The 124,978-nt window shown below is 43.1% G+C and overlaps 4 protein-coding genes, 2 long non-coding RNA genes and 1 pseudogene across 14 annotated transcripts in view; 5 read left to right on the forward strand and 2 right to left on the reverse strand.

Annotated features, from left to right (window-relative positions):
* The window catches only part of ADH1C (alcohol dehydrogenase 1C (class I), gamma polypeptide), an 11,655-nt gene extending 10,483 nt beyond the window's left edge, over window positions 1–1,172 (forward strand). The window contains exon 9 of the mRNA XM_084757407.1: window positions 556–1,172. Coding sequence (XP_084613533.1) covers window positions 556–580 — 25 coding nt within the window. The 3' untranslated portion in view covers window positions 581–1,172. The remainder of the gene's footprint in view (window positions 1–555) is intronic.
* A 15,752-nt stretch (window positions 1,173–16,924) lies between these two features.
* LOC311582503 (alcohol dehydrogenase 1-like) lies at window positions 16,925–24,403 on the forward strand (annotated as a pseudogene). Its single transcript has 6 exons — window positions 16,925–16,945; window positions 17,218–17,289; window positions 19,098–19,199; window positions 21,123–21,254; window positions 23,463–23,721; window positions 24,316–24,403. The product of its transcript is annotated as an alcohol dehydrogenase 1-like (transcript).
* Window positions 24,404–24,571: 168 nt separating this feature from the next.
* LOC311583633 (alcohol dehydrogenase 1-like) lies at window positions 24,572–55,105 on the forward strand. Of its 2 annotated transcripts, XM_084757405.1 has the most exons (10): window positions 24,576–24,759; window positions 38,270–38,448; window positions 39,525–39,626; window positions 45,793–45,931; window positions 48,249–48,336; window positions 48,443–48,662; window positions 48,848–49,108; window positions 50,064–50,199; window positions 53,657–53,795; window positions 54,694–55,105. In XM_084757405.1, the coding sequence occupies exons 2-10, from the start codon at window positions 38,410–38,412 to the stop codon at window positions 54,716–54,718; spliced, it is 1,149 nt and encodes a 382-aa protein (XP_084613531.1). In that variant the 5' UTR covers window positions 24,576–24,759; window positions 38,270–38,409; the 3' UTR covers window positions 54,719–55,105. The 2 variants fall into 2 exon arrangements, with proteins under 2 accessions (XP_084613532.1, XP_084613531.1); XM_084757406.1 differs by lacking the exon at window positions 53,657–53,795 and having other exon boundaries at window positions 24,572–24,759.
* LOC311583639 lies at window positions 41,381–62,908 on the reverse strand. 3 transcript variants are annotated; one of them, XR_014774618.1, is made up of 4 exons: window positions 61,695–62,908; window positions 50,835–52,394; window positions 49,417–49,478; window positions 41,381–44,391 (listed from the first exon to the last, which is right to left on the reverse strand). It is a non-coding gene; the product is annotated as an uncharacterized lncRNA (long non-coding RNA). The 3 variants fall into 3 exon arrangements; XR_014774619.1 differs by lacking the exon at window positions 61,695–62,908 and having other exon boundaries at window positions 50,835–51,357; window positions 52,279–53,634; XR_014774620.1 differs by lacking the exon at window positions 61,695–62,908 and having other exon boundaries at window positions 50,835–53,634.
* On the forward strand, window positions 61,597–81,911 carry LOC311583630 (alcohol dehydrogenase 6-like). 5 transcript variants are annotated; one of them, XM_084757402.1, is made up of 10 exons: window positions 61,601–61,681; window positions 65,072–65,193; window positions 70,463–70,564; window positions 72,244–72,385; window positions 73,771–73,858; window positions 73,963–74,179; window positions 75,631–75,891; window positions 77,455–77,590; window positions 80,189–80,327; window positions 81,283–81,911. In XM_084757402.1, the coding sequence occupies exons 2-10, from the start codon at window positions 65,173–65,175 to the stop codon at window positions 81,305–81,307; spliced, it is 1,131 nt and encodes a 376-aa protein (XP_084613528.1). In that variant the 5' UTR covers window positions 61,601–61,681; window positions 65,072–65,172; the 3' UTR covers window positions 81,308–81,911. The 5 variants fall into 5 exon arrangements, with proteins under 5 accessions (XP_084613527.1, XP_084613528.1, XP_084613525.1 ...); XM_084757399.1 differs by having other exon boundaries at window positions 61,629–61,681; window positions 64,868–65,193; XM_084757401.1 differs by lacking the exon at window positions 65,072–65,193 and having other exon boundaries at window positions 61,597–61,681.
* Window positions 79,723–105,132, reverse strand: LOC311583640. The gene is made up of 3 exons (XR_014774621.1): window positions 105,064–105,132; window positions 104,206–104,309; window positions 79,723–79,837 (listed from the first exon to the last, which is right to left on the reverse strand). It is a non-coding gene; the product is annotated as an uncharacterized lncRNA (long non-coding RNA).
* LOC311583632 (all-trans-retinol dehydrogenase [NAD(+)] ADH4) lies at window positions 98,776–116,076 on the forward strand. Its single transcript, XM_084757404.1, has 9 exons — window positions 98,776–99,250; window positions 100,641–100,742; window positions 101,909–102,047; window positions 103,289–103,376; window positions 105,004–105,235; window positions 108,886–109,146; window positions 112,370–112,499; window positions 113,767–113,905; window positions 115,545–116,076. Exons 1-9 carry the CDS (start codon window positions 99,131–99,133, stop codon window positions 115,567–115,569), a joined length of 1,236 nt encoding a protein of 411 aa, XP_084613530.1. The 5' UTR covers window positions 98,776–99,130; the 3' UTR covers window positions 115,570–116,076.
* Window positions 116,077–124,978: the final 8,902 nt, after the last annotated feature.

Raw genomic sequence — 124,978 nt, forward strand, 5'->3', positions numbered from 1 at the left:
CAGAAAATGAAGGGGACATGGGACAAGAGCAAACATGAAGTGCCCGGCTTCTGTCATCATGTCAGGCTCTGCACACAGATGTGTGGCTTAGGGCAATTTACAAACCCAAGCCTTGGTTTTCACAGTTTCTAAAATGGACAAAGTGTGATAGACTACCTCACAGTGCTGCTGTTTAGGATGAAGTTTACATGAGAAAATAGTGCCTAAAAGCATCTGCAAAGTGCATGGCAAACAGCACACAGGAAGCCCCTGTTGTTGCATTATTACGTTTCTTACACAAGGCACACAGGCTTTCAATATTATTTAAGAATGCTAATCTAGAACCAAAATGACAGTCATATTAGCATGTTATGTGTGGCACTAGAGTTAGAGAGAATGCAAGAGAGATGAGAGAAAGGTGGGTTGCTCATTTACCAAGCTGAGCTTGGCCACAGGGATGGACCTGGGACTGCTGGGAGCCCGGATGGATTTTCACTGAGACTCGTCACACATTCACTCACATGGGGAGTGCAAATTGTGGAGTGTGAAAACAATCTCTTCTGTTTTGTATTTTAGTATCCGTACCGTCCTGACATTCTGAGACCACATCGATGCCTTCTCGTGGACAGGTTTCTGACCTCCCCACCCCACCGAATCACAGCACCAGCCACATCACGGCCTTAATTTGGTTCCTTCGAGACACAGTCAATAAAGCACTTGTATAAGATCTCCATAAGAAACTGAACTTTCTATGACACCATTTTCAACTACACATTTACAATCGTAGCAAGAGCTGTCACACCTCAGCTGGGGAACCGGAGGGTACCAACTGTTCTTATTTGGTTGACATAGATCATCTTTTCCACTGGGGACAGTATGTCTGGTGACATCCTGCATTCTGTTCGGTTAGGAATCCTCAGATTTTTCTACCCAAACATACACAGGATGACCTATGTGCTCAGTCTTCCAGCCACACCCCGTTCCACTGCTTGTACTTTCTTCTTCATGAAATTTAAGAGTGTGGGGGTAAAACCCACAGTATGCCAATAGATAGACCTGGGTTGAAAACTGGAGAATCCCTGTCTCGGTAGCTAAAAAGAAACATCACGCATCTCCACTCTGCTTTTATGCTCTTTTGTGCACAATGAATATGCAATTGTTCCCATAAATAAAATTGCATCTGAAATAATGACTCAACACCTGCAGATACTGTAGGGTGGAGGCGAAGCAATGGGCTCTGAGCTACGCTTGTGGTGTTTAACAGCCCAATAGGCTGTTGTAGAACTAGGAAACCAGGCCACGATTCTGAGGACATTACTCAGAGTTGAAGAAAGAGCAAATTGGCATTTGGTAATGTCTTGCTTGCACTGACAAGTCATTCTGTTACCCCCATACTGTACTAACCATTACTGGGAATTCCTTTTAAATATTAAAGCTTCATCCAAACACATTAAACACTGTCTGCCAAATATCTAACAGTATTCAAGAAGTGTATCCCTGCATAAGAAGAGAAAAAGTGGTGAGGTAAGTGTAATAGTAAATTGGGGGAGGTTTATCAGGGGTCAAATACTCTTCTGAGAAGGTATATGTGCATTTGTATGAACAAGTATGTGGATTTTTGGAGATCATGCACATCTGTGTCAATAGGTGTGTGGACTTGAGATGTATGTGACCTGTATGAACATGTATGTGGACTTGAGAAGATGTATGTGACCTGTATGAACAGGTGTGTGGATGTAGCTTGCTCATTTCATTCACCTGGGACTCAGGGTTGGAAAACGGTCTTTGTGGCACTGCTTTAATTATCAAGAGCGCCCTGAGCTTTCTGAAGATCTCACAAGACTAAGTCAGAGAAAACTCAGAGAGAGAGAGAGAGAGAGAGAGAGAGAGAGAGAGAGAGAGAGAGGGAGAGAGTATGTGTGTACTGGTTTCCACACCTCAGCCTGCTCCTTCAAGTATCCAGCGTGTCAGCGAGTAACACAGCAACTCTATAACCAGCAAAGCAAGTCAGACAGATCACCAGAAACTCCACGTGCACATGTATGTGTGCATGTGAACTCAGCCAAACCTGTGTGTCCTCAGTCACCGACACATGGACACTACCTCTATGTCACTCCCAGCCATCCCTCACCCTCTAACTCCTCCCATGTCCCCTTCAACCAAAATCATGATCCCCCACACACATTAATTATTGTCGCTACACATATATCAGTTATTATCTTAGTTAGGATTTCCATTGTGATCAAACACCATAACCGAAAGCAGCTTGGTGAGGAAAGGGTTTGTATTTCAGCCTACAGTTCCACATCACACTCCATCACTGAGGGAAGTCAGGCCAGGAACCTGGAGGCAGACTAACTCAGAGGCCAGAAGGAATCCTGATCACTGTTTTGCTCCCCATGGCTTGCTCAGTTGGCTTTCTTATAGCACCCAGCACCACCAGCCTAGGTTATAGCACCACCCACAATGGGCTGGGACTTCTGCCCATAGTTTGAGAATGCATTGCTTTAATTCTTTGATAATTTGTGACTTAACTCAAAGTGGGAGATTGATTTCAATAATTTCACAAACTTGTCCTTGTATAATACCACTTGTCAAAATCTGGGAAATGCAAATTTTGCTATAAAGAAATAAAATCAACCAGATGGTGTAGCATATGCCGATAATTCCAGGACCACACCCCCCAAAAAAGAAGGCAATGGAAGGAAGAAATAAGGGGAAAGTACCAAAGCAATGTGCAAGGAAACTATTTGTAAATATGTGATTGGCAAAGAATCACTGTCCCTAATATCTACATGCTTTTTCATTTAGGGAGGAATAAAAAAGAACTCAATAGAACAGACAGTAACAGAAGCTTCCAGAAGACAAATCAGTGTCTAAGGAGCATGTGAAATAGTGCTAAGCCTCAGCAGTGATCAGACTACAGCATAAAACCGCAGGGGCCGTGTCTCTACTCGCCTGCTGGCCTATGCTCCCCATAGCTGTGAGTCGTCACAGGCTCCTGGCAGCCACTTGGCAATGGTAACTAACCTGTAGGAACATGCATGTTCACTCCCCCAGCAACGCTGCACTTGCAAATAACTCCGTAGAAATGAAAGTGTAAATGCCTAAGAGTACAAGGCTCTTCACCCCAGCCTCTTTATAGTAGAAGTGCTTGAACAATTTAACTGCAAGACTAAGGCTTCTCACTTCCTGTGTGGTAGGGCTCTCACTTCCTGTGTGGTAGGGCTCTAAGTGACCCTTCAGACAGAACAATTATGTCTCCATCTCTGGTAGGCATGGGCATGGTCCATCCCCAGCCACACATGGCCAGGTTCAGAATTATGCATCTTATGATCCAAGTTTTGTGAACGTCAGAACAGCAGACAAAAACTCCCAATTGTCCGCATATAGCTTTGTGTGCCTATGGTGAAAGCTGCAGAGTCCCGTGGGAGGGAACATCCCAGCCGGCCTTGGACTTCTTAACCCCTCATAAAGACCGCGCAAAGGGACAAAACAGTAGTTTCAAATGCCAACATTGTGAAATAGCTTGGGGCACTATAATTGCTGGAGTTTTGGGTTTTTTTTTTTCAATCTTCTGTCCAGATAATTGTGAAAATAATATGAACTGCTTCCAGATGTCTAAACCCTCAAGGGAAATTAGCAAAAATAGTTTCTCCATGTATCATATTACTCTGAATCATAAAACCATTCTTCTAACTGGCTCATTTACGAAAACAAGATTAACTAAAGCAGATACATGTATGTCACATATTACATATATAGGTACATATTGAACGTTTTCTCACAGGCCTTAAGAGAAAATGTGATGCCTTTTAGTCAAATGGAGTTTTGGATTGTAGTTTTATAAAACTGATACAAACAAACTTCCTGGAATCCCTCAGGTAGTCCTAATTCTGACATTTCCCTCAGGTTGGCTTATATTTGGGTTTTTCAGTTGCTCCCTCCAACCCCAAAATGCCGGCCACTGCATAGGTATCTTCTTTGCAAAAACTTTAAGACTCTCTATAAAACCTCTGGCCAGCCCAAGAGAACAGACCATAATGTGTCACCGCTGTGGATTTTTTTCCAGCAGTAGAGCCCACCAGATGACTGCACAAATCTTGCAGTCCACAAACACCACTCATGCGTTCAGAGCTTTCCAGCAGAAGACAGCACGAGGTGAGGCTGGCACCTGATGGGAAAGGTGAAACACAAAGCAGATAAGAAAGAAGAGGAAAGGAATGATGTAATTGTTAAAAGTGCTATTAATATTCCTAAAGAGAAGCAAAGATGCTACAATGCAGCAAGAAGCCATTTTCTTAAAACTCTTGAGAACTAAAAAAAAAAAAAAGTCTTAAAGGCAAGAATGAGAAGCCAGACATGCATCCATGATGGCAGACAGTGAGTTGAGTTTAATCCTCACAAAGTACCTTGCAGCAACTTGATAGATGATTCCTAAGCAGCCCCTAGGGCTGGAGAAACTGGCAGTCACATCTGGAATGAGGAAAGGAATTCCAAGGAGGAGTGGCCAGGTCCAGGTGGCAGGTGTGGCCAGCGCAGAGAAACTGCTAGACTCCAGAGCAGCCCAAGGCTCACAGTAGAATTTCCAGTAGCCGTTTCAACTGTTGCCTGTTTACCTACTATATCCTAAACATCCAGATGGCAATAAGGTTAATGCATCCTGAGGGAACTGTGCTACAAAACTGTAAAACAAAAACAAAACAAAACAAAAACCATCCAAATTTCTGCAAAATGGAAACGACAGTAGAACCCGCCTTGTAGTTTCATGAAATAACCAATATAAATCACCTTGACTACTTCCTGGCACACACTGATGAGGACAAGCCATCTGCTGTGGGAGCCCTAAGTGAGTAAAGTCCCGAGTCAGTGTGTACTGTTTGACAGGAGCACAGCCTTACCAAGGGCCATGCACTTAGACCTGTGGGAAGATGGCAGAGGGTGAGCCTCAGAAGGACGGCAAAACCTTCCTCTGGCCCATCTGCAGATTTTAGCTGTGTGTGCAGCAAGTGCCAACCATAGCTTTCTCTGCCTGGGTGTTTATTCATTACATGCAGACTTTCCCTGCATAGACCGCTCCTACCCAGATTGTAAGCCTGTCTTCTTATTGATACATTGGTACTAATCCTGCATCCTTGTTCAACCTTAAATACCAAACACATGGGGCTTCTGGGTTATAGCCCGATTTCTGTTCCTATGGCAAATACCTAAGACAGTCAGCTGATAAACAGACAAGGTTGGTTTGGGGCACAATTAGAGAGGCTTCCGTCGCTGGCAGGGTTGGCCCCGTTACTTTGGGTGAGGCGGCGCACTGTGGCTGAGAAAGTTTGGAGAAAGGAAGAATGGCTTGTGAAGCGGGTCCTCTAAATCCCTAGGCTCGAGGTTCCTGCCCTGAACATCAAAACTAGGGTGGGTTTAAATAAGCCAGGAAATAGAGAAGAGGAGAGAGGGTAAGATAAGCAAGGCACCGAGCAAGAACGGACTTGTTTTGAGGGGAACAGAGGAGTGGCCAGCATTGAACAAACACGGGTACTGTACTGAAGATGGGGGGTGAGGGTGGAGGGTGAGGGTGGGAGGCTGGGGGTGGAGAGGGTGGGGAGTGGGGGGTGGGGGGGAGAAGAAAGCAAGTCGGCAACTCAGGATGAGCCCTCAGTGCCAGGACTCCGCCCCTCCCAAGAGGAAGGAAGTGCACTCTCAGGCACCTGCCAGCCTGCTGGGTGAGCGGCTTTCCACCCACGTGTGATGCTCACTGACTACGGACAGATGTGACATAACTGACCTACATTTTTAGAGTTCTGAGCTAATCATCAAATGGCTCCTTTGCTAATTCTAGACAAAAACGGCCCTTGTGTTAACTGAATAGGCTCCAGCTAACTAATTTTGCCGACTTGAGAGTCTGTTTTCTATGGGATAACAATTGAGATGTAATATGAATAAATTAATAATTAAAAAAAAGTGTGTTTTCTGAAGCTACTAGGTATAGATAAAGAAAAGATCATCCTGAGTGAGGTAACCCAGACCCAGAAAGACACGCATGGTATATGCCCACTCATAAGTGGATATTAGCCATATAATACAGGGTAACCACACTACAATACAGAGACTGATGCATCAACCAAGGACCTATGTATGATGTGGACCTAGACCACTCTCTCCTCAGATGTAGTAGATAGGCAGCACAGTCTCCTTGTGGGTCCCACGATGTGGGGAGTAGGGACTACTGCTGACATGGGCTCTGCCCCACCCTCCCCCGCCACATTGATCACTTCACCCTGGTGGGGTGGCCTTGCCAGGCGACAGAGGAAGAGGATACAGGTAGTACAGATGAGACTTAATAGGCTGAGGTCAGATGTTAGGGGAGGAGGGGTCCCCTTTCTGAGGACTAGAGGGGGGAGGGAGAGGTGTGAAGGAGGGAGGGTGGGATAGGGAAGTGATGAGGGAGGGGCTACAATCAGGATGAAAAGTGAACAAATAAGTTAAAAAATTAAAAATTAAAAAAAGAAAAAGAAAAACCAAGCACCTTTTTCCTGGAAGCCACACATATAGCTACACTGAACAAAAGGTGGCAGAAGGACGCAGCAAGGATTTTATTTTATTTTATTTTATTATTTTTAAAGATTTATTTAATAATTACATAAACAGTGTTCTGCATCCATGCACACCTGTACACCAGAAGAGGGCACCAGACCTCATTACAGATGGCTGTAAGCCACCATGTGGTTGCTGGGAATTGAACTCAGGGCCCCCTGAGTTCCAGACCCTCAGACATTTACACATGTGGCTGTCAGTTCACCTTGTCTCTAAGGTCACCAGCTTCATTTAGGGGCAGGGGTGTATGTGTGTGTGCATGCTTGTGTGAGTGTGCAAAAGTATACCCTGTGTCTAGGCCAGAAGACAACTTCAAGGGTCATTCTGTTCTGGGGTTAGTGTGCCTCCCACTGAGAGACTGATACAGGAAAAAGCTCCATAGTATAGCTTGCATCCATCTCCGGCTAATGCTCAAAGAGGAACCAGCCATGAACAGAAGATCTTACCAGCTTCCATACGCTGTAGGCTTATGCGTTCCATAAACACTGTCATCCTTAAGTCTCTTATGTCCTGGCGCCAAGTTACACTTTGAACCATTTAAACAGACAGGAGACTGCGGGTCTGGCTACTTGGGCAGATGGGAGATCGACACAGCAAAGGTATTGCCAGGATTGCTTCTTAAGTACAGCAGTTGTGTTCCTTTTAATTAGTTATTACCTGGGTACATCCTGCCCACCTGGCAGAATTCCTCATAAGAACACAGGGTACTTAGTGGCAGAGCAGGACTTAATGGTGGCTGTGACCCTGTGCTGACCCTGTTGAGCTGCCCCTTGGAGGTAACCTCCTTGCTGTGGGAACAGGCCTAATAGCAGGTTGGAATTCAGGGCTGTCTCTTATGTTATAGGGATGGAGCCTAATTGGAGGTCAATTTTGGTAAACAAACACTAGCTTCCTGCCAAACTACCTACCAAACTGTTCTCTCTGAGCAGGCCTGGTTAGCAGACAACCTATCTCTGGAGTAATTTGCGGGCAGGGCTCTCGTAGCTAAATTTTACTTTGTGTGACTTATTGGCTTAAGCGAAACTATTAGTAAATCACTTACAGCTTCAATTCTACCACTTCCAGTTTCGTCTACATCAGTTCTTCTGGAGCTGTCGGCCTTGTGTTTGGCCTGGAAAGTCATCAAGTAAGCTAGCTGGCTAGCCGCTGTCTCCCTCCCAGCACTTGGATACCAGGACCTGCCACCAAGCCTGGCTTTCTAACGACCTGGGTTTGCGGGACCAAGCTCAGGCCCTCGTGCTCTCACAGCAAGCACGTGGATAGTGGAGCCTTCTCTCTGGCCCCAGCTTCATTTAAGAATAGGGACTGCGGCTAAAATGTACCGAGAGTTCCCCAGGATGGTGCCATGCCCTGTGGAGCACACTTATTCGCCCGCCCTGTTAATGTCCCCTCACTGTAACAAAGCCCAGAGATAACTGATAAGGAGAGCAAAGGTTGATTTCAGCTATAGATGTAAACTGACATTTTGGCTACTTTATTGGGTTCTTTTCCTTAGCCCCCTACACCACCCCTATCCCGTCCAGTCCCCCACCATAGATAGGAGGGAAAGAAGGTTAGAGAGGAAAGGGGGCATTGAGTTCCATGGGGAAAATTTGATCTTCTTCATCAAGATATCTCCAACCAGCAACCAGAAATCTAGCAAACAGCAGCAGGGGCAGCAGGGGCAGCAGGGGCAGCAGGAAGGAGTAGCAGGAAAGAGCAGCAGGAGCAGAAGGAGCAGCAGGAGCAGCAGGAGCAGCAGGAGCAGCAGGGGCAGCAGGGGCAGCAGGGGCAGCAGGGGCAGCAGGAGCAGAAGGAGCAGAAGGAGCAGCAGGAGCAGCAGGAGCAGCAGGGGCAGCAGGGGCAGCAGGAGCAGCAGGAGCAGAAGGAGCAGCAGGAGCAGCAGGAGCAGCAGGGGCAGCAGGGGCAGCAGGAGCAGCAGGAGCAGCAGGAGCAGCAGGGGCAGCAGGGGCAGCAGGGGCAGCAGGGGCAGCAGGAAGGAGTAGCAGGAAGGAGTAGCAGGAAAGAGTAGCAGGAGTAGCAGGGGCAGCAGGAGCAGCAGGAGCAGCAGGAGCAGAAGGAGCAGCAGGAGCAGCAGGGGCAGCAGGGGCAGCAGGGGCAGCAGGGGCAGCAGGAGCAGTAGCTTCCATATTTCTCAGGGATCTGGCATTTTATACCCTCTAAAGAGTCCCCAGAATTCTAAGCATAAACCATCCTCACCTGGCAAAATCATGCCCCTACCAGAGCACAAGACAAATCATAGACAGCAGCTGTGGACAACCTGAAGCAGCCTCATATCCCATACCTGGGCTTTAAAAAAATAACACATTTACATAACATTTTTGTGTTTTTAAAGAAACCAAAATTCTCTCTACACGTGGCTCGGCATGTTTTACACCAAAACTGATAGATTCCATCGTTGGTCCTGTGGTGGGGCAACAGAGCAAGGCTCAAGCTAATCAGCACTCAGAATGAAAAGAAAAACTAAGACGGGTCCCACAACCCCCCCACAAGGGCACACGCAGCCCCAGCCGCCTGAAAGCATCTGCTAGATCCTGCCTGTTAATGTCTCTACTACTGCCTGGTGACATCAATGTGGAGACTAAGCAAGCACCTCGCCGTCCTTCACAGGCCATTCCAGATGGTGAAAGAAGATCCTGAAAAGAAGCCGCGTGGGCCAAGCTTCGGTACGTGAGGTGGAGTTGCAATGCGGCAGCTTCAAAGCCTAATTTACAGTTTATCACGAGGATCTTTAGCCAAATAACCATTCCTTGCCCACCATGAAGTAGACATGTAAGCATCATCATAAACAATAAAAGGCTTTGGAGGGTGTGATCAAAGCCCTCTTCTGTACCGATGTAAGGCTGAGAAGGCTGTCAAATGACATCTGAGGCCCGGTTGCCTGGAGCGACCTGCTTCTCTGCAGAACCCACCAAGGTTATTTTCTTCCTTTCTTTATTAAAAAAAAAAAATATTCTCTCATATATTACACCCAATCAAAGTTTCCCTCCTTCCTAGCCCCTCCCCCACATCTCCCTGCTCCCCACCCCCACTGGCTCCCCTCAGGAAAAAAAAAAAAAGTAGGCCTCCCAGGGTCATCAACCAAACAGAGCCTCACAAGTTACAATAAGACCAGGCACACTATCATCAATCACTTCAAGACTGGACGAGGCAACCCAGTAGACGGAAAAGGGCCAGATGGGGAGGCAAAAGAGTCAGAGGTGGCCCTGACTTCCACAAGAACTCCACGATAGTCAGCTATAACACAGGCAGAAGGAGACCATGTGCTTCACCCAGGCAAGGCCTCCAGCAGAGGGAGTGGGCTACCAAACCAGGCACAAAATCTTGTCCTGCCTGCAGAGCGTTCCGGGCCGAGGGCCTGGGGAGAGACGCCATCCAGCAGCTAACGGGAGCAGATGCGGGGTATTTTCAAGTTGCCTTGATTTGTGACTTTGTTCTGCTGCCGTAAACCTCACATAACTCCTTCTATGGAGGTCTCTGCAACCTGAGGTAACTTAGCTTCGTGTTACTCATATTTGGCTCCAGAATAAACTTTCATCTTCCCTTTGAGGTGGACACTATGTCAGTATGACAAGAGTCAAATTCTTTCAGGAGGGACAGTTCCTTGAAGTGGTTCTTTTATTCAGCCCCCGTCTTACAGGTAAAACTAAACTGAAGAGAAGAGAAAAGCAGTTTTTTTTTTTAAAAAAACCTGTTAATTACAAACCCAGTTAGAATAAATAAATAAATAAATAAATAAATAAATAAATAAATAAAATAAAATAAAATAAAATAAAACAAACCCAGTTAGTTTGTCTGCTCCCGTGGCTGTCCCTTACCCATGGTGCCTGACTGCTTTTTGGCAGGGCCGGGGCCACTTCTTTCTTATCACTGTCACCTCTGGACCCACATTTGTGCCAGGCACAGGAGATGTTTTGTCCATCTTTGGCAATGCAGGCAGCAAGATGGCAGGGTGCGAGCACTTTTGCTGCCACCGACTGGCTGTCAGCTTCCCTGCTGTGGAGGGGAGGAAAATGCCACCACAAAGCCCCGTGCCTGAGGTTGATCCGCCTAGCTGCCTTTGGCATGCATGGTGTGGACTCAAAGTTGGCATTTAATGCAAACAAAAGAGAACAGCTCTGAACTGAGTGGCCTGAAGGATGACCATGAGGTCAGGGAAGAAGGAAATGAGGATCTTTATTGGGAAATATTTAACCTAATGTGCCCATATGTGACCTGAAGCTGGCTGCTGCAAACAGTGCCAACGTTCCAACTACTAAGCAGGCTTTTCTAGGAGACGTGGCACCGACTGGCACATGCTGTTGTCGTTCAAGGGCTTCATAGTGCAGACTGCAGACTGGGTTATCTTTTCTGCTGTGCAGCCTCCAGGACTGTGGAGAGGGCAGAAATCACAGGCAGACTCCAGTGGAACCAGCTTATCTACAGTGAGAGTAGACTGTATAAAGAAACAGAGTTACAGAATGGTTCGCTGTGTGTTAGATTAGGAATGATAAACAAGTGCTGACTTGTGGAAGAAATGGTTCAAAATATGCACCGTGTAAATCTGTGAAAATAACTTTACTGAGATTTTATTCCAAAGCAAATATTTTTGGAGTAATGTGTTTTGTTTTAGGAGTATCTAATCATGAAGTTTATCTTTATATGAAGAAGGTAAAAATCTGTAAGGACTATTCTTTGAGGTCTTGAAAGTACAAATTGAGCTGAACAGTGGTGGCGCATGCCTGTAATGCCAGCACTTGGGAGGCAAAGGCAGGCGATCTCTGTGAGTTCAAGCCCAGCCTGGTCTACAGAGAGAGTCCAGGACAGCCAAGGATACACAGAGAAACCCTGTGTAGCCAAACTAAAACAAACTGGAAAAAAGAAAAGAAAGGAAGAAATTGCTAATCGACAAATGGTTTTATGTGAGTATTTAAAATTCAGCGACATTGAATAGATTCTCTGAAGTATCACAAAGTCCATCAGGCCAAATATTAGAAATGTCATAAAGACACAAGGTAAATACTGTAAGCTATGTGTGAAAATTCTTTTTTACACATTTTACAACACCATGCAGGAATTTCCCCAGAGCTTTCATGTATAGCAGAGTCCTTGTCCTGAAAGGGCACTTGTAATCCTTATACCCAACGGTTACTAGTGAAAGTTTTGCACTTAAAGCACATATTGTACTTTGACTGTATTTACTTATGAGCAAAATACTTGTGTACATATGCTCAATGCACAAACATGGCTTTTGCTGCACTCCGAAGGCCTCCCAGCATCTACTAGCTAGTTTACTTGTTTTGCACAACAAGGGAAGGGCAACTCAAGGGCCCCAGAAAAGATCCTGAGGCACAGCAGGGTGGGTAGGAGCAGGTAAACTGAGAGTTGCCCTCAGCTGTCCTTTCCAACTCTCCTTATGTAAACACTAATAGGGAATTCAGAAGAATTAAATGCCTCAAATCTAGACTAAGAAGCCATCACCTGGGAACTCAGAAGGAAAGGGAGAAAGGCAAGAGACGGTGTGGTGGAGAGACCAGATGCTGAAGCCAGGGCTCAGGCAGCCCTGTCTACCAGCTACAGCACGCATCACAAAATTACCTGTAAGCCACACCCCATGGAGTTGGCACATGGACCAACTTATCCTACTGACTGAAGCATAGAGAGCTGGCACATAGGAAAGACAGGTGAGCGTGGGCTGTTAGCACTGTAGCCATTTTGTAGCTTCCAGGAGGCATTTAAGGACACCTTTGGATAAAAGAAGGAGTACAAACTTGGAAGATATAGCCCAGCTTCATCACTATGGGAACACTTCCTTACCCTGGATCTCTCTGTCTTTGTACCTGTAAAGCCTACGATTGTTTTTATTACTTTCTTTTTTTTCCAGTATAATTTTCAAATTCTTTTTTTTCCTTCTTTTTTTTAAAATTAATTTATTCATATTACATCTCAGTTGTTAGCCCATCCCATGTATCCTCCCATTCCTCCCTTCCTCCCACTTCCCCCCTATTCCCCTCCCCTCCCCTAAGTCTGTGTCTGAGGGGGACCTCCTCCCCCTGTATATGTTCATAGGGTATCAAGTCTCTCCTTGGTGACCTATTATCTTTCTTCTGAGTGCCACCAGGCATCTCCATCCAAGGGACATGTTCAAATATGGGGCACCAGAGTTTGTGTGAAAGTTAGATCTCCTTCTCCAGGATTAACTCTTAGGGGTTGCATTATGAATAAATTGGCAAAATAAATTCAATTCCTTCAGATACTTTTTGGCATATTGAGTATACGTCTGGCAGCAGTTTCGTGACTATGAACTGCAGAGTGACATGAGTGAACATGCCACTCAAGTTCAAAGTATCCGAGACAAATTAACTGATAAAAAAAAAACAATATTAAAGTTTCCACAGGAGAGATTCAAACCTGGTACAGACTCAGGCAGAGAGAGGCACCACTGGGGCAGGGAAAATGAGCAGAGGAATTATAAAATGTAGGGACTGAGCACGGATTGCAAGCACTGCAGGCAGAAATGCAATGGTTGGAGTTCAGCCTGTCCTCCAGGTAGAACCTACTTCAATACCCAACGTTTTGTGGAAATGGCAGCTAGAGTAGAAACATAAGCCAACTACAACACACACAGGAGACCTCAGGTCAGCGGGTCGATTTCCGTGATTGAATCACGGTGACTTTTGGAGGAGAAGGAGACACAAGGATGTCTAATACATCGCTGCCCCCTCGCTAATGTGCAGCAGGTGGGGGGGAAAGAGTCTGTGACATGCTACGTAGGCTGTTCCAACCCAGATCAAGGCAAAAAACTCTATTTTTACTCTAAGCAAGCTTGTCACATGGATTTTATTATCATAGTGGAAAGTTGGCTAGAACAAGGAGAAATTTAGAGTATGTAAACACATCTTGTATGTTTTATCAACAGGTAGGGACACTAAAGCTATAGTGACACAGAACTATGGTTAGGCAACAGCTTCTAGGATTGCATTAGAAAACTCTAGGACACACATCTTTAAATAAAAATTACAATAGCTTAAAATTCAACTTAATCTGAGCATCTTATTTATGTGCCTTTTAGTACTTCTTTTTGCACAAAATACTTATTGTTGCTATAAGCCAGTGATTATTTTGCTTCGTATCAATTAAACATTGTATTATTTTCCAAGAATTATACAAAAGTTGCCTCTACAAACACATCTCCTCACTTGCCCCCCCCCCATCTACATGTTGGCACATTATCTTCTTTAAAAGATTCAGAGTGATCTGGAATGGCCCGGTCTAGAGGCACACTGTGATCTGGAATGATGTCATCTAATTGCATCTGCAAAGGAAAGGTTGTATTTTGAAGCAAAGTTTAGGCTTCATTTTTCTTTCATGAGTGAGAATTGACAGTGGAATCATTTTCCCTAGAGCTTTTCCTACCCACTCTCACTTCTCAGGGGTAACTGCCACAATGGTTGTCAAATTCTTACCCAACCCCACAGATTTTTCTAAACCTAATTGGAGTAAGAACACCTTGCCATGTGCGGTGGTGCACTTCTATAATCCCAGCAGAGGCAGAGGCAGAGGCAGGTAGATCTCTGTGTGTTTGAGGCCAGCCTGGTCTACAATGCGAGTGCAGGGCAGAGAGAAGAGACCCTTCCTTGCATTTTGTGGGCTTAAGAGGAGCGAGGTAAGAACTCTCTGGTTGAAGTTGTTAAACTTAAGAACCAAGCGTTTTCTTCATGGCCATATTTCCTACCACAGAGCAAAAGCAAATCAGTACTGAGAAAAAAAATGCAATGAATGTTCTGAGAGACATGACAATGGTGATAATGACGATGATGCACATTTACATAGAGGCCTACTATGTACAAGGCAGGATTCTGATTATCTGTGTGTGATAACTGGCTTAGTGCTTGTAAGGAAAGCTATGGGGTGAGTGCTAAGATACCATCATCCCTTTATTGAGAGGAGACATGATTCATCAAGAGGTTGCAGTCCTTAAGTCTCCGTAAGTAGGAGATGACGGTAAGATGTGGACACAGGTCTGCTGGCGCTGGCGTTGCCCTCTTGTCTGCCCTCTCTATCTTCCTGCCCCGTGTCAGAGAGGGCAAGCCCTGTGGAAGTTGAGCGGGTTTCAGGTTCAACTCCCAGCTGCCCTTGTGACTTTTTCTTTCACGTTCACTCCTTCCAAGATTTCTGTTAGACAAACATTTTGCCTTTTCCATACGCTGATGGCTGCCAAATTTGTATAACCTGGGGACAACTTGCCTAATACAGAAGCTGAGTCCCAGAAATGGCATGGCTCGTTGGCATCCATCAAATACGGAGCTCACTGAGTGGGCAGGGTGGGACCTGTCAGGAGTTCACTGTGAACACCACCACACCTTAGGATTCTGAATCCCATGCCCAGTCAAGCTCTAAATTTCTTGGTATAAAAAAAAAAGAAGAAGAAAAGAATAAAAAAATTCCACTTGGGGCTGGAGAGACAGCTCAGTGGTTAAGAGCACTCGTTGCTTTTCCAGAGGAATAAGTTTCTATTCCAGCACTCACAGGGTAGCTCATAGCCATCTGTAACAACAGTTCTCAGGGATCTGGTACCTTCTCCTGGCCTCCAAGTGTACTAGGCGTGCACTGGTGCACAGACATGCCTAACACCTATACATATAAAGTTTATTTATTTTTTAAGGTTCCAGGTTCTGTGAGAAAACCCAATGAGGCCTCTATATGGTGAAAAGTTCACATCTGGGCATCGCCTTAAGGCACGGCCTTTCTTCCTAGGCTGCTGTCTGTCACATGAAATTTTGCTGAACATGGGTAACATGTAGATTCAAAGAGTAGGAACGTGGATGCAGAACGTATGAGAATCGGGACACTATAGCATGATGCCATTTAATGTATAGATGCCAACCCCTCATCCCTAAAACTCCCTTCTTGGACCATCTCTGGGTACATAAAGGTGATGCTTCCCTGTTTAAAGCGCACTCCTCAGGATGGCTACCTAAGAGCCTTCCTTTTTTTTTTTAAGGTTTTTTATTCATTATTACGTATACAGTGCTCTGCTTGCATGTACAGCTGCAGGCCAGAAGAGGGCATCAGATCACATTATAGATGGTTGTAGCCACCTGTGGTTGCTGGGAATTGAACTCGGGACCTCTGGAAGAATAGGCAGTGCTCTTAACCTCTGAGCCATCTCTCCAGCTCCCTAAGAGCATTCTTCCAGTCAGATTTTATGTAGGTAAATTAGGTCTCTCTACCCTAATCCCAATTCTGGTCCAGGAGGGAAAAGCAGGTCCCCCAAATGCCCTGAGAGTCTTTCTGAATTGTTAGAAAACACAAAGCCATGCAAGTGAAACATAACTATCTGACTGGAATGCAAAGATTCATCTGTTGCCAGGCCAGGCCGTCTCTGCACCCAGAGCCCAGTGACTGCAGTCCTCTGTCCCCAGTCACTGTCTCACACCTGCTCCCGGCAAACGCCCTCACAGTACAGCCGCTATGCACCCTGGGATGACAGACCCTGGATGGTAGAAGAGAAATGACTACAGGAGTCTCATCACAGAAAGTCCCGACATATGCTCGATGGGACTACCAGATGTGACTTAGAGGCAGACACAGTGGGCAGCCAGAGTTTACAGCGGGGTGGGGTGGGGGGTGGGGGGTGGACGGGAGGGGGGAGGACTGAGTAATCGCTCTTCATTCAGCAGAAGGAGAAACCAGATTCATGAATTCGAGCATCTTCCTCCTTCCCGTTGTCAGCGTGACCTCTTCGTTTTGATTAACCGTGATTGGCTCAGCTCTGTTTTGAACACACACCCAATCCTTGCTCTTACACAGGTTCTACCCCCGCGGCCGCATTCTTACCTGTGTGAGACTCTTTCATAACGCCTTACTTCATCTTTACCGTGTCTCGTTTTCACAACGTGTTTCTCAGGCGTTTGGGTTATAATTGATGTGACAGCTTGGACGTTTCCATTCCTCTGTTACTGGCAACCTGGGCTGAACCCTGTCTTTAGTGCTCATTTGGCAATGTCACCTATGTAATTGCTCCTCCAGAAGCTCAGTTGGCTAATTAGCAACACTGCCTGGCCTGTGCTTCTCTGTTTTTCCACAGTACCTCTTGGCCTTTCACCTCCCTCCTCTTCAAGCTGATTCCCTCCCAGTCAGCGAGTTGGTTGTCAATCTCTTCCCTCATTACCCTTTCCTGCCCTTTTGAGTTCCTTTCATTCCTTCATTTACGCATCCTTTCAACCAGCCGCCCCCTCCTGTAGCCTCCACCTTGACAGTGTGATTACTTTTTATGGCTTTCAGTTCCAGAAACCCTATAAATACTTTGGTCAGGGTTCCATGCTTCCAAATCAAAGTTTGTCCTTTGAACCAAAGGACAGAAACGAAAGCAGGAATGGAGGACAGCTTGGGAAAGGTAAGTGTGTGTCTTTGTGGTGGCCCTATGTGTCTCCTTCACTGCCATCAGTTTAGATTCCACGTCTCCCCGATCCGACTATTAACAAATTTTAATGACAATAATACTCGAAGTTTCCCAAGATGCGGAAAGTCTCCCACGACTGCCTAGAGAATGGGTTTCTGACACGTTTACGAGGGATAAATTGCTAACACTGTAGCAGAAGCTTTAAAGTCCACCTGTTCCCTCATCCGGAAGCTTACAAAGCTGACATGCTATCTTTTGTGCTATAGAGACACCTTGATCTGAAAACTGGCCCCAGTGAAAGGGCCCCACATGTTCTCGGGGACATTGACAGCATCACGGTAAAGAGGGGACCAATGGAAGCAATGTCTGGGGAAGATTAGGAAATTGCAGTACAATGTATCAGTCATTGAGTCTTAAGTGGTCAGTAAAAATCACCTGAAAATTACACATCATGCTCCACGGAACATCAAACTGTGACCCAGGCTGCTCCATGTGGTCAGACGAACACACAGTGCATGCATAGAGTCTTGACTGAAGAACTTGCCCTATGCTGTTAGCAGTGGTCAGAGCTGGATGACAGCATTCCCATGCTTGCTTTTCTTACATTGCTCTGTGTGTAACTTAGTGTCTTGCATTATCTTGCTTTTGAAGTAAGGAATTTTTTCTCCTAAAAGTTATCCTTTACAAAAGTTTTGAGTGAAAGCAAATTACCTTACTTATGTTGTCCTCAGACAGAAGTGGTATTTTCTATGCCTGCTGTTTGAAAATTCTTGTGACATGTGTCTTTTTTTAATATATGATAAAATCCTATATTATCTCTTTCATTGAAGCCCAAAGTCCTTGAAGTCATACCTACAAATGGAACACATTTCAAATTATCCAAGCTTGCGTCACAGGGTACTAAATCTAAAGGTAAAGCCAGTCCATTCTTTGAGGAAGAAGCTGTTACCATAATACACAGAAAAATACTCAGAAAAGCCTGGAAAGATAAGAATTTGGTTTTTTAGTTTCTTATTTCTTACAGTGCTAATGTAAGTAGAAAAGGTAGAAGTGAGCAGTGACCATGCCACCCTGGGACAAGGCACTTAGAGCCAAGCCTTATATTATACAATGAAATAATCCTCAATTAAATGGGTTAAGTGCTCAAAAGTCAAAATGAAAAGGGTTTCAAAGAAAGGAAAAGAAACACTTGTTACTACATAGAGAAATTTCCGACCCTAGATGTGGGATAAATTACAAAGGAAGAGACTTTTATAAACAAACATATCAAAACATGCATTATTCCATAAAAATTAACATATTTTAAAAAGCAGAGGAAAAACTTGTAAGACGAGCTGACAGAGAGCAAGTTACTCCTTTGATGTTCAAAACAAAAGAACCAAGATGCCAATAGGTCTGCAAACACATGGCTAAGATGTCTACAACTCCTATAACCACTGAGCAAATACTAATGAAGATGGTGGGGTTTTTCTGTTTGTGCAATATTTTGTTTAATGATATAATCAATGCTAAGTAATATGAAATAAATGATAGCATAGACTATTTATATTCAGGGAGTGAGTCAAGTGATTTTATCTTTCTATAAAGAGATTTGGAAGTCAACCTAAGGAAGCAAACCAACCCAGAGGAAAAAAAATCATGAACAAATGTGTTTATCACAGCACCCCCCCTTGTAAGAGAAAAACAGTAGAAACACTCCCACATCTGAGCAATTATTAAGAAAATTAGAATATGCCCAAATAAAACAGTCATTTCAAACTATGACTATGAATTTCTTCAAAGTCAAGAGAAATTCTTGTAAACATGTCAGTGGTAATGGTTCAATAAATAGTGACTGTTTTAGAAGAAGACAAGGAAGAAAGAGAAAGAGGAGGAGGAAAAGAAGGTGGCAGTGGCAAAAATCTTATAAGGAACGATTTATCCATCTTTAAATTATTAAAAATTTGTAAATGAAAGTATTTTTGAAAGATTGGAGGGAAATTTGTCAAATTAGCAGCAGCTTACACTTAAAGTGCAGGTGATTTATTTATATTTATTTATTTTTGGCTTTTTCCCTGTGATTTTCATATTTTTACAAATAATAGCAAAAGTGACCCAAAAAGAATGAGATGTATTGGTAAATGCCACTTTCTTTTGTGTCTATTAGACAATCACATGTCGGGCAGCCATTGCCCGGGCAGCAAATTTTCCTCCTTCAATTGAGGAAGTGCAAGTTGAGCCACCAAAGCCTGGAGAAGTTCCTATTAGGGTTAGTTTAAGTCGGCCAGCCTTCACTTTGGAAGACAAAAGAAAAAGATGCTACACTTTAAAAAATGGATGTCGGTGCTGGAGAGATGGCTCAGCAGGTAGGAGCACCTGCTGCTCCTCCAGAGGACCCAGGTTCTGTTCCCAGCACCCAGAAATAGCTCACAGCCACTTGTAACTCCAGCTGCAAGTGGTCGAATGAAGTCTTCTGGCTTCCACAGACACCATAGCACACGGTGCACAGACAACAGTGCAGACAAAACACATATAGACATAAAGTAAAAAACAAATCTTTTTTAAAAATACATGTAAGCCTAGACGTGTGAAAATGAAATAAACACGTGTTTGCATTTTCCTCTCTCTACTTTCCTTAGCAAAAGGAAAGGATTTTCAACTGAATACATAATTTTAGTGACTATTTAGAGGTGGCTGCTTGCTTGGGACAGAACCTCACATTATATATATTATATATAGCTCAGGTTGTCCTCAAACTCACAACCCATGCCCTGGTTCACAAGTGCTGAGAAAATAAGCATATGCCACCATGGCAGAGGATATAGTCTCTTTTTTTAAAAAAATAGATCTACTTACTAGTTTATTGTTTACTTGTTTATTAGCCTTGAAATTATGTACATGTGTGCATGTCTATGTGCAGGCAAGTACACATATTCATACTAACTAAGTATTGGCAAACATGTTACCTATGACCATTGTGTTTATTTCATTGTAATTTTATGTGGTCCAAAAGGCTTTAAGTGTCATAGTTTTGTTTCTTTTTTTCATTTCTGAGAGACTGGAGCATGCATGTGTCCCCACATCCTATGAGGTAAGAGGTTAGGGCAGTGCACATGCAGTGACTAAGAGACAAATTACTGCTGCTCCATTGATTTATGCTCATGCCTTGACACACTGTATTAGCCTCTGAAAACCCATCTGGAAAGTAGCACTGAATCAAACTCCATCTTCCAGGAATGAACAGCAAGGACTCTAAGATGGATGATTTCCAAAACGTAACACATACTGCACGGAGCTTAAACAACATCTAGAAAAGCACAGACCCATCCAAAGTCCCTTGCCACTTTCCAATCAAACGCTCAACCAGTCACCTCAAGTTTCACGAAACCATTAAGTATTAAAGATTGGGGACATACTGACTAGACTTTAACAGCCTGTGGTGTTAGTTTTCTGACACCATAACTAGATGCCTAAGACAATGATCTTAGAATGAGAAAGGTTCATTCTGGGGTATGATTTGAAGGTGTTCAGCAGGACCTGTTAGTCCTCACTGTGATGAGAGGCAGAGTTCTCTCAGCAGAAGTGCTCAGCCAGCAAACCCACTCATGTCACAGACACAGAGCAAAGGGACAAGTCTCTTCAGAGGCATTCTCCCAACGATCCAGCAGTCCCTAGGCCTCTGTGCATAAGAGCCCTAGCATCTCAGAACACCTGGGCCAGACCTCTGTGTAGCCTTGGGTGTCCTGGCCTCTCTTTGTAGACCAGGCTGGCCTCGAACTCACAGAGACCCGCCTGCCTCTGCCTCTCAGAGCGCAGGGATTACAGCCCGCGCCACTGTGCCAGCTGATGGGAAGTTTCATAGCACATGATTTGTTTCAACGTGATGGACATGACAGAGAACGTGGAAGGATCGTGCTCTCTTCACTGAGAGCTGCCAAGTCACAGCACAGACAGCCTGTTACTGCTGTCACAGAGAGAGCTACAGGGGGGCATGGCAGGGTCTCTTCAGGCAGCGGGATCTGGCCTTTTAAAGGGGATCTCTCTTTTAGGGGCAGGTTTTTGTTGTAACATTTGAGTGCTGTTTTAGAGAGCACTCATACCAAACGAAACAAAACTGAATACTGGGTCTCAAAAGACGGAGAAAAAAAAAATCATAAACCAGTTGTCCTTTGGTCACTTCATTTCTAAGCAGATGATAGCTTCAGGGATCTGTGGTTCTGATGACCATGTGCTGAAAGGAGAACTCTCAGTGAACTTTCCTTTAATTCCGGGTCATGAAGGAGCAGGAATTGTGGAGAGTGTTGGTGATGGAGTTAACTACCGTGTAACCAGGTAGACTATGGGAAACAAAATGCTTTCAGAAGAGCCTATCAGGCACTGCTGATGCATAGAGGAGGGGCTCTGCCTGCACTGTTAGCGTGTTCTGCAGAAAAACAAGTTGGGTTTGCCTCCGGAGTCTCCTGGTCAATGAGGTATCATGTTATCAAATGAATCCAAGAATCCAAAGAGTCACACCTCTGTGACTGCTTTTCGGGCAAACAGAGGGTATGGAGAACAGTTCCCGAGTCTCTGCCCACAGCCAGATAAAGGTTGATATAAGAGCAAAAAAGCTCTAAGCTGGTTGAAAGGTCCTTAATCTTAAGAACTACTTCTATTTAATGTCTCTGGTTTTATGTTGAGGTCTTTAATCCACTTGGACTTGAGTTTTGTACCTGGTGACAAAAATGGGTCTAATTGCATTTTCCTACATGAAGACATCCAGTTAGACCAGCACCATTTGTTGAAGATGCTATCATTTTTCCATTGAATATATTTGGCTTCTTTGTCAAAAATCAATGACCAAATGTGTGTGGATTCATATCTGGGTCTTCAATTTGATTCCATTGATTCACCAGCCTATTGCTGTGCCAGTACCATGCTGTTTTAATTACTGTATAGTACAGCTCTATAGTACAGCTTGAGACCGGGTATGGAGATTCCTCCGGAGGATCTTTTATTGTATAGGATTGTTTTTGCTATTCTGGGCTTTTTGCTTCTCCATATGAAGTTGAGAATTGATCTTTCAATATCTTCAAAATATTTTGTACATATTTTGATAGGGATTGCATTGAATCTGTAAATTGCTTTTGGTAAGATGGCCATTTTTACTATGTTAATTCTCCCGATCCACAAACAAAGTAAATCCCTCCATCTTCTGATGTCATCTTCAATCTCTCTTCTTCAGAGATTTAAAGTTTTTTTCAAATAAGCCCTTCACTTGCTTGGTTAGAGTTACTCCTAGATATTTTATATTGCTTGTGGCTATCATGAAGGGTGTAGTTTTCCTAATTTCTTCCTCTGCATGTTTGTCATTTGTATATAGGAAAGCACAGACATAGGGGAGGGGAGTAGGGGGGAAGCGGGAGGGAGGGAGGAATGGGAGGATACAAGGGATGGACTAACAATTTAGATGTAATGTGAATAAATTAATAAAATATTTTTTAAAAAGAACTACTTCTTTGTCTTGATCCCCCAGAATGTTTTAGAATAGTGTCCACTCCAAAGTTGGGGTGTCTGACAAATGACTGTTTTAACCAACCAGAATGTACTGCTTGAAAGTACGTGACAGGACAACGGTTGCATCTCAGTGAGCCTTCCTCGGTTGCATCCTGAAGGATCTTCACATTATTATCCTTAGAATGCCTCAGAGGACTGCAGTGAGTGAGCAATTACTCATAGATTATGGTGATTTAGAAGACCCATAGCTTGGGGCCAGAGGCAGACAGAGAACGAATGTAAAAAAAAAAAAAAAAGTGCCCGAAATCGCAGTGGTAAAAATTGATGCTGCAGCTCCTACAGATAAAGTTAACTCAGCCAAGGTGAGCCAGTTATTTGTTATTAGTTCACAAAATGGGCCCAAAACATCATTGCTGCCAACGGTGTCCTAAGAGGACGGCTTGGCCCTAACCAAGGTCGGATTCTTACCAGCTAAACAGAAAAAGTCTTATCCGGTAAACAGAAACCTAAACTTGGCATTCATCAGCAACTTCATGATGCGGGTTTCTGTTCATCAGCAAAGCAACTACTTCCCTTCCCCACCCTCAATAGTAAAGCGTGTCTAGTTCCTGATTAACCCAAACAGCCTGTATCATTTCAAAGTCCCCAAACTTCTGGTCCCCACCCACCTCCCCTGGCTACCTGCCCTCCAAAAAACAGACGAGGCTTTCCCCACCAAACTATAGTCCTTTGCTCTCTGAGGCAGTCCCATCAGTGTATGTCCACCAATAGATTTCTTCCTACCCATGGAGTGGTCTAGTGCAGTGTTTTGACTGCACCTCAATTACATTTGTGTTATTTGTAATATAGTGTGTGTGTGTGTGTGTGTGTGTGTGTGTGTGTGTGTGTTTGCCTGGAGGAATCAAAACTAGGCTGATGCTGTCCAATGATCAAAGTAGTATACCTACGTTTCAAAAACCTTCTTTACTTGCTGTTATTTTCTTAACTGCTTGTGCCCAGATTTGAAAACTAATACAAGCACACTTTATGACTATAGGTCACCCCTGGCTCCACCTTTGTGGTTTTTGGACTCGGAGGGGTCAGCTCTGCCATTGTCATGGGATACAAAGCCTCTGGTGCTTCTAGAATCATCGGGGTTGACATCAATGAGCAGAAGTTTCCTAGGGCAAGAGCCCTGGGTCACTGACTGCCTCAACCCTACCAAGCGCAAGAAGCTTGTCCATGAGGTGGTGATGGAAATGGCGGGTGTTGGAGCCGACTTTGCGTTTGAGGCCATTGGACTGGTTGATACTATGGTGTGTTTACTAGGCACAGTGGGGTGTGCGCATAATTATATGTATTTGCATAATTATAATTTTAGGCCTGTGTGCTCTAAATGAAAAAAAGGCATAAAAATTCACTCCACAGCCTTATTTTATTATGCAAAACAATATGTGTGAAGAGATATAAAGATATTGTATATAAAATTTAAGCATGCAAGGAGCCATGAGATCAAGGATTCAGATTTCTGAATTCTAGTTATTAATACCTAAAAAAGAACATTATTGAACTCATATAAATTTACCTGTGTTCTCTAAATAAACTTACTGTTTGTCAAGTTCTATGGCTACAGGAATTAATGAGCTAGATGCCATCCTTCCAGGTCACACAGTTAGAGAAGAGAGTACATACACTCTTTACACTGAAATATGTGGCTAATTCCCTGGCCAAAGGCGGAAGGATGTTAGTGTGGGATGTAGGTGACAGAAAAGAGAGAAAGAAAGCAGAGTTAAGAAGACAAGTAGATAAGAAACAATGTGCCTATGGACCATTGAAGAATTCATTTTTAAATGAAACTTCCCCAAATTACATCTAGATTGACTACATTCTGTCCTCTTTTGTTTTAGTAGAAATGAACTCAATATTCAGAACAGCCCTGCAAGGAAACTGAGAGAACAGTGCCTTGGCTGACTTGGGCTGTCAAAGAAACCGATTTCATCTGATGACTTCTCCAGAACTAAAAGTATAGTGTGGAGAGATATGCGCCAATCTGCCTCTGTCATCTCCGCCAATTTTCTACCTAACAACACACTACCGGGCCAGGAAAACATCACGTCACTCCCTAGAGGCTCGCACTGGGTGGATCCCGACTTCGCAGGTAACTTCATATCCACCCAGGGACACAAGAACACTGGGTGTCTTTGGGAGCCAGGGAGCCTTTCTCAGTCCTTAGGGAGCTTTGCTTGGGGGCCTAGGGCCCTGGAAAGTCGACGGCCACCGAAGCCACCCCAATCTAGTGGCTTTTAGAGTCTTGTCTCTCGAAGTCAAAGAATGAAATTCGTGGATGTCAGAAGGTAAGTTTTAGGAAGGGGGGGGCAGTATTTTATTACCTAATGCTGAAGGGAAAGGAAGGAAGGAAGGAAGGAAGGAAGGAAGGAAGGAAGGATGGAAGGAAGGAAGAAGGAAGGAGGGAAGGAAGGAAGGAAGGAAGGAAGGAAGGAAGGAAGGAAGGAAGGAAGAAGGAAGGAAGAGCTCCCGGGAGTGGAATACCACTGAGAGTCACTGCCGTGATGTTAATAAGGCTTTTCTGGGTAGAGGATGGAAGAGGGGGAGATAAGCTGATTCTAGGTGTCCAGATGCCTCCGTTACAGTCATACCCTCAGTGTGGTCCCCAAGATGCTTCTTCAGAAGCAAAGAGATACGGAACAGACAGACATCACCAGCCTCTGGCAGGGTAGAAGAAGAGACATTTGGGCTGAAACGTCTCTGGCCTCTTTCAAGGAGCAGGCTGCTGGCATACCCAAGCACAGTTTTTACTTTTAGCCAAGAAAGAAATGTGTCCACTTCCTTTTTTTATTATTTAATTAATTTATTCAGATTACAACTCAATTGTTATCCCATCACTTGTATCCTCCCATTCCTCCCTCCCTCCCACTTTCACCCTATTCCCCTCCCCTAGGTCTATGACCAAGGGGCACCTCCTCCCCCACTATATGGTCATAGGCTGTCAAGTCTCATCTTGGTGTCCTGCTTATTCTTTCTTTGAGTGACACCAGGCCTCCCTACCAAGGGGAGGTGGTCAAATATGGGACACCAGAGTTCATATCAGGGTTAGTCCCTGCTCTCCACATAACTGTGGAGAATGTCCTGTCCATTGGCTAGATCAGAGTAGGGGTTCGATGTTTACTATTTGTATTGACTTTGGTTAGTACAATAGTTTGAGCAGACCCTCCTGGGCCCCATCACGATGTTCTTCTTGTAGGTTCCTAAGATCCTCTGGATCCTTCTATTTCCCCATCTCCTATATTTCTCTTACCTAAGATACCTTTTACCCTAAAAATGTCTGGGCAATGTCTACCTGTCTCCTGTCCCCATCGTCCCCCATTCTGAAGAGATAAACCTAACTGCTACTAGGAAATGAGGGGAAATCAGTCTGGTTTCCACAATTCAGGTGGGGTTGCTGGGTGTGGCTATTGGCATACCCCTCTAGGGTTAAAAGATGTAGAAAAATGTTTGGCTCCTGGATCGAAGTTGGGAGAAGAAATAAAGTAAGGGGAATGTGAGGATGCAGAGTGGTTCGTGTGGTCCCCGTTCTTGTACATTTCCGGGAATTAGAGGGTGACTAATGAAACCCACAGAGACAGAGTCAGAAGACTGTGGGGCCATCTGAGCGTGCAGTGATTGGAAATAAGAGGCTATGAAGTTAACAGCACTAAGTATACAAGATCCAAAGATGAACAGAATGATTATTAAGATTATGATAGACTTTCTTCCACCACACAGACCCAGTGCACTCCCAGAGAACACACACACACACACACACACACACACACACACACACACACACACCAGCATTCACGATTAATAATAGCAGTCCAAGTGTCCCCCTGGGCTGCTGTTGGGGTATCTCAAGCCATGCTTGTTTGGATGATTGTCTTTCTTATCATCTGAATTTCAGAATTGATTAATAATGACTGGGGGACATTGTAAGAGGGATAGAAACTTAATTCACCAAAGTATATCTTGTGTAATGTAGCTGGGATGCTTAAATATGGCCGTTTCTGTAGGTGGTAGGGGTGTGGTAGGACAACCCAAGTTCTTTGTCTTACTTCAGTACGCAGGTGCTTCCATCTCTCCTTGGTTCTGTTTTGCTTTTTCTTCTAAATATTTGCACTGAAAATGTTGCTGTCTTTTGTCAGGCTGTTCTTCTTCGTCACCAGTCCCCAATCAAAAACCACTTTAATAAACAGTAAATTCACCTATCCTGTTTGCCTTCCAGATGTGTAACTGGGCTTTCATCAAGAGTAGTTCTATATGTAGCATCTTGCAACTCATTCCTCATTAGCATTTTTTAAAGATTTATTTATTATGTATACAGTATCCTGCCTACATGTACACCTGTCCATTAGAAGGCACCAAATATCGTTACAGATGGTTGTGAGCCACCATGTGGTTGCTGGGAGTTCATCTCAGGACCACTGGAAGAGCAGGCGGTGCTCTTAACCTCTGAGCTAACTCTACACCACCCCTCACTAGGATTTTAAATCTCCAAATGCCAGTAAAGATCACGAGTGCAACTCAGTGGGAAATAATAATTACTTGCATAAAGAATTAAAGAACCCATACAAGTGACAACAAATCTTTTTCTTCTTCCGGAATGAAGGGAAGTAATTAAGGCAAGAGAATGGGGTGGAAGACGGAGGTCCAGAGAGCCTTACACACCAAAGCTGGGAAACTGGCCAATAAGAAATGCTTCTTTGCAAAGAGGCATGCTGGACATCACCAGCTAAGGCTGAGAAGACCTGGCTGGAGCACAGCACACAAGTGCTTCAGATTATTGACCTGGCGCTCCTTGCATTAAAATTCACATCCTTGGGAGGAGATTTTAAATGCTAATGAGGAGTGACTTGCAAGATGCCACACATAGAACTACATGTGATGAAAGCCCAGCTATGCAAATAAGCCATAAAGTCTGTACTGTGTGGCATAAAAGCCCCTCCATTTGTGCAGCAAATGTCTGGGTTCCTAATAAGCTTCCGGTCTGCTTCTATCCTCAGATCTCTGCTCACTTCCTCATTCTGAGACACAAGACCGTGAAACACCTTTGGCGGTGCGCACAACCCCCCCCCCCCCGATAGCGTCCCATGTCGGTTGGTAAACCAGACAGGAGGCTAGTATTTATGTTTCTAATCTTGTGTAAGCTTTCTAGTCATTCTGGGATGCCTGAGGGTAGCTATTCCAAACTGTGAACAAAGTCAGGCTACATCCTGTTAGGGGAATAGCACTTGAAGACTCTGGTGACCAGATAATCCAGTCTTGACCCAAGATCAGATAATGAACCAGATGCAAGTAAGGAACACTTACTCATTAAAAAAAAACAAAAAACAAACAAACAAACAAACAAAAAAACCCACAAGGTGAAATCACACCCATGCACATGCCACAACAGGTCCTCAAAGACAACTCATGGATGCTCATGAGGATGGCAGACTTGGTCACAGAGAAGAAAGAGGTTATCTGGGTTCTCACTGTTGTTCAGAGGCCAAGGGCTCAGGCCTCAGCCTCTGAGTAGTACAGCAGCAGACAAACCAGGTGTCACTTGTCGCACAGCGGTCTGGATGACTCTGGGCCTCAGGAGTCATGCCACAGGCCCAGGGTTGAGGCAGTCGCAGCCGCTGGCCATCCGCTGCCTTCTCCAAGCGCTCCCTTGACTGTGGAGGCTCATTCAATGCCCCCCATTCTCAGCACCCCTCCTTGACTTTTCCTGGAGACCTCCCTCCCCACCATTTGGTGTGCCTTCACTTCCTTTAGAGTTGCTGTGTCCTTTCTGCTCGTTCAGTAGACAGCATTCCACTCCCAAGGATGTACATCGAGTCTGTCAGTTAGCACGACATTTCTTCCAACATAAGGAAAAGAAAACAACCTGACCACTTGTTCTTTTACCGGAGACCTACCACAGTGAACAGGAAATAGTCTCTGAGATGCCTATAGCAGGGATTTGTTTCCCAGCCTCAGGAAAGCTATCGTGGGACATAGTTCCTAGAGAAACAGCGCCAGTGTGTCTCACCCTCCTGTAGGTTGTGCTCAGTTCTCCAGAGACATCTGTAGCCTGGTGGACTGGGGGAACACCCTAGCACACCAGGTCTTCTGGGGGCCTCTGTACATCGATGAGAGGGTTGTCTTCTGAACCTCAGATGGCCTCAGGTTCTTGTCAGTCCCCCAGGAAATTCAGTCAATGGCTCCCTGTTAGCAGAGTGACCACAGGAACTAGAATGTGTTTGATCTGGGGCGAAGGGCATTAATGCTGTAACCCCATTCTGCACCAACACGTGCTAGGCGGTCAAAGGACAGGAAAACATATATTTGGTCTTGCCTATCCACTACTCTAAGGAAAAGTGGAATATGGGAGGAAGCTAAGAGACATACAAGTGGATAATTTATCCATAACTCCATGATTTGCTGAGAGCACAGACCCTTTTAGAATAGGAGGTTGGGATTACAACATCCCAATAGGAGCCCAATGATGCAACCTTATGATCGAGAGCCACCCCGAGACAAAATCAAAACAGTTACACAAGAAAGGGGAGAAACCCTGCCCCATTTCTCAACAGGCCAGTTAAGTCAATATCTCAGCTGGGACCACTTGAGCATTTAGCTCTCAAACAGGGAAAGAAGAGAGTCTGAACAGTAAGCGTCACCTGTTGATAAACACACAGGCACATACATTCATGTGTGTGTGTGTGTGTGTGTTGCTTTCATTAGGGGCATTCTTTTTTTAATTTTTATTAATTTATTCATATTACATCTCAATTGTTAGCCCATCCCTTGTATCCTCCCATTCCTCCCTCCCTCCCGCTTCCCCTTCTACTCCCTTCCCCTATGTCTGTGACTAAGGGGGACCTCCTCCCCCTGTATATGCTCATAGGGTATCGAGTCTCTTCTTGGTGACCTATTATCCTTCCTCTGAGTGCCACCAGGCCTCCCCGTCCAAGGGACATGGTCCAATATGGGGCACCAGAGTTTGTGTGAAAGTCAGATCTCCTTCTCCACTTAATGGTGGAAAATGTCCTGTCCATCTGCTAGACTGGGGGCATTCTTACATCTCAAAGACACCAAAATACAAACTTCTACTTTCTCTTTGATAGATGCAATTTTTAAAATTTGGAATCATATTTTACCTATTGCAATACAAATTTCATATTTAAGATGCTTTTAAACATAGAGTGGATTTACGTGCTTTTCAACAGAACAAAGCAGACTTTCTTATCTAATATAATTGTGTCATATGTGAGAAACAAGCTCCTAATTAGCCATTTCTCGAGGAGAAAGCACCTCGGAGTCTCTTGAGAGTTTGTAGACAGGCAATGCTGCCACAGCACCTGGCATTAGACCCTCTCCCACACTGTTTCATGACTATATTGTGAAATGGAAATCCACCCCCAACTTCTTTCAAGGTCAAACTTTGAACTTCGCAAGAAGAACCCTCTCTTGGCACAACTTCCTGTAATAGTCTTAGGTAATTATTTTTATTGGCATTCTTAACTCCTACAAATTGCAATTAAAACTGTGGTAAAATGAATTATAACTGTGTGAAATGTACTCGGTTTTCTTTTTTTCTCTATGTAAGTTTCTCCACCCTGTCAGTGCCCCACAAGTTGCAAGCACCTGTTAACATGCTTCATGTTTTTCTTTTTCTCTTTTTATTGAAATTAGATTCTTCTCTCATATACCCAGACCACAATTTCCCCTCTCTCCACTGCTCCCAAGCTCCCCACTCCCATCCCAGCCCCCTTTCAACGCCAGATCTGCTCTCTCTCCTTTTCCCTTCAGAAAAGAGCAGGTCTCCAAGACATGACAGCCAAACACAACAAAACAAGATACAGACAAGCCAAAAAGCCCTCAAACCGGACCTGTACCAGGCAACCCAATGGGAGAAAATTAGTCCCAAGAGTAGGAAAAAGAATCAGATAAAACACCTACGCCCATAGTTAGGAGTCTCTCAAAGACACTAAGCTAACAGTCAGTCACACATATATGCAGAGAACCTAGTGCAGACCCATGCAAGCCCCATACATGCCACGTCAGTCTCTGTGAGCTTGTGTGTGCCCTGGTGCCCTCCATTTTCTCTGACTCCTACAGTCTTTTCTCACCCTCCTCTGTAGGATTCCCCGATCTCCAAGGGGAGAGACCTGATAGAGACTGCCAATGTCGACTCCCTCCACCCCTCTCTGAATGATGTCTGGCTGTGGGTCTCTGCATTGGCTCCCATCTGTTGCCAGAGGAAAGCTTCTCTAACGGCAACTGCCTGAAGAACTGAGCTATGAGTTTAACAGGCTACCCTTAGTTCCTAGACACTCAAGCAGTGTCAAGCATGGACTCTCTCACATTGTTTGGGCCTCAAGTTAAATCAGGCATTGTTTGGTCACTCTGATAAGTTCTGTGCCACCTCTGCCCCAACGCTTTCTGCATGCAGGACAGATCAAAGGTTTTGTGGCTGGGTTGATGTCCACATTTCTCTGTTGGTAGCCTGTGAACTACCTTCCCCCTCACCAAAGACTAGAACATAGGGTCGAAGGCTCAATTCAGGCACCAGGTTGACCTTTACATGTTCACTGAGCTGCGTGGACATTGTCCTCAGCACTGGAGCCCTGCAATCAGCAACCCTTTGTCCTGGTTTCAGCCTTGGTTGTTTGGTGATCTCCATGGGTCCCCACCTTGCCAACAACTCAACTGAACACAACCCAGTCCTGCCACTAGGAGCCTTGGCTGGCTACAAGAGATGGCCAGCTCAGACTCCATATGCCCACTACTAGAACTCCTCACTAGGGTCCCCTCATAAATTCCAGGGAGTTTCTACTGCACTAGGTTTCCACACTGCCCCTCGCGTGGCCCCCAATTCCAGCCTTTTCTCCCCACACTCTCTTTCCATCCCATCTGCTCCCTTCCCACCCACCCCCAGTCCACCCATAAAATCTACTCTATTTCCCCTTCCCTGGGAGAGTAATGGCTTCCCCCTAGAACCCTCCTCTTTACCTAACCTCTCTGGTTCTGTGGATTGTAGCTTGGTTATCATTTACTTCATGGCTAATATCCACTTAAGGGAGTACATACCATATTTGTCTTTCTTGGAATAGGTTGCCTCACTTAGGGTGACTTTTTCTAGTTCCATCCATTTGCCTGCAAATTTCATGATGTCACTTTTTTCTTAACAGCTCAGTAATACTCCACTGTGTAAATATATCACATTTTCTTTATCCATTCTTTGGTTGAGGGAGATGTAGGTTGTTTCAAGTTTCTAGCTATTATGAATAAAGCCACAGTGAACATCGTTGACCAAATGTCATTGTGGTAGGATGGAGTATCCTTTGAGTATGTGCCTAAGAGTGGTATAGCTGGGTCTTGAGGTAGATCGATTCCCAATTTTCTAAAGAACTGCCATATTGATTTCCATAGTGACTGTACAACTTTGCGCTCCTACCAGAAATGGAGGAGAGTTCCCCTTGCTCCACATTCTCACCAGCATGAGCTGTTATTTGTAGTATTGATCTTAGTCAGTCTGACAGGTGTAAAATGGCGTCTCAAAGTAGTTTTGATTTATATTTCCTGATGGCTAAGGTTGTTGAACATTTCTCTAAGTGTTCCTCAGCCATGTGAGATTCCTCTATTCAGAGTTCTCTATTTTGAACTGCACTCCATTTTTAATTAGATTATTGTTTTTTAAAATATCTAGTTCCTTGAGTTCTTAGTATGATTTGGATATTATTCCTCTATTGGGCATGGAGTTGGTAAAAAAATATGTTCCCATTCCGTAGGCTGCTGCCTTGTCCTATTGATGGCATCCTTTGCCTTACAGAAGCTTTTCAGTTTCATGAGGTCCCATTTATTAACTGCTGATCTTAGTGCCTGCACTATTGGTGTTATAGTCAGAATGAGTTGATGTGGAGAACCACAGATAGCAGCGCCCCCTGCTGCTTCCCCGGCGCAGTGGGCCCCTTCTGCACATGCGCAGTGCACCCCTTTTTGCGCATGCACAGTGCGCCCCTTTTTGTGCATGCTCAGTGAGCAAACCCCTTATGCGCATGCCTGAAGGCATGGCATGAGGTGGCATGATTCGAACAAGGCATAGCGTGAGGTGGCGTGATCCGAACGCACCAACCAAGAGCGACAACGTGGCAGTCTCTGATAGGACCAGGCACACTATAAAGGTTCTGTGGGAGCTTTTCCTGGGATCACTCCGATAGTCCAGGATCCTGACTAAACTGCGGCAAGAAGAGTTCCCAGTGTTGGTGTCTTTCCTGATGGTCGGGGGCGGCATCGACAAGTTGAGGCTATTCCTCACTTTCCCTTCTACAGGTGCAGGGCGTATTAAGTATGGATCTATTTGGATTCTCCTATGTGCAGATATCCAGTTTGAGCAGCAGCATTCGTTGAAGATGCTTTCTTTATCCAGTGTGTATTTCTGGCTTCTTTATAAAAAGAAAATCAGGTGTCCATAGGTGTGTGGATTTATGTCTGGGTTTTGAATTCAATTCTGTTAATTGAGGTGTCTGTTTTTATGCCAATACAGTGCAATTTTCATTACTATAGCTCTGCAATACAACTTGAAATCAGGCATAGTAAACAACCTTCAGTGGTTCTTTCATTGTTTAAGATTGTTTCAGGTATCCTGAGCTTTTTGTTTCTCCATATAAAGTTGAAATTGTCCTTTCAGGTAAACACATATTTTATACCAGAATAAAAGGATCGCTACAGAAGTGTTACATGAAAGAATGCAATATCTAGCAAGATAAGGTATTGAATATGTACAAGGAAACCAGAGTTAAGAACCCCTTAGTTCCATGGTGTTTCTTTCATTACTGCGTATTCTTTGTACAAGATTATAGGTTTCACTGCGGCATTCTCAGACGTACATGATATGTTTTGATACGATCCACTTCCATTACCCTCCCCTGACCCATTTCCCACTCTTGCTGCCTACCTTCCTCTTCCCAGATAGTCCTCCTCCTGCTTTCAATCATCTTTCTTTTGGTGGAGATTCTGTAATGAGAGAAACCACACATTTGTCTTTCAGGGTCTTGATTATGTCATTAACATGATCTCCAAGTCTACATCATTTCCTGAAAATGGCATAATTTGATTCTTCTTAATGTCATAATAATAGATATGTATATAGATGATATTTATAGATAGATGATAAATGGATAGATAGATAGATAGATAGATAGATAGATAGATAGATGACAGGTAATAGAAATAGGTAGATATAGTGATAGATAATAGATAAATAGATGATGATAGATAGATGACAGATGATAGATAATAGATGATAGGTAAAAAGATAATAAATAGATGATAATAGATAACTAGATAGATGACAGACAGACAGATAGATGTCCCACTTTTTATCCTGCTATGTGTGGGCATCTAAGCCAACTCCATATCGAGAGTACTGTACACAGTGCCTCAGTAAACATGGATGTGCAGGTATCTCTGTAGTGTGCTTACTGAGAGTCTTTTGAGTATATTCAGTATGTTCAGGAGCAGAATAGCCAGGTTCCATGACATTTCTTTTTCTAGTTTTTTGAAGCCCTTCATACTTATTTCCATAGTGACGACACTAACTTTCATTCTCACTAACAGTGTGTAAGGGCTCTATACTCAAGGTATCCTTCATCAGTTAGTTTCTGATTTGTTTTCTCAATGATAGCCACTCTGGCTGAGGTAATATAAAACCTCCATGTAATTTTGATTTGCATTCTTTGGTTACTAAAGACAGTGAGCATTTGTTTCTGTATTTGCTGGCCATTTGGATAATTTTTCTCTTGAAAATTGTCTGTATAATCCATCTGCTCATTTATGTATTATTTGGGTATTTGATTTTCAGTTCTTTATCTATTCTAGATACTAATCTCCTGTCAGAACAACTAGCATTGGTTTTTCCTCATTTTCAACATGTCAGCTTTCTATACTGAGCAATTCTCCAACTCCCTATGGACTCTAGCTTGGTTTTTCTTTTAAATTTAATTCATCTCTGACACAAACTACCTAAAGTTAAACACAGAGCCCCCAGCCCAGTTCCTTGAGACTGCCTCCCACATCAGATGCCAATCAAAGCCAGTGGATGGCCAAGTTACTCCTCGCTCTGCCAGTATCAAATCAGCAATTCAGTGGCTCTACTAGCTCACAGAACTCAGAGAACCACTCCATGTTAATTTGAAAGGATATTTTAAAAGATATGAAAAGAAACTACACAAAAATATGTAAAGTAAGGTCCAGATGGCTCCTGGGAATGGGGGACTCTGACCTTATTTAATTGGAGTGTCCCCTCCCAGCACATGGGTGTGGTCATCAACCTAGAAGGCATCCGGACCCCCAGAAGCCATCATAACATAGGCATGGTGGGAACACTAACTGAATTTTCACCCCTCTCTCCTACCAAGAAGATAGTAGGTGAAACTGAGAACTTCAAGTCATGGATGGTTTCTTGTGACCAGGTCTCCTGCTGAAACTCTGAGGAGCCCCATCGCACTGCAGCATTGCACAAGCTCTCCTGTAGCCTAGAATGTTCAGGGATTGAGGAGCTCTGGGCATTATCGTGCCCGTCTTTCAATTCTCAGTCAGAAGTGCTATGTTAGGAGCCAGAAACCAAACAAGAGACTCAAGTCCGGAAGTGAAAGAGAAGCCACACAACTCACTGCCCCTTCTCTGAGGGACTTTTGGACAATGAGTCACAATCCTTGAAGAAAATTTTTTTAATTCTAATTGTGCTATGTTTACTATTTTAACCAGACATAAGAGGAATTGTAGGGACCCAGCCTTTAATGTACTGTTACATGAGCTGGTTTAGGGCTATAATCCTGGGGAATTTATACAAGGCAACAGGATGGTTAAGGCAAGAAACACCACATTCTCCTCAGCCTCACATTTGGTAACTTCCACTAAGACGAATGGCTTGAAGTTTAAATTTAGTGGCACCCCACATGTAAGGCACCTCATTTAAGTGTACCAAGATTCCACATAAAGCTATTGCATGGACACAGGTATTAAGACCACATAAGCTAGCCAACTGACACAAGGCAGCAGGTGATAACGTTAATTTGGAATCAACCTGTGTTACTGAGGTGCAAAGCTAGTTGGTGCCTTTTTTATTTTTCTGATGGATAAAAGTTGTTTGGTAAATGTTGGATTTTCAATATGATCATGTAGCCTTTTTTTAAGATTATGAATATGTTTTGTGTGAGAGAGAGGAGCCTCCATCACATGTGAGTTATTTCCCTGCATCTCTAGTCAGGGTCACCACCAGGGTTGTGGCCTCCCTGTGACAAGCGCTGTTTCGCAGAGCTTAAGGACCCTGCCTGTTAAGTTATGGTTAAAGGCAAACTTGGCCTCCTGTTTACTAAGATATGACTGTGCTGAGGGGCAACATTCTATACCACAGACATAGCCACTTCAGCCAGCAACCGTCCTCACTATGAAACAGTGAGATAAAATGAAATCTCCCTCTCTTGAATTAATCTGCCAGGTGGTTTTTAATCACAATGAAGAGAAGAGTAACTGAAACAGTATTTCTAAAAAGCACCAGCCTTCTGAGCTTTCTACAGAGTGAAACCAACACCCAGGTCCACCACAGACTGGTTCCCTCCTTAAAGTCACTGAACTATGCCTCAGTCCATACTCAGGAGCACTCGGTATACTTTGCTGCTGCTGTTGTAGAATACCATGGCCAAGAGCAATTTAAGGAAGAAAAGGTTTATTTTAACTTATGGTTCCAGGGGGAGAGGGAGAGGCCACCCTGGTAAGGAAGGCATGGCAGGGTCACAGATGCATTCAAGAGAGAGAGAGAGAAAAAGAGAGAGGGGGGAGGGAAGGAGGGAAGGAGGGAGAGAGAGAGAGAGAAAGAGAGAGAGAGAGAGAGAGAGAGAGAGAGAGAGAGAGAGAGAGAGAGAGAGAGAATAGGAAACAGTGTGGGTTATAAACCTTCATATCACACACACAAGACAAAAACAAAAAAAAACAAAAAAACAAAAACAAAACCCTGGTGATGTATTTCCTCCAGCAAGGATCATCCTCCTAAAGGTCCCATAGCTCCCCCCAAACACCACTAAGTGGGGATCAAGTGTTCAAATTCATGCGCCTAGAAGGAGCATCTCTTCTTCTGACCACATCCATGTGTTCATACTGAGCTGAGGGTCTTGCTTTTAGAAGCTGTACCAGAGACTTCGTAAGACTCAGCAAATGCAGCAATAAATAGCCCGCCTCCAAATGCAGGCTAGCCTACAGGTGGCAACACAGGCCAGAGGCATTAGCCAGAAGGCAGCAACTCAAAACAGAACTTCATGAGCAGTCAGCAGAGCCAATTAGCATAGCAAAGTAAGATAAGACCTCAGGTGTGATGACGATTGCTGAAATCCATGCTTGCCTGTACCAATGGCCAGTGGCTACTAGAGACCAGTTGCGATTTTCCCATGAAATAAATTCAAATGCAGGTGGGTAGTGCCACACATGTGCCAGGAAGGAAGGAAAAAGATTACTGGCAAAATGGCACTTGCCGGGGAGAGTAAGGCTGTCAAGAAGTTTCATAAATGGTTCGCAAGATCAAGGTGAGGCCTGGCCAGCATCATTAGTGGAGACTGCACAAGACTTGTCATATGTTTAATCAGACAGAAGACACAAAAGGAGCAGGGATGTGCAGGGACTTGAAAGCCACTGCAAATATCAAAGGTAATATCAGGCTTTACCGCCAGCATTGAAATGAGCCAGGTCTCTACAGTACAGCAGCTTCCTCTGAACCGAAACGCTCGCTGCAAGAGGGAGAGGAGGGGCTGGCGAAACTGGATGTTAGGAGAGACACATGTCTGCGAAAGCTGAAGCTGCTCAGGAGAGACTCTGACCAGCAAGCGCCAGTGAGGTCTCTTGGGACCGTGGAGCTCCCGCGCAGGTCATGCAGGGATGCAGTTTGGTGATACGCCTGCTTTTGAGCCATCCGTGTTCCTGAAAATAACACTTCACTCCTGCTAATAACCCCAATAAACTCAGCGGTTCAACAACTTGGGTCCCGTACAATCTTGCTTCAGTCTGTTGTGGGTGCCTATGTGGGGCGAGTCCATGTATACTCTGCACTTTCCTAGGGAATGTTTGTCTCACACACACACATACACACACACACACACACACACATACACACACACACACACACACACACACACACACACACACACACACGTCTCTTGTTGATTGTGCCAGTCTGAAACCTAATGTGTGTGGGTTTCTCGCTCATGTTAATGCTTTCCTTTATGTTTTCCTTTTACTGTGTTGAAGTCTGCAGAGCTTGGTAGGACATTCCTGTACCGCCAGCACTTGGCAGGTAAGGGCAGGAAGATCTCCTATAACCTGTTTACTTTCATTCCTCTCGTACGTTTACTTCTACCCAAACACCAACCTGCACTTTTCTCTCTATAATGTCCTCTTGCCTCAGAGTTGCATACATTCCTCTTCATAATTCCCCCCACACTGGCATACCCCACCCACCACACCTGCAGACTCAGAGGCTCTAAAACAGGAAGCCATGTTTGAACTCCATGCCAAACTAAACCTACACCTCTTTAGGAAGGTTGATCTCCATATATCCAGAAAGGGATGATTAAAAAACAAGTGGCCTGGAAGTTGCATGCAGAGTCAGAAGACATGATGTGCCAAGGATTCGGCACACAATTCGTTTCAGAATAGATTTTCCCCCTTCATCTCTTTTCTTCATTTTCCTTCTAAAACAGCCCTTTTTGCTTATTACACTCTGCCCACATTTCCTCTTCCTCTTTCCTTCCTGGATTCATGCCTCCCTTCATCCTTCTCTCTTTTGATTTTCAGTTCCCTCTTTGCTTTCTCCTCCCTCCCTGGTTATTGCATCGCGGTTGAGTCACTCTGGAGTATAAAAGCACCTGTTCTCAGAGCAGCAGGTGAGTGCTGGAGGCAGAGGAGCTCGCATCCTGAACCTGCCAGAAGCAAAGATGGAGCACACCAGCCTCTCCAAGGAAACAGCCAGCAACGTAAGTCAGGGTTTGCTCTTAGAATGTCATCTCCTGCATGGTCATACACTTTACTACCTCAGGCTGTGCTGAGCAATGCCCTACGTGAAGGAAGAACGCCTGTAATTTGCAAGTCAGTTCTAGAGCATTTCTATCAAAATGACAGTACATTAAGAACTGTTATTATTTAAAGAAATAACTTAGAAACTTACCCAAAAGGGAGATACTATGAGCACTGAGGTGTTTTTCCTGGGGTGAGTTCGCCCATTGCACTCCACAGATGCTGACTATTATGACGGCCCCCAATTTGGGAAACTGTATATTTTGTGATAGTGGGGAGCTGTGTTCCCACTTTCCCCCTTATTTTTGTGTTAAAAAATAAAGAAACAAACTAGTCAAAAAGTTAAAAAAATAAAATATAATGCTTATGGTTGCATCTTTAAATTATCTACTATAAAGAAAAGTCAATAGAGAAAACTGAGAATTGAACTGTATGGAAATTTACAAGCTAAAATGATTAAATGCTATGGCACAGAGGAAGCAAGTTACAATGGCAAATCAAATGTTCTACATCGCATTTGGTAAAACAGACAGGAATTCTTATTTGACTTCCACGGTGATGCTCCTCTTTTCTTACAATGCTCTGTGCATCATAAATTCTAATCTCTAATTAATTAATGTTAGAAGTTATAGTGCAGAAATTTAATTCAGAGGGCAGAATTGGGTTTCACAAACCAACATTAATACCTTGTGACATTTTAAATACAGAGAAATCAACTAAGAATTCCAATCAGTTTTCTGGAGCTAAAATAATAGACGATATGCCTGTATGTACATTTAAATATATATAAACATGTATGTATAGATGTGAACTCATCTCATATCATGACATTTTATTTAAATTTTTATTTAAATCGGATAGACATAAAATATGCATCTGGTTGTTACTAATGAATAAGTAGATTCTTTTCACCTCAAAAAGGTATGAGCAGGATGGCCGGTTAGTACAGTATATGTGAATTTAACTTCACACCATGCCTGTTTTAAGTTCAGGAGCAATAAGACCACCTCATCACTTCCTTTTCGTATGCATATAGGTCATCACATGCCGGGCAGCTGTGGCCTGGACAACAAACGCCCCCCTGTCCATGGAGATTATTGAAGTTGACCCACCAAAGGCTGGCGAGGTTCGAGTCAAGGTAAATATAAATGATGAGACATTGAGTAGATGTGCATGGTTATGCGTGTGTTTACAAGGGTTTTATAATGTAGGAAACAAATGGCATTCTATTCTAAAGAGAATTAAGACTTCCTGTGATTCATAACAGATTGAAATTAGCATATAGTAATAGTGAGGTAGGTTGCTACATTTTGTTAAAATGTCACAAACCTAAGATATATAAATAGCAAGTGATCAGTAACATTTTAAAAATAATACCTTAATTAAAATATATTTTATTTAATTATTTTACTAATTACTTTATTATCAACTAATGTTTATATTTGTTATTTATTATTTATAATGATAATAAATGGCTGTTTATTATTTTATCTAGTTATTTATTTTACCTTAATTATTTTAATATTTTTGAAAAAAATTTTTTTAGATTTAAAAATCAGACTTGGGAGTTGGTTCAGTGGGTAACATACTTGTTGTGCAAGCTCAAGGACCTGAGTTCAATCCCCAGAACTCACACAAGAGCCAGGCAAAAGGCATACATTTGTAGCCAGGAATTGGAGACAAGATAATCTCTAAAACTTTTTGACAAACCAGTATAGCCAAGGTGATAAGCTTCTGTTTCAGTGGGAGGTTTTGTCTCAAAAAAAAAAAAGAAAGAAAGAAAAGAAAAGAAAAATAAATAAGGAAAGATATCCAGACTTCTGCCTCTGGCTTGTGCACTTATTTGTGTGTGTACTCATGCAAACATACACACACACACACACACCACAAATATATGCACACACAGGAAGTTCTCTTTCTAGAATAGGAAACTCTCACATATACAAGCACACACAGAGAAAACTCATACATACATTCACACACATACACAGAAAAACTCAGGCACACGTGCATACACATACACACACAAATTAAGATTTGTGAAAATCAACACAACTATTGGTTCCTAAACCTCCTTCTCCCACATTTACAGAGCTATTCCGATATATAGCTATTTGATGGCTGTAGGTGTCCCCTAACACTTGTGCTGAAGTGTAGTTGCCACTGTAATGGTCCCAGGATGATACCTCTAAGGAGTGAGTATATAAATTGTGGGGTCTTTGTCCTCATGAGTGGATTAAAGCTGTTACAGTAGGAAAAGGTTACTTACAGGCTCCTAATAAACGTGTGGTTCTTCGCCTACCCAATTCTCTGTATCACACACAGGCACCTGCTGCTTGCCATATTGTAAGCGCAGGGAGGCCCTTGTTGGATGAGAGACACGATACTCTTAGATTCACCAGATTCCACCATTGGGAGCCAAATAAACTGATAGTGTAAGAGTGACAGAACAGGCGACATTATACTACATCAGTAGAGAATAGACTAAAACAATAATAGATGGTCTGCCACAGTGGGAGTGGCCAAGGGACTCTCCAAGTATAACAGATCCATACTGCTAGGGATGAATCAATCACCCACTTTTCTACCCCCCACACCCCCCTTTCCATCGCGGGGAGAAGTGTGCACTAGACAGAGCCAGGTTTGAGAGTGCTCCCGAGGCCTCATGGTTTAAACAAGGTTTATTTCCTCACAGGCTCAGAGTCTGGAAGGCTCCCAGGTGACGGCGCCAGCACGGCTGGCTTCTAGCAAAAGCTCTCATCCTGACTTAGATGCTTATCTTCTTGCTGTACCTTTGTGTGTGTGTGGGGGGGGGGGGCTGAAGGAGGGAGGGAGGGAGGGAGAGAGGGAGGGACGGAGGGAGGAAGGGAGGGAGGGGGACAGGCACAGCCTTCCTCCCAAGGCTTCCACCTCCATATACTATTATATTAGGGGCTGGGGCCACCATATGTAAAAGGTACACAGTTCAGCTTATAGCAATAACTCATGATGTCATTCTTCTGCTCATAGGGAAGAGGTGTCACTTCAGATGACAATGACACTACCTTCACCCCTCTTCTACCACACTGTATATAGATGCTCAAATAGGAGGTCTCGGCACCACAGGGCTCAGCAAAGGGGGCTTACTTTGTAAAAGAATATGGGAGGACTCATGTCTTGAGAAGTTGTGAAAAAACGAAGAACTGTTTTGGTCTGTTTCCTGTTACTATAGCTGTAGCTGGGTGTTTTAGGCTTATTTAATTCACACTTTCAAGCGTAGGAGTTTGTTGCTCGTACCTCACAGCTTCTGGTAAGAACTCACTCTCTCTCAAAACAAGGAAGAAAAGAGGAGTACGTACTTCTCTCGGTAATTAAACTAGCCTTGCTAGACCTAACTAATTCCTGTGGAACTTAATCTAGTCTTTTTTTTAAAGATGTATTTCATTTTTAAAGTGTGTGTGTGTGTGTGTGTGTGTGTGTGTGTGTGTGTGTGTGTGTGTGTATGCACTATGTGTTGGTGCCCCTAGAGCCCACAAAAGGACAACTGATACTCTGAAGCAAACATTACAGACAGTTGCGAGCTGCCCATCTTGGGAACTAAGAACCAAACTCAGGTCCTCTTCAGGAGCAGGAAACATTCTTAACTGATGAGCCCTGTTAACCAGCCTCTCCATCTAGTCTCCCAAGAAAGATATTAAACCCGAGGGTAGCACACTAGCCCTCATCCATCAAAGGTATTGCTGGCTCTTAATGCTTCTTATGCTGGGGAGCAAGAGTCGAGAGTGTGAACCTCTTCAGGGACAAAACACACCAAAGCCATATCAGAGATTTTAGCAATAAGGAATTAAGAGACACACTGGAAAGTCCAGGAACACAGCAACAGCAAGCTCACCACAGAACCAAGCAAACAAACAAGTTCTAGCCCATGCTAAGATCACTTGAATCTCTGGAAATCTTGTCTTTGTAATTTTGCCCAGACTGTCTTAATATGGCAAACATCACTGACTTGACTTCCTTCTGGCACTTTGCTACAGTTAAACGTTCTGTGGGGTGTGGTAAAGCAGACAATGTGGACTCTAGGGTCTGCTTTGATACATGAACTCACATGTGGGCCAGCCTAGACTAATTTCCCTGAAAACCAACCAGAGTGGACACTTGAGGGCAGCAAACAAATAACAGGATAGAGAGAGATGGGATTGTATCGTGAATATTTGGACCCAAGGAATAAACAGACCAAGAAAACAGATAAACATCTTCCACCACTCCAAAGAGCCCAGAGGAATTAAGGAAATAAACATCAAAGCGAGCAATCGTATTGCCAAAAGAGAATCACAAATTTACAAAGAATTTGGAAAGCTCCAAGAATCAGTTTCTCCAGGCCAGAAAAAAATTAATAAAACGGAAGAGAATGTCTAGATAAAACTTGTTAGTGCTGTCAACATGTTCCAGTGACATATGCAATCTGAACCTAATCTGACTTGCCTCCAACTCCATCCAGCTGTGCAATCTCTCTTCCCTGGAGGAAAACTAAGTGACCTTTTGAGTTGGGACAGCTAGAGAAAGTTGTCACAAGGAAGCAAAGCAAGAAAGTTGTGTATGGTGGGGGAGTCTTTGAAGATTCCCCAAGCCTTGCCATTTCCTTTTTGCATGTTAGTTTGTATCATGAAACAGCATACAGGACACAGGTGGGGAAAGCTGGTACAAAAAGCGTAGGACTGAGACTGTCTGACTGCTTTTCGTGGGAGGTAGGGAGGGGCATTAGAGTGTCACCCAGGCTTCCCTCAACTGTGTGAGTTCATGTGTCAAAGCAGACCGTAATGTCCCCATTATCTGCTTTAACTCATCCTGCAGAATGATTAGTTGAACCTTTTGTAGCAAAACTCCAGAATGAAGCCAGTGATGTTTGTCATGCTAAGGGAGTCTGGGCAAAATTATGAAGACAAGAGAAACTAAGTGTTGTGTTCTACGGGCACAGTAATATCACAAATGGGAAACTGTGTAGCCCCAACATTAAAGAGTATATTCTGCCTCTAGGCTTGAAGATGTAGCACATTTTTCTCTGAAAGACTCAATAATTTTATGACCACATTTTTTAATATATTTTATTAATTTATTCATATTACATCTCAATTGTTATCCCATCCCTTGTATCCTCCCATTCCTCCCTCCCTCCCACTTTCCCCCTACTCCCTTCCCCTATGACTGTGACTGAGGGGGACCTCCTCCCCCTGCATATGCTCATAGGGTATCAAGTCTCTTCTTGGTAGCCTGCTATCCTTCCTCTGAGTGCCACCAGGCCTCCCCATCCAGGGGACGTGGACTGACCACATATTTTTAATACATGCATACAAAATGTTTTGTTCAGAGTTACCCCCTACTCTTAACCTTAACTCTTCATGGATTCACTGCCCACCGTCCTATCCTCTCCCTACCGTGTATCCTTTCTCTTCTTTAACACCTCACCGAGTCCAGTTTATGCTGCTCATATATGCATGGTGTGGGGCCTTCCTCTGGAGCGTGGCTGACCTACCAAGGATCGTATTCCTAAAGAAAACTGACTCACTTGGTACCCACCAACTGTAGGTAGCTTCCTCAGCTAGATGTGAGGGCTTGTGACCCCTCCCACCTAGAATGCTAAATGGCTTGCTCGCGTGCACACAACCACAGCGGCTGTGAGGGCAGTGGTCCTGCCACGTCCAGAAGACTCTGTTTCTTCCTGGTCTTCCTCAACCTCTGTCTCTTACAGTCCTTCCAACAGCTCTCTCACAGTATTGCCTCAACCTTGGGGAGCTGTGTGACATAGGTGTCCCATCTGTGGAAGGGCTCACCACACGCTCTCTGCACTTTGACTGGTTGTGAATTTCTTCGTTAACTTTACCCATAGCACAAAGAGGCTTCCTGATGATGTCTGGAGTTGCACTGATCTAGGAGAAAATATATCTATCTTTAGAGAACAGTTTGATATGATATCCATTTAGCAATAACACAATAGTAGTAGGCTTACCTCTGGAGCCTATGGGCTTCTGCCCATGGGGTTTTGGCCAGATTTATGACACCAAGAATGTTTTCCCTCCTGTAAAGTGGGTTTTATATACAACCAGAGAGTGTCTGGTTGCCCCCACACACACACCATTCATGCCACTGTGTACCCATGAGTGCACCCTATTCTACCAGGCTGCTTATTAGTATAGCTTACAGAGTCCATAAATAAAACTGTTGATGGCTTTTCTCTTGCAGTAGCACACATCGAATCTTCCAGTACCGTGAAAGCAAGCCAGCAGGGTGAAAGCATCTCAGTCAGTGCCGGCTTAAATTGTCCATGCCTGTGGTGTTTTCAGTAGTAGAATCTTGCCAGCAAGTTCCTGGGGAATAACCAAGAGCCATCACAACAACTTATATTGTTTGAGGGCTCTCCAAGACACCCATGGCCAACAACTCAAGGTAGAGATAACCCAGAACTGGCACTGGACTTTATATTTGGAAACCTATGGCTTCTGGGAGGACACACACACACACACACACACACACACACACACACACACACACACACACAGGAAGCTTATAAAATGGTAGGTTTCCATATGGCTTTTTAAAATATCCTTAGTGTTAATTAGCCCTGCCCCATCCCTACCCTGCCCTACTTTCCCATCTCCCTCTACATGCTCCTCATTAGTCCCCTCTCATTTCACCTGTGTCTGCTATTCCTTTAAACATCTGCTACGTCCTTTAAAACATCTTCTCTCTCTTCCTAGTGGCTCCTTTCCATTTTCCTGGTGTATTAGTTAGGATTCATATTACTGTGATAAAACACCACAGCCAAAAGTAACTTGGGACAGAAAGGGTTGACTTCATCTTACAATGCTCAGATTGCAGTCCATCACTGAGGAAACTCAGGAATTCAAGGCAAGAATTGAAACAAGCCACCCAGGATGTTGCTTACTGGCTTGCTCACTCATGGCTTGCTCATCCGACTTTCCTATACAACCCAGGACTTCCAAGCCAGGATTGCACTGTCCACAGTGAACAGAACCCTCTCACCTCAAATATTAGTCAAGAAAATACCTTACAGACTTCATTACAGGCCAATCTGCTGGAGAAATTTTTTTAATTAATATCCTCTCTTTCTGGTTATATCTAGGTTGTACCAAGCTGATAAAAACAAAAACAAAAACAAAACAACCGGTACACCTGACTCTGCAAATACTCCAAGTTAAACATGCAAAACTAAAAGGCCAATGCTAGGATGCACATATCAATGAGAACACAAGTGAGCTTGTCTTTCTGTCACCAAGCATTTTATCTCCAATTATTTAATCATCTTTCAGATTACATCCTCTGGGATCTGTGGTACTGATAACCACATCCTGGAAGGGAAAAATAAAGTGCCACTTCCTGCCATCCTGGGCCATGAGGGAGCTGGCATTGTGGAGAGTATTGGACATGGCGTAACTACTGTAAAGCCAGGTAGGTGACTGCACATGGTATCGATGTCATTTAGGAGTGGGAAAGAGAAGGCCCTGGGCATGGGGTCAGCCCCTGGCCACAGCCAGCCACAAGTCCAGGAGGGGAGCTTTAGAATAAAGAGCAGTGAAGCGCAAAGTGTTAAATTACAGAGTGTACGAGGATGCATAAGCTATGGCGAGCATTTGAGAGAAGAAGAAGAAGAAGAAGAAGAAGAAGAAGAAGAAGAAGAAGAAGAAGAAGAAGAAGAAGAAGAAGAAGAAGAAGAAAGAAGAAGGTCTTTCAAGGCAGCCTCAGAATGGGGAGCAGACACTAGCTAGCCTCACAGTGGGTTGGTAGGGATGGCGTTATGTGTCAGGCATTCTGGAAAGGAAGGGTGCATTCCCTTCAGGTGAACCCATCTTCCTGGGGCTGCTTCCTAGCCAGGTCCCAGCCATGCCCTGCGTGTTAGTTCTTACGGCAGGGGACAAGGGTCCTTCTCCATCTGGAGACAGAGTCCATTCTTTACAATATAGCACCAAGTCTTTTCCTAATTCCCACTCTGACTCTTTTCCTGAGGTAACATAGAGACACCAGAGCTCATCATGTGTTGACGAAACCATCGAGCTTCATCCGTTCACCACATGTAGAAGAAGAGCCGGGCAACCTGAGATTCAGGATCCCAGGCTGAAGATGGAGTTCAGGGGTGTGACACTTGCCTACCATGCACAAGGCTGTGCTCAGTTCCCAGCACGGGAAAATAGAATATTTATATTCTTCCAATGTTGTGTTTTACTAAAAGGGTCTAAAGGAGAATTCTCCAGTCATTTCTATAGACATTACCTCACACCAGCCCACCCAAAATTAAACTAAGTCACAATATATACAATGTATCACAATATTGTTAAACATAGCATATGGATGGTTCAAGGACATTTTTATATATACATGCACATGAGTGTATGCACACGCATGAACACATATACACACACACTAATCTCTTCAGTTGTGCAAACAACAGCATCATCTGTAAGACTTTCTTCTAGAATTTGTTTTCACTTGCCCCACCCTACAGGCCTTCCTATGTCAAACACTTAATATCATTATTCTAACAAGAAGTTTCTCACAGATTTGTTTTGTTTTGTTTTCCTTTCTGTATATGGTGAGCATGCTATGTGAGAAACACGGGTGAACATATTTGTGTCTTTCCATGTTGTCAGAATGCACTGCGTAACAGTAAGTCCTCCTAGTACAGCAGTTTTGTTGGCAGCAATGTGCCAAACATTCCTGATTGGCACCTAGCACTGGATAAGGCATAAATGAGTTGTTTTATTCACATCCTAGTTTCTAATGTTAACTCTCTGATCACATGATACATGTGACACAGTAAATACATCTGTTTGTGTGCTGAGGGTGAGGGCTACAGAAGGGTTACAGAAGTAGGTTGCAGAGGCAAGGAATTTCAAGGGACCTAAGAGACAAAGCTGAGAAGCTGAAAAAAATGAAAATAAATCGAGGCTTCATGAGGGTGAGGTCTACCAGACAATGTCTGGGGTGGGGGGTGGGTGAGGTCTACCATATGATGTCTGTGAGAGGTGAGGTCTACTAGTAGGTGTCTATCTTGTGTTCACCGAGGAGCAGAGGCATCAGCCTCTGCTCTCAAAATGGAGTCAAGTTTTCTGGGGCAATTAGTCTGGAAAAAAAAACAGTTTTACATAATATGGAGTAACTCAGGGCAGGGCACAGATTGATCTCAGTCATGTATGAGGAAATAGATGGTCTGAAAAGAAATCAATTCCCTTGTTTGATTAACTTAGCTACTTAATGACAGAATAGGATTAAGGGTACAGGTTGCCTTTCCTCAAGTTCTAGCATAATAGCACCTCACAATGAGGCCTGACTCTAATTTAGCTCATGTATAATTTACTCTTCTAATAAATACTGAGTGTATACTAAGGACTTTCTTAGTTCTTTCTGAGTTTTTCAGTGACTGTCTACACAGTATGTATACTTTTCTCCTAGAACATTGAGCCAAACAGACAAGCCTTATATACCACAAATACTGATGTCACTTTTAGACATAGCTATCTCTTACCTTTGAATCTCAATGTCATGAGATGTTAATATTCAAATTCTTTTTTTTAATCTTACAGGTCTATTTATATTAAAGTTGATTTTTTTTAATCCCATGGTGAAATGATCATTAAAACCAAATACAGTGCTGCATGCAACTCTTCTTTAACAAATTGATGACATCTGCTATGAACATTTCCCAGTGGTGGGAACTGTATTTTAGGTCTACCCTAAGTTGGTCATAATTGTCTTTATGCTTTCTCCTCAGGAGATAAAGTCTTAGTGCTCCCTCTTCCAGAATGCAGAAAATGCATCTATTGCCTGCACCCAAGGGGCAATGTCTGTGAGAAAGAAAAGTTAGTTTCAACTTCTTTGACTTCTTAACCTCATTTGCTTCCCTCAGTACAGGGGTCGCCTCATAAGGTTTTTTTATTTCTCTTTTTTGTTGCTCTGTGTGAGCAGTGTTCTCTCTCCAACTGGATTAATGTTGGATGGAACCAGCAGATTTACCTGCAAAGGGAAGAAAATCTATCATCTTTACGGGACCAGCACATTCACAGAATACACTGTGGTAGATGAAATCTCACTGGCAAAGATTGCTGATGATGCTCCTATGGATAAAGTCTGTGTTATAAGTTGTGAGGTGCCAACGGGCTTTGGAGCTGTATTTAACACAGCACAGGTAAGAATGCCTGTGTCCTTTCTGAGTTCTTTTCACTGACTGTCTACATGGTAAATAGGGAGCCACATACCCGGAAAGCTCCTTCCATCATGGACAAAACCAAAGGGTTTCTCCCCTCCTGTATTTCCTACTAACACGAGATCACCTTTGGAAGCCTAACAAAAGTTTATCCTCTGGAACTTCAGGTCACTTCTGGCTCCACCTGTTTGGTTTTGGGACTCGGAGGAATTGGCTGTGCCATTGTCATAGCCTGCAAAGCCTCTGGTGCTTCTAGAATCATCGGGGTTGACATCAATGAGCAGAAGTTTCCTCGGGCAAGAGCCTTGGGCGCCACTGAGTGTCTCAACCCTAACAAGCTCAAAAAGCCTGTCCATGAGGTGGTGATGGAAATGACAGGTATTGGAGTTGACTTTGCCTTTGAGGCCATCGGACTCATTGAAACCATGGTATGTATCTTGGGCACAATGGGGACACAGCTACCTCAGAGAGACAGGAATTTACTGTGATTTGTTTTATATGGGAGGATTGTTGCAAATTGTTGCAAGAGCCTCTAGCATCCTTAGCACAGTTGCCCACCCCAGTCCTGATGAAGGGCTATCTGCTTTTAGGTAGCATTTTGAATATATCGATGTGCTGAGCTATTAGCCTATTCTATCCCATTGGCTCCCAAAGATCAGTCTTTCTAGATAATTAATGACACTGTCTTCATTTTAAAGCTTGAGATTATTAAACACAGTGAATTTAAACAACTTACTCAAGGCATCGTAGTAGACGTATTCCACGCTGTTTGATCATGGGGTAGCTTCCACATCCTCCCTGAAAGGACACATTAGTATTGTTATCAAACTTGGAAGATACAAACGGTGCCCCAAGTCACACCTAGCTACCCATCGTCAATAAAGCCAATTTTTTTTTAAAAAGACAAATTAAAAGTGGAAAACAGAAAAAGGGATATTTATTCAGTATGGCCACATTGAGAAGAGGGACACTAGGACCCAGAGAAGCCCCCAAATCTATCTTCCAGGTGCTGAAGTGAGGGCAAAGTTTAAACAGATATACATATCTAAGTGTCCTGCTCAAGGTGTGGTCCTACCTACCCTTGGCCAGTCCTTGGCTGGCTTCAGTCTCATCTTGAAGGAAATCTGACAAGGTCTTAGAACTATGTAAAAACCTTTCTCCGGAGACAAGTTCCCCCTCTGGTTGGTACCCCCTTCCTTCTCCTAGCATGAGATTCATGGGAAAGTATCCACTTCTCTGACGTTATTTGTTTCAATAGTCTGCTGGTCAGATCGAAAGCCACGTGGGCCTCTTTAAGATCTCTTCATTTGCAGCAGGCCAGTGACAAGTTACCTGCAAATGGAAATGCTACTGAGACACTAACCAGTCTGCTTCTGCATCTAGGTCACGGCTTTGAAATCGTGCCATGTAAGCTACGGAGTGTGTGTGATTATGGGAGTAGCTCCCTCAGACTCACAGCTCTCTTTTGATCCAATGGTGCTTCTCCCCGGGAGAACCCTGAAATCTTCTATTATGGGAGGTAGGCCTTCCAATGTCCTCTCTCTCTCTCTCTCTCTCTCTCTCTCTCTCTCTCTCTCTCTCTCTCTCTCTCTCTCTCTCTCTCCAAAACCCTAAGTACCCTGTGTGCTCCATGGAGGAAAACAAGGGAAGAAGTAGAAGACAGTGTACCAAAAATAGAAAGGTGGGCCAGGCATGGTGTCTCGTGCCTACACTCTCAGCACTTGGGATGCAGATGTAGGAAGAATGACACAAGGTAGAGGCCAGCCTGGACTCCACAGTGAGTTCCAGGCAGTCAGGCATACACAGAAAGACCCTGTCCCCTCTCTAAATCCCAAGAAAGTGTGTTCTCTGTAGAAGCAAATAGACTACTAGCTTAACACTAATAAGATCTATTGGAACCCACTGGAACGCTGACTTTCTGAACTTGGTGACAAACCATGGATGGTGTACGGACCACTCTCCCATACAGGCTAAGACTAGAAGAATATATCACTGGCTTAGCCCGTGTTCTTACCTCAATAATTGCCTAGTTTTCTATCTTAAAGCAAAATAGGTCATTATAATGAGGGCCACAATTCATTTTCTCTTCCTTAAATACCTACAGATTTTATTCCTTAACCTCACAGTCATACCCAATCTGTTTCCAAGACTAACCTGTCCAAGGGAACCTGTTCAGTGTTAAACATTCTGAGGCCATGTTGTCTATGCAGTGACTTCTAGCCACATGTGGATATTGAAAACTTGGAATATGGCTAGTGGGACTGGAAGACTGAGGAGTCAGTTTGCTGTCATGTATGTGGTAGCATGTGCTTTAATCCCTCTGCTAGGAAGACAGAGGGAAATGGATCTCCATGAGTTCGAGGCTAGCTTGATCTGCATAGTGGGATCCAGGGCAGCCAGGGCAACAGAGGGAGAACCTGCCTAAAAAGAAAGTAAATAAATGTAAGCAAGCACATATGACTAGCTTTGCCTTATCGTTATGCAGCACAGTTAATATTTTCTTATGCCCTGACCATAGCCAGAATGCTCAAGCAAGATTGATGATTAACTATTGATGGATGATTGGTTAATTTAAGGTATGGAGCCAAAAAACTTACCCTTTGCTCTCAGAGTTCTCAATGGGCATTGCCCTTAAGCAAGTCATTCAAACTCCTTAATCCCAGTCATGTGCTGCTCCCTAGAGGAAGAAACAGTTTTTCTTATATAATAGAGTGAGAACTAAGTGGAAAAACTTGCAAGTTAAGCATTTAGCAAATAAAGTGACACAAAATAAGCAAAAAAAAAAAAATAAGCCATCACTTGAAGTGTTGATTACATTAGCTCATGACCCAAGAAAACATTGGTACTGCTAAAGATAGCAAGCGGTTTGGATTTGCTTTGGTGGCAGAGTGTGTTTGTTTGTGGGCTTGGACATCTTCCACCCTCTCAATTATTCCTTGACACACTTTCGGTTACGTTGAATATGAACTGGGTCAGTAGCCTACTTAACCACACAACAGAGAGAATGTTTCCACTGACCAGCCTTCTACTATGCCCAGTTCATCTTTCATACACTCAAGAATGATCTACTTTATTTCATTTTTTATTTAATTAATTTATTTAGATTACAACTCAATTGTTATCCCATCACTTGTATCCTCCCATTCCTCCCTCCCTCCCGCTTTCACCCTATTCCCCTCCTCTAGGTCTAAGACTGAGGGGGACCTCCTCCCCCACTATATGGTCAGAGGCTATCAACTCTCATCTTTGTAGCCTGCTTATTCTTTCTCTGAGTGCCACCAGGCCTCCCCAGCAATGGAGGCGGTCACATATGGAGCACCAGAGTCCATGTCCGAGTCCATCCCCACATATGTAACTTATAAAGCTCCCCGCACTAAACCATAAGCAGTAACTGAATGCTGAGAATGACTCGGCTTTTTCTTTATATCTAACCATTTATCTTTGTCCATCTTCTGTTGCAGTCAAAAACAAAAACCTGTGCTTGGTTATCTTATAAGAAAGAGAGCATTCGTTTGCTTTTGTCAAAATAATTTTTTATTCATTTTTTTTCCGTGTGTGTGTGTGTGTGTGTGTGTGTTGCCAGCATGTATGTACGTACCTCATTTGTGCGCTTGGTGCTCTCGAAGGTTAGAAGAGGGTATCAGATCCTCTGAATCTGAAGTTACAGATTGCTGTGAACAGCCATGTGAAGGCTGGCAATTGAGCCCAGGTCCTCTGGAAAAGAAACAAGTGCTCTTAACCAGTAAGCCACCTCTCCAGCCCATGTCAGGATATTTTTATCAGAACAAAAGGAAACTGAAACTCACATATAATAGGAAGATATGGGCTTTGTATAGCCAAGATGACCTCAACAGTGTGCCACAGGGTTCAGACCCATGTCTATGGCTGCTAAGAGCCATCACGTACAGTTTTCTGGTTCAGCACACAGGACTCCACTGTGGCAAGAACAGCAAGCCCTCACTAGGCCACTGCCTCAATCTCTCGTCTTGTCCCCAGACGAGAGTCTTTGCAGCCTTCCTCTCATGAGACTGATATTCTCCGAGTTTTGTGGTTTCTTTCCTTCCAGGCTCTTCCATGGTTTTAGGAGGACCCTAGAATTCCACACAACTGCAGGAAAAGTGAGTGTGTTTATCTCCAGGTTTCTGGATTGACCAGCTTTGTACTTGGCTGCAAGATCTCCAAAACTCAATTTTGTACCGTTATTTTTGCCAGCTGCTCCAATCCCACAGTTGAAACCTACAAACACATTATCCCCAAACACTGTGCCTTCTTGCTGTGCTGTGTGTTTCACCCAGTGCTATTTATGACACCAAGTCTGTGTGTGCATGTGTAGAGGCATGAGAGCATGCTGTAGAGGTATACCAGATACTCACAGTTAGTTGCATCATACTTACCAATGAATAAAACTAACCAAAAAAAAATAATTTAAAAGAACTAATGGGGCTGGAGAGATGGATCAGTGGCTAAGAGCACTGACTGCCCTCCCAAAGGACCCAGGCAGGTTCAATTGGGTATATGATTTCAAATGAGACTGCGCTTATGTTTTCTCTTCCTCTGTAAAAGAAAAGGACAGAAGTATAGACTCAATGCAATCATGATCACAGCCTGTGGCCAAGCAGAGCTCCTTTGTTTTCAGAACACTAACTACTTCTTACAATGTTCACCTTCCAGATGATTGGATCTGAGTTAGTCACAGAGTATTGAAGGAAATGAGACTGGCAACCCAGACCAATCAGCTAGAGGGTGTTGAATGAAATAGTTAGTGCCCAGAAGACAAGGAGAGCTGGAGGTACCTGGCATATAGCCAGGAAAGCATCGGCTAGAGGGGCTCTCCTATGCCCTGGGCAATCATAGTTCCATCAGTGACTGGATTCTGATATGCAGCAAACTGCTTTGACACTTGGGTAATGGACCAATGGGGGAATGGCTTACTGCATCCATCAACATCCTATTACTTTTGTCCTTTCTGCCTACAGACTATAAAACCAGAGACGCCATCCCTAAACTAGTAACTGACTACATGCTAAAAAAATTCAACATAGATAGTCTTATAACCCATACGCTGCCTTTTAAAAAAATCAATGAAGGATTTGAAGTGTTGCGAAAGGGAAACTGGTAAGTATTTGTATGAATGGGGTGTGTGTGTGTGTGTGTGAATGGTGTGTGTGTGTGTGTGTGTGTGTGTGTATGGTGTGTGTGTGTGTGTGTGAATGGTGTGTGTGTGTGTGTGAATGGTGTGTGTGTGTGTGTGAATGGTGTGTGTGTGTGTGTGTGTGTGTGTGTGTGTGTGTGTGTGTGTAAAACAATCCTGGGTGTGATGCGACACATGTGACTTTCAGTCAAATTTCTATGAAAAGTCCTCTACGCTCCAATTTTACTCTCTACTATTTTTGTGACAATATGTGACAGTAAGTGGCAATTAGTTTGATGAATTTCTTAGTATCACATTTCTCTTTGTAACAGCAGCATCTACTGCAATACCTCAAGGATAGGCATTGGTCAAGCATAAGTTTTTGCTTAAAAGAACAAATAAATTAAAAGGCAAGTTGATGAGCAAAATGTCCTAATGTGAAGGCTTTAGAACGGTAGGCTCAGGATGCTTTAAATACTAGGGACTTTGCAAACACATCAAGCACTGCGTACATCACTCTCCCTGATGACTACAATTTGGCAGTTAAGAACATAGTGCCAGACTAGTGAGGGCTCACCCCAGGAGTGGTGAGAGGTCACAGAGTGATGTGCACCCATAACCAAGGTGACTGGCTGCCCGGGGCTGTCTGTTGTCCTACTGTCTGATTCTCATGGCTACATTCAGAGCTCATGATTGACAGTTCTCTGCTGGCCTTGTTACAGATACTTCAGTAAGAGAAGGAGGATTAAAGAGAGGGAAACTGGGAAATAGAGATGGGTGGGCAATTCTCTCTCCTAAACTATGTGTGCTGTAATTACTTTGTGCTGCCTCCATAAGTATAGACAAGCCAGTCACATCAGCATTTATGCTTCTGTGTTTCAGCATCCGCTGTGTCCTCTTGTTCTGAGACCCTGATGGTGATGGATGATTGGCATTCTCAGCAGTGCTCTTTTGTGCTTCTTTACCTCCTTGAAGATTAAACTGCAAACTGTGATGATCAAATATATAAATATAAAATTATATGTACATATATATATACAATTTTAAGACATTAAACTATTAAAGAAAATTAACTATGGGCTGAAGCGATGGTTCAGAGGTTAAGAGCACCGACTGCTGTTCCGTAGGTCCTGAGTTTAATTCCCAGCAACCATATGGTGGCTCACAACCATCTGTAATGTGATCTGATGCCTTCTTCTGGCCTGCAGGTGCACATGCAGGCAGAGCACTGTATACATAATGATAAATAAATATATCTTTAAAGAAAAAAAAGAAAATTAACTACTCTGCAGAGGACTAGAGTCAGCCTGTATTTATTTAAACACCTATTTAGAGTGTGCTCTCTATCATTACGTATGCCCAATTGCCTGCTTCAGGAAAAAAAAACTTCTGGGTACACTACGTCAAAACATAGATGAACACACTCGTCTTTCCACAGTGTCAGGATGTATTGAGTAACAGTAAATTCACAAAGGACCAAAGTTTCCATGGCAGCAATTTGCCAGATACATCAGTTTTTCTTGATAGTCCTGGCTGGGGTGAGCATAGGTTCTTTTGTTGCAATTTTTATTATTAAGACGAACTATCAGATCACATACTACACATCACACAGCAAATGCTTCTTTCTTTATATGTGTGATACATGTTGGTTATAGAATGGCTCCCCTGAGCTAAGGAGCCACAGCAGACTTCGAGAACTTTATTAAGAAGTCCTGAGAAGCACGGGAACTGGTAAATATAAATCTATACTGACAACGAGCCAACCTGAGCTGTGGCATTTGCTGCAGCAGCAGTTCTCAGCCTTCCTGATGTTACAACCCTTCCTTGTGTTGTGGTGATGCCCCAACCATAAAATTATTTTCGTTGCTACTTCATAACTATAATTTTGCTGCTGTTATGAATCGCAGTGTAAGTATCTGTGTTTTCTGATGGTCTTAGGAGACCCCTGTGAAAAGGTTAAGAACAGCTGTGCTAAAGAGCCTGGTAGGGCTATTGTAGAGCCAGGCTTCATAGTCAGTATTGAGACCAGCTACGGAGACAAAAGGGATGGACCAGGTCCATATGAACAAAAGGGTGGATAGATGGATGGCAGATTATCTTAGTTAGGATTTCTGTCTCTACAACAAAACATCAGGAGCAAAAAGCAAGTTGGGCAGGAAAGAGTTTATTCAGCTTACACTTCCACATTGCTGCTCATCACCAAAGGAAGTCAGGACAGGAACTCAAGCAGGGCAGGAACCTGGAGGCAGGAGCTGATGCAGAGGCCAGGGAGGGGTGCTGCTTACTGGCTTGCTTCCCATGCCTTGGCCAGGCTGTTTCATACAAAGCTCAGGACCACCAGCAGCCTACAGTGGGCTGGGCCCTCCCTCCCTCATTCATCGCTAGTTAATAAAACGCCTTACAGCTGGATCTCACGGAGGCATTTCTTCAGCTGAGGCTCCTTCCTCTCTGATGACTCTGGCTCAAGTTGACACCCAATGAGCTAGTACCCAGACCTAGAGGAGGTAGATGAGCAGGTGCCAGTTTGAGTGTAACATGTCAACAATACAGACTGAGCCAAGCTGAAGTACCTGAAACAGTTGTGAATTATCAGCCTGTCAGGTCGCTTGACGCACATCCTGGATGGTCAGTGAGGGCTAGCTCCATCTTAATGCCAGGCACTACCTCTTTCCAGAACTTAGATGAAGTCACACATCATTTCCTTAGCCTGGGGTAGCTGCTAAGTTCTTAGGCCTGCTTTTCCTGTATGATTTTAGTATGCTCACTGTATAAAGTATGGGGAGGGTCTTATATCACGTAGCACAAGGTTCTGGCTCATCAACTTTAGCACAGGCTATCTTGCACATGTAGTATCAGTTACTACACACATCTTCATGCATTTCATGTCTGGTTAGCATCTTAAAATCCTCCCAAGGTATGTGCGTTAGGATTGTAATGTGCCACAGGTCACCTGCACACACTCTGGAGTATCCCTGTGCCTCTCCTAGTGGCTGTAGTTAGTCCGTCTCTATGCCAGTAGGCACGGGGTGTGCTTCGGCTTTCTTCTTTGCCAGCCTTTTTTTCCATTCACAACGTTTTATAAGGTTTTACTTGAGGTGTTCTCATTCGTAACCCCCTTCTCCTGCTTCGCTGGAGTCCTGGGTTGAGTAAAATGGAGAAGGGGGAGAAAGTATGCTGGACCCTGTCATCTCTCTCTGCCTCCTGACTATAGATGTAATGTGACCTCACATTCCCTATGCAATGACCTCCTTGATGGACTGTATACCCTCAGACCATGAGCCAAAATAAGATTTCTCCTTTAAAAAAAATTCATCACAACAATGAAACAGTAATACATGCACTCAATTTTATAAAACAAGCACTAATGGACACAAATGGATGGACCCAGATACAATAACAGTGGGTAATTTCAATACTCTACTCTAATAAATAAATAAATCATCCAGACAAAGAAATAAGCAATAAAATCTCAGAGTCATACTGCACCATAGACAAGTAGAACTTAATAGATATCTACAAAATCATCCTTCCAACAGCTGCAGAAAATGTAATTCTCAATAGCCCAAGAAACTTTATTTAAAATATTTACATTTTGAGGCTCATGCAAGTCTTAGGAAATACAAAAACATGAAGTAATTTACTGTGTCCTATAGAAAATTGTGAGCTAAAACTAGACAGGTCAGCTCAGGGAGGTGACACATGCCTTTATCTCAGCACTCAGCAGAGGTAGGCAGATCTCTGTGAGTCCAAGGCCAGCCTGGTCTACAAAGCAAGTACAATTCCAGGACAGCCAAGGTTACACAGAGAAGCCATAGCTTTATCAACATCTTGACTAAGGGCAGTCACCATGACTGGCAGCCGTCTTGATTGTGGGAGAGTGGTGGCTTCACTGCCATCTTTATTGAGGGATGCCAGCCCTGTCCAATACCTTGCTGAATGCCAAATGCAACTTATGTTTTTTTTTAAGCTTTTGCTGTTTAGTATGTAATGACGCAGTATGGTAGAAGCAGCAAGATTGCCGGTCTCTCTATGAACTGTATCTGTGATTAAAAGTTTTGCTTTAATACTAACTCAGAAATATATTTAAAGTTATGTTAATAACTGATGCAATTGATTACAAGATTGAGCTTTACCTAAGTCTCTTGTTTTATGTTTTCCTAGGAAAGGTTAATTAAAAACAAACAAAGTTTGTTGAGCTCAGCTACACTTAATGTATGATGGTCCTCAAACCTGTCAGAAAATCTGTAGAATAAGTACATTTAATTGCTTAATTTTAAAAAAAAAAAGCTTACTATGACAGAGACCCCAGCTTCTAGCAGTGACCCCCCAAGGCCTCCAAGAAGATTTGGGCTCTACCTGGGTTGTGATACTGGGCAAGACTGCCCCAACGCAAACTCTTAGCCAGCTGCTAAGGCCTTACCTGAACTGTGGGCAAACACGACACCCAGAGAGTTGACTGCCCTGTCTTGCCTAGACAAAATAAGATTTGTCAGTCTCCCAAGTTCCTTCTCCACAGAAAAGCTTCTCAAATCTGCTGAGCCTGGTAACTGAAACTGATACTGCCCAAGGACCACTCCTTGTCAACACCTCAGAAATCTGGTGAGAAGGCCGGATAATGGTAAAGCTCTGTCATATTAATCTATACATATGCCACTGGGATTAGGCTTCCTATGATAATTTATCTTTCTCAGGACTCTGATGGGTTTGAAGATCAGTTTAACAACAAAAAACAACGCTTCAGCTGCCTTCTCACAAAGGTGTAAAGTTTATATAAGGTCTGAGGATCTAAGAAAATGTTTGAGAGTTTGAGAAGGTGTTTTAAGATTGGTAAAAAAGAAAGTGACTTAAGATAGATATATAAAAACTCTTCCTCCACTATGCTACTGTTGTATTAAGTCTGTTTGGAGCTTTAACATTAATCAGATTTTAAATTCCCTACTAAGTCAATTCGTCTCTTTTTGTAACCTTAAAAAGAGTCCTGTGATCCACAGATCACACTCCAGATAAGTACCACTTTCAATCAACAACCTAAGTTTCCTTCCTATTTCCTATTTCAGAGGGTGGGATTCCTCCCCCACTCCCTGGTTTTGGAACTCTCCTTCCCCCAACTACCAAGACCATGGGCCTAAAACTCCATGGGTATAAAAGTTTCAAACATACACCTAAAAGAATTTCTCTCCCTAAACTCCTTAGCTTTATCTTCTGCCCCTAACTTATATATGTTCCAGCATCCTTCAAGGTACTACATCCAGAACTCAGGTGGACCTGCAGTTTCCTAGTCACAGATGGTCCCACAGATCCTGGACAATCACAGTTGCGCATCCAACAATCCCCATAGTAGCCAACCAGGATGAAGTCAGAAGACTTCAGAGAGAAACAAGTCAGTTGTAAGGCAGAACTTAAAAGCAGGAGACAGCAGCAGGAACTTGGGAGACAGTGAATTCTTCTACATACTGTCTGGGATGATGGATACATGGTTGGTTTTTTTTTTTACATTGGTCTAAGGTTGTAAATTTAAAAATAAAATATAACCTTAAGAAGTTTTTTGAGTTGTTAAGCAATTAGGGACACTTTTTTTTTTCTCAAACAGCCATCATGTGTGACTCTGGGCCCAGAGCCCCCAAAGGCCAGATAGGAACTAGATATGGTCCTCAAGGGCTACAGCACTACTGTCTTTAGAGGACACTGTGAGACCCAGAGCCACTGGGACTGTTTATCAGGCTCACATATTCAAAGGAAAGAGTCACTGACTGCAGCAGAGTTGAAGGGAGTCGGCAGGTTTGAACCCTTGGCTTTTTAGCCCTTGAACAAAAGTGCATGTGTCCAACAGCGTGCAAGAAGAGAATTTTTATGGAGCCACTGACCATCATGAGCTAATAGAAAAGGCAAAACAGAAAAAAGAAAGAGGGAAGCATAAACTACAGTGGACTGAGCAGTAGAATGCTCAACAGTAAGAAACAACCCACAACTAAAGGCACTGTGAATAACGGGAAAGATGGCTCAGCAATTAGGACCACTGGCCACTCTTCTAGAGGACCCGGGTTCAATTCCTAGAACCTACATGACAGCCGACAACTACCTGTAACTCCAATCCTAGGGGTACCTATCACCTCTTCTGGGTTCCAGGGGCACCAAGCACACATGTGGTACACAAACACACATGCAGTCAAAACACCCATATACATAAAATAAATAAATAAAGGCACCATGAACAATCAACAAACATTACTAAGGGGGAAAACACATGGAAGTGTATACACTATGAGTCTATTCACACCAACTCAATAATAAACAAAACTAAACTATTAGATAAAAAAAGCACAATATATAATAAAACCACCAATGTGTAGGGAAATTATTATCAGAGTGTAAAGGAGAAGAAGGGAAGGGAGGGCGGTTCCAGAGCAATTGAAATGCCCTTTACTTAGTGGTTATTTGTAACTCAGCCTTATACAATTAATAATTCATCTAACAAATTTAGTGTGTCTGGGTTTATGTTGAGATCTTTAATCCACTTGGACTTTAGTTCAGGGTGATAAATAAGGGTCTATTTGCATTTTTCTACACATAGAAATCCAGTTAGAACAGCACCATTTGTTGAAGATGCTATCTTTTTTCCATTGTATTGTTTTGGTTTCTTTGTCCATAGTTATGGGGGTTTATTTCTTGGTCTTCAATTTGATTCCATTGATCTACCTGTCTGTTTCTATGCCAGTACCATGCAGTTTTTATTACTGTTGCTCTATGGTACCACTTGAGATCCGGTATGGAGATTCTTCTGGAAGATCTCTTATTGTATATGATTGTCTTAGCTATTCAGGGTTTTGTTTTTGTTTTTGTTTTTCCAAATGAAGTTGAGAACTGTTCTTTCAAGGTCTGTAAAAAAAATTGTATTGGTATTTTGATGGGAATTGCACTGAATCTGTAGATTGCTGTTGGTAAGATGGCCATTTTTACTATGTTAATCTTACTAACCCATGAGTATGGGAGATCTTTCTATCTTCTGATATCTTCTTCAATTTCTTTCTTCAGAGGCTTGAAGCTTTTTTTTTCCATACACTTCTTTCACTTCCTTGGTTAGAATTATACCAAGATACTTTGTTTTTTGTGGCTATTGTGAAGGGTGTAGTTTCCCTAATTTCTTTCTCAGCCTGTTTGTCTTTTGTATAAAAGAGAGCTACTGATTTTTTGAATTGATTTTTTTATCCAGCCACTTTGCTGAAGGTGTTTATTATCAGCTGTAGGAGTTCCTTGGTAGAATTCTTGGGGTCATTTTGTATACCATCATATCATCTGCAAATAATTCTACTTTGACTTCTTCCTTTCTATTTTGTATCCCTTTAATCTCTTTTAGTTATCTTATTGCTCTAGCTAGGACTTCAAGTGCTATTTGAAGAGAAATAGAGAGAGTAGACAGCCTTGTCTTGTTCCTGATTTCAGTGGAATTGATTTAAGTTTCTGTCCATTTAGTTTGATGTTGCCTATAGGCTTTCTATATGTAACCCTTATTGCACTTAGGTATGCACTTAGGTATGTACCTTATATCCCTGATGTCTCCAAGACTTTTAACATGAATAAGTCTTGGATTTTGTGAAATGCTTTTTCAGCATCTAAGAAGATTAAAAGATTGAAAAAGAGCTAATTAAAAAGTCTCCGTGCCAGCTGGGAGCAATGGGTTTGAGGATAAACTATGACATTACAAATGTCACAGCAGGAGTCAGAGCTGTGATTGGAAAAACAGCCACTAGGAATGGTATTTATTCAGAGTTCCCAGCACAGGACACAGAACATTCTGGGTAGAGGTGAAGGCCAGAGCCAGAAAGACACTTCCAAAACAAGCTTCCCAAGGAAAATGGGCACCAGGGGAAAAGTAAGTAACTTACCTGTATCTGAATTTTTAGCTGCTGCTTCTGTTGTGTCTGCAGGTTTGTGGAAGATGCTTGCTTCTGGGTTACATGCAAGGTGTGGTGACTGGAGTCAGCTGCAGGGAGAAGAGCAGTCCATAAGCCAGAAATTTGTTCTAAGGAAAAACAACTCTGGACTTTTGGATATCAGCTCTCTATCAGATGTGGGTTGGTGAAGATTTTTTTCCCGTTCTGTAGGCTGTTGTTCTGTTCTTTTGATGCTGTCCTTGGCTTTAACAGAAGCCTTTCAATTTCACAACCTTCCATTTGTTAATTCTTGATCTTCATGCCTGGTGCTCGGTTTTGGAAGTTGTCTCCAGTGGCAATAAAAAGCTTACTTTTTAACTAGAAGCAATTCTCTAATTTGTCTACCTGTTTTACCATCACTGTCTTCTGAAACATCCATTTGTTAATCACATTTCCAATGTGGCTCTGCTGAATCAAGAGATCAATTACCTCTGCAGGTACTAACAGGTGTCCTTAGAAAAAAATAGCTGCAGTGATTTCATAATTCCACCAGACTTTTTATCTGAAATGAAATAAGCTTCAAATCCAATATTCACTTCTACATCCACAATCTCATCATCTCCATCTTTTCCTTCATCATTACCTTCATCCTCATTGCCAACATGATCTTCTTTTCTTCCTCATGCAAAAATATGGAACTCTCCCTGGATTTCATGTCATCCTTGCACGAGGTCCCTACCAATCTCTGTCTTGTCCTAATTTTAGGACATGTGCTACAGACACCAGCACCAGTCTATAATTTGAGTTGAAGACCAGCACGCCCACTTGAACATATGATAAAAATACTAAACAGAAAGCAGGAGAGGGAGCTCAAGAATAATACCCATAACATCTGCTACATGTTTACCGAACGTTCTAGCCCAGGCTACAAAAGCACACACTCTTTTTAAAGGCCAACAAGACATACTAAGTAATACACACTGGCTGCCAAGCTATAAAAGTAAACTCTACAAAAAATAAAAGACGATGAAAAGAAATCATTCTGAAGGTGCTAACAGGCCACAACAGAATTAGTTGAATTACAATAAAAAGAGAAGAAAACTAGCAATTAACTGGAAGCTAAATTCCACACTCTACAACATGGCAAGGAAGACTCAAAGGAATTGCCTCATTTGATGTTTCTGGGCATTGATGTTTGGCCTCCATGTGTGTCTGTGTGAGGGAGTCAGAACCACTAGAACTTGATGTAGAGAGGGTTGAGAGATGCCCTGTGGGTGCTGAGAGTTGAAACCTGGTCCTCTGGCAGAGCAGCCAATGCTCTTTTTTAAATTAATTAAATAATTTACTTTCATCCCAACCCCAGTTTCCACTCCCTCCTCCCCTCCCAATCTTTCCTCCCCTCCCCTCCTCCCCCACCCATTCACGCCTCCTCCTTTTCTCTTCAGGAAAATGGAGGCCTCCCATGGATGTCAACCCACCTTGGCATACCATGTTGCAGTAAGACTAGGTGCATCTTCTCTTACTGAGGCTAAACTAGGCAGCCCAGTATGGGGAAAGGGTCCCAAAGGTAGGCAACAGAGTCAGAAACCGCCCCTGCTCCCACTCTTAGGAATCCCACATGAGGACTAAGCTGCACAACTGTTACCTGTGTGCAGAGGGCATAGGTCAGCCCCATGCAGGCTCCCTGGTTGGCAGCCAATGTCTTAACCACTGAGCCAGCTCTCAAGCCCATGAATTTTCTTAACATATCACACTGAATGAAACTGAAACTTTTCCATCAGCCTTTGTGTGACACAGCTAAATCCATACTGAGTAGGGTATCTACACAACTATGACACCAAATCAGAAAGGTGCAGTTGCAAACCAATAATTCCAGCTCATACTTGAGGGCCCCAGAAATAGAAAGTAAAATAACACCAAAGCAAGATGGATGGAGGGAATAAGAGCAGTAACAGCAGAAGCTAACAGACATTAAAACAGACTTTTAAACATCGAGAAAACGAATAAAATTGTGAGCAGTTTCTTGAAAGCAATAACACTTAACAAGGTTCTGACAAGGTTGGCAGAAAGGCAGAGACTTAAATGACAAACTCAAGAATGAAACAGAGGCCTCTCACAGACACTGCAGCAGCCACGGTGCAAGAAGGAAATAACACTGGGAACTCTACACATGCGGATTTGACACACAGGCAAATGAAACCACTCCTGAAAAGTCACAGCTACAATAACTCACCAAACATGAAATAAGTCATCTGTGTAGTACTCTAATTATTAAAGTCATTGAAATCAAATTTTAAAGTGTCTCCCCCAAAAGATATATATAAATCTAAGAAATTTTACTCTTCACACATTTAATGAATTAAGAATGGTTTTACACACTTTCTTTTTTTTTAAGATTTATTTATTTATTATTATGCATACAGTGCTCTGCCCACATGTATACCTGCAGGCCAGAAGAGAGCATCAGATCACATTATAGATGGCTGTGAACCGTCATGTGGCTGCTGGGAACTGAACTCAGGACCTCTGGAGGAGCAGGCAGTGCTCTCAACCTCTGAACTATCTCTCCAGCCCCCACCTTTCTTCTGCAAGAATAAAAGATTCCCAGCTTTTTCCCATAAAATTAACATTATCATGACACCAAAACCAAGTACATAATAAAGCAAACATGAAAGACAATTAACACAAGTATCTCTGATGAGTATAAGCCCAAAAATGCTCAGCAAAGTAGATGTATATATATATATAATCCTTTTGTACAAAAGGAATTAATCCATATAACATTTATTTCAAGAATGGAACAAATACAGTAAGAAATAATCAATGCAATCTACCACATTAAAAAGAAAACTAAGGGAAAAAAATCATGTGATCACCCAATTGGGAGAGAAAAACACTGTGTAGGCTCTTATTTGGAATGTATTTATCTTGACCCTTCATGCAAATTATTGGATCTCAGTCAAAGCTGTCTTGGTGTACATAGGGGTGTGCTTTTCACTTGCTGACCTTAGATAGCCTAATTTATTTCCTTTGAGCAACCACGCAAGCTGGTAAAGAAACTATGTACTCAATACTCATTTTACAAATGCAGAAATCCAAACCTTGGACATTTCAACATCCAAGTTAAATGATTAACAGGCTGTCCTATAAAGTCAGCATTTTTTTTTCTCTCATCTGTCCTCCAGAGAACGTTTTTTCCTGTTTCAAACATCAAATCCAATCACTGATCTAAGACAAAAACCCAGGAAGAAGCCACTGGGTCAACTTGACCTTTGTGCTCTTTCTCTAAATAAAGCTACCACCTGGGTTCATGGGAACCTCCTTCAAGCAACAAGAAAGTATACACTTACAGAGATTTCATAAAAACTTGTATAATGATTATCTGACAGAAAGCTCAGATTCCAGCCCTTTGAGCTACCAGTGGTTGACACAAAGTCAATGTGAAAATCACCATCAGACTCTCCTGGCACCAGACAGTACCATCTACACCATGAGCAGCACTGCAGGCAAGGTAGGTGTCCTCTGTCCATGTGGGCCATGCCATGGTGCTCCAGATGCGCTAGGCTCCTGCAGGACACAGGATGTTTTATCTTAAGATCTCCTCCTCTGCACCCTTTCCTTTTACTTCGGTGACATGCTAGTCCCTTCTCTGGTTTTGTCATTGCTGCAGTAAGGACTGTGCAAACTCTACTTCAGATTCCCCGTTCGAAGCCCTCTTAAGGACTCCTCGGAGGCACAGATAGTCTGTCTGCTAAACAGGGGGGCAAGGAGTACAAAAGAGGTGGGGAAGACATCAGTCTCATGGGGCATTTCAAATCTACCCTGGCTTCCCAGAGAAGGTGGCACGGAGGGAGAAACTCACCTGAGAAGTAAAGAGACACCACCAGGTCATGGAGGACAAGGCTTTGTAAGCAAGTGAAAGCACAGAGGAAACTAAAGAGACAAGAAAAGTCTCCCATTTGACCACCTCCAAACAGCTTCCGTGGAGAAAAGACAAGGCTGAGGCAGACAGTGACAGAAAACAGGACTGCAGAGAGCCGAGGAGGAAGCTGGGATGCCAACGGATGCTGTCAAACAACTGGGAGAGGAGTCGTTTCTAATGCATCAGCCTGGGACAGGTCAGATGCAATGATATGGTGGGTGTGTCTGACGATGACAACAACCACCATTAGAGCAGAAAGCGTTTCCAGTGCTTCGTGTGAAAGGCAAAGTAAGGGTCCAGAGCACACAGGAGTATCGGGAGTGGAGAGCAAGGCGCAGATCCCAGAAAATGTCTGATTCAGGATGATGAAGGATGGAGAAAAATTAAGGCTGTTTCCAGGGTTTCTGTCTTAGGTGTGTGACTGGATTTAATGTTTGAAACAGGGAAAGTAGATTGTGTACTGCATTCTCTGGAGTACAGATGAGAGAAAGAATGGCCTGTCTGCAAATTAACATGTGGACTTTGCAGTACGTGTGTTATGATTATTAATTAGATATAAGGTAGTAAGGTATAATAAGGTAATAATAAGGTACCAGATGCCAGATAATATATTGTATAGGAGTTTATTAAATGAGCATGGGGGTAAAGGAAAAGGGGAAGGGTGGTACCCGAGAGAGAGACAAAGAGAGAGGCAGTGAGGAAGTAGAGGAGAGAGAGGTAGAGAAGAAGAGGAGAGAGAGAGAGAGAGAGAGAGAGAGAGAGAGAGACCACATGGAGGGTCTGTCCTTTTATACGGCCCTGGGCAGGGTCACACCCCCATGGCAGGTAATCAACGATATCATAGGTAGGTGGACTGAAACAGAATGCTAACATTCCTACCTTTTCCTATAATTAAAAAATGAGGAACATTGGATTGTTTCATATAAGTTAAGTAAAGTATATAAATGTAGCTTCATTGGAAGCAGCTCTTGGCTTCCACGTATAGGGAAAAGAGAGAGGGAAAAAAAGCAATAGCAACAAAATGTCCAGATTATATAGTAAAGGGGAAGGAAAAGTTCCGCCCTGAAAGTTCAAGGTAGATGAAAGACTATGTCAGCCATGTCCTGAAGCAGATAGGGTCTGAGGAATGCTGGAGGAATCTGGAGCTGTTTGCCCCCAGGCCTGGAGCACACCATTTCAGCCTCTTGCAAATGGATGAGGGGCGAAGTAATGTCTTAACTACGTCCTGCTGACAATAGGGCAGCAATAAGGTTAGGTTTAAAAGGCTGAAATGTTGGCCAGGTTCAGAAAAACAGATTGTTGCATTTGCTGTCCAGGGTCTGACAACATCTGCAGCTGAGGAGGGCAATGCAGGTCCAGCTAGGAGGAACAATGCAGGTCCAGCTGGCACGATTTCTGAGGTTGGCCTGGAGCACTTGTGGGTAGCTGCTTTGACGATGTCTCAGATGTAGGAAGTCTAGCAGGATGCTGGAACATATATGTGGGCAGAAGACAAAGTTAGTAGGTTAGTGAGAAAATTCCCTTTAGGTGTACATTTGAAACTCTTGGGAGAGCAAAGAGAAAAGGCTTGTGACAATGCTAACAATTCGTGAGAATTTTGAGAGAGCAAATAAAAAGGTCTGGATATGGGAACTTCCTTCCATTTTACCCCAATTGTTGACAATAATTAAAATAGTTAGGATGTGTCTAAGTTTGTTTACAGAGGCGTGTAAGCTTAGAAACCCTCAATGTGGGCATAGGGATTTGAAATTCTCAGAAGGTATACCAAAGGCGTGTTAGAAGGAACGGGCTTCTGGATGTTTTCCATGGTGAGGTGAGGTCAGTAACCCATTAGGGCATCCCCCAAAATGGATAATGACCCAGGAAAAGTGGGTGCAGACCAGTTAGTAGCTCATCTGGACTAACCAACGACCAAGAGCACAGCTCGACAGTGGATTGTGCTGGCCGGGAGCCATAGCTACTCAGGGCACTGGGATATGGACAGCAGCTACGGACAGCTAGGACAGGTACAGAAAGGAAGCTACTTCTGAAAGTTCACCCAATGGGAACGAACCTAATCGTAGGTCAGCAAAGAGGTTGGGTACCTCTTCTCCCAGTGAACTAGAGAGGTGCTGGCAGTCTCTTGGACAAAGGGAAGCCTTTATGTGACTAGGAAGGGGGAATTTAGCTAGTGTTGGGTGTAGAAAGGTGGCAATCAGGTAGTTATGTGATGGGAGTACCAAAACCAGGGAAAAGAGGAAGGAACCCCACCCTTAGAGACAGGCGATAGGTGAGAAACTTAGGCTTTGGACTGACAGTGCTTATCTGGATTCCATTTGACCTGAGAGATGGACTTAAAGAACCCTTTAAAGTTCATAAAGAGAGATAAAATTTTAGACACATTAGCATCATTACTGTTTGGAATCTGCAGTGAAATACACATTGTTAGACATGTACACATTGTAGGAAATTGCAGTGATATACAGCATAGTAGAGGCTTGGGAAAAGAACTTTGTGTTAAAAGCACAAACACTCTGAGGTGGGCATAGGGGAGGCAGAAGCCTTTCTGACCTCTGTGGAACAGCAACACAGGGAGGATAGCAATCTCCTATAGAGCAGAAGGCAAAAGTTCACTTTAGCATCAGTCCACATCATGAAAGCTGGGCTTCTTCCCTCTGTTTAGAACACTGGATAATTTAAGCACAATGAGAGACACTTTAAGAAAAAGACAAACAAAAGGAAATTTTAAATCTTGAGCTTCGAACTATGATGGGATCGTATCGTGGAATGTTTTCTATAGTTAGATTAATAAACTAGAGCTCCATTGATGAATGTCAACACTCTGAACAGTTAATACAACAGCATAGCAACCGGAAGAAACAAAGCATCCTTTTAGACATGTTTACCTTTATAACTTGTATTTACCAACTTAAAAACTTTCTTGGAAGCTTTAAGACATAGGTGAAATTGCTGTAAGTAGTCACTGTCCTTTAGCTAAAAGAATGGTAACAAGGTAGACCGTATCTACACCTGACAGTTAAAGTTTGGCCTCCTGCGTATGAATAGAGCTGGGAAGATTCCTGAAGTCTCCCGTGATAGAAGCTGGCCGTGTGACTACATAGCCCGAGTATGAGTTTCAAACACACCTATAGCATTACCCTGGATTTGGAGAGGCTGCTGAATCTAAGAGCCATCTGTGTACTCCACCAGGTCAAGGAGCTTGAAGGCTGGAAACGTCTAAAGCTCTTGTGCTGGTTGAACCTCCAGTAACTAGGTACAGAGGACAAGCCTGCATGTGAGCACCGACATCTATAAGCCAAATGTGCCAACAGGCCAGGCCGTGGGACCAGTGTCCCATTCTGGTTGCAGCAGCTGTGAGACCAGTGTCTCCTTTTGGCTGCATCTAAAACAGGTCCCTGTCAGAGCTGGCTCAACTGGGCCCCGCTGGGAGGGGGCTTTCTTTTTTGTTTTGTTTTGTTTTGTTTTGTTTTGTTTTTCAAGACAGGGTCTCTTTGTGTAGCCTTGGCTGTCTTGGACTCGCTTTGTAGACCAGGCTGGCCTCGAACTCACAGGGATCCGCCTGCCTCTGCCTCCCGAGTGCTGGCATTAAAGGCGTGTGCCACCACGCCCAGCTAATTTTACCAGTTTCTATATGAGGACTCAGGACACACCCTTAGCTTTTTAATTAAGATGGCAGAGACCACAGTTTTGTTTAGGTTAAGAATATTTAAATAGACACATTTTGATTCTAGTTTATCTTAATACTTAAAGACTAAGACTTTAGGTTTTATCTCTGTTAAGTTGAAATGTTAAATACACAAGTACAGTCCAAAAGAAGCAGAACAGTTTTGTATGGTCAATAACATCACATTTAGAATTTTAAGCTAAACATGGTTAAGGCAATTTTAACATTGTAAACAAATGAATGTTAATACAGGAGAACGTTACAAAAAACTGTGTCAAACCCATTAGCCAGGAAGCCTGTAGTTGAATCTAGGTTAGCTGACGACAGGAGGAACAGCATTTATCTTGTTAATTTGAATGAGCCTTTATATAACTCTGAAATAAGAAACATTTAGAACCAGGGTACAATAAAATGTTTTGTTTTGTTTTGTTTTTAGCTAAAAGGAAATAAACAGAGTTTAAGTTTTAAATAGTCTAAACATCACACCAAATAAGCAGTTGCATGCCCAATAAACAATCTACGACAATGGCTGACGTAAGAACCCCCAAGATCTACCTCGCCACGAGTTATCTCTACACAATCTCCAATGATTAGCATTTCATGGTCACGGCCATCAGAGCCCTGCTACCAGATCACCGCCATCTGACCGCCACCAACAACAACCCCCTGTACTCACTGTAACTCACTGTTCCACTCCAAGATCCCTTACACCTTGGGTCACAAATAGCCCCACACTGTAGGATCAACACAGCCCTGAAGTAACTAGTGGCCAATCTCATTCATAATAATAGCGAATGCACGGCATCCAGGCAGGAATGGTGGCATGTGCCCATATGGCAGCCCAGGGCGGTGCAGGCAGCAGAACCACAAGTTAAAGGGCAGCCTGAGCCACATAGCAAGGCTCTGATTCAGAAGAGAGAGAGGAGAGATAGTTACCCATCCCTTGAGATGAGTGCTTTCCTAAACACAGATGATACTTGTTAGAACAGTTTTAATATAGAAACTGAACGCATAAGAAAAAATTATATTGGGGTAAGAGCAACGACCTTCAAAATATATTTAGACTTCTTCAATTCTTTCCCCCCCCCCCCCTTTCTGAGTAGAGACAAATAAAGTGCTTTCTAGTAATGAGTAATGGAGAAGTCTTCCAAAACTCGTTAAGTCTCGCTTTCTCTCTTCATCTTCTATGCCCAGGTGATCAGATGCAGGGCTGCTGTGCTCTGGGAGCCTGGAGCCCCACTTCACATGGAGGAGATAGAAGTGGCCCCACCAAAGGCGAAGGAAGTCCGAATAAAGGTGAAACAAAATCCACGTGTGCACATCAAAACCAAAGCTGTTCACGCCAAATGACACATCCTTCCTACAACTTCCTCCTCAAAAGGAAAACTACATACGCTTCCGTCTAGAAGAGGTTAGGGAGGATTAGTACATCTTCACACTGCTCAGTAGAATAAGAACTGATTGACTGGATGGGTTTTTTTGTTTTTTGTTGTTTTTTTTTTTTAAGCTTAGGTACATGCTTGGAATGACTGGGGAGCTTGGAATAGATCGATGGCGCCTCATCTCAGAGGCTCTGCAGTAGATTGGCTGGGTCTGGCACGTATCCCAATGCACTTCATCTGACTTATGGCTCCAGATCATTAGATTGTTTTCATTAGTGTTGGGGCAACAAGGCCACAACTCACGCAGCTAGCTTTAGACTCAAAGACACCCAGCCCCTGTCTGACAAGCTACAGTCTGACTCTCTCACCTGTGCATTTGAACCAAAACACGGAGCAGGGCAGGTGATGGGCAAGCAGTGGAGACGCTGATCGGAGGTGCCGGTGCCGGTGCTGGTGCCGGTGCCGGTGGCCGTTGTTATGCAGATGATGGTGACAGAGAAGAGGACAAAGCCAGCCAGGGCCACTGAATGAGATCACAATAAAGAACACAAGCCAGATGCTGAGTGCACTTCTAGAGCCATGAGGTTTAAATGTGGTTCGTGCACTCGGGTCACAAGCACAACACAGTTGTGATTTACAATGAAGTGGGACTGTTAGCACAACTTTAAGTGTCTCTGCAAAATAAACTAAAACTTTAGCTAGAATAGGGAATATTACTCTTTTCTGTCTTTTTAAAAATATTTATTTATTTATTATTTATACATATTCTGCTCGCATGTGTGTCTGCCCGCCAGAAGAGGGCACCAGATCTCATTGTAGATGGTTGTGAGCCACCATGTGGTTGCTGGGAATTGAACTCAGGACCTTTGGAAGAATACACAGTGTTCTTAACCTCTGAGCTGTCTCTCCAGTCCCACTCTTTTCTGTCTTATGTCTCAACCTTTTAATTCTATCATTAGTCGTCTCTTTCCACACTGCCACCCTCAAGCTACAGGACGGGCCGAGTCAGATCTTTGGTATCACCCTGGGGTGATTTGAATTGGAATCCTCCCCAGTAGGTTCAAGTGTTTGAATACTTGGTTCTCACTTCATAGTACTGTTTGTGAAGGCTGTTAACAGATGCAGCCTTGCCAGAGGAAGACGCTGGAGACAGGCTTGGATAGTTCGTCGCCTCACCTTACGTCTGGTGTGCGCTCGGAATCATTTTCTGGCTGAAGATGTATCCTCTTCATTCCGTGCTCTGGCTGTCTGCTGCCACGCCCCCTCTGGAACCATAAACCCAATATAAACTCATCCTTTGTGAGTTGTTTGGGGCCGTGGTATTTTTCCACAGCAGTAGAAAAGGCACTAATGCACAGCTTGTTCCCTGCTTCCGTTCTCGCTCCATCCCGCCCTCCCTAGTGACCTGTAAATCATCATTTTATCTGGGAAGCTTGTCTAGGAAGAACACCGTGTTCCTTTCCACAACAGTTATTGGCAGATGCCAATGAGGAAGGCTGAATAGAAGTGGCTGCACTGGGAACCTTCAGAGAGCAGCAGGGGTGACGCACCTTCCCAACAGACAAACCTGGACCCTCTGTGCTTTCCACACAGGTGGTGGCCGCAGGAATCTGTGGTACTGATATACAAAAGATGAACACAAAAGAGTTTTCTCAGTTTTGCCCCGCCATTATGGGCCATGAAGGAACCGGAGTGGTCGAGAGTGTGGGAGAAGCAGTAAGCACAGTGAAAACAGGTAAGAAGCAGTGTCCGTGCTCAAGAAACAGCGAGGCTTGGAACCCAATTTAGGGCCATCCCTTAAATGTGCCATAAGGAAGCAAACAAAACGAAAGGGCAAACCCTGCTCACTTCTGTGAGGAGTTATACCTGTTTCTAAACTGCACCACAGTTGTGATGAAGCTTATTATTCACATTTATATTTTGAAGTAGAACGCACCAAATCTAGACTTAAGACAGGCACACATGAGGAGGAAAATTACAAGAAATAGGCAAACCTAAATGTACCACCAAACTATCATTTAAATAACGTGAGGGCAGTTGCCTACATTGTTTGGTTGGGTCTCTTTGATCTCCTCGACCGACAACTTGAACAGAGGTGTCCCTTCCCTTGCATTGGGCGTTCAGAGCGCATGGTTCCTATAGGGAGTGCTGTCACCTTATGTGTAGCAACTCAATTTAAGCCAGATGTGTATGTGTGTGGTGTGTGGGTGTGTGTAGATATGTATATACGTATAAACGTGTAAATATGTATTTGTGTGAATAGATATGTATAGTGGATGTAGATATATGTATATATTGTATGTATATAGATATGTATGTGTATACACATATTTATTATATGTTTGTTGTTCAGTGAGCTTATAAAATAATGTTTCATTATGGCTTTTTCCAACATTTTTAGTGTTATTTATCCTTGCTCACCCTTTCTCCTTCTGTATTATCCTGTCCCCTTCCGGTTTAGGCCCCTCCCCTTTTCTTTCCATTCCTCCTTCACAGCATCTTTGCCCTACGGCTTTCTCTGTCAATGGTTTCTCTCTGCCTTTCCAGCTTCTGGAGTTACTTCAGGATTTATGTTCAAACCCAAGAAAGCTTTTGCATTAAAATCTAGAATGGGTTGCTCTGCTTGGCAGAAACAGACAGCGAAGCAGTCAATAAGCTCATCCCAAACACTGGTCTCTTCCTCTAGATTCGGACATAGAAATACAAAGAGCATGGAAAACATAGGCACACATTTGCTCTCCACAAAGAGAGCTCAAGTACAACAAGAGCGCGGCTTGTGGGCACGCGTGCTCCGATCCTGGGCCTTACACTGCCGTAACTCTAGTCCCACAGCGAAGTTAGTGTAGAAAACATGTGACGTAGTTGAAGGCACACAACTAAACTGTTTGCCATAGTGCTCCAAAAGCTCTTTCCACGGTGGGCAGGCTGGCACCAGCTCCTAAAGCTTTGGCCCCAGCTTCGGGCCAGATGGGGACCCTGGAAATATGTTTCTCACCAGGAACAATTAAGTGTGGAAATAATTCTTCATGATCAACTCTTCTTGGCGCCTTGCTACTGGCATCCTAGGAAACCAGATTACTCCAAAAACTTTCATCCCAATAAATTATTTTGCTTCTTTAGGTGATAAAGTTATCATCTTATGCATCCCACAATGCGGAAAGTGTAACACGTGTCTCAATTCAAAGAGCAATATTTGTGCTGAAATTAGGTGAGTCTTTATAACTGTCTTTTTGAAAGTCTAATTCAGTTTCATTTGAAGAGATTTACGCTTTTTAATAAAAAATAAAATTTGTTTCCTTTCATCTATGAAAGACTGTCAGGGGCAAATCTGGCATCTGAAGGCAACAGCAGAATTACCTGCAAGGGGAGGTTTGTGCATCAGTTTATTTCTATAGGTGCCTTCTCTGAATACACAGTCATAAAGGAAATGTCAGTTGCCAAGATCGATGAAAGCGCTCCTCTGGAGAAGGTGTGCATAATTGGCTGCGGGTTTGCCACTGGCTATGGCGCTGCAATCAACTCTGCCAAGGTGAGGGGCATTTATATCACTTGAAAATACAATTAGTGGGATGAGGAAGTGAAACACTTCTTAATGTCAGGGTAGTGCCTGGTCACACTACCTGAAGAAACATACACAAACTACCCCTCAGCACTGTGAAGTATATCGAATTATCTGCCTGCCTGCCCATGCACTCCATGCCATTCAGGAGTACAGGTAGGCAGACTTTAAATACAACACAATTACACCAGGACAGTATCTTTCCGTATTCTGGTTCATTTCATTCAGCAAGCAATGATGACGTTTTTCACTGTTCCGCTGTGGGGGGAAGGTCATGCAGCTTACATTTTAATTGAATAGCGTATCAATTAGTAGCAAATGGTAAAGAAAAAGGGATGGGCTGAAGATTGCTTCAAGGATAGAACTTATGCCTAGTGTGCGCAAGGTCCTGGATTCAACCCAAGTGTAACAAATACATAAGGGAACAAGCAGAGAGGGGATTGCACTGTCCAGGGACTGTCACTCTGATTGACTAGGCTACAGTCAAACCCCTCCCCAGCTCACTTCTTTAATTGGCCATTGATATTTAAGGCTTTGCTTCATCCACTGCCCTTTAGTGTCAATGCTACACAAAGAGATGGGATGTGTCTTAGTCAGCTTTGTGGCACCGCGACAGAATATCTACCACAGTCACCTTGCGAGGAAGGAAGTGTGGTTTTGGCTCATTACTTCAGAGTTGGAGTCTGTGCTTGCTTTGCTCTGTGGTCTTGGGGGTGTCATGGGGGCAGTGTGCCATGGCAGGGGACATACGGTGAGACAAGGCTGAATATCTCATGTACCCAGGAACGGAAAGAGTGTGGCTAGGGTACAGAAAGAAAGGAGAGCCGGTGTCCTAGAACCCCTGGATGCAAGGCATGCATCCAGGGTGCTTCCTTTCCACTGGGCTCCTTCAGACGCATCTGCTACCTACTTATGACATCACACATGTCTTTAGAACATGTTCAAGATGCAAGCTGTAGCGGGTTGGAAGGGGTTCAACTTAAATTGGTACACCACTACACACTGCTCAACAAAGAGAAAGGAGGACAGAAGGGAGGGAAAGAGGGAGGGAGGGAGGCAGGCAGGCTTAACTGGCACCATGAGCATTATGTCTGAAGTGATTTGGAGTTCCCAGAGAAAGGGAACTTGCAAGAAGATGGAGGTTATTGAAAGAACTCAAAACTATCTACTAAAGAAATAGTCAGCCCTGATGAAAAGATTCAGTGAAATTTTATTGCATTATTGCCACCTGAAAATGTCCTTTCCTTCTGTCTCAAGAAAGGAAACTGCCTTGGCCTCCCTGAGTCAGTGAGGACGCAGAGGACCAGGGCACAGCTCCCTGCACATGCTCCCTTAGGCAACGAGAGGTTTGGCTTCACTCTCTACCATAGAGGGCGAAGATCATGTTCCCTTTACTTTCGACTGTTTGTCTTGGTGCCCAGGTGACCCCAGGCTCCACCTGTGCCGTGTTTGGCCTCGGAGGTGTTGGTCTGTCTGTCATCATTGGCTGTAAAGTGGCAGGTGCATCCAGGATCATCGCGGTCGACATCAACAAAAACAAGTTTGCGAAGGCCAAAGAGTTGGGTGCCACTGAGTGCATTGACCCACAGGACTTCGAGAAACCCATTCAAAAAGTCTTATTTGACATGACGAATGGTGGCGCGGACTTCTGCTTTGAGGTCACTGGAAACGCAGAAACGGTGGTATGTGATCTTTGGAAGTGAAAATTGCCAGTGTCTTACACCAGTTGTCATTTAATATTTTAATTGAATGAACATCCTACAATCCAATCCACATTCCCCTAATTTCCTTGTGGTCCATTATTTAATCTTTGACCTCCCAGTGGTTAAATAAAGACACAGAGACTTATTAGTATTTAAAAGCTTAGGTGTTTAGCTAGGCAGACCCTGCTAGCATCTAACTTCAGCCTAGACTATTCTATCCCATGACCTACTAAGCAGTTACTTCTTTACCTTCCTCTCAGCCCTGTTTGTCTGTTTCTCCCAGTGTCACACTGACGCACCCCCTCCCCAAGTTGGAACTCTTTCTCATAGAGACCCGATCACAGAAGGCCCACCTTTCCCTTCTGTCCAGCATGTCCATCAGATCTTTACTAAAGCCACTCAGATAAAACCCTGCATTGCCTTAGGCAAAATATGAGGCTGGCGCTAGGCCATAGCTTTCTGCCTGTACAGAACTAACAACTGAATATACAGAGACACACCTTCACATAGTGCACTGCAACAGTCCGTGTCACACTGTTAGGACATTCTGTTCATCCACCAGTTAACTCAATCTACAACTCTGCTGTTGAGTCTGTTTTCCCCTCACTGTTCCAGCCTACTTTTCCTTCAAATAAGCATAAAGAACTCCCACTCATTAATCACAGAACAGGCAGCCTGGGATGACTATGGTTTTCAAGACAGATAATTAAGTGAGATAAGGCTCCACTAAATTGTCCTATAAAACAGTGAGCTTTTTACTTTCATATTATATGTGAGCTTCTGAGCCAAGAAAAGCATTTCTTCATCTTGATTTAATGAGTCATTTCCAAAAATAAAGAAAAAGAGCAGTGGTCTTCTGCCTGAACATGGTTCACATATGGAGATAAAAACAAAAACAAGTCACACAAGACTCTGAGGAGAGCTTTCCATTGGTCCTGAAAGAATGATGCTTTTTTTGTTGCACGGATCCATCTTCCAGAAAGTTACATAGAAAACAAAGAGGAATCCCTTCCAACCTGGGTCTTTTTCCCAGCATTCAAAATCTATTAAGGTTCACCATAGATAATCCTCTTACATGAGGAAACACAGCAAAGCCTTTATCCCAGTCTTGTCCTGAGAAGCAGCCTCTGAAAACGACTGATGGAAAGATGGTGGGGGCTTGTTTTGTTAGCATGTCATATTATACAAATGTCTGATGTCCCCTTGGATATCTAGAAGAAAAACATCAACTCAAACCAACTGCCACATCACTAGCAGTCCTTATAAAAAACTGTCGTTCCTTTTATTACCACAGCTGTGCTGGTTTTCATCCTTATTCCATTTGCTGTATCCTAAATGAAACCCCAAGTGCTGTTCTCAGGCAGAAACAATGTCTTACCTATGTTATAGAACATCTTCGTAATGCCGGTACTATTGCAAAACCGAAAGGGAAACTCAGAAAGTAACTCGTGTGCCGTTAAGCAGTCCAATTGAGTAAGACATGGGTCCAACTCTGATGTAAGTGGCTTTATCCCTTTTCTGTCTTGCATTGCTTTACAACAGGCAACTGCCTTGGCCTCCTGTCACAATGACCATGGACTCTGCGTGACTGTTGGATCACTAGGATCTTGGATTCCACTCAGCCTCAGCAGCCAGCTGTTCTTCTCAGGACGTGCTCTGAAAGGCTCTGTTTTGGGAGGTAGGTATGGAAGAAACAGCAAGTAGTGGAAATGAGGCGATAGAATGAGGAAAAAAAATTTAAGTGGGTGGAAAAGACATCAATCAATTCTAAATTGCAATCTTTGTTTCAGCTTTTTAAAATTTTTCTTTTTTACATATAAATTTATATTATTACACATATATTCAATAAGCTACATACAGCAAGAAGAACCATGAAACAATCAGGAATTATATAAATGTTATATTCATAGTGTTTTGGCTATTAGTATTTGTCAACCTTATTTTTTAAACAATTTTTTAAGATTTATTTATTATGTATAGTGTTCTGTCTACACACCTGCACACCAGATCTCATTATAGATGGTTGTAAGCCACCATGTGGTTTCTGGGAATTGAACTCAGTACCTTTGGAAGAACAGCCAGTGCTCTTATCCTGTGAGCCATCTCTCCAGCCCAATATATTTGGCAACCTTAAAGAAAACATCTTTCCTATCTTGCTGTGTCTAAAATTCTGAATGCAAATAAATATCTATCATATCTCATCTCTATCAACCTAAAAACATCTATCTAGACCTAAAAACATCTTAACCCCTAAACAAGTAAACTTAATTATAAAACTAAACTATCTGGTCTTCAATCCCATCAGAGACTTGAGGAGGAATAAAATTAATTTACCTGAGTAAGCCGGAAGTGCAGGTGAGCAGCTTCTTTTTAAGATCTACATTAGGAGAGTGGATATTAGCTATGTTCTCTATCTCTCCATAAGCTTTATCTTTTATCTGCAAGGAGAGATAAAAATTGTAATTTGCTTATACAACAAACAAACAATAAAACAGTGTTTATGTCACAGTTTCTCAACCTTCTCAATGCTGTGACCCTAAAACTGGTACTCATATTATGGTGACCTCAACCATAAAATTATTTTTGTTGCTACCTCAAAACTGTAATTTTGCTACTGTTATGAATCATAATGTAAATATTTGTGGAGGTAGGTAGAGGCTTGCCAAGGGCATCATCATCCACAGGTTGAGACCCACTGGAAGGTGCTGGGTAGGTGCTCAGTGACAAGATGTGCACATCAACTGCTAAAGCCCTAGATTCAAAACTACTCAAGCACCAACAGTATCAAAATCAATAGCTGCACCTCAATTAAGTTGTATAAGTGTCCATTGGGACACACATATACATACAAACAGGCATATACACATATACACATAATTTAAAATATTAATAAAAATGAATCTTTTCTCTTTTATAGGATAGGCTGTGCTCTTGAGCACATACTTGATTTTTTAATTATTCATTTAGGGTTTTGTGTGTGTGTGTTTTGCTGGTCTGTATATGTGTACCCTGAACATTCTTATGTCCATGGAGGATGGAAGAGGGCATCAAATCCCCTAGAATCAGAGTTACAGACAGTTGAACTGTCGTGTGAGTGTAAGAAACAGTACCCAGGTTCTCTGGAAGAGCACCCAGTGCTCTAACTACTGAGCAACCTCTCAAGATTTATCTGCTTTTTTTTTTCCTTCAAAGAAAATCAAGCATCTGCCAAAATCCTATCACACAAAGTTGTAAACAGAGGGAAGTAAGCAAGGTAGAGAAGATGACACCTGCAGCTGTGCCGTGCTCTCCTATTCTATGGAAGAAGCTGAAGGATTCTGGGTAGTAACTCAGTGACTAAGGTTCTTAGCGCAATGCAGAATGTACACTATTTGAAACTCACTAGACTCAAGAAAATTCATCGCCAGGCTTGCGCTGCTTTCGCTGGCCTCATCGCTCATCACCTTTATTCTCAGGGGACACATTTTAGTAATTAATACACATGGACTTTTGCTTCTGTAAGACGGCTGCCGTGATGGTCTTCGCTTTCCGTGGATTATTTCATTTGTTCAGGAAGCTGCATGTCAAAACACAAAAGCACAGATGTATGTGTACACACAAATGTGCGCACGCACAAACACACATGTGCACATTCAGGGAGAGCGCAAGCCATTTCTATGCTTCTAGAGTGTGCAGTGCTGAAGAGCAAGCTTAGAGTTCACGCACACAGCCACATGCTCTCCCCACGGGCTCGCTCCTCCAGCCCTGATTTCTAACCTTTCCATTCATTCAGGGCATGCATCCCAAGGCTGTGGCCTTCATTATACACACCATGTGAATCTGCTGATCTCCAGAGATTACAGCCTAACACAGGAACATCACAAGACGAGACTTGTCTTCTATTGTTTAGAATCACCTCCTCCGTGGCAGAAGCATCAGAGATCCCCTGGGGAAGCACAACCCTGTGTGTTGGCTGTGTGGCTGGACTAGCACTGGTCCTGGCTAGGGCGAGGGGATGAGAAAGAAACCATCTCCAGCAGTTAGCACGGCCTGTCTTCCCTCCTATCTTCCTTCATTTTTCCCCCCTTATTTTAATCTCCTTTCTATCATTTGAGAATTCCATGCGTGCATATACGGAATTGCCCAACCGACACCCCACTCACACCGTTACCCTTTCTTTTACATTGAGACCTCTTGGGTGGACTCCTTCATAAATCTCTAATTTTTTATTTTTTTTAATTTTTTTATTTTATTTTATTTATTTATTTATTTATTTGTTTACTTTTTGTATCTCCAGGCTGGAAAACCAAAGAGGAAATGCCTAAGCTGGTTTCTGACTATATGGCAAAGAAGTTTGACCTAGACCCACTGATCACCCACACCCTGCCTCTCCATAAGGTCGATGAAGCAATGCAGCTGATGAAAAGCGGGCAGTGGTAAATCACTCACTCATGTCATTTTGTGTGTGTGTGTGTGTGTGTGTGTGTGTGGACGTGGAGACAGAAGGGTTGTCACTGCTATAGTCGCTGCACGGCCCTCTGAATTTTGCTTTATTGCTGACGTATAGACAAGCCTAGAAGTATTGAGGTCGTAGATGTCTCTAGCATTATTTTTTTTTAATACAACATGGAACTAAAGATGTTGCCCATAAAGTTGTGGTCCAAGTTTAGGAAGACAGTTTACAGAGCTGAAGAAATGGCACTGGAGGTAAAAAACACTTGTCACAAAGATGAACACCCGGGGTTTAGTCCCCAGAACCCATGAAAATGAAAGGAGAGAACAGTCCGCCAGCTGTCCTCTGACTTCCTTGTGCGTACCTCAGCTCCTGTGGACCCTCCTGCCCTCCCTCATAAGAAAAAGATAAAACATGGAGCAAAAAAATTGAGCTCATTTTAGAAAGAGGCCATTGTCATTTTCACTGGTTGGTGTTTTTGGGTTTTTGTTGTTGTTGTTGTTGTTATTGTTGTGGTTCTTAGTTTTGTTTTGGTTTGGTTTTTGAGACAGGGCTTCTCTACCTAGCCTTGGCTGTCCTGGACTCACTCTGTAGACCAGGCTGGCCTCAAACGCTCAGGGATCCACCTGCCTCTGCCTCCGGAGTGCTGGGATTAAAGGCGTGTTTTGTTTCTGAGTCAGGATTGTCTGGAGTCCTAATTCTGTCAACTCTTTAATCTCTTAGTAGAAACTACATGACATTGGCACTTCTCAGTGTAAACGTCCTTATACCTACTTCGTTATCCCAAGAACCACACGTTACTTTGATCACTTTTCTCCCAGCTTGTTAATCTGCCCATTTTTGACCCACCATCAAAGGAAGAGAATCTAGCTCATAGGTCTAAAGCACACATGGCTTCAGAAATTCCTCAGTGTTTTCTCTTTCTCTTCTTTCTGTAGTATCCGCTGTGTCCTGCTACCATGATCACAAGATGTTCACCATTTCATCGCTCACTTGTATTCTGTATGTATCGTGAGTTACAAGACTCAGCTGCACAACCCTGTTCTCTTTTCTTGCCTCTGATTCACTCAGCAACAATCTTATATCAAGCTTCTCAGCTGACCACATCATCAAAATTATCCTCACATGACCCAGCGCCATGCACAACCAGCCTCCCTTTTCCAGCTATGTTGGGGTTGATTTGAGTCACGCAATAGCAGATTCTGCAGATGAAGGCGCACCTGATACCCCACTGGCACAGCTGTCTCTACCAATGGACCTACACTTTCTCCCCGACTGGCTCTCCCATACTGTATAGGTCCACACATGAAACTCTGAGTATTGTCCACAAGAACCAGGGCTCCCACCAGAGAAATGACTGGAACTTATAAGCAACTGAGCAAATGTTTAGGTCACAAAACCAACACAGCAAGACTCAATAGTGTGGTTGTACGGCAACAGCAAGGTATCTGATATGTAAATCAAGGAAGCCGTCTCACAATTGATCTCACAAATAAATTGATAGGCTAGAAACAAATTACAACAAAGGTGAAAGATCTCTATAATAAACAGTGTGAAACACAGCAAATTAGAGTGGTGTGCTTCTTTAACAACTAAGCTCCTTGGAGGCCAAGGAGGGCAATCTATGTGAGTTTGGGGCTAGACTAGTCACATAGCAAATTCTACATAACTTGACCATGATGAGATCATGTCTCAAATATATATTTGTTAAAAATGCCCATTATATCCAAAGAAGTCAAGAGATACAATGGAATTTTAATGAAATACCAGTAATATTACTCATAGATAAAAATGGCCTTCAAGCCAGACATGATGGTGTACACTTTTAACTCCAGTACTCGGGAGGCAGAGGCAAGGAGATCTCTGTGTGCTCTAAGGCAGGCAAGTCTGCATAGCAAGTCCAGGACAGCCCGGCCTATTACACCAAAAAACCCTGTCTTGAAAAATAAACCTTAAAATCTATATCAAACCTTAAAATATAAAAAACGGGAGCCCTTATACTCTACACTACTGAGTCCTCGTGACCAAAGCAACCAAAGCAATTTGGCAGAAAAACAGAATCACAGACCAATGGAACCAAACAGAGAGCTGAAAACCTGAAGCATGTACAATGCACAGATTAAGAAGGGGCCAAGAAGATGCATCAGAGAAAGTAAAGTATTTTTAATTATTGGCTCTGGGAGAGACTTTTTCCTCATGGATAAAAATAAAGCTCGACTGCCTTCGCTTGTGCCAGTTACAAAAATGAGCTCTAGGTACATCAGAGGCTTCGTGTAAGGACTGAAACTGCTAAGCTGTATAAGAAAACATAGGGAAATCATTCTGGGCCTTAAAATGGACAAGGAATTGTTAGACAACCACCCTATAAGCACAAGAAACAAAAGCAAGATTAGACAAATGAGATTACAGCCAACCAAACATCAAGGATGCTGTTGCCCGAGTGAGATGACAGCATGCATTTGCAGCATAGTCCGGGACTACAGTAATAAGAAGCACTGGTGTCCTGGCAACAGCTGTAAGGTAGGGCAGATAGCACACTGCGTTTTTCAAACACCAAAAGAAAGGACTTTGAATGTTGTTCTCATAAAGAAATTATTTTTCAGGAGTGATGTAACATCCCAAAGTATCATCACATGCCACTTTGTAATTATGTACAACTTTATGCTTTTAACATCATTTTTTTAAAAATTGAAAACACTCAAGAGATGGATCAGTGGTAGGAGCACTTGCTGCTCTTTCTGATGATCCAGGTTCAGTTCCAAACACCTACATGGCAGCTCAGACCATCTGGAACGCCAGTTCTGGGGATCCAGCGCCCTCTTCTGGCCTCCGTGGGCATTGCATTACACAGTATACAGACATAAATGCAGGCAAAATATCCATATATGTGAAACAAAAATAAATCTATTTTTAATATAATAGAAATAAAATGCATCAGTTTTAAATGAAATAAAGCTCCCTGCCTAAGTTACTTCTATTGCTTTGATAAGAAATCGTGACCAAGGCAACCAAGAAAAGAAAGTGTTTTATCTGGACTTAAAGTTTCAGATTAAAGAAATATAATTATTTAAACTAAAACTTCTGGGGCTTGAGAGATGGCTCAGAAGTTAAGAGCATATACTGCACTTGCAGAGGATCTGCATTCAGTTCCCAGAACCTACAACAGGTGGCTCACCACCACCTGTAACGCCAGCTTCTGGGGACCTGACAACTTCCACAGGCATCAGAACTCACACTCACAACACACACACACACACACACACACACACACACACACACACACACACCCTACAAATAAAATAAATCCTTTCAAAAATAAAATGTTCTGCTAATAAATTTATTGAAGACTCAAATTAACCTGAAACAGCTGCGCTCAGCCTTAGCTCACTGCTTCCTCTCTCTCCTCTCCTCTCTCCTCTCTCCTATATTCATAAAGAAGCTCCAGCCTTCTTCAATTGCCCAGAAAGGCTAGCTTTTGGCAGCTCCAATTTCTCAGGATTCAGAAGAGGAAAGAAAGAAAGGAAGGAAAAGAGGGAGGGAGGCAGGCAGGGGAGAGAGAGGGAGGGATGGAGGGAGGGGAGAGAGAGGGAGGGAGGAAAGGAGGGAGGGAGGGAGGGAGGGAGGCAGGGACAGGGGATAGTGACTAGAGTCTTGTCATTTGTTGGGATTCACATCCTGAAGAGATGGTTACAGAAGATTCCTATTTCACGCCCCTCAGAAACAGACAATAAATGTTCAGTCTCTTCCTAATGTGTCCCATAGATGTTTTTCCTCTGAGAAGCAGCTAAGAGAGGCCTCGAGCACTGAGGAGTGATTTGTGATACGTGACCCTTTGACTCTGCACAAGCCCCTTTATTCTCCTAGAAGTGTGACTAAGGTTGGCAGGTGTCTTAGCGTGGGAATTCCCTATTCTCCACCAAAAGCCTCTGAGCAAGCCTTGGCCCCGGTCCGCAGCACGGGATTACTCTTTCTCTGCCACATGGATCAGACAATGCTGTTGACACTGGGAGGCCAGAATGGAATGTCATTTCGTGCCTAAACCAAGTAGCTCTGTCATTCGGGACTGGTCAGGAAATGAGAACATCTGCATCCTGCCTGCCCACCGTGCTTACCTCAGGCTGGAGCAGAGTTCTCACAGAAAGGACTCCTGACCTGAGAAGCGCCACGAGCTGTGCGTCTGCCCTCTCCTTTGAGATGCCTGCTCCCTGCACATAGAGAGGAAAGCACTGTCAAACCTCCTCACTCTGGATAAGGAAGCATATTCTCCATCTTCCCGAGTCTGAGCTGAAAATCTATGCCAACTCTGCCCCAGCCTTCCATTTCAGTCTGTCTTCCTGTCTCCCCTAAATCAACCTTCCGAACAGCTTGAACCTCATCGCCTTGGAAAGTCGGTCTCCCAGACAGCTGTTAATAAAGTCTAATTCTTCAAGCTACTTTCCTTATCCCCATACAACTCTTTCCCCTTTTGGAGGCTGATTTTCACCATGTAGCCCAGGCTAGCCCCAGCCTACAATTCTCCTGCCACAACCTTGCGTGTACTGAGGTTACAGTGAGCTACCCTACTGACTCTACCTCTACACACACCTGTTCGTGCTGGAGCTCACTGGAAACTTCTACTTTCGCCACAGAAGCAGCACCCCTGTCTCCTTCCTGTTAAACTTCACAAGCAATGGCTCGCTACATCCGTACACAGGTGTTCACACTGTGGCTCGCTGAAGGTCACGTTAACTCCCAAGGTGTATAAGCCTGTGGCCTGCCTCCAAGGCCCACCACTCCAGCCACATTGAACGATCCTGTCCTGACCACCAAGCCAAGCCCACCTTTGCCATTTCCGGGCATGGCGTTTCCGTGGATAGTGATTGCACGGGGCAGTTTATGGCCTCTACCAAGGCTTGCCTAATCCCACACAGATGTTAGAAGCAGCTATCCATCTTCCAAATACATTGTGCCCGAATCATGCAGTGTTTTGAGTCTCTCCCACCTTTCATCTGAACGATAGCTCAAAGGTTTTATGTCTGCATGGCTTCCACGTTTCTCTTTCAGCAGCCCTTCAAAGTACTTTCCCACACCAAGGAAAGTAGACATGAGGGCTCCATTCAGGCAGTAGCTCGACCTCTCCAGTCAGTTATATGGATATTGGCCTCGACAATGGGACTCCACTGTCAGTTTACAGAGAGCAACATTTTCTCCTAGCATACAGCTTGGGGTAACTGGGGAGACCCTTGGCCAACAACTCAATTGACTATAAGTCTCTCCGCTAGAAGCATCAAAGTGGGAGGGGAGTCATAAAAAGCTACTCAGAGTAGCTTGAAGAATTGGGCTTTATTAATGGATTTATAGGAATTCTGACTTTCCAACAGGTTGAGGTTCCTCCAAGTGTGTGTAGGTTTAATATGTTCGTTCATCATCCCAGGCTCCCCCTAGTGGTGGCATTTGTCATTAACCTACACTATTACTTCAAAACATGTTCACTGCTCCCAACTGCTTCTAACTTCATTCAAAAGCCAGATAACCCACACCAGAATGACCGCTCGATCCTAAAACAGGCTGCCAGCTTCTCTTTGTCTTTTTAGTGAGCTCTGATAGTTGGTTAACTAATCAAACACTATCAATTTATTAGTCTGTGTACTGTGCGACTGGGATCTAAGGAACGATAGGCAAAAAAAAAAATTTAAAATTCAGTATAAAAAGCACTGGAGCTTTGGAGGGATAAGCAGCCAGAAACCCAGAAACTTCTTCCTGCCTATGAGATGAGAGAAAGCTCTGGCTTCTGCCAAGAAGGGAAAGCAGCTTGCCTATAGAGTAGTAATGTGGTGACGCTGTTTTGTGACACACTTGGTAGCAGCCCTGAGGAGAAAACCCAGCGAGGATAGAGCTGACTTCCTGGGGCCCTCCAGTGCCCTGAGAGGTAACTTGGAAGCAGATTCTCCCTGAAGTAAGCCTTGAGATGACTGCGGCTCTGCTCAGCACCTGTGACTGGGATGCCCTGAGTGCAGCTGGCATGCTCCCAGACTCATGACCAACAGAAACTTTGAGAACACTTTTGTTTTTTATTTTCTGCCAAGCAGTAAGATCTGATCACAGGGCCAGTGCTGCCTTGTGAAGTATCACTAGCACTTAGGAGGTAGGACAGTATATAACATTAGAAGGTTAGACATGACGATTATAAAGAACTAAGTGTCATTTACCAATGAGCCAACAGTAGGAGACTGGTAAGCTTGAGTCAGCCAGTCACTGGAGAGCATGTGTTTCTGAGTGCCATAAAGTCTCCATGGCAGTGCTTACTTTTCCTTTATGTCCCATCATTAGGAAGAGACCCGAACTGAAAAATCAAGCCTAGAGTTTGACTGTGAGATTATCCATATTGCAGAGGCAATAAGAAATAAGTCATGGCACAGGGGGCCTCAGAGGGAGAGGTGAGGCCATGGTAGAGGATGTGCCCAGTCCTGACGTGACAGGCTAGGATGGGCTGTGCGGGGGGGCCTTCCCTTTTCTGAGGGATAGAGGAGGTAGGACATGGGGAGGAGGGAAAAAGGGTGGGACCAGGAGGAGAGGAGGGAGGGGGCTATGATTGGGGTGTTAAATAAATAAATAAATAAATAAATAAATAAATAAATATTTTAAAGATAGGGATGAGGGCACTGGCCTCGGTGATAAGCTCATCTTTGTCCGGAATAAGCCAGATACAAGAAGAAAAACGCTCTGGACCAGGAATGATGGTCGTCTATGGCAGAGGCCAGGGAGCAACACCTCACCATCAGAAGCAAGATGGGTCTAGTCATCTAAGTGGACAACGTGACATTCTGGGAAAGGGTCTCCCAAAAGAGCACGATCCTCAGCCCATGACACTGTGGCAGATAGTGGAACATTCAAGAGCTGAGTCCCAGTGAGGGATCTCAGGTCAGTAAGGGCATCATGGTCTTGAACTGATGGGAGAATGCCTGGATCTTTCTTTGTTTACATTTTTACCACGAAATGCTTCTTCTACTATGTACAACCATCATAGGCTCAAAAGGAATGGGCCAATCAATTTCCAAAAGTATGAGCAAAATAAGCCTTTCTCTCAACCCTCCCCTAGGTTATTACTATATACCACAGGCTAGCCTCAAACTCTCAACCCTCTTCCTCATCCTCCTGAGAACTTGGATTACTCACGTGTGCTACCATGCCCACCAACCTTTCCTCTTTCTAAAAAGTTATTATCTTATCTATTTGTTATAGTAATAGAAAACTGACTTTCACAAGTAATAAAAGGTGACGATCGATCAGCGCCCCGTGGACCCCAGGTATCTGACAAGCACAACGTGTCCCCTTAACAAAATAGCAGGAGCTTCACCAGCGGGGGATACAATTGCCACCACCACTGACTTCTGGAAGGTTTACTTTACCTACCACACATGAAACCCCTCCTTTGGGGTGGACCTCAAATCCAAATAGAAAGCAGCTGGCAAGCTGGGCACAGTGGCGCAGGCCTGTAATCGCAGCAGTCGGGGAGGCAGAGGCAGACAGATCTCTGTGAGTTCCAGGCCAGCCTGGTCTACAAAGTGAGTCCAGGACAGCCAAGGCTACACAGAGAAACATTGTCTTGAAAAACAGAAAGAAAGAAAGAAAGAAAGAAAGAAAGAAGGAAAGAAGGAAAGAAAGAAAGAAAGCTAGCTCTTAACAGCTACTAATGCATACATGGGCACAGAAAGTTGGTATTTCACACTCAGGGTCTATAGCTGAGTGTGACTGATGGTGACTTTTGTCCCTGGCCCCTGCCCACCCAGGCGCATGCAGAGCATTTCCAACATGGGAAGCTGCCAGCAAGGTGGAAAGTTCGAGCCCAGCTCCAGCACAATTTCTCTAAGTTCTGCAAGCAATGTGTGTATCGTCCCCAGCAATAATAATGAAGAGACTTTTGAAACTACGTTCACATTCTTGCCACAGAGGCCAAACCTGGCCTCTGACTGAAGATGGATCCCTGTGAAAATGTTGCTAACCCCACTCATCCAACATTCAGCAAACAGCTTGTATACCGACCACAGGCCAGGCACTGTTGATAGGCAGGCATCGCGTGTATGATTTTAACAAAGTAGATGTGGTCCTTACCTTTATAAAGCTCTCAGTCTCACAAGAATAACAGATAACAATTGCATGCATACACAGACAGTTACTCACAAAATGCAATAAATGTTAGAAAACACCAGAGTTTAAAAGTGGATTTACTTTGGACTGAAAGACAGATTTTACGTACTAAATGCTAGGTATCAGTTAAAGGCTGTTTGCACGGAAGAGGTTTGGACATAAGGCTTTGCCTACACCGTTCTTTTATGTCCTAGTAGCTGTGCTTTGTTTTCTAACATTAGCAGGATGCAAAAGTGTCTGAGATACAACTGCTCATTTTATATTTCATTAGTGTTCAATAAGATGTGTGTGATATTTAGGGACTGTGCATCTGCTTCTGTGGTCTTCTGGGGTATGGCCTTTATTCCCTGGGGGCACAACCCATGATGTTGACCCCGCTTCCAGACATCCCAGAGGCATCTGCCCATGTTCCTTTACTCTGGCCTGCAATAAGCAAATTGGTTGTGTTATTGGTCAGGGTTACAGAATCCTTGTGGTTCCTTTTAAATTCTGCATACTACATTCTGCCAAAAAAAAAAAAATCACTGGATAAAATAGGGGTGTCACGGAGCATGTTGAATTTGAGAGTGGAAGTTGGAAACCTATGAAAGAAAGGCCTGAGAGGCTTGCCGCACAAACAGCTCAGTTCCAGTCTGACAAATCTACCGAGGTGCTGTATAATCTGAAATCTGAATGATTAGGAAAAAACTATATTTACTTGATATTTTAATATTAAAGAGACTAAATATACTCATTTAAACAAGAGAAAAGTAATCTTTTATTCAGAGCTTCGACCAGGACCAGTACACTAACAGCACCAGGCAATTATCAACTTAAATAATAAAAGTGAATTGAGCAATGTTCCAGTGTTCAGAATTCTGTTCACCAGTAATAAAAGAGAGGGAAATTACAGAGTCCAAAGTTTATCAAACATCTGAAACTGCCAAAGAGTAGCTTGCTAATAAACATGAACTTTGTAATCAAACAGACTTCATATCTAGCCGTGCTCCACTGGACAGGCATGTTGCCCACACAGCTGAGTTTTAAAGATTTATTTATTTTATTTATTGCAGATGAGTGCTTTATCTGCAGAAAAGGGCATTAGATTACATTATAGATGGTTGTGAGCCACTGTGTGGTTGCTGGAAATTGAACTCAGGACCTCTGGAAGAGCAGGCGGCGCTCTTAAGCACTGAGCCATCTCTCCAGCCCACAGGTGAGTTTTATATGTGGAATGCTGCACAGGCAGGAGGCACAGGCAAGACTCACTAAACAAGACAACAGTCTCACATCAGTGAGGAATCTAAATGGCTTACACTGGGCACCAATCCCGTTATGTAACTAGCCCGTGAGAGATGCACGGCTTCTCTTTTCCTTGAGTGCGAGACTGCAAGAACAAAGGGTCCCCAGCTGGGAACTCAGCTGAGCCCCTGACTGGATACTTCAAAGTGTGTCTTCTGGGAATCAGTGGCAGGTCCATTTTCAACGTTCCGGATGGTGCAAGGGAGAAAATCACTCAGCCTAAATAGGATGACTCACAAACGTATGGGAGCCACATGGGGCTTTATGCTACTTATGAGGTACATAGGCCTCTCATGTAGTTTCATATCATACGTTCTCTAAGAACTCATGCTTATCCTTGAATTACAGGTACACGCATATCATGTGTATGTGACAAATGACAAAATCAGTCTATGAGGGGAAAAAATTGGTCTTCAAATTGTGAGAAATATTACCCAGAAAAAACAACATAGAAAACAGTCCTAGAATCCCTGAACCGAGACCATAAAGCCGCCACTCCACAAATTGTACTATGATACTAAATAGGTAGATGACAGAAGACAGATACGTACATAGGTAGATGATAGATAGATAGATAGATAGATAGATACATACATACATACATACATAGATAATAGGTAAATTGGCAGAATTTGATAATAGACATAATAGACTCTTAATCCTATCCTGAAATTTTAGTGATATTTTGGATGGGGCTTTGGGGAAATCACCAGAACTACAAACCAGATGATATGGACTTAGGATTATAGGGAGAATTCTGGAATTTTGGTTTCTTTAAAAAAAACCACAGAAATCTTATAATATGTGTCCATGCTAATGTGAGGTGTGGGGATATGGAGCTGCGTGTCCATGCTAATGTGAGGTGTGGGGATATGAAACTGCGTTGCAGCCACTGACTAGGATGTGCTTCATGCTCTAGCAGGGACGTGATTATTCCAGCTGGAGATAGTTTCTGTGATGATGTCACACTTGGGATTCTGGGGACTTTTCTGAGAGGCAGGGTGGGTTGTTGGTTGGTTGTTGATTTCGATTTGTTAAGTAGTTGTGTGCAAAGAATAAATAAGAAAAAGAAAGAATTCGATCTCCTGATGGCAAAGATCAAACTTGCCCACAAGGAACTCAATGCCCCTAATAAGCAGGAAGTAGTTTAATGATAATGTCACCCCTCTTTATGACCTGAATTTATTCAAAGATCTCTTTCCTTTCTTCTCTATTCTTTCTCTCTCTCTCTCTCTCTCTCTCTCTCTCTCTCTCTCTCTCTCTCTCTCTCTCTCATAGCTAGTCTTAGGGGGTTGATAGGGAAGAAGAAAATGGATGGAGAAGGGTGGAAAGGGAAAAAAACTCACAGGCTACAAGCGGTGCCCAATGTGGGGTTAGGCACAATAGAAAATTTGACTTCAAATGCTGGAGAGAAAAAGGCAGGGAATGAATAGATTTTTTTTTTCCAGAAGTCATCAAAGAATTTATTGTGGCTACTACCACTGGAATATCCCCTGCTATGTTCCCAGAGGGGAATTTTGTTTTTTCTTTTTATTCTTCTTATATTCTGTTTCAAAAAAAAAAAAAGGTTGGGAGGCTGGCTAAGATGTTAGAAAATCTGTGGGTGGAAATGGAAGAGCATGAGAAACAAAAAAAAAAAGGCTAAAATGAGAAAACAAAAGGGATCACTCTACTCTCCCTTTTCTGAGAGGGTTGCAGAGTTGGTGAGGCAGCTGGAAAAATTGTAGGTGGAAGTGGAATCACTTGGGATATGAGGAGCACCAGAAAAGGGGGAGCAAAAAGGCTCAGACCCAGTGACTGAGCAAGAGAGTGGGAGTAAACCGGGAAAGAAACAGCACTGCAGGGCAGTCAGGTCAAAGAAAAGCTGAAAAAGCAGGAAGACAATCTAATGAAACAGCCCATTTTGGAAAGAAAAAAAAACCTGTTGATCTTGAACCAACCACACCACCAGAATTAGAGGAGGGGCATCCCGGGGTTTCAAAATCAGCAGCAGCTTTCCCAGTGGTCGTACACTTTATGCCTGCTAATGGTGTGGAACAGGGTCATATAAGATAGGATGGTGTCCTACGGAAATGATAGCCCTAAGGTAGATCTAGGTCTTAGAGAGGGCATGATTTTATATGGAATGCACTCACCTTATGTGAGACAAATTCTAAATAATTGGGCTGCTCGAAATAGAATTATTTCCCAGGCCAGGAAGGGATGGGTGACAGCTGAACTTGAGAATTAATGGCTTGAAACAGAAAGGGGGAAATGTAGTGAGAATTCTGGAGTTTGGGTTTCATTAAAAAACAAACAAACAAACAAACAGTGAGTCCAGGAAAGCCAAGGATACACAGAGAAGCCCTGTCTTGAAAAACCAAAACAAACAAACAAACACAGAAATTTTTTTTTAATCCAGGTGCGGGGATGTGGCACTGCTTCACAGCAGCTGACTATGATTTGCCTCATGCTCTAGCAGAGGCGTGATTTTGCCAGCTGCAGATAGTTTCTGTGATTTGTGTGACATTTGGAATTCTGACATTTTCTGAGGGTATATAAATGCTAGTGCCTTTAGAGGCGGGGTGCATTGTTGATTGGATATTAGTTGTTGTTGGTCACAATTTGTTAAGTAGTTATGTGCAAAGAAGGAAAAAAAATAGATATCTTGATGGCAGAGATCAAACTCTGTCCCCAGGGAGCTCAACGTCCCGAATTAGCAGGAAGTAGCCTAATGATGACATCACCCCCTCCCCAGCACCTAACTCCACAGAGGATCTCTTTCTTTTCTTCTCTATCCTTTTTTTCTCTCGTGCCTAGTGTTTGGAGGTTGAAAACAAAGAAGAAAGGGGGTGGAGGAGGGTGGAAGAAAGAGGAGCCCCCAAAGTAGCAAATGTCAGCTGCAAATGATCTTTAAGGATCAGTAGATCCAGGGAGTGACCCTTCTGAGCTTGAGTTTCTCAAGGCACATTGCTGCAGAGAGTGCCTGAGACAGGTACAGGCAAGTCAGGTATGTGTGCATGGCTTCAGAACCCAGGCCAGGAACTGAACAACAGCCATGGGAAAATGCTCTAAAGATCTTGCCTCTTGGCTCTTCAAAATGTTTTCCATTTCTTCACATTTTCTTATCCCCTCGACAGATGTTATCGTCTGTTTGTTTTTAAAGAATTAATAACAGAATCTTGGCACCCCCACAGAACTCGTGTGTTGCAGTGCCTAGAAGCAGAAAAGGATTTTATTTTCCCAAGGCCTCAGCCCTTTGCAGAATTGCTCTTTGGCTCTGTCCCCCATCTGAGCTCATCCAGGCCTGATATGCAGGGTCCCTGTGCTCTTCCCTGAGTCCTTGGGCTGCTGTTATGCCAACTCCAAGCCAGATGCCAATTGCTACGGACACTGATGTCATTATTTTAATGCATGTGGAGTGTGTATTGCCTGGTGGGGAAAGCGGTGCAGGTGCACATGTGTGTGCAGCTGGAGGACAGGACAACCTCAAGTATCATTTTCTATAACATTGCTCACCTTATAGGCTTGAAATAGGGTCTCCATTGGCCTACTCTCATCAAGTAGACAAGGCAAGCTGGGCAGGCGCTCGAGGGAGCCTCCTGCCTCTCGCTCTCCAGTGCTGAGGTCACAAGCAAATGCCAACGTGCCCATCATGAAACTAGAACATGGGTTTTAGGGATCAAATCCTGGTCCTCACATTTGTAGACCCTTCAACACGTCTGTAATTTTGCTCTGGGAACTTCCGTTTGCACTTACTTTCAAAGATGCTGTTAAAACCTGATGTGGCTGTGCATGCCTTGACGCCCAGCTCAGAAGGAAGGCAGACAGATCTCTGTGAGTGCAAAGACAGTCTGGTCTGCATAATGAGTTACAGAACAACCAGAACTACAATTGTACATTTTTTTTTAAAATCAAAGATGCTGATGCAAATGTAGTGTGACCAAGATCTAGTGCCTTATTTGGCCACTTCCTCCTCCTGAGGCTGACTACCAAGATCCAGCTATCAAAGGATGCAAGTCCAGCAATCAAAAGCTCCCTTTGGCTCACCTAATTAACATACTCAATTAAAAGTAAACATCTCATTTAACATGGGGTTTCCCCTTGTACCTTTATAAACCATCATTTTCCTGTTGCCACATCTGTCTCCTTTCCATCCAGAGGCAGTCCTTTGTCCCTTGGGGGACAAATGCCCCTCACTCTTTCCCTTGTTTCCTTCCCCTCTTCTATCTCCTGTGTTTGTCTCTTATTCCCTGCCCTCTGTCTCTCAGGCAAATACATCTCTTTTGTGCTAAGAATTTGGTCTCAGGAGTCCTAAGCCAAGACTTTTCCTTTCAAATAAGAATCTAGTGTTTTGAAACAGGGACTGCAGACGGCTGTGCTAGCAGGAGACTCAGTATCGAGATTATTACAACAATGCAAATAAGAAATAATGAGAATCCTATCTGCAGATTTGTAACAGTGGGAAGAAGGAAATTAAAGAGTGTCACCGGGCTTGTCAGTGCTACAGAGAATACAGACAAACGAGCTTTAGGACCCTGAGAAAGAGAACAGAGACACAGTGTTAAAGCAGAAGTAAGAGAAAGCCATTTCCAAGTTTGAAAAAAAGAACAAAGGAGTTGTTTTGTGAACATCATCAACTAAAATAGAGATGTCTACAAGCAATTGATATTTCCAGCCAATAATAGGAAGGGAGGAAGGGAGGGAGGAAAGAAAGATGGGGAATAGGAGGAAGATAAGGGGAGCATGAGATAGCAGAAGAAAGAAAGGAAGGAGGAAAGAAGGAAGGCGATGAGTTAGGGAGAAAGAAAAGGAAAGTGAAGGGGAGAGGGAAGGGAGGAAAGAAATGGGGGATTGGAGAGAAAGGAAGAGAGGGAAGGAGGGAAGGACGATGGAAGCAAAGAGAAAAGAAAGAAGGAAGGGAGGAAAAAGGGAAGAGAGAAAAGCAGGAAGAGAGAGGGTGAGAGGGAAGGAAGGAGGGAGGGAGGGAGGGAGGTCTGTAGTAGAAAGGACATGAGAACAGGTGCTAATGTCTAGAAAACCTGGATGGCCACAGAAGCATTTTATAGAAGGATGGGTGTTTGGAAGGTTTGATCTATTTTATAAGGAGACTGCTAACAGTGAAGAGAGCACAGCTAACAGAAAGCACTAGACCAGTGGTTCTCGGCTGTCCTAAAGCTGCAAACGTTTAATACAGTCTTAATGTATTGAGGCGTAACGTAAATGAGACCCCCAACCACCACCCACAGTTTGAGAACCACTGCGCTGGAGAAGCCAGAATTGTTTAAACGGGCTTTTTCCTTCAGAAAGGAAATGAGACCTGTTCACCCAGAAAGCTGGAGTGGATATTGAATAACAACCTGGTGATCTTTTGCTGTTCTGTGGAGCCAGCCTTCAGCTGAATCCCCTAATCCTGACCACTGTCTATGCCCTAGTCCTGAGCTTTATCTCTCAGGGACTAGGACTCATCCTTGGGAAAGAGCTGCCCTGTACTTTGCATCCTCCATCAACTGAACCCATCTTTATGCTTGTTATAAATCCTCCCCCTCAGCCCTTACCCTGAGCTGTTTGCTTTTTTAACCCACGGGCTCTCCTACAGATACGCATTTTGCAAGAGAGTTTCCATGTACCCGAACCTGAAGCTTTGTTGTGATCATTGAAGGGGGAAACTGTTTTTATAAAGTTGTGATGTGTTTAAATGTGTAAGAAAAATAAACCACTTGGTCAGACTCCAGGAACTTTTGACCCTGCACTGGCTAAGTCATGCTAATGTGACCTTCATTCCTACCCTCACCTGGCTTGGTTCCTGGCTGGTTTACTGGCTGCCCGTGATGCTTGCAGGGACCACCGCATAACATGCCTGTTCAGAGTTTAAGTACATGAAAATAGAACCCAGTGAATCAGGAATTGAAGGGTGTGTATTAGGAAACTGGAAGAGAGAACACGCATTATACTTTAAAAGTTGATTAAATAACTTAATTCAATAATAAACTACTGACGTTAAGAGGGCTTGTGAATACTATGAGAACATGAGGAAAAGTGGCAAAGCTAAAGAGAACACACTGAAAAGGAAAGACGGCCGAAGATATGTTAAACTTTTAAAACACAGAATACAGAACTTTCACAGATCAAGTGTAAAATATGTAAAACAGGGCCGTGGAGATGGCTCAGCACGTAAAGGCAATTGTCTCCAGTTATCAGCTAACACATACAAAACAAAGTAATAAACAAGTTTAAATATGTAAAGCAAAAAGTTAAGACTACTATAAGAGGGCTGGAGCGATGGCTCAGAGGTTAAGAGCACTGGCTGTTCTTCCAAAGGTCCTGAGTTCAATACCTAGCAACCACATGGTGGCTCACAACCATCTATGGCGAGATCTGGTGCCTTCATCTGGCATCTAGGCATACATGCAGGCAGAACACTGTATAAATAATAAATAAATAAATCTCTTAAAAAAAGAATACTATAAGAAATGAAAACTGCATAACAAAGATTTTTACAAATGCCTTACACACTTATAAGCAGGGTAACCTGACCTGAGTACATCAAAGTGCTGATGCTCAGTAATATTCAGGGAAACAATGATCATAAAGAATTACATATCCAACTTATATTGTAAAAAAAAAATTACATATCTTTACCCAGCACCATAGCATCAATTCAAGTCTGGCGACTCTCAGGATGAGTTCCCACATCTGTCACTCATAGGCCTAGTCAGTCTGTAAACAAGAGTTGCTCTGACCATCACAGTGCCACATCCAGCAATTCCCCATAGTGGCCAGAAGAGCAGTCAACCAGGATGAAATCAGAACATTACAGACTACAGAAAGAAACAAGTCAGCTCTAGGGCAGATCTTTTTTTTTTTTTTTTTTTTTTTTAATTTAATCACTTTACAACCTGATCCCAGCCTCCTCCCTCCTCTCTTACAACCCCACCTCCACACACCCCTCCCATCTCTTTCTCACCCACCCTGGCACCTCAAGTTGAGGTAGGACTAAGAACATCCTCTCCCCCTGAGGCCTGACAAGGCAGCCCAGCTAGGGGAAAGGGATCCAGCGTGAGACAACAGAGGCAGAGACAGTCCCTACACCCACTGTTAGGGACTCATATGTTGGCCAAGCTGCATATCTGTACATATGTGTAAGGGGTCTAGGTCCAGCCCAGGCATGCTCTTTGGCTGGTGCTTCAGCCTCTGTGAGCCCCCGTGGGCCCAGGTTAGTTTACTGTGTTGGTCTTCTTCTGTCCTGGACCCTTTTGGTTCCCTCTACCCTTCCTCCCATTCTTCCACAGAACTGCCCCCAGCTCTGCCTATTGTTTGACTGTGAGTCTCTGCATCTGTTTCCATCAGCTGCTGGATGAAGCCTCTCAGAAGACAATTATACTAGGCTCCTGTCTGCAATCATAGCAGAGTATCATTAATAGTGAAAGGGGTTGGCTCTCTCCCATGGAGTGGGTCTTAAATTGAGCCAATCATTGACTTGCCATTTCCTCAATCTCTGCTCCATCTTAATCCTGCAGAGCAGAATTTTACAGCAAAAGGAACTCGGGAGATAATGAACTCTCCTACCAACCATCTGTGATGATGGTGGATACATGGTTTTTTACATTCATCTCAGGTTGTAAATTTTAAAATAAAAATATAACCTTTAAACGTTTGTTGAGTAGTTCATCATTTGGAGGCATTCCTTTTCTCAAATAGCCATCATGTGTGACATTGGGGCCCAAGCACCAATGGTAGGCCCCTGAAGGCCAGCCAGGTACTAGGCACTGGTCCTCAAGAGCTACGGCCCTACTGCCTTTAGAGGTCACTGTGAGACCCAGAGCCACTGGGACTGTTTCTCAGGCTCACACATCCAGAGGGACAGAGTGAGTCATTCTCCAACTGTTGAGGTTTGGTCTGGTTTCTGCCCAAATGAGCAGACTTATGTACCCCAAAATGTTTGTAGCCTTGCCTATGAACTTATTCCTGTTTTACCAATTAGAAAACCTTAGTTATGGCTAAAGTTCCAGGACAGGCCAGACAGAGAGGTTCTTGGGAAAGGAAGCAGAGAGACCAGAGGAGGAGGAACAGGAGGAAGAAGACCCACACTATGGGTTAGGTGGAAGAGAAGCACATGGTGGAGATTTGGCCCAGATGAAGAGCATTTGCAATATTTGGGATTATGGATTGGAGGTAACTTAACAGGAATTATTAGAAGCAGATGGCATGGGATTGGAGCAGGGTGTGGCATAACAGCCCCAATATGGGAGGGAGTTTAGGGGATTAATATCTGCCCTACCCCCAGTGAACCAAGTTTATTTTAAAATATAACAGGTGTCTGTGGGTTTTTTCTTTTATTGATAGCAGTTTAGAAAACACTGCCATAATAGTCATAAGCCTAATAATAAATATTTATTAGGCCTTACTGTTAAATTAACCACAACACCCAACAGTGACAAAATGGACCCTGACTGCAGCAGAGTTGAAGGGACTTGGAAAGTTTGAGCCAGTAGCTTTTTAGCCCCTGAACAAAAGTGTTTCAGTGTTCAAGCAATCAGTGTCACCTTGCTAGTATGTGATGGCTGTATCAGTCCTGATGTCCCCTAATTAGGCAAACAGGAATGCTTGTCAGCAGGGCACATGAAGAGAATTCTTATGTAGAGCTAATAGAAAAGGCAAAACAGAAGAAAGAAAGAGGGAAGCATAAACTACAGTGGACTGAGCAGTGGAATGCTCAACAGTAAGAAACAACCCACAACTAAAGGCACTGTGAATAACTGGAAAGATGGCTCAGCAATTAGGAGCACTGGCCACTCTTCTAGAGGACCCGGGTTCAATTCCTAGAACCTACATGACAGCCGACAACTATCTGTAACTCCAATCCTAGGGGTATCAATCACCTCTTCTGGGTTCCAGGGGCACCAAGCACACATGTGGTACACAAACTCACGTGCAGTCAAAACACCCATACACATAAAATAAATAAATAAAAGCACCATGAACAATCAACAAACAGAACTAAGGGGGAAACACATGGAAGTGTATACACTATGAGTCTATTCACACCAACTCAGTAATAAACAAAACTAAACTATTAGATAAAAAAGCACAATATTTAATAAAACCACCAATGTGTAAGGAAATTATTTATCAGGGTGTAAAGGAGAAGAAGGCAAGGGAGGGCAGTTCCAGAGCAATTGAAATGCCCTTTACTTAGTGGTTATTTGTAACTCAGCCTTATACAATTAATAATTTACTTTCTCTATTTGATACATTGTAATAAAAGCTTGAAAAAAAAGAGCTAATTAAAAAGTCTCAGTGCCAGCTGGGAGCAATGGGTTTGAGGATGAACTATGACATTACAGATAAATGTCACAGCAGGAGTCAGGGCCGTAATTGAAAAACCAGCCACTAGGAATGGTATTTATTCAGAGTTCCCAGCACAGGACACGCAGCATTCTGGGTAGAGGTGAAGGTCAGAGTCAGAAAGAAACTTCCAAAGCAAGCTTCCCAAGGAAAATGGGCACCAGGGGAAAAGTAAGTAAATTACTTGTATCTGAATTTAGCTGCTGCTTCTGTTGTGTCTGCAGGTTTGTGGAAGATGCTTCCTCAAGGCGCGGCAACTGAAGTCAGCACAGGGCAGTTCATAAGCAAGAAATTTGTTCTAAGGAAAAACAACTCTGGATTCGCCAAAGTGTCTTCTAGGGAGCTCAGATATGGGGAGGCAGGGAGAAAATTCAGTTAGCCATGTTCTAACCATCACTGTGTATTTAAAGTGTGTGAATGAATGGGACAAAGCAGACTGCAAAACGTTGTGTCTATGTCCCCATGTGAGGCCACTCGCTCAGATGCTTTTGAACATAAGGAGAAAGCAAGTGATAAAAGTAAAGGTGGAGTTTTTTTTCTTCCATTTCAAAATCTCTTGTAATGCATGCACATTGCATTTGTAATATAAAAAATAACTATTTAAATCATAATTAAATATTGTCTAAAAACAATTGAGAAGCAAATGTTCAAATGTTCAAAGAAATTTACACCAACAGTACAGGTAGTAATTAGGACAAAGGGTGATAGACTTTCTTTTTATTTTACTTGTATTTTAAATTAAAAATGTAATTTTAGCCAGGTGTGGTGGCGCACACTTGTAATCCCAGCACTCAGGAGGCAGAGGTAAGCAGATCTCTTGTGAGTTCAAGGCCAGCCTGATCTACAAAGCGAGTCCAGGACAGCCAAGGCTACACAGAGAAACCCTGTCTCGAAAAACCAAAACAGAAGCAAAATGTAATTTGAGACTGAAATAAAATACCGTAATTGTAAAATCTTAGGCGTCCTGTTTCTTTCCATGCAATTATTACAAAGAGAACAATTTTTATTTAACTCATATTCTACTGATGAACACGTGTAAGCCTCACTTCCCAGGTTCTTACCAGCTGGAGACCTTAGTTGATCCTGTCAGTGGCTTTGGCATGGGACTTCTCTAACAGTTCCAGAGTGATAGGGAGACCTGCGGTCTAAAGGCCACACTCCGAGTAGCAAATCCAGAACATACGTGATGACCTTGGCTCAGGTGATTCAGAGCTGATTACGAAAGCCTCCTGGCCATCGCCTGAAACTTTAAACCTCATGTTATATCTTTGTTACGGAGATAAATATGTAGGCACGGTTTTTAGGGTAAATTATCATATATTTGCTTCTTCAAAATATAAAAATTACAATGGATATAACATAGAAATTAATTTATGTTAAGATCTCCTGAAAATAATGTAAGTAAGTATATATGCATCTAGATACAAACTCTTCTTTTCGTATAATTATAGCATTGACCCTTCCCCCCACACACACACAAAATCATCTTATTCTCTCTGTCTCTCCTCCCTCCCCTCACCACCATTCTCCCTGTCACCTCTCTCCTTCCTCTCTCTTTCAGGTTATTACGTGCAAGGCAGCCATTGCCTGGGAAACTGGCCGCCCCCTTTGCATTGAAGAAATTGAAGTGTCTCCTCCAAGGGCTCATGAAGTTCGAATTCAGGTGAGTAGGGCCTTGAGCTGGGCAGTGCAGACACGGCCCTGGACGCTGGCTTTCCCCTGCGGGCAGCTGGATTTTTAGACCCAGATTTAAAAAGAGGCGATATTATGCTTCTTTTTTTTTTTCCACAGTGGGCTTCGAATTGAATTAACAACTATCTTTTTTTTTTTTCTTGGCTTTTTTTTTTTTTTAGACAGGATTTCTCTGTGTAGCCCTGGCTGTCCTGGACATGATTTGTAGACTAGGCTGGCCTCGAACTCACAAAGACCCACCCGCCTCTACCCCGCCCCCCAAGTGCTGAGATTACAGGCGTGTGCCACGGCTCCCAGCTCCAACTGCTAATTATGAGGAAGTGTTACTAAAAAGAAGAGAGAAGTGGCCCAAAGCAAAGGAGGTTGAGAATTCGGAAAGCTACCCTGGGCCACACAGGGTCATGGGTGGCAAGAGGCAGCACTAGGGCTGGGTCAGTAGAGAGGAGTGCAGCAGAGCCGTTAACAACAAGTCCAAAGTTCCCCGTTTCCCTCTGGACCAACCTATCGCAGGTTCGTGTCTGAGGGTACATGGGGAAGCCTCACGGGTGACGAATCTGAAGAACCGCAGTGGCGCAAGCTGAAAGATGGTTTAGTTCTTTTTGGGGGGAGGGGGTGGCGTGTGGGGGAGATTTCGAGACAGGGTTTCTCTGTGTAGCCTTGACTGTCCTGGACTCGCTTTGTAGACCAGGCTGGCCTCGACCTCGCGACGATCCGCCTGCCTCTGCCTCCCAAGTCCTGAGATTAAAGGCATGCATCACCACGCCAGGCGGTTTAGTTCTTTTAACTACAGCTTATTGCCTCCACTTCGTTTCCTGCAGTCTCCACACAACAGAACAGGCCTTGAAGATCTGTGTTTTCACCGCTGCCTGGTGTCCATCCTTTTATCCCTTTTACCTTTGGTTTTTCCTCTCTAGAGATCGTATCACCATGATTTTTTTCCCCAGAAACAATGAAAATTAGAAAATTAAACTAGATTCTAGGAAGAATAGAATATAGCCTTGCGTATTTCCTATATCCTTTTTTTCCCCTCAAAATGTAATTCTTTACTAAAGTCTAGGACTGCTACAATGATTCAAGATAACACTAGACCTAAGAACATACTGCAAAGGCTCAACACAAGTCTGTCTCAATTTGTAGGTAATCGCCACCTGTGTGTGCCCAACTGACATCAACGCTACCAATCCTAAGAAGAAAGCTCTCTTCCCAGTAGTCCTTGGCCATGAGTGTGCAGGAATTGTAGAAAGCGTGGGGCCAGGAGTAACCAACTTCAAACCAGGTATTTCGTCTTCTGAGTATAACGAAACAGAGGGTCCCTGGTCTTTCCTGTGATAGCTTCTGACAACTGCCTTTGCTTTTGATGCTATGGCTGAGCTTTGCTCACAGAGTTCCTCTTTCCTGAAGGGACACTGACACAGTCTCTCACGTTGTAGCAAGGAAGCATATTTCAAATCAGAGGAGCCTAATAAAATCCTGGAAATACAGCCACTTTATTTACATAAAGGAAATTTTGACCTATAAAACGTAGCTATAGGGCCAGTGTAAACGGAAGCTTCCGTGGTTCACAAATACTTTCTCCGTGTGAAATGGAAATTTATTTTATGTTATGTAAAGAGTGGAGGCTTGCAGGAGGCTTAAGGGGAAAGCATCACACATGTCAATGTTAGGTTAAGTGCCATAAGTTCATAAGATAAAACCTAATACCCTGGAGCAAGTCAATGACTCATCATATTTACAACATATACAGCATATACTGGTGTGCAGGCCGTGTAAGATCTGATGAGCCATATCACCCCTGCACCCAAACTCAGATGTATGTCAGTATTTTTCAAGTATGAGCACAGAAACAGATTCCTCCCTCAAACCCTGCACCTTTGAAAGCATGGCCAGTGCCGACCTTCAGTCCTGACTCCGCCATTTACCGGCTATGTGAGTGTGATTGGCCTTGGATTTCTCTTTTCCAAAATGGCAGATGTGAGAGTAAAATAATCACATTCGGTAGCCGAATGGTCACTTTGGTCATCAAAGAGCCAGCGCCATCGCTAAACGGGACCCTGAGGGGGAGCTAGAAAATGACGGGATGAGTCTGAATGGTACACATGGGCGGTAATATAAAGTCGATGCTCCACCTCTCACCTAGCATGCCCCACCCCCTGTGTCCTGCAAAGATGCTCTCTGTTCCACACAGTGCTTAGAACGGAAGTAAACAACAGGCATATGCAGAGACCTCAGTGAGCAGACTCCCAGCCAGAACTCCACACCTGTTAAAGTGCAGTGCTTGAAAGAAGCCACAATCTTCTATTTTACGGAAATAAAATACTTTTGCTACTCTTATGTGTGTTGAATATAAAATGTATACTATATAAAATGGTGTTCTGCACTGGTTTATCTGAAAGGTTTTTTTTAGGGCTAGGAATCAAGCCTGAGGCCTTGCATAAACGAGGCAAGTTCTCTACCAATGACTTCTAGAACCTACGAGTACATCTGAGGTACCATCTAACATCTGGCCTTTCTTTCTAGGTGACAGAGTAATCCCATTCTTTGCACCACAGTGTAAAAAATGCAAGTTCTGTGTGAGTCCTCTCACAAACCTCTGTGGGAAACTCCGGTAAGCGTCCTTCCCTGTTAGCGAGAGTACACGTAGGCATGAGTGCCTTAAACGCACTGGCCAAGCATAAATGGAGGCGAAAAGATGGGACCCTTCCACCTACTAATTCTTCTCTGTGCCTATAAGACACTGTTCCAAACACAGAGGAAGAGAAACGCGCTAAAATGTCCACCATTGGGTGGCTTATAATAGCGATCCAAAACCACAGGAGTGTGCTTCAGTGAAAACACAAATTGATCTACTGCTATATGGGAACACAGTTAACTGCCATATACTGAAAACAACTAGGCTTAAAATATACACACCACCTAATTTTACACACATGTTAAGGAGAAGAAGACAGAGCACACAGTGCGGCACAGAAAGACAGTGTCAGAGTTTCCGGTTACATGTATATGTAACAGAAGGACAAACACATCCCCGGAGGGATAAATTCCAAGCTAAAATCGCATCTACTTATAGGGAGGTGAGAGGGAGTACAGAGAGGCAAGTACATTGCTTACTCCAAGGCTGTACAACCTCAGGTCCTGAAACAGACACTGTGGCTCAACAATGTGGGTTGTAATCACGTCAGACTGGTTTTATCGAGACCATAGGAAGATGTATTTGTTCTGAATACTGATCGAAACCTGGGCTGGAGGGATGGCTCAGCAGGTAAGAGTGTGAGGACTTGGGTTCAGTTACCAACACCTACATAGTGGTTCCTAGCCACCTGTAGTGCCAGTGCCAGGAGATCTACTGCCCTCTTCTGGCCATGTGTTTGCCATACCCATGTGTAGTGCATATAAGCAAATCCTTTACAGAAATAAGTTAAAGCCATATTACTCACGTCTACTCCTTTGTTTCTCCGTCTACAGTTTGTAGGGTTAAGTTAAAACTATACTCTTCTGCACAACTTAATGAAACAATGGATTTAGACAACAGCCATGAATTCTAATTGCATAAAAAAAGAAATAATCAGATACAATGACCCCTTCAGGTGTAGGACACCACCTTTGAAATACTCTCACAAAAAAAAAATTATGTGATATTTGAATCAGACAGTTTGTTAAAACTTTCTGATCGCAGAGGCAATGCTGAGACAGAGAGACAAAATAAAGCAGATACCAGTAGAGTGCTCAGCAGCCCTCTGAGGACGGGCACTCTATGGGACTGATGACTCCGGTTTCCCACACAGGAGGTACAAACAGAAAGTAAAATGCACTCTCTCAACTTTAAGGAGTCCTTGAGAAACGTGTCCTGAGATATTTCAATACAGATGGAGCAGTATGATATTGGAGAAAAGGTGTGTATTATGGAGGGCGGCCAGTGAAACTTGACTGACCAGGACTTGACAGTTAATTAAGATGTAGGGTCCTTGTACGAATCTATTTTTATTTTTACTTGAGCTTTCTATTAGAAAAAAAAAGATGAGTTAATAATATAGCCCTTAAAAGAGCTCCTGACATACAGAAAGCACTCAACAGAAGTTTGTTGCTATTAACACTAAAATAGCTCAACAACACTGTTTATGAATGAGAAAATATCGAGTTATTTTCCCGGCTCTTCCATTTGATTGCATGAAAGTTTCATGACAAATATATGGTGTCCACTATATCTTCCTCATTGTCTCCTTTTCTTTTTCTAGAAACTTTAAGTACCCCACGATTGATCAAGAGCTCATGGAAGACAGAACCAGCAGGTTGACCTGTAAAGGGAAACCAATTTACCACTTCATGGGAGTCAGCTCCTTCTCTCAGTACACCGTGGTTTCCGAAGCCAATCTTGCCAGAGTCGACGATGAGGCAAACTTGGAGAGAGTTTGTCTGATTGGCTGTGGGTTCTCATCAGGCTATGGGGCGGCCATCAACTCTGCCAAGGTACACTGTTAAATGCTAGGCTGTCGGCAAACAGAGGTTGCTGGGAGGCAACACCGTGTAAAAGAGTTAGAATTGTCCTCACACTGTGGCTGCATTGCTTATTGCCACTATAATTAGCTATATATATCTCTGTGATTTTTTTTCTTATGCACCGGGGATTGAACCCCAAGCCCTGCACCTGTTAGGCAAATGCTGCACCAGTGAACTACACCTCTACTTCAGCCTCTGTGAGCTTACGTAGGCTTTTAGGGGTCTCTAAATAAAGATATCAATAGGTGTGAGCATACTAAATTATGTTGCATATATAAAAACCTTGATTTAATAAGATACATATAGATGTCCCCTGACTTAGATAAAGATCATTTAAACATGACCTCTGCATATGAATGCTCATCTGGGGACAACAGCAAGTACAGAAACCCCACCTCTTTCCACTTAGCCAGCCCTGCTTTCTCCGTGATTATGTATTGAGGGAGCTCAATAATAATTTATCAATTTCCAATCCCTTTGTGGTTTAAAGAGAGCATATTCTTGCAAGATGTGTTCCTAGAATCCTATTGGAATTTGAACACTCTTTTGAGGCTAACGAGGTTGCAGACAAATAGAGAAGGCAGTTAAGAGAAGAAGAAGAAAGATCTCCTAGGCATTTCTGAAGCACTGCAGTGCAGACGCCCCATCTCTCCCTGCTGAGTCTACTTAATACATTAGATACATGTCAGTCTGTCCATATAGACATGATCTCTAGCTCACTCGTTCATGCCTCCCAAACAACACTACACCGACCAGGCTGCCCTCAGACTCACGTTCCTCCTGACTTTGCCTTCCAAGTGCCAGAATTGACAGCATGAGCCACACTGGGCTGGGTTTCCATTTTGAGTGATTTAGATTTTAATGGGTTGGGTTTTTTTTTTTAACTTTTGGGGAAATGTATTTTTTTTTTATGTGTCTGAGTGTTTTACCTGCATGTGTATGCACCATGGAACATATGTGCCTGTAGACCAGGCGAGGGCATCAGATCCAGGGTAACTGGAATTACAGTAGGTAGGTTGTGAGCTCCCATGTCAGGGTTGGGAGTCAAACCTGGGTCTTCTGAAGAACAGCAAATACTCTTATCTGCTCAGCCCTCTCTCCAGTCTCTTGAGTGATTTTAGTTTTAATCAATGAAAATTATATATGAAATACAATGTTCTGATGATGGTGATGATGAAGATAGATAGATGATAAAACAACATATCTATTTCCTCACAAAATTACCTTTTCATAATTTTAAAAAAGCCTTTACATGTATCCCTAGAAATATTAAGTGTAGATGATTTGCAGTGAACACCCGCATTCTGCACAGCAGGTCTCCTCAGATGGTTTGGCATTGGTGCTGAGTCAGGTGTATGGTTGTAAATGTAGTCTCCCATATCATACGCTATCTCAAGTCTGTTGTCTCCTTGGTTATGCAGAAGGGCCTTATATGATATAACCCCATTTGTCTATTTTTCTTTGTTTCTTATGCTTCTGTTTTATGTTTTGTTCTGTTTGGGGAGATAGGGCCTCACAAGACAGCCCACAATGGCCTTCCTTGACCGTGTGACCTCGCTACAGCCCCATGCTCTTCAGAGAGAGATCCAAGACACATCACTGTGCATATAACAGCTATAAGCACTTCCCCATATGTTCCTCCGAGTGGATTTATAGCTTCACCTGTTGCTTTTAAACCTTTAACCTGCTGGGAACTGAATTTGTATATGGTACAAGAGTCAGCTGGACATGGTGGCACACGCCCTTGATGCCAGCACTAGGAAGGCAGCGGCAGACCGATCGCTGTGGGTTTGAGGCCAGACTGGTCTACATAGTGATTCCAGGACAGCCAGAGCTACATAGAGAGACCCTTGTCTCAAAAAGTGAAAAAGAGGAGGAGGAGACTTGTTGCTATTGGCTTTCTCACACAGCTTACTCAACAGCCTGTCTTTCCCCATCACATAAAGTAAAAGATGGGAAACATCTGTGCTCCCATCAATCTTGTTTCCAAATTAGATGACATCAACATCAACAGATTTTATCTTCTTTTTGTTTATGCGTTAATCTGAACAGCTGCTAATACTCATCAGAAAATATTAATTAAGCTTTTTTCCTCTGTCTTTTTTTTTTTTTTTTTTTTGGCCACTCTTCTACTTCTAAGAATTTGTGCCAACTACAGGGCTTCTCTTACCATATCATACACTGTGTATTTAAGTCTGTGTAAGAAGCCCTTCATCAAAGGCTCAGTAGACAAAAGTCCTTACTAATGCAGGAGATTGAACAAGCCTCTGCCTTTGAGACCCTGGCCATCCGAGGTGGCTACTGCCTGTATTCCCGGCATTCAGAGAGGCCAGAGACTCACTATGAGGACAACAGAGGCTACACAGTGAGCTCCAGGTCAGCCTGGTCTACAGCGCCACATCCTGTTTCAAAAGCCCAAGTCAAGATGGGGGAAATCACAAGTTATTATGTATAAGGAAAGCAAAACAGCATTGACTGCTGACTGAGGAACCAAGAACAGTTTTGTGGAGAGGCCTGGAGGGATAGGTTATGCTGCAGCTTAAGAAAGTAGCATGGCGCCGGGCGTGGTGGCTCACGCCTTTAATCCCAGCACTCGGGAGGCAGAGGCAGGCGGATCACTGTGAGTTCGAGGCCAGCCTGGTCTACAAAGTAAGTCTAGGACAGCCAAGGCTACACAGAGAAACCCTGTCTTGAAAAATAGGATGGCAAGTACATTGGCTGAATTTAAGAAGAGGAAGATTAAGACACAGGAGAGAAAAGCGCCACCATGTTGTGGAAAATCATGGAAATGAAGCTGAAAGGGAAGTGGGAGTCATCAAAAATTCAGCAGGCGTGGTGTCACGTGCTTTGCTATTGCAGAACTTTAGGCTAAAGCAAGATGGCCTCAAGTTCAAGGCTACTGCGGCCTCCATAGTGGGAGTGTGTCTCCAGCAAACAAATAAGCACCCCTCAGTTCCGTGCAGAGACATCCGCTCTTCACCCCACTTAAATAAAGTGATACTCTGGAATGATCAAGTGCATCTATTCACACTTAGAGAAATATTAATGGTCATTCAAGAACAACTGCACAGCAAAGTGAAATCCTTCAGAAATATGGATGCCAGGCGGTAGTGGCGCACGCCTTTAATCCCAGCACTCGGGAGGCAGAGGCAGGTGGATCTCCGTAAGTTGAAAGCCAGCCTGGACTACAGAGTGAGTTCTAGGACAGCCAGGACTACATAGAGAAATCCTGTCTCAAAAAAACAAAACAACAACAACAAAACTCCTTTGGAATTGTGTGGACTTGAATTGCTTTCTAAAGTCACTGAAGGGAAAAGTGAGATAAGAGAATTCTTTCCACTTGGGTGTGCTCCTTATGAATTGACGTGTTAACGTCCCTTGAGTAATTTTACAAACTTCGCTAGGAAGGCACCCGTCTTCTTCACACCGGCAGGTCCTCAGCACTGGATGCATCACAGCTGCATAAGAGGCATTCTTTTTAATGATGCGTCTGAGTTTTCATCCAGCCTCCCCCTACACACACACACACACACACACACACACACACACACACACACACAGAGGAAAGAAAAGGCTGAGAGTAGCAGCTTTAAGTCTCTCTGTACTTTTCCTGCCTGCAGGTCACCCCTGGTTCCACCTGCGCTGTCTTTGGCCTGGGGTGTGTAGGTCTCTCTGCTGTAATTGGCTGTAAAATAGCGGGCGCTGCCAGAATCATAGCTATTGACATCAACAGTGAGAAGTTTCCAAAAGCCAAGGCCCTGGGAGCCACCGACTGCCTTAATCCCAGAGACCTGGATAAACCTGTCCAGGATGTCATCACCGAATTGACCAACGGCGGTGTGGATTTCTCCCTTGACTGCGCAGGAACAGCCGAGACCATGGTAAATGGAATGCTCTCCCCATCCATCCCCCAGCCCTTGCTCACTCCTAATATGCTCTTTTTTGTTTGTTTGTTTTTTCGATACAGGGTCTCTCTGTGTATCCTTGGCTGTCCTGGACTCACTTTGTAGACCAGGCTGGCCTCGAACTCACAGCGATCCGCCTGCCTCTGCCTCCCGAGTGCTGGGATTAAAGACGTGCGCCACCATGCCTGGCATACTCCTAATACACTCTTTAATCACCAAATAATAAGGGAAAGTGGCCGTGTTCATAGCAGTAGATATCTTTCTTACTACGAGTATTTTCGAAGGCCAGACAGAAAAGCCTCCGCAGCTGGACTAACTTTCCGTCAAAGCTCACTGATGCGGCCTCTGTTGGCTTGTTTTATGTTAGTATCATGAACTACCTGTGTTTGGGGACGAGGGGGGCGTATTAAGAAAAGAGGGTGATTTTGCTTATGTTTTGGAAGCTAAGAAAAGAGGGTGATTTTGCTTACGTTTTGGAAGCTGGAAAACTCGATGGACAGCACAGAGCCAACTCAGGTGACTTCCCTAACCTGCATCCCCTGAAAGGGATGGCGGCGGAGGCACGAGTGTCCATCAGACTCCACCAGTCATCAATACTGCCACACAGAAGGCTGATGCCCGAGTCCTTCGAGGACGCAGTCAGGCCAGTTCCCACAGGGCAGCATGATCTGGAAGCTCAGGCTTCCAAGAGGAGCAGCCGTGCCATTCACGTCCACGTGTTTGTGCTTCTGAGATCTCTTCTTAGGAGAAAATAATATTTTGCAATTTTGTTTGCCATGATGATTCTAACTATTTCTAATGGGTAATTTGGGGGGGGGGGTCTTTATATCTACTTAGCTGGGGAAATTCCTCCACTCTATCAAATCAAATAAAAAAGGCCATGAACCGCCTGTTGCAGATAGGCCTCCCAGTAGTTTCTGCTTGTGGCCGTGGCCAGCTTTACTCTTTGGTGAATAATCCCTAGTTTGTGTTTGCTCAAGACACTACTTTCACTTTTGTTTGTTTGGGGATGAAATGACCACTGTATTTATCAGCTTAGTTCTCTGCCTCGATTCTTCCCGTTTCCCTGTGAGTGAGAAGCAGTTGTGGTGTTTTTCCTTTTGCGTGACACTGCTGTGCAGCCTGGTTTCTAAAGCTCCTCCTAGAGTTGATTACAAGGAGTAAAAGCCATAAAGAAGTAGACTTTGTGATGTTTCCTTCGCTGGGTCTTACCTGACTAGAAGAGAGTGGAGGCCCAGGAGAAAGCAATTCATAGGCCACACGCAAACCACCTGGCAGCATCCAGCAGGTAGTAAAAGCTGGTGAGCACTGTTACCGGGCACAGCACACACTTGGGCTTCTAATTCTGTGCTGTGCCCTCGATTCTGGGCCTCCCGCCCTACAGCCTGCAACGCTCCCTAGCCACTCTGTGCTTCCCACAACTGGGTTTTTACACTGAAACCTAACCCTAACCCTAACCCTAACCCTAACCCCAACCCCAACCCCAACCCCAACCCCAACCCTAACCCTAACCCTAACCCTAACCCTAACCCTAACCCCAACCCCAACCCTAACCCTAACCCTAACCCTGCCTTTTGCACACATGTGTCTATGGTTGTGTATGTGTGTCTGTGTCTGTGTTTGTGTATGTGTGTCTGTGTCTGTGTGTTTCTGTGTGTGTCTCTATGTGTGTGTGTTTCTGTATGTGTGTGTGTCTGTCTGTCTGTCTGTGTGTGTGTTTCTGTATGTGTGTGTCTGTCTGTGTGTGTGTGTGTGTTTCTGCATGGTGTCTGTGTGTGTGTGTGTCTGTGTGTGTGCCTCTGTGTGTATCTGTGTATGTGTCTGTGTGTTTTTGTGTGTGTGTCTGTTTGTGTGTCTGTGTGTGTGTTTCTGTGTGTGTATGTGTCTCTGTGTACGTGTGTGTCTGTGTGTGTCTCTGTGTGTATTTCTGTGTGTGTCTCTGTGTGTGTGTTTCTCTGTGTGTGTGTTTGTGTGTGTATGTGTGTGATGGTTAGCATTAGACTTTGTCTTAGTTAGGTTGCTGCTTTGAAACACAATGAGCAAACACCATGGGGAGTGAGGATTTATTTGCCTTATACTTCCACACTATAGCCATCATTAAAGGAAGTCAAACAAGGCAGGAACCTGGGGGCAGGAGCTGACTCAGGGCCATGGAGGGGCGCTGCTTACTGGCTTGCTCCCTATGGCTTGCTCAGCCTGCTTTCTTATAGAAAGAACTGAAGACTACCAGCCCAAGGATGGAACCACCTACCATGGGCTGGACCCTCCCCCAACAATCACTAATTAAGAAAATGGCCTACAGTTTTGCCCAGAGACAATCTCATGAAGGCATTTTCTTAATGGAGGTTCCGCCCCTCTCAGATGACTTTAGCTTGTGTTAAAAAGATAACATAAAACTAGCCAGCACAGACTTCCTGAAAGTTTCAGTTGTTAGCTATTATCTTATTGTTTTGTAAAATATCAATGATCAAACCATTCTCCAGGACATGTGAATGAGCTGGGGCCTCATGCCACAGTTCTGGGGGAGTTTTACTGTTGCCCTTTTGTTTTGTTTTGTTTTTCAAATAAAAGCCAGTGATATAAGTCACTTAATAGAGCATATTAATTTTAACATTCTATTACTAGCTGACTTATGAGTGTTTTAAATTATGAATCAGAATTACTCTAGAGAATCCAGAAGACACAAGATAGTTTTTTAACTAACCCTGAAAGATGAGATGCATATTCTTCAACCAAAAGTTCTCATACCTAAAAACACAAGCCCATGTTTGGGGATTATAAAGCACCATCTAACTATAGGTATACATTTGAACTTAATTACATCTAATTCTCTGAAGCAGTCTATAGGACCTAACAGAACAGTGCGAAAGTTATACAGCATTAACAAGTTTGTAATGTTTTTCTAATTCAAACAAAAAAAAAATCTTTGTTTGAGACAGGGTCTCACCATGTAGCCCTGTCATCCAACTCACTACATAGACTAGACTGACCTTGAACTCACAGAGTTCTGCCTATTGTGAACTGACAACATTGTGCACATTTTCCTCACAGTTCATTGGATGATGTGATGACCCCTTTATTTGAACCTATTGTGTAACTGGCAACACTGTACACAGTTTCCTGCACCGTGTATGTCGTCACACTAGAGTTGATGGTTCTGTCCCTGCTTGCCCTAGTCATCTTCTGTTTGACGTTTCAGAAAGCAGCTGTGGACTGCACAATAATTGGCTGGGGATCATGCACTGTAGTTGGAGCCAAGGCTGATGAAATGCAGATATCCACTGTGGATGTTATAATGGGCCGATCTATAAATGGAACGTTCTTTGGTGGTCAGTTTTTTTTTTCTTCATCATTTTAATTATCTTCACTATAATATGAAATTACCGATTACTAAATTTTGAAACATAAATTTGTATATCCACTGAATGTTTAAAAACTACTCCGATATTTGAAAAGTAAATGAAGTTTATATGGAAATATGACTACAATTTATAAATTGAAATTCAATTTAAGTAGCTGAGCTTCCTGGTGCAATCCTATAATCCCAGCACTCAAGAGGCTGAAGCAGATAGATCATTAGTTTGAGACAAGCCTCATAGTGTGAGTTCAAGGCCCACCTGAGCTGCATAACAAGAACCTATCTCAAAAGAAAAGGAAAAAAAACAAAGTCAAGTGGTATTGAAACAAGCTAGTCAACTGAGAGGAACAAAAGGCAAACGTTGGTCTATTTAAGGTAACTTCTTAGCTAGAGTGGATAATAATCTTGAATTTTTCTTTTCTTTCTTTCTTTATTTTATGTGCATTGGTGTTCTGCCTGAATGTACGTCTATGTGAAGGTGTCAGATCTTGGAGTTACAGACAGTTATAAGCTGCAGTGTGGGTGCTGGGAATTGAACCCAGGTCCTCTGGAAGAGCAGTCTTAACTGCTGAGCCATCTCTCCAACCCCTTGAATTTTTCTTATGAAGAAAAAAAAATTTTTTTTCTTTTTGTTTTTTTGAGACAGAGACTCTTTGTGTAGCCCTGGATGTATTGGAACTCACTCTATCGGCCAGGCTGGCCTTGAACTCAAGGATCTGCCTGCCTCTGCCTCCCAAATGCTAGGGTTAAAACCATGTGTCACCACTGCCTGCAAAGAAAAATCTTTTACATAAAATAAATCCATAAAATTAAAGATTGAGCAAAGCTTAATGTATTTACAGCAGCCCACATTTGACCTAATAATTTCACCTCTTCAACAAACACTTTTGAGAGAGAGAGAGAGAGAAAAAAAGAGAGAGTGTTTCTCTGTGTATCCTTGGCTGACAGAGAACAGACAAAGAATTCTGGGATTCCAGGCACGTGACGCCCAGCCCAGACAACAAACATTCTCACCTAGATTTAGATAAACAAAAGAAGACATTAAACCAGAAAGGGACCAGCAAGAGGTGGAACAGGTAACTAGAGAGTGTACAGGATGGAAGAGAGCCTATATATTGGCAAAGTACATTATGCACATGTGTGAATGCCATAAAAATGTCTTCAAAGGAGAAAATTAAACTACTCCTATATGTCAAATTGCATGTCTTTCTTTATATGACATTGTGGCCAAATTACAGGTTGGAAAAGTGTAGATTCTGTCCCAAACCTGGTTATTGACTACAAGAATAAGAAATTTGATCTGGACTTATTGGTGACCCATGCCCTACCTTTTGACAAAATCAATGAAGCAATTGACCTGATGAACCAAGGAAAAAGGTAAGCTGCCAAGTCCTTTATGATTTTTTTTTTAGTGTGTGTGTGTGTGTGTGTGTGTGTGTGTGTGTGTGTGTGTGTGTGTGTGCCTGAAGAAGCCAAAAATAGGATGTCAGATCCCCTGGAACTGGAATTCGAGACATTTGTGAGCCCTCTGACGTGGGTGCTGGGAACTGAACCTGGGTCTTCTGCAAGAGCATCAAATGCTCCTAAAAAGTGAGCCATCTTTCTAACGCTATTAATGACTTGTACTTTCCCAAGTCATTTCCAAACATGGTAGCCACAGCATATCAAAAAGCTCAAGGAAGAGAAAGAAAAATAATGGTTACTTTTAAAGCTCATTATGTAAACATGGCAGATAAATCCTGCCCTATCTCATACACTCTCCACATGCCCACAGTGAGTGTTTCTTAAGTCAAGTTAGAGGTGGGCTTGGGAGTGGGGTTGAGAGGCCTGAGAACCTGGGGTCCATGGCTCCTCTGCTACAGCCCTGTTCCCCTGAAGTTCTCAGGCACAGTATATATCCACAACAAACGCTAAGGGGTAGTAGCTAAGTGAAAACACCACAGTGCGTTATTAGCAGACGGACAAATCTCCCACGATCCACAAGGAATTCCTAAGCCATCAGCGGTTGAGTAGAAGTCTAGGTGTTGGTTTACCTGAGGCGAGTCTCATACCTGAGGGAACCTCCTACCTGTCACAGATGGACACGTGGCCTTCACCACATAGGCACAGGAACCACTTGAGAGGGCAGTGCCCTGCCTTCCTATGTGCACCGGCACATTTAGGCATGGCACCCTGCATGTGTCAGCATCCTTCAGCTCCTGCTGTGGTGTCTGAGATAGGGTTTCTGTCCTTTTCCACACACTGCGGTGACTCGGGACTGCCATCGGTTGGAGTTCTCAGACAGCTGTAATCATATCACCTCGCTCTCCTTTGATGCCCGACTTCACCAAGAGTGGTGGCTTCCCAGCACGATGGCCTCTTTCCCCAGCTGGCATGCCTTAATTCTCAACAGTCCCACTAGAAACAAGGGCCTCACTGTGTCAGGTCAAAAGTCCCAATTTCCGCCTCCCCAGTCTATTAACACTGTCACAAATATTATTAATGCCATGAATGGAGAAAGATGACAAAATAGAAGAAATGATTCTTAACAACGTGGGCATCTACTAAAGGAGGAACAGAAGAAGAAAGGAAGTGGAGGGCCGGGCATGGTGGTGCACACCTTTAATCCCAGCACTCGGGAGGCAGAAGCAGGTGGATCGCTGTGAGTTCGAGGCCAGCCTGGTCTATAAAGCAAGTCTAGGACAGCCAAGGCTACACAGAGAAACCCTGTCTCAAAAAAAAAAAAAAAAAAAGAAAAGAAAGAAAGAAAAGAAAGGAAGTGGAGTAAATAGGATCAAAGAACGTTATACACATGCCTTAAAATATCATAATGAACCCATTATTACACATAAATAGCACACTCTAATTTTTTTTAATTTATTTATTTTTAATTTATTCACTACACATGCTCGTTTTTCAAAGATATCTCTAAAGAAAGATTAACTCAAACTCTGAAGCGAAAAGAAAAACAACCTGTGGACTTTGGATAAAATGTTCAGATGAATAATATTGATTATTGTTTTATTATTATTATCAGCATCCGAACAGTCCTGACCTTTTGAAGATGCCAAGAGCAGTTTGGAATATTATCTAATTGGATCCAAGCCTGTATGGTTAACTTATTACTTCACACGATGAGCCAAAGAAAATTATGCATTTAAGCATGCATTTACACTTTGTAACAAGATATGTTAACTATAAAGTATATATATGCATATATATCCCATAAATATATCAGATTTCCTATATTAAATAACTGTCATTGTGTATCATGGCTCAGGAGCACACCCCTTGCTTAGCATGTGCAATGTCTTGATTTCAGTGCCAGAAAAAATAAGTGGATGAAGGAATGAATAAGATACCTGAAGTGTGTATAAATAGAATCATTTCTTTAGAACTTCTTTAAAACTATTTCTCAAAAGTGAAGGTGGAAAATGGAAAAATAAATGAGATTTGGTTACATGTTTGTAACTTCCTAAAACTGGGGGATGAATACATGGAGTTTTATTATACTGTTCTTTCCACTTTCGTCTATGCTGTCAGTTTTCCACAATAAAAAGATTTTTACTGGAAAATGTAGTATATAGTATATGAGTATATGTGTATAAAAATTATTATATGGTTTCTGTGGTCTAATAAACTATAAGCTATTCCTTTTTAATTTATTTATTATATATACAGCAGTATGGATCTGATCTCATTACAGATGGTTGTGAGCCACCATGCAGTTGCTGGGAATTGAACTCAGGACCTCTGGAAGAGCAGTCAGTGCTCTTAACTGCTAAGCCATCTCTCCAGCCCCCACTATAAGCTATTCTTAAATCAAATGATAATTTCTATTTTAATATCTGTTCTTTCCTTTCTATTAGCCCCATTTTATAATAATTCACTACAATCATAAGTAATGGGATATTAAAATCTACATAAAATTTTAAAAAAACTCATCTAAACCAGGTATTGTGGCACATGCTTTTAATTCCTTCATTGGGAGGCAGAGGCAGATGGATCTCTGTGAGTTTGAGGCCAGCCTGGTTTGAGTCCAGGGCAGCCAAGGCTACACAGAGAAACCCTGACTCGAAAAGCCAACAAAACAAAACATCTACACTCTCAACTTCACTCTATAAAAACTGTTATTTTATTTGATAATTTTAATACAATAATGTGTTTGCTTACAGGCCAATAAAATGGTAATTAGCACCAACTGAAGCTCTTTTTTTTTGTGGTGTTTGTTGGTTTGTTTTTGCTTTTTGAGACAGGGTGTTTCTCTGTGTAGCCTTGGCAGGCCTGGACTCGGTTTGTAAACCAGGCTGTCCTGGAACTCACAGAGATCTGCCTGCCCTTTCCTCCTGAGTGCTGGGATTACAAGCCTGTGCCACCACCACCCAGCTGAAACTATTTTCTAAAGTCAACTAACAGTAATAAAGATCAAGCCAGGAGGTGGTAGCACACACCATTAATACCAGCTCAAAGAAAGCAGAGACAGTTAAACATCTGGTTTATGGAGCTAGTTCTAAGACAGACAAGGCTACAAAGAGAAACTCTGTTTTTGTTTGCTTTGTTTGTTTGTTTGTTTGTTTGTTTGTTTTTAAAAAAGGAACAAAGAACAATGTACAAATGTACTTAAAATAAAGTATAAAGTAGATGGGTCTGGGGAGGTGGTTCTGCAGTTAAGAGCACTGGCTGCTCTTCTAGAGGACCTATGCTTAATTCCCAGCAACCACATGGTGACTCACAACTGTGCAACTCCAGTGCCAGGGGATCCAGTGCCCTCTTCTGGCCCCTGTGGGCACCCTTACATACATGTAGGCAAAACACTCAAACTCAGAAAATAAAAATAAATAAATCGTCAGACAGTGGTGATGCACACCTTTAATCCCAGCACATAAAGGGCAGAGGCAGGTGGATCTCTGAATTCGAGGCCAACCTGTTCTACAGAGGAAATTCCAGGACAGCCAGGGCTACACAGAGAAACACTATCTCAAAAAAAATTTTTTTAATTAAAAAAAAAAACAAAGGAAGAAATCTTGCCAGTGTTTTATTCCAAGGATTAAAATTTAAAGCACATATAACATAAGCCTTCTTCATATCAAAATGTGCATCGTGGTGTCTCTTCACAGCAATAGCGCACCGACTAAGACAGGTCACAAAGATGGCAGATTTCAGAGATTTTTTTCCAAGTTGAGAGAGCTCATGTTTATTACTCTGATCTGAACATCCAGTCTACCCTCCATTATTACCAGTTTGTAACTTCAAGAATATAGTTCAGAAATTCTTATTTACTACCTTTTATATAAATCTTATAACCTCTTAAATCTTATAAGTCTGAATATTTTTACTCTTACGCTGCTTTATTTTTTCATGTTAAATTAAAAAATAAATTGTATCTGTGTGTGTGTGTGTGTGTGTGTGTGTGTGTGTGTGTGTGTGTGTGTGTGGGCAGTGGGCTCACATGGAGGTCAGAGGCTGACACTTAGGACTTAGTTCTGGAAATCGGACTGAGGTTGTGAGGCTTGACAGCAAACAGCCTTACTGACTGAGTCATTTTGCCAGCCTTACTTTATTTTTATATATTTGTTTGTTTATCTAGAGACAGGGTTTCACCATTTGGCCTTAGTTGGCCTGAAACCATAGAGATCCACCCGTCTCTGTTTCTCAAGTGCTGGGACACGGGGCACAAGCTAGCAAACTTGGCAAGATTTCTTTCTTTGTTTTCTTTTTTTTTTTTTTTTAATTTTTAAATTTTTGTTTTTTCCAGATAGGGTTTCTCTGTGTATTAAATCTGCATATCAAAATGTGCATCCCCCAACATAACAAGGCACATATTCTATTTCTAAAAGCTGGTTTTGTGGGCCTTAACACTAGTGACAATATTTATGCATTCTAGTCATCGTGTGCGACAGTTTTAGTTTAGTCGGCAATCTACTCACAGTACTACTGTACATTTGTCTGAAAAGCACAATGGGTTTTAAAATAGTTACTATGCCTTCGGGCACCTTGGTTTTCAAAATGCTACCACAGCGCCCTCTGGTGTCATTTTAAATTTTCCATTTCGTAGATGCCATTTTGACTGAGAAAAACAAATCAGGAGGCATAGCGATCTCTATTAATAATGTCAAAGCTATCATTTTAAAGGGTCCCTTCCTATGTATTATAACATTATCCTCAAACACTTTCGTTATAAGCCCCTGAAGGTGCAGCCATGTTCCTAGCCCTGAGCACCTTGCAGACAACAGGCCCTCCAGATATTTGCCCTGGGAAGTAGACGAGGCCGACTTTTTTTTTTTTTTCAGACACACTATTCTTCCCACTGACTTATGAGGATGGTGACTCTGAAGGCTAAACATTTTTTTGTTGGTTTTGGCTTTGATGATAGATGTGTGGTTTGATTTTGACTTGGTTTACTTTGCTTGAGTAGACCCTGTCTCAAAATGTAGACCAGGTAGGTCTGGAACTCACACAGACCCGCCAGCCTCTGTTTCCTGAGTGCTACAATTAAAGGTGTGGGTTGCCAACACTAGCCCATGTACCTGTCACAGACTGCTGTAAGTAACTCAACAAACACATTAGTTTACCATATTGACACTTGGGCTAAATAGAGGTAAATAGAAGTCTCTCAATACTGCCCATGAAAAGTCGTGCATGTCCATTTCTGTCCATCAAAAGTAATCTACAGATTCAGTGCAGTCCCCATCAAAATTCCAACATGATTCTTCACAGATCTTGAAAGGACAACTCTCAGTTTCCTATGGAAAACACACACACAAACACACGCACACAATAGATAAAACGATTCTGAACAATAAAGGAATGGCTAGAAGTATCTCCATTTCTGATTTCAACTTGTACTATAGAGCTATAGTAATTTTTAAAAACAGCATGGTATTGGCATAAAAAGGGAAAACTTGATCAATGGAATTAAAAGGTAGACCCAGACATAAATCTACACACCTATGGACACCTGATTTTTATTAAGAAAGAAAGAAAGAAAGAAAGAAAGAAAGAAAGAAAGAAAGAAAGAAAAAGAAATGAAACCAGAAACACACACACACACACACACAAAGACAGCACCTGGTCAACTGTGTGGCTGCATGTAAAGAATGCAAATTAATCCATACTTATCACCCTACACAAAACTCAACTCCAAATGGATCAAAGACTGCAAAATAAAATCAAATCCATTGAATCTGATAGAACAGAAAGTGGGGAATAGCCTTGAACTCATTGGCACAGAAAAACACTTTCTGAACAGAACACTGTTAGCTCAGATGCTAAGATCAATGATTAATAAACGAGATCTCATGAAACTAAAAAGCTTGTGTAAGGCAAAGAACACTGTCATTAGGGCAAAGTGGCAGCATACAGAACGGGAAAACAATTTTACCAACTCTGTATTCAATCCAGGACTAATATCTAAAATATATAAAGAACTCAAGATACTAAATATCAAAAAAATGAACCAATTAAAAAATGGAGTACAGATCTAAACAGAAAATCCTAAATAGAGGAAATCTCATGCTGCAACCCTTTAAAACAGTTCCTCCTGTTATAGTGACCCCCAAACATAAAATACTCTTATTGTTACTTCATAACTGTAATTTTGCTACTGTTATGACTTGTAATGTAAATATCTGACATACAGTATATCTGACGTGTGACCCCCAAATGGGTTGCAACCCAAGATTGATAACCACTGTCCTTAGTCATCAAGGAAGTGCAAATCAAAACTACTCTGAGATTTAACTGTATACCCATCAGGATGGCCAAGATCAATGAGTCATGACAGCTCATACTAGTGAGGATTAGAACACTCAACCACTGCTACAATCTAAATGTGTACAGCCACTATGGAAATAAGTGTGCCAGGTCCCCAGGAAGCTGGGAATAGATCTACCTCAAGTTCCAGCTATCCCACTCTTAGGCAAGTACCCAAAGGACCCTTCACCATAAATACAGAGACACCTGTTCAACCATGGTTATTGCTGCTCTATTCATAATATCCAGAAACTGGAAACAACCTAGATGTCCCTCAACTGAAGAATGGATAAAGAAAATGTGGTGCATTTATATAATGGAGTTTACTCAGCCATTTTTTTTAAAATGACATCATGAAATTCCCAGGTAAATGGATGGACTTAGAAAACATAATCATGAGTGAGGTAACCCAGACCCAGAAAGATATATGTATTTACTTGTATGTGGATGTTAGCTGTTGTCTTTTGTTTTTGTTTTTAAGGCAGGGTTTCTCTGTGTAGCCCTGGATGCCCTGGAACTCCCTCTCTAGACCAAGTTGGCCTTGAACTCAGAGATCCACCTGCCTCTGCCTCCCCAGTGCTAGAATTAAAGGTTTGTGTCACCAGCCTGGCAGCTGTTACGTGTTCAATAAGCAAACTACAAGGCATATAACTATAGAAATTAGTTATAGAATAAAGGTCTAGGAGGACAAGATAGATATCCCAGGAAGGGAAAATAGAATAGATAGTTACAGATGGATGGATGGATGGATGGATGGGTGGGTGGATGGGTGGGTGGGTGGATGGATGGATGGGTGGATGGATGGGTGGGTGGGTGGGTGGGTGGATGGATGGATGGGTGGGTGGGTGGGTGGGTGGATGGATGGGTGGGTGGATGGATGGATGGATGGGTGGATGGATGGATGGGTGGGTGGATGGATGGATGGATGGGTGGGTGGATGGATGGATGGGTGGATGGATGGATGGGTGGGTGGGTGGGTGGGTGGGTGGATGGATGGATGGGTGGATGGATGGGTGGGTGGGTGGATGGATGGATGGATGGATGGGTGGATGGATGGATGGGTGGGTGGGTGGGTGGATGGATGGATGGGTGGGTGGGTGGATGGATGGATGGGTGGATGGGTGGGTGGGTGGATGGGTGGGTGGGTGGATGGATGAGGGGGAGTTACATGGATGGGAGAATCAAATGAGGAATGGGAGGAAAAATGAGGTAAGGGAAGAAATATAGGGAGGGATAAGTAAAACTATGGCCATTTGAGTGGTTATATGGAAACCCTCTACATTACAAGCTTCCTAAAATGCATACATATATGTAGGTAATCAAAATATAATTGACAAATAGTGGAGAAAACGGATCCCCAGCTAGACATCTCTCATCATCAAATGAAGCTCCCAGTACCAGGAATGAGCTACATCTAATCAAGTTGTTGGCAAAAGGGGCCCCATGGGAACCCCCAAACAACCTAAGCTATTGGTTAATCTTCACAACACTACTCAGGTGGTCTAGAATCTGGTCAGGTGACCAGATAGGCTAGCTACCTAAGGGAAAGCAAAATACTATTTCTCTGCTAAAGAAACATAGCCATACAGTGACTCCTAACAACAATCTGCTATATTAAAAAAATGAGTGCCTTGCTTGGCCATCATCAGAGACACTTCCTCCTGCAATAGATTGGAACAAACACAGATTCACAGATGGGCAATGTACAGAAAGTGAGAGACCTAGAACACTACTAAATGGCATGTCTCCATCAAAACCCTCCCTCGGGGCTCAGGAAACCCCAAAGAAAAGGAAGAAGAAAGACTGTAAGAGCCAGATGAGATGGAAGACATGAAAGAAGGCCCTTGTATGCATAAGGTTATTGTGTAATTCAAATGTTGATTTCTGTGCGCCCCAAGTCGGCTTGCAGTCCTTATTCTGAGAATCTCCTGTTTCAATGTTAGGTAAACACTGCTCCCCAACTGTCCCCCAATATGCCAATAAAGCAGTTTACGGCCAATCAATGAGCAGAGAAGAGAATAAGGCTGGACTTCCTGCCAGCCAGGGGAGGAAGAGTTAGAGGAGAAAGTAGGGGATTGAGGGAAGGTCTAAGAGACATCAGGAGAAGGAGCTGGAACAGGAAAGCTACAATGTTGAAGCATATCTGGGATCAATGCTGCAAGAAAACCAGATTAGCTTAGAGGGTTGAGAATAGAGTCATCTGTTCAGTTATTGTGCTATGAAGCTTATTATTAAACAAATATCAAAGTCTCCATTATTTGTGTGATAGTCAAGTTAGGAGAAAAACTGAGAAACAAACACAGTTTTATAAGAAAAAGAATAATAATAACCTTAATAGGCCCTGTAAAAACAGGACTGAAGCACATATGAAGTGGCAAAGACTGTGGCATTTATGCACAGTACCTGCACCATTCTGGGCCAAAGAGGGTCTCAGGCCTGGCAGAGAAAGTGGATCCAAGCCCCAATCTCTAACCCACAATCTATCTCCAACTGATAACCATTCACAAATGAAAAATTAGTTCTTTCCAACAAGTTTCACTAGGGACACAAGCGACTCTTAAGGGCAGGCCCCATCATGCCCAGCAGTCGATGGGCTACACAAAATGAACTCAGTGAAATCTTCGGAGCGTCTTTGTCTCATGTCTTGGCAGACTTTTTTTTTTTTTAACCTTAAATATCCTTTGTGTATGTCTTATGGCTTCTGGCTTTGTTTGTAATGGAATTCCTATGTGTATAAACATTTGTGTCTCTACATGTATTGTTTCTTGTACTTTTTCTTTGGCTCTTTTTCTTTGTTTGTTTGGTCTTATTCCAGTATTATTATTATTATTATTATTATTATTATTATTATTATTATTATTATTATTATTATTATTTAGACGCCTGTTTGTTTTCTAACAAGAGACAGAAAGGGTGTAGATTCAGATTTCGAGGAAGGTGGGGAGGATCTTGGAGGAGTTGAGGGAGGGAAAACTGCAACCAGAATATATTGTATGAAAAAAAATCTATTTTCAAAATAAATGAATAAAATGCATGGCCTGATGGTTCCAGCACACCTGCCATCTTCTAGGTCTGCTCCGGATGCTTGCCTTGTTCATTCAAACAGTGTTCTTCCTTTCTGTGTGCCTTGGAATTTTTTAATTCAAAGAGAGATATAATTTGCTGTGTCAAAAGAACCATAGTCAGTATGATGTTAGTAACTGCGAGGGACAGGAAAAGAGAAAGCATTCTACAGGCTTAGCTCTTTGTTTTATCTGAGTCTTCAGGTGAGTCTGTAAACTTTACTCTCAGTTGTGTCCTTTTTTATTTTCAATCCTCATCCCTTTAAAAGGTACAAGATCCTAGAGCTAGTGGAGGGCTGAAGTTGACCCATCTCCCTTCACCTCTGCTGAATGAGCCCAGGGAAAGCCCATGCTAAGCCCTGGTAAAATAATTTCTGAGGGCAAGCCTCCTTAAGAACAGAAGTGTTTGCATGTTTACCCTCTCTAGAGAGTGGTCCTCAAACTCCCTAAAGCTGGGACCCTTTAATACTGTTCCTTATGTTGTGGTGACCCCCAACCATAAAATCATTTCATTGCTACTTCATGACTGTAATTTGGCTGCTGTTATGGATCATAACGTAATATCTGATATGTAGGATGTCTGATATGTGATCCCAGTGAATGGGTAGTTTGATCCTCAAAAGGGTCATGACCCACAAGTTGAGAACCCCAGCTACAGAGGAATCTGTAAGGGGAAAGAAAGTCTCTCCCTGCTTCCTTACGAAATCATGAAGATAATATTCCCAAAGTAGAAGGCTTCCCTCCACTGCATCCTCCCTAGAGTTTACAAATGTCAGACGAAACTAAAGGAACCTCCAGCAACATGACAATCATCAGCATCTTACCCCGGAACTGGTGCTCACAGTGACAGGCTTATAGTCTGATTAAGTTGTGATTCTCTATACTCCTGTCCCTAATTAGGGAGCAGCAGCTCCCCCTGTGTGAGTTCACTTCTGCATGAATCATTAATTCCTCGACTTGCTCAACTTACTGGGGTATAATTCATAATCTTCGTATGTGGTGGGTTTGAGTAAGAATGGCCCCGTAGGCTAATGTAATGTATTATTAGTCTTGGATGTGGCTCTCAGCTCCTTCTCCAGCACCATGCCTGCCTGCCACCGTGTTCTCTGCCATGGACTAACCCTCTGAAACTGTGAAAAGCCCACAATTAAGAGCTTTCTTTTTTTAGACTTGCCTTGGTCATGGCATCTTTTCACAGCAATAGAACGGTGACCAAAACGCCATACTTGTCAAAGCAAAAATCAGAGTTTTTTTTCTTTTCTTTTTGGTTTTGTGTTGCTGTGTGTTGTTTTAAGTAGAGAGGTTCTAACAAAAAATGCAAAGTTTAAATAATAAATCTACAATAGGGGAAGAAAAAAATAATCTCACCAGAATCCTAATTCTATCCTTATTTTTGCCCTTAAATATTTTCAGAAATCAAAATACAAAAAACAAAAAATTAAGAGGAAGGAAAATGAATTGATGAATGTATGTTTTAGAAAGATGGCAAAGAGGGGGCATTAATTTAGAAGTGTGTTAGAGATTCGGGCTTCAACTTCGTGGAGAATTGACCCTTAGGTGTCTTCGAGAAATTAGCGTTGAAAAAAAGAGGCGAAGGAGGACAGAAACACTTGGCTCGCTTCTCACGTGTTTCAGTGGCTTTCCGGTTCCCTCACGC

The sequence above is a fragment of the Acomys minous genome, assembly GCF_964271855.1.
Source record: "Acomys minous genome assembly, chromosome: 14".
NCBI classification, from domain to species: domain Eukaryota; kingdom Metazoa; phylum Chordata; class Mammalia; order Rodentia; family Muridae; genus Acomys; species Acomys minous.

What these genes read in the sequence shown, in the direction of transcription:
- LOC311583630 (XM_084757399.1), top strand. Translation starts at nt 64,993, where the DNA reads ATGGGAACCTCCTTCAAGCAACAAGAAAGTATACACTTACAGAGATTT. An exon ending in CGAAGGAAGTCCGAATAAAG is followed by an intron (nt 70,565 to 72,243) that starts GTGAAACAAAAT and finishes CTTTCCACACAG; the next exon opens with GTGGTGGCCGCAGGAATCTG. An exon ending in AGTAAGCACAGTGAAAACAG is followed by an intron (nt 72,386 to 73,770) that starts GTAAGAAGCAGT and finishes TTGCTTCTTTAG; the next exon opens with GTGATAAAGTTATCATCTTA.
- LOC311583632 (XM_084757404.1), top strand. Translation starts at nt 99,131, where the DNA reads ATGGTATTTATTCAGAGTTCCCAGCACAGGACACGCAGCATTCTGGGT. An exon ending in AGTAACCAACTTCAAACCAG is followed by an intron (nt 102,048 to 103,288) that starts GTATTTCGTCTT and finishes CTTTCTTTCTAG; the next exon opens with GTGACAGAGTAATCCCATTC. An exon ending in CGGCCATCAACTCTGCCAAG is followed by an intron (nt 105,236 to 108,885) that starts GTACACTGTTAA and finishes TCCTGCCTGCAG; the next exon opens with GTCACCCCTGGTTCCACCTG.
- LOC311583633 (XM_084757405.1), top strand. Translation starts at nt 38,410, where the DNA reads ATGGAGCACACCAGCCTCTCCAAGGAAACAGCCAGCAAC. An exon ending in CCAAGGAAACAGCCAGCAAC is followed by an intron (nt 38,449 to 39,524) that starts GTAAGTCAGGGT and finishes GTATGCATATAG; the next exon opens with GTCATCACATGCCGGGCAGC. An exon ending in GTGTTGCGAAAGGGAAACTG is followed by an intron (nt 53,796 to 54,693) that starts GTAAGTATTTGT and finishes TCTGTGTTTCAG; the next exon opens with CATCCGCTGTGTCCTCTTGT.